This window comes from Saccostrea cucullata, unplaced genomic scaffold (assembly GCF_032062105.1).
Source record: "Saccostrea cucullata isolate Sc308-1 unplaced genomic scaffold, CSIRO_AGI_Scuc_v1 ctg328, whole genome shotgun sequence".
Taxonomy (NCBI): domain Eukaryota; kingdom Metazoa; phylum Mollusca; class Bivalvia; order Ostreida; family Ostreidae; genus Saccostrea; species Saccostrea cuccullata.
Genome location: NW_026923817.1, coordinates 74,567 through 218,303, shown reverse-complemented (window position 1 = coordinate 218,303; position 143,737 = coordinate 74,567). Strand labels below are relative to the sequence as shown.

Genomic DNA, 143,737 nt, shown 5'->3' with positions numbered 1-143,737 from the left:
AGAACGCCGTGATATCAAAATATTATCCTCTGGTAGAACGCAATACTGCCAATCAACTTGATCAATAAAAATGGATTCGTAAATTTTCATACCTTTTGATTATTTACCTGCAAGAAAATGTGTTTGTGAACACTGATGCCCCCGTATGCATGACAGTTTATGGCGAGGGTGGAACTTTCTCAAATGCAAGTCAAACTCCAAAGGTCAACCTCAAAAGGTCAAAATTGTTAATATCCAAAAGGAGGATTGTTACAAGGAGTGCACTTGTAAATATAATATAATAGCCTTAGTGCTAACTGTTCAAAAGTTATGGCCAAGGTTAATTTTTTTAAGTGGGTCAAACTCTTAGGTCAAGGTCAAGAGGTAAAAACTAATTAAACCCATTGGTAAGCGTTGTCACAATGAATAAGTATGTGGAGTATGAAAGCCCTAGAACCAACTGTTCAAGAGTTATGACAAACGTTAAAGTGTGGTAATTTTTGTAAAAGTCTGTTAAACTCCATCCAAAATTTATGAGCAAAGTTAAAGTTTTTGCGGACAGACAGACATACGGACAGACGGGGAAAAAATATAAAACCCCAAATTTTCGAATACTGGAGCATAAAAATCACAGTTGACATACGAAATAAGCTTGAGTTCTTCAATGACAATATCAACGTAGCGTTTGTAGCAATCTAACTGTTAGAATTTCAATGTGTAGTGATTGTGCTCCTTTATAAGCCAGCTTGGTTTTTTTTTTACTTTCATGAAAGTGGCTTCGGAAAAGAAAGACATAGGGTATATGAAAAAAAATATCCATTGAATTAAATCCGCCAGAGATAGGGGTTAATATAAAATAAATTTATTACGATCTCATATTAAAGGTATTTCCGTTTAATTTAATTTATTTGGCGAATAACCATGTATATATTGTCCGTCACGTCTAGTACCCTAAATAGTGACAAGATTCAAGACAAAAGCCGTCAACGTTTAAGAAACATCGAAAGATGACATGGTTGTATTTTTACCGGACTGACTTCCAATTTACGTTAATGCGCTGTTAATTTGTAATACAAGTACATATGTAAGATTATTTTTAGTCTCAAACAACAGTATAGTATATCAACCACAAGATTCTACCGTCCATCTGTCTGTGTGTCTGTCTGAAATCCCCGAATTTCCCCCTTTACTATTTTGGGGATTTCATATTTTAAGAAAGAATATCTCTTATCAAATTTCTTTATTTGAAAAAAAAATGTCCGGGATTTGTTAAATAAAGTTGTAATTTTCGATCTGGGAATTTAAAGCATTTAAATTAAAGATGTTGATATACCGGTACACATGTATAAATATATACAAGTACTAGTATTCTGTTGTAAAGGAGGTCAGTATATGACCTATTCTTTATAAGTGTAAAATGTAAATACAATAATTGTATTATAACATCCACTTTATACATACCACTTTATATAGTCGTATTAAAAGGGAAGTGAGCAACAGGGAAGCATTTTAACGGAATTCAAAACGGATTCAAAATTTAAAAAGAAATGCGACATGTACTTCCTCGATAACGTTTACAGGCATTATTAAACAGCAAAATTACCCATTGCACCAACGAGTACGTGTTACCCCTAATTACAGATTTCCATTTAAAATTTGCAGTTGTTTACGACAGTGGCTTCAATGACATTTCCGTAATAGTTAAGTACTTGTTACGTTTGTTGGACTCCGCAACAAATATAACGGATTTAGAGATGGAACATTTTCCAGATTGTCTTTTCTTGATGGCTTTTATACAGTTGTGCGTGATTTGTTCCATCTTTGCCACTCAGCTGTACCTGTTGACGGTGGTTGCCAGTAGACACGTCCACTCGGCACCGTGGATTTCGGTGTCCGTGGCGGGAATTCATTACACCCTGTATTATGGATATATTCTGTTTTGCCTGTTGAGAAAAGACCCTGCCAAATGTACGGACTTTTATATCCCCAATCTATTATGCACTGCATGGACGTTAACTTTACTTTTTGTAGTCAACAGGGAGGAATTTAATAGTGTAAACAATATAATTGCTGTAATTTTTGTAAGTTTTTCAACCATATGTATAGTTTTGAAATACTATAGTATGGGTGAATCTAACGGAAGACTTGAACATTCTGGACTGTTTTGTCGATCAGCACGAGATATGTTGCCGATCTTTGCCCAGGAATTCTTTACATTGTATCTCCCATTAATAGTTATTGGGCTCGTTCAACGAAATGGTAATATGGGTTTAAACTAAATATATTATATAAACAATGCAATGCCAGCCATTGTCGAAAATCAGATTACTATTAAATTCAATGACTTTAAAGGTTAACGTAACTAGCTTAATTTTCAACCGATCGATATTGAAATAAACTATGTAAAAAAGAAAAACTCAAAGATACGTATTGCATGTACATAATTTAAATTTTCTTCTAGATAATTTGCGGTAAACTACTATCTATTAGCAATTGGTATTATTAAACGATAATGTGGAATTAATTAATGCACAAATCTAACCAACTTTCTGGATTTCTTTTAGATGCTTGTCCATCCTGTGACGAGATCAGACAATGGGAAAAGATACAATCAGGTCTCTTCAGACTATATTCGTGTGTGTTGTTGATTTTAAGACCACTTCAGGTACATTACATGGCAACTCTGGACTACCGGTACTTTGACATAATTCTTATCTATGTCAATCTTATAGTATTTGTTTATGTTTATGTAAAAAGTTTAAAATTTACTTATATCTGCAAAGACAGGCAGTGCAATGGTTATTCGAGAGATATTCGGTATAGTGATTTCTTAATTATAGTGGATACTTAATTATACAAATTAGGTGTTATAAAAACAACATTTACAACATGTTTAAATGTGCAATAAATTTTATTAAATGCATTTTCTAGCTGTATTTTATTTACATATGTATAATATTGGGATCCAATTCTTTAGTTGTTGTTAAAATAATGCAGCAAACACCCGAAAAGTAGGAGATTAAAATATATATCAAACTAAACAATTTCATACGTTTTTCTGTCAGTTTTTTCTCTAGAAGTATCAGGTGAAAAAGTAATAGAAGTGAAAATTTTATTGAAACTTTACATAAACATTCATATAAAATGACGAAATGGGCACTACCGGGGGGTACATTTTCTTTAAAAGCTGACTTACTTTTATGTTTTAATTAAAAAAAAAAACTTCAAATGAGAGAAAGGAAACACATCCTGTCGCCATCAACTCGTCAACTAGATTTATATCGACGATGTATTATCACTTAACAATAGTTACTTTCAATCATTCATTTGTGTGAGTTTCATATTTGTCAGTGAACTTTAAATGAAAGACATCACAGAGTCTGCAACATTTGTTCTACATATTTCGATGTTTTCGTTAAGGGCCAAATAGCACCAACATTGTATGACAAACGAGATGACGTCAGCTTTACTATCGTCAACTTTTCTTCTTCATGTAGGAAGATCCCTCTATCGTCTGTACTTGGGTTTACATCCCCCAATTTATTCAGTACTTAATAGCATGCTCCGAGTGTGGTCACATTTTCATCCGAGGCAGGGAAACGTACAGAAAAAAAATATCTCACGAGGATTTCAATATCCTCGTTTGTTTAAGTACAGTAAGCATTTCGTGATTCTGTGGTAGTTATAATGAAAATGTTAGCATATATAACCTATCATTTGGTCTTACTCTGGCTGATTTATTTATTGGGCCTTTGTTTTATACTAAGTCTGATTTCTGAGTACGAAAAGTGACGTCTCCCTGATCAATATTCAATACATAGGGCTCCTGACGGGTTTGACGAGTAGACAGGGGATGCTTACTCCTCAAACGTACCTGATCCCATTTCTAAAGTTCCCAACGTTTCATTTTTTTATGCCCTACTCACAAATTTGAATTTCTTTGAGAGTTTTTAAGATAACCCACTGTTCATTTTCTTCACTTTTCTATCGTACAAATCCACCTTGATGAGAGTGATTGAAGTAATAAAATGAAGATGGTTTAAAGAAGTCCCAAAAAAACCTATTGATTCATATTAAATGGCTCAACTTATGTTGGATTTATTCAGTTGATTTTAAGATACCACTTATATTTATTTACTTTTAAAACTATCATCGAGAACAGTAAAAGTAGCACAGGTCAAATCGATATTCAAGCATTCTACTCCCCCTATTAATATATTTATAAAGTCTATACAAGAGATTCTAAGCTTTGTGTTGTCACAATGGAGATGGTTCTTATTAATTCTTTTTCTGAAAATTGAACATTTTTTATGCAAGCGTTGAAATAAAATCAAATCTTTGTCAACCCCGAAAGAAATGTATTGTTTTTCCTTACAAAGATATATGGCGGGTTCCAGTAGATAGTCTACCAAGCCTCTTTCTTTACTCCTCAATAAAATATTAACGGTAGTTGAGGGTAAACTTCAGGAGTACTGTTTAACAATATATCCGAGAAGTGGTGTAAATTAAATGTGGATACGTAAAAAATCCAAGAAACGTTTGGAAAATAAGAAATAACAAAATTTTACCAAAATCATCAGCATAAAAACTTATGACTTTTCAATTTTTTATACAACTATTCAGGCAGCGCGATAAAATTAAAGTTAAAGTCAACTCTGAAGTTGATATTTGTCCAAAATCTTATGTCAAAAGAAAAAAAAAACTTGCTGTGGCCCTCAATTCGACATTTAACAGTGGCTATTTCCATTCTTATGTTAATAGGACATATCCCAGTGAGTTTGAAATAAAAGATACCACAGAGTCTGACACATTGGTTTCATATCTAGATACTTTACTAGAAAAAGACGATAATGGTAATCTAACAACCAACCTATTTGTTAAACCTATTTAACTTTTCAATCGTGAACTTCTTATACCTAAACAGCAATACCGGTATAACTTCATCGCCTTCAAACTGGATTTATATATCTCAGTTAATTTGATACGCAAGAACGTACTCTATGTATGAACAATTTTAAAACGAGGTAAATATTATTGACAGACAAGTTGATGAAACAAGAACATCAGCAGTCTCGTTTAAAGTCATCATTCGTAAGTTCTATGGACGATATAATGACCTTTTCAGCAAGTACAATTTATCATTACGTCAAATGCTGACTGACAATGTGCTCCTTGTCATGATCGGGAAATAACAGAAAAATCCGTTCTAAATTCAGTGTATAAATAATACTCAATGATAAATTGTATTTGATGACTAGGTCAAAATTATTAAATTACGAGGGCTGTTCAATAAATAATGTCCTCGGTGCTCAGAAAGAAGCAACATACGTTTTTCAATGAATTAGTCTAAATAATTTAACTTAATATTCTCTTTCAATTAAAACCCATGTCGATAAAAATTTTTATCCAACTTTTGATTGTTTAAGAACTCATTTTTGGGTACGACCCTTAGTGTACTGGAAAATGGCAGATCTTATGATTTCCTGGACTAGTTTCTTCGTTCTGAAAGGTGTTTTTTCAAGTTTGGAAAATGAAACAAGTCAAAAGGCGAAAGATATGGCGAATATTGTTAGTGTGGAAAAAATTCACTTTCTGTTTATCCCAAAAACTCCTTTACTATTCATGGCGTGCGGGTTTGGACGGTGTCATGAAGAAATTTAATGTCGAGGATTCTTGATTCTGGCTCCTTCCTCTCATTAACCTTTTGATTTTTTTTTTTTTTTTTTTTTGCAAAAAAAATCGCTTTCTAGACTCTTCCAGAAATTAAACTACCTCTACGAATACGAATTATAACAACAAGACCACTAATATATAAGGAAATTGCAAATAAAACTGTTTTTGTGCTCTTGCAATTCTTTGCTTTCATCAGGCCTTTGCTATTAGTGTCAAGTACATCTTATTGTAAATTTTGTTTCGAGGGTTTTAAGCAATAGATTCAAGTTTCATTATCTGTTTGAATTTCAGACAAACTTGGATAACTACAATTTTTCATTTTTAAAAGTTACTGTTTAGATATTCTTACACGCTGTCGTTTTCACTCATTTTTCAAAACTTAGGGTGACCTTTGAGTACTGAGCTTTTTTACTGTCAAACGTTTCTTTAGAACAGTGTGAACTACTCCCGAAATGATGTCTATCAAATTTTCTATGTGTCTTAAAGTGAATCATACATCATCAGTGATTATTTGTTGAAAATTGGCAAACAGTACACGAGTTGTTATAATTTCTGTTGGCAAGGACGGTACTCATTTTTGATGCCCATTATATAATTTTTATCATTTAAATCCACCTGCTCATTTGTCTATAAAGCAGACATTGGTTGCCGTAAATGTAACATATTTCAGTGAATATTTCATTGGGATTCTTAACGAGTTTTACAGCAGCTTGAATGAAACGTTTAATTTCACTCTAGTTTACTGATTCTTTACCATTCATTTTACATGCAGTGTCTCGAATAGCCCTTGTTTTCCAGCTTCTCACAATGAAACTATGTGATGAAAAGTGGTCAATTAAATTGTTATAGTTTCATTAAAGATTCAATACTGCGAAAAAGTCGAGCTTAATGTCATATGATATCTGTATTGTATGTCATACAGTTCAGAACATTATTTATTGAACAGCCCTCGTATTAAGTATGTGTTAGTAGAATGCTTCTCAAAGTTCTTGTCTTTAAAACGAAAAAGAATTTCAGAATCTCAAGTCCATAGCATAGGGTTTATCGTACTTAACAAGAAGCAGAATTTCTTATTTCATTTTTAAGGACAATGCAATTATTCTATTTTTATTGATGACTTACATAAATTTACATCTTGAAAATTGATCTCCAGGAAATAAATAGGTCCATTGTTTATTCCGATGTTCAACATCAGCAAAAGCATCTAACAATGACTCATCTAACAATGACTTGCTTTTATGTACAAAGGTTGTTGATTTGCATGATATATTTTATTGCATATTTTCTTTGACGCATCCATATTTTAGAAGCACAAAAGTGGGTTACCCAAATCATCTTGACGACCTCGAAGCTTGGTGACTGATGACACATTCTGCATTATTTCTAGTTTTGTAATCAGTCTTGAGTCTTTGTAGAAATAATGCTTAATTAACTATCCTGTTTTGCTTCCTATGATGCTCGTCTGAGAATCACCACTACATACACACGCGCAGAGAGAGAGAGAGAGAGAGAGAGAGAGAGATCGACAGTCTTGTTAACAACCATCATTAGTTAGGTTCTATGATCGATACAATGGCCTTGATAGCAAGCACAATATCTATCATTAAGTACATTCTGACTGATGTTTATCATACCCTATAATTAGTTTATTATATGTTCGCTGCATTGCCTGCTGATTTTCTCGTTTACACGATCATGACAAGGATCACAAAGCAGGTGGTCGGTCGAAAGGGGACGCATACTCCTACATGGCATCTGATCCACTGTTTGTTCTTCTCTAGATTTGTATTGTTTCAATGTCCTTTTGAGGTTAAATACTGTTTGTTGTCTCCATGGTTAATTTAAAATTTTCAGTAGGTGGTAATTTATACTATTAATAGACTAGGACTACTTTTATTAGCAAGGATAAGTGATAAAATTCACTTGAACTAGAGCTTTTTCAGAGTCGATGCTGTTAGTCTCCGACATCCTGGCCTATATGTTATGTTGATATAGTTCACTATATATATGCATAAATTCAAATTATTTCTTTTTTATCTCTGGTACATTTGTCCCCAGCAAAATTAAGTTCTTGTAATTAATACCAAAGGTAAAAATCCTTAACATAGGAGTTAATTTTGCTACGCTAAATGTTATGTGTTTTAATTTAAATATGCATATATTTTATCAAAATCTTTAAAGATTTACAACAATGTTTATAGTGAAAATATTTATGATTGATCGATCAAATTGATCATATTGAATGGGGGCTGATAATAAAAAAGCCATTTGCCAGCATTTTATTATAATATTCAGATATGACATAACAAAAATTCCGCTTGACGGTTAAAATAAAAAACATCTATAAAGATATATCAAAATTCCAATTCATTTTATCAATTGTTTATGAATTGAATTATACATAAACATATACATCTAAACCCCCCAGGAAGCACACTAAATACTTGCAATGATTATACAGAATTAAACTCATATCTACGGAAGCCCATTTAGGACCTATCAAAAAATATTTTTGAATTCGTTATAACGATTTTAAGAATTCGTTATGTTATTAAAGATTTGTTGTATTCGTTATAACCAATTCAAGAATTTGGTTATAACGAATTCAACAAATCTGTAATAACAGATTAAATTCGTTATAACGAATTCAATAAATCTGTAATAACAAATTAAATTCGTTATAACGAATTCAATGAATCTGTTATAACTAATTAAATTCGTTATAACGAATTCAACAAATCTGTAATAACAGATTAAATTCATGATAACGAATTCAATAAATCGTTATAACGAATTCAATAATATTTTTTGATAGGTCCTAAATGGGCTTCCGTATATATCTACTACACGCCTTATTTTTTTTAAATTTATTTAATTTTACTCATTTTACTTTTTTGTTATTGCATCTATCAATAACAAATTCAACAAATCTGTAATAACAGATTAAATTCGTTATAATGAATTCAATAAATCTGTCATAACAAATTAAATTCGTTATAACGAATTCAATGAATCTGTAATAACAAATTAAATTTGTTACAACGAATTCAACAAATCTGTAATAACAGATTAATAAATACAAATCTGTAATAACAGATTAAATTCGTTATAACGAATTCAACAAATCTGTTATAACAAATTAAATTCGTTATAACGAATTCAATAAATCGTTATAACGAATTCAAAAATATTTTTGATAGGTCCTAAATGGGCTTCCGTATATATCTACTACACGCCTTATTTTTTTACTCAAGCCCTAGAGGGGCTTGAGTTATCTAAAACGATGCTAGGTCATCGATTTACTCAGTTTAAATACACAAAAAGATATTATTTTTGTAGATTAAAATATTTCTAGAAACAAAAATGAAGCTTATCTTGAAAAAGTCTGTATTTTCAAAGATATTAAGCGTTAAATGTCGGATTCTATTCTATGGCGATTGAACAATGAGTGAAGCTCCGCAGCCGCAACAGTTTCTATACAGAGATTTCGCGCTGTCCTTTGCGTAGGAATCTCAGGTAACTTTTACAGTCGCCGACAAAGCATCATCGGAAGAGTGACCACTGTTTATTCTGAAAGGTGACGCAGGTTACCCCATCGTTAACAAAGTTTACTATGCATGGCCGGAAAATGTATGGTTGCACCCCCCATACTGATATTGCTTTTCACGGATTTGAAAATGATGTGCATGTGCATTTTGAATGATAGTAAGATAATAGCACAAAATAAATGTTCAATTCTTCCTCATACTTTTTTTTATTTTAAAAAATGGTACTAGTTATCTTCAGCTTTGGTAACGGAACCTATATAACTTCTTTGGATTCATACGGGATATATATTAGACATGCCACACAGCTAGATGAACCCGTAGTCATGTGGATTTTTTTAGCACTCAGCCCTCTCCCCCCTTCCACTTTGAAAAACGTTTCTACCTGTAGTTTTGTAACAACCTATTTGGATTGATGTATATTAAATGCTGTGATGTACATCATTAAGCAAAAATACAAAAAAACGTAATAATCAGATAATATATACATGAAGTTTGAAGTATATCAACATAAAAAAATATTTTATTAAATTAAGAAATGGCCACTATGCTCTATAAAATATTCCTGAAAGTGAGTAACCTAAAATCATCTTCAAAAGTATTACGATTAATTATGTTTATTCTAATTAAATTCAAAATATGAATTTGTTTCATGTACATGTATTTTATTCAACAGAAGATTGAACTCAATAGCCTCATCTTATACCATATAAGATATAAATGACGCTTCCTAGTTGACTTTCTACAGCTTGAGTATCTCTGACGTTTTGTCAGTATATACTTGTTTTTATTTATTTTACTTTACTCATTTTACTTTTTTGTTATTGCATCTATCAATGCTTTCGTCTATTAACTTTCTTTTTATTGGCGATTTTAATTGCCGAAGAAAAGCAGGGTTTTTGAATGTATATTTTTTCAACTTTTGTTAAAGAGCAAGTAATTTTAAAAATAAGAATTATAGATCTTATATATTACTAATTCTTCTTTAATTCTACTTTGCACCATATAAGATATTATACTGACCAAGCCAATATTTAAGACACACAACAGATGTACACGAATTCCCAAGGGTACCAACTGCCCCCCACTATTAGCAGACCTATTTTTGTATTCAAAAGCAGAATTTGTGCAAAATCTTATGTGGAAAGACCAAAACACTTGCTGTGGCCTTCAACTCGACATTTAGATATACCAACGACGTATTGTCAATTAACAATGGTAATTTCCCTTCTTATGTCGATACGATATATCCTGGTGATGACTTAAACTTTTCTATGGTCAACTTGCAATATACCTTCATCACCTGCATACGGAGTTTATGCATCTCAGTTGATAAATTCGATACGCAAGAGCAAGCTCTACGTATGAACAATTTCTAAAATGAGGTAAATTATTGACAAACAAGTTGACGAAACAAGAATATCAGCAGTCTTGTTTAAAGTCATCTTTTCGTTAGTTCTATGGTAGATACAATGACATTGTTAGCAAATACATTGAGTCAAATGCTGACTGACGTTTTTCATACTATTTGTTAGTCCATTATTTATACCCTGAATTGACGACGGATTTTTCCGTTATTTCCCGATCATGGCAACGAGCACTGGCGGGTGTGACCGGTAGGTAGGGGATGCTTACTCCTCTATGGCACCTGATAGAAAATGTTTAATGATGATAATAATAATAAGAAGTGATTACACGAATATTGGAATATGCTCATAGTGTTCAGTATTTTCAACATTAATATTGGCCAAAAGCAAACAAACCATCCAGATTTTTATATAATTATGTGACCGGTCGATAGGGAATGCTCGCTCCTCCAGGACACCTGATCCTACCTCTGATGGGAGGTCATGTTTGCTCTGCTTTGTTAATGGACTTTTAAGCTTGAATAATGTTCGTTTTCTCCATATATTTCATTATCTAGGCTGAAAATGTTATATCTCTTACATATATACACCTTTACCTCGATCCGTTTAAAATAAACAACTTTGATACAATCGAAAGTAGTATATGGCAACCGTAGATTGGTCTTTGAATTCTTTACTTTATCAAAAGAGTAGTACCAACACCATCTAATCTCTTTCTGCTTCGAAGATTTTTTATTGTTTTACAGTCCTTACCTTTAGACTCAATATTGCTGATACAGTACTCCATAATGCTTTTAAAAATTCTTTTTTTAAAAAACAACTTTATGCATGTATATTACCCACTGTTGGTACACAATTTTAACTCTTTAAGGAAAAGGGGTAACCAAAACGACACATGGTTTTTAATAAATAGTGGGTATTTTGCTTTTATGTAAGGTGTTATTTGTTGTATTTCTTCAAGTCTTCAAATCAATCAAGCAAAACCAATCACAATTCCATCTAAAGAAGGCACGATAATTAAATAAACTAATTTAAATTCAAAATCATTTATTGCCAAAGGCGATTTTTTGTTAATATTTCAGAGGTTAAAGATCATTCTCTCATTTATTTTTGTTCTTGAAATTTCAGTTTTTTCATAGATATGCAAAGGTCGTCTGAGGCTTAAACATATTTAACCACACAAAGTTTTATCGTGGTTAATGGTTTTGATTATTTTTTAGTGTTTATAACAGTGTAACAGATAAAGAAAACAATGAATGCAACGATCGAGATACTGTTCTCTTTCTTCGTAGTAAACCAATGCTCTACAAAGCGAGCAGTATATTAACGATCCGTTGTAAAATTCCAAATGCAAATGACTTGACAGATAATGTTATTGCCGTCATTCTATATATAGATAATTACCTGCAAGTGCAGTTCTGTTCATAAAGCCGTTAGTATGGCTTATATTATGTGGTTACAGACTGATGATGCTTGTAAACATATCAAAGAATGTCATCATTTGTTTCATCTAACCACACAGAAATAATATTATAAAAAGTATGGAAATTAGATCAAATTACGTCAGATAATTAAGACTTTCCTCTTTAGAGATTTAAATGCTTATTTACAAAAGTGTCCGCTTACTAAATTTAAATTATTTGCGTTTTTCCTGTTAAATAATTCTAGCATTTTTTGGAGGATAAGTGAAAAAGTTGACAGTTAAGAACAGAGATAGATGAAATATACGGAGATAATGAACAGTCATCGTCGCAGACCACGGCCAAAATTTACATTCCTCTCCCATTCTGGCCGTGGCTGAATAAGAAGGGAATAATTCGTAGCTCATTAAAATATTGACCAACCCGAGTAAAGCATAGTCGGAAAAATGAACTTTTTTTTAATACCCAGTCGCAGTTTACGAAATATTTTTGTTTACTGATGATGTTATTAGTTGTTGATTTCAATTGCGATGGAAACATATATTGTCACTGGCTGAAAATGACTTCACAGCATACAGGCGTAAATATTCAAGATTACGACAATTTATGTGATCATGCACGGGTAGGAGATAGCTATGAGCGAACCTTGGCTTGAGACGATGATGAATCGAGCTCAGAAGTCCATCAATCATTACAAAATAGGAGCGGAACAAACACTGACCTCCAAATCATGAAAGTTGGAATCAGTTGCCATGGAGGAGTAAGCATCCCCTGCCGACGGTTAGGACCGCTGTGTGCTCCTAGTCATGATCGGGAAATCACGTGAAAAATCCCTGGACAACTCTGTATGTACATATGGCTAAACAATCAGTGTAAAAAAGTTAGTCAGCCTTTGACTCAATGATAAATTGTAGTTGCTGACAAGGTCATTATATCGACCATAGAACTTATGAAATGATGACTTTAAACGAGACTGCTGAAATTCTTGCTTCATTAGCTTGTTTGTCATTAATTTTCCTCGTTTTAGAAATTGTTCATACGTAGAACATGTTCTTCCGTATCGAATCAACTAAGAGATACAAACTCCATATGCAGGTGACAAATTTACAGGTATATTGGAATAGTATTTGGTGTATAGGAGGAGTAAACATCCCCTGGTCATTGAGCACATTGTAAGGCCCCTGTATTGATCATATAAAGGAAGTAATCTGCAGTAAATTTGTACAGAACCAATGTCCTAACAATTCGACATGTCAGAAAAAAATTAGACACTCAAATAGAATACATCCAGCATACATACAGCAAACAAGGTCATCATAACGGCCATAGAATGTGCTTAAACAAGATTGTTCAAAACCCTTTGACATCTATTTTTTTCTATAGCTAGTACGTAAAACATGCTTTTGTGTACCGAATCAGCTGGGAGACATAATCGCTATTTACAGGCGATTCTAGATATATTGAAAGTAAGGGAATCTGATAGCTGAAAAAAAGGAAGCTGCCCTGTCAAATAGGTTAGTTGTAAGTTGGCGCCCAACAACGTCAGGAAACATCCAATATGAAACAAACATAGTACACGTAGACTCTATGTTTCTTTTATTTCGAGTTCACTGGGTATATCAAATTTACATACAAATAAAATAGCTATTGTTAATTGTCAATACGTCGTCGATATATCTAAATGTCAAATTGAAGGCAACAGCAAGAGGTTTTTTTTCTTATGTAGACGTGTTTTGATAAATTAGGCTTAATATACATGTACACTTGTTAAGATTTGTTCAAACTCGAGAGGATTAGAAGGTCTGCAAATAATGAACAACAATATTTGAGGATTCTTAAAACAAATTTATTGGTCTTAAATTATTACTGACAGTGACAATAGTAATTAGTTCAGAAATTTAAAAAATCACTGATAAGAAATAATGAAAATCATTTTTTTGCCAATTTTAAAATAACTTTTTTAATATGCTTAGTATAGCAGGATTTCTTTAAAGAATTTTAAAAGCTACAATGATATAAACTTTTTGTCATTTAACGCACTGCACGCAAAAGCACGTGCATGCACATGCAAGGTGATCATGGCATGTTGCTAAATCATTAACATTTCTTTATATAATCCAAGAACCAATAAAAATCATAAAAATATAAATGTTACCGTTCTTCAAATATATTGATCATTTTACGCATTGCATATGCGCAAGTGCATGCAAACACATCCTTGCATTTTATTTTGATAGTAGTAACACGTAGGAATCCATTATACCTATTCATAAAAGGTTTCCCCTTAATCGGATGTGTACTTTAATATTTTCCCGACATAAATAATAATAATAATAATAATAATAAGAAACAGATTAAAAACTGAAATCTGTTTTGAAAATTAAAAATCACTGATAAGAAATAATGACAATTATTTCTATTGCATAAAATTTGAATTGAAGTTTTAACATGGAAATATTAACAAAAAATAATAGGTGTGACTTGTATTCAAACCATTCTAATTGCTATTTTTAAACATACCTAAGAATGTCCCTGCGCTGCCAGACATTAGAGGTTTATCTTAAATCACACCTGTTATAAATATACAGACAACATGATTGAAAAAAAATCAAATATTCAAATAGAAATCAGTTTTTTAAACATTATAATTTAATCTTTAGTATGTTAACCAATCCTAGAATTTAATCAAGTAGTCAGAATATAAAATCAGTGCACCATTTTTTAAAAAGGAAGTACACTGTGGCTACAGACTTCAAAAAGCAAACCAAGATTAATATCTTATGATGCTTGTTGAAAATCTATATGTGGTATTTTCTCCCATTTTGTCTGCCCACAAATAAAGGCTATTGGACAAATAGCAGTTCTAGCACAATTTGATTAAAACCTTCTCTTTTCTTCCTCATATTTATAATACATGTATATGAAAAATATTACCCTTTACAATGCATGCATATGCTTTTCAAACCAAAGATGTGTGCGATTTCTATTCACGAGTCTTCGCTAAGGGGTAGGAAACACACACAAAAAAAACTTTGGACAAAAATCTTGTGTAAGGTTTAAACTTAAAGGTCAAGATCAAAGGGTAAAAATTGTTGAAATATGAAAGCCCTACCATCATCTGTTCAGGAGTATGGCAAAGGTTAAAGTTTGGTGACAGTTAACAAAAATGAGCCATAGTCCAAGGTCAAGAGATCAAAAATGTTGGTGCGGCCAAGGAAGGGTTTTGTAACAAGGAAATGAAAAGAGCAAAAACTTTAATGCCCGAATCTTTTATTGAGGCGGCATAAAATATTCTCTATACTCTACAAAAACACACTTATATTAATTTTGTCACATGTAAACATTGATTTCCTTTTTAAGATTACATGAAATTACAACAGTGGTAAATCTAAGACTTAGTTCAAGATTCCGTTATTTATTCATGAGGAATTTAAATCACTTAAGATTTTTTTTATTAATTGAATTTTAATATCGCAATAATATTGCCTAATTAATTTAATAATCATCCAATAAAGATGAAGCAAAATAATTATAAGAAGCATAGGCAATGATAGTCATCAAAGTTCACGTTTAAGGGATTACCTGGGGGTCTAAAAACTACATGTTCTAAATGATGAATGAATGAAGGATCAAATATCTGGTTGTTTTGTGGTCTTCATGTAACGTGATGAGGATCTTAACGAAGAAAATAGGGCTATTTTCAAAATATCATGACTATTTTCGTGATGAAATTTGAAATCATTTGAAATCATTTATAATGCAAAAAAATTTCATTTTCCAAATGTTTTTGCAATTCTATGGTAGTGAATTTATTTCATTAAGTATAAGTAAAGGATATATGCATGCATATTCCGAGATAGTCTGTTCAAGAAATCATTCTACAAAATGTTTTATTTATCTAATGTGATTCTGGCGTTAAAATGATTGAAAGGTCGACACGTACACAATCTCGTACACTAAAATATGCATTTTGACAAAAATTAAAATCACGATATCAAAATTCCCCTTAGAGTGTTGTTTTGAATAAAACTTGATTAAATAAGACACAAAAAAAAAATAAAAGCAGGATGTGACTTTAATTGAGTCATTTAGTAAACTCTGTATAAAATTGTTGGAAAAAAAACACAATATTAATGAAAAATGCGAATCACCTTCGAAATTATAATGTATTTTGCCTATATATTTATGAATCAAAACTTCTTAGTATTATGTAGTTAATGCAGCCAATTATGAAAAAAGAATAAGGGGACAAGGAAATGCGCTTTATTGTAAGTTTCCTGCACAGCTTCTCTCTCTCTCTCTCTCTCTCTCTCTCTCTCTCTCTCTCTCTCTCTCTCTCTCTCTCTCTCACAAAACAATAACGTCGATTGATTTTAGGAATGTAATGCAGTTTTTATCTTCCAGTTACCAGATCTACAAATCTAATATCCATTTACGTATATAAATGATGAAATTGACATTTTTTTTGACATGAAACTCTTATATTATCATTGGTAGGGTTTCATATAATTTGTGTCTGATCGTTGTCTTACGATCATTCTTTGACAGATATCATGAGTAGAACAATTGAAAATAAAGAAATGCTATTGTGTTTTGAATTTTTTGGGATTGTTTAGCGAGTGAATATGGTTAAATATATAAGGAGAATAAACCCCATAACTCACAAATTTCTTCTCTATTTTGTATTCAAGTGGTTGTATTATATTAAACAATGCCCTGCGGGGAAATCCCTTTGTAACCCTTTCACTGTAACGCTAAGACATAGTTTATGAAAATGAAACATTTGATATACAATTAACGTGGTTGATAGCTAATTAACAAATTCATACTGTTGATAAAATATGATCTAAAAATACAATGAAATACACATAAGTGAATGGGAAATTGAACAGAACTAGAGGTACTGTGAGCAATGAGCTCACTAAATGATACCCCCCGCCTCCCATATGAATATAATGGCAGTGTCCATGTTTTGCTCTGAAAAATCCAAAATATATGTCAGATCAAAAAGTAAAATAGGAGGTGCACAATGGCAATATGTAATAAAGATTCTGTGAAAGTTTCATTAAATTTCCTTCAGTGGTATGGGAGGAGTTGCGGATAAGAGATGGGTACCCCAAAGCGTAACAGACGGACGGACGGACGGACGGACGGACAGACAGACGGACGGACGGACAGACGTACAGACGGACGGAATTAACGATTACTATATACCCTCCCGCTTTTCAAGCGGGGGGTATAACAAGCGGGGGGTATAATGAATCATATCTTCGCAAACTCGAAGATATATAATGATGCATTTGCCGTTTGATCAAAAGGAAATACCGACTTGGTCTGGACTGAATGGAAAGTTTGTTAGTGTGGTTCACTGTAAAGAATTTTTTCACGTATAGGAAGTGGAACGGAGACCAGAAACAAGAATCCAATGCATAATACATCTCTTTCTGTTTAAAACAACAATTCACTTGTATTTAAATGTGTGTCTACTTGCAAGGAAAGATCAGTTTTGCATATCGTTTTCATTTCTTTTGCAATACTCTTAGAACGGTAAAGTATAATTAAAGGCACTTAACAATGTCCTTTTTCCTGGTAACAAATTATATCATTTTGAAATGGAGACCAAAAACTCCCATAAGCTTGATCCTATATGGAATATCTTGAGTGCCATCTGAGGACAAACTCACCAAGAAACTGTCCTCGTTGTGCCTGCAAATAAAGAGGTCTCTTTGCGCCCAGAAGCTTCCACTATCCGAATCAACTTCTTGAATTGAGAAACTCCATAGCAACAACCAAAACATATTATTAAAAAATGGCGATAACAAACATTTGCATGTTTAAAGACAAATACGCATTACAAATTGGTAGAAGAGAACCTAAAGAAGTGGGATCGGGTGTCATGGAGTGGCAAAAAATCCCCCAGTCGACCAATCACACCGGTTGGTGAGTCCTATGTCTTTAAAATGAATAAACTGATAAATCCATTGTCAGCTCAGTATGAAGAGAAAAATCAATCTAAAAAAATTCTACATGGTTTAAAACACGGTGTCCATGAATTTTCAGAAGGTAGAGGATCAGGTGGCTAGAGGGCGTTAGCGTCTCCTATTGAACAGAGACACTCGACGTGAGCCCTATGCACTGAACAGAAAAAAATATTTTCTAGTCATAATAGAAATAAGATAATAAAGCCTAGTTATAGTTGAATGTAATGGGCCTTAAATTAGTATGAAATGTGTCAGACAAAAATAAGACCCAGTGATAGGTTATATTTGCTTATGAAATCATCATACACTGTAACAAATGATCTAATCTACAAAATACTGACTTTAAACAGGGTTTTTGAAATCTCAGCAATATCATCATATATCTCTCAGTGACCTGTCTCTGTTGAACTATTTATCATACTCATAGAATATTTTTGATATTGAATAAGATTTGAGATACGATATTAGCACTATATACAGGTCATAGCGATGATGGAAAGGCTTAAATCATTTCGTTTGTAATACAAAATGTTACCGTCAGGTAAACTTCCATACATGAAACCAGTGGGTGTGTATAAAACCAATTGTTTTTTATATTTTGAGTTTACTGAGGTATATTGAGTTGACATAGGAATGGATGTAACATTTTTTTAATTGATAAAACGCCGTCAATATACCTGTAAAATGTAAAAGCAAAGACAACACCAGGAATTTTTTTTTTTCATGTAGAAGTTTTCGAATAAATTCTGCATTGTTGAAATTGATATTTCTATACCTTTCTCATGCTTTGGTATATTTTTCTTTCTATGGTCCAAAATAGTTGGAATATATTATCCTAAAGTGTCGAAATATAATTCAAATAAAAGGTATACAAAACTTTATTTTTGCATGCAGGACATTCCACAGAAACAGATGAATCTACCTTACAATTTTATGCAGATCTTAACTACAATAAGGCAAAAACCTTACCGGATTAATAAGAATATTTCCAAATTGAAATGTCAAATGATAGGGTTTTTTTTATTGGCGGGAGGGGGTGTTATTCATTTTACTGAATTCAAGTTTAAAAATAAACTCCATAAGGTCGTTTATAAATGTTTGCCCTGCACTAAATTTTATTCCTTCAAATTTGAATGAAGAATGAAATTTTTGTGGTGGGTAAATAATTTATTTGGAGATTCAAATTTTTAGCTTTACTTATGTTTTATGGCGGCGGGTTCACGCCCCGCCAACATAAACTTCTTTAAGGTCTGAAAATGTTCTCACGCCCGGATAAACATTTTTCTGGAAAATTCTTCTAATGCGGAAAGCTTATGATCGCACAAATCCCATTTTTTTTTATGGAGTTCTTTTAATAGATTCTAAAGTATAGCATTGAAATTTATTCTCTTCTAGCTTATTGTCTCACTAAATCTTACTTATGAAATTTAAGGTCATCGTCTAGCTGGGTTTGTGAGCAATAGACGATATGCGTAGAAAGTGTCTTCCCTTGCCAAGGAGACATATTGTACGTTTTATTTGATTTTTTTGACAAATGCATCCTATAATATTTTTTTCATTATGAGAATATAAAGATCTATAATCACGTTTAATTTGAATTTTCATTGCAGATTTTCAGGATTTGAGCCCCAAAGTTTTAACAATTTAATAAATAATTATTGCTAAACCACTCATCAAAGCATTTTTATACTATAAGTGTTTCAACCCCTCGTTCTCTCAATATGTTTCAAACCTTGATTTGCATCAAAGGCAAATTCCATGATGTTCTTCTTTCTTGTATTATCGAATCAGAATTGAGCACAAGCATAAACACGTGTTTTCTCATTTTCGTAAATTATCCAAAAAGGGATAATGTTTTCATCGTTTCATATTTCTTTGCAATTTATAAAAGTTAAAAGTCAATTAATATGAATAACTGAATATTTCAAAGAACGATTTGTGAGCAAAATACCTGCACTTTACTGAGATTTTTGCATATAAGCCACAAAAATAATTTAAAATCATCATTTTAAAAAAAACAGGAAACCCATTACCATTTCAGTAGAAGTGTATATCATTTTGCTGCGCATGTGTTCGCATGTGCTTCAGTATTTATTGAAGTAAATAGACAATAAAACAGAAGATATAAAATTTATTGTCGGAATAAAAATATAATTCTACTCTGAAAAATTTTGTCTAGGCTTTGTTAAAAGAGATTAAGATGCTTAAAAAAATTACAACTGAAATACATTTACCTAGTTTTGAAAAGTAGCAATAAATAACCATGGTTATACATAAATTCAGTTGTTATAGAAATCTGTTAACTGTTTCAGAAGTCAAAGTTTTCATGAGAAAATCAATTGAAACGTTTCTATTTTAATATCATTTATGTGTAACAGTAAGTAAGCAGATAATTTTTACCTATACTGTATTAGCCCAGGGATTTTCGTGAATATCCTATTTTTATTCGTATATACTTAGCACATTTCCTGAAGTTAATTGTTTTATCATAATAAAATTATTGACATTACCATCAGATGTGACCACAATTAGCGTTTACGGCCAGGTTACTTGTCTAGTGTGTCAGATTTAAGAAATGTTACAGCCTACTATATTATTTTCATAACAAAATGACCAAAATTAAAAAAAAAAAATTCAAAAGAAATCAAGGGCATTTATCTATATTCAGAGTAGGTCGTAAAATTTGAAATTCAAACTTGATCACTACAGTCTAATTTCGTGAATCGTCAAATTGAAATCCATTTGCAATTATGAGTTTTTGAAGAGATAGTTTACAAAGTTTTCTTTTAACATAGTTTTGCTTTAAGACATCTGCAGGTCGCAAAGATTGTACTGATATTTTCTATAATCCAAAGTGAAAACATCTAAATTTCAACAAAGTAGAACTGAATGTATGCAAGGTCTGTATGAACGAATATCCTTATTCGGCTGGATATTTGCAAGCATACAAAAGGGAGGAAAATGTATAATACAGCTTTTATTATATTTTCAAAATCGAGAATTGAAACTCTAGTTGTAGATAAAGAACACTAGCATTGTTCTTACTTTGTTGCTTCACATGTGCAGGTTATTAACAGAGATGTACTTTGTAAAATGACTTTGAAACATATTACATAAATGTTCAATTGTTGTGTTTTATATATTTGTTCCTTTATCTTCTGTATATTTGTTCCTTTATCTTCTGCAATGTTGCATATCATACGAAAAAATCTTTATGTTAATGTCAATTAGATACTGCAGATTCCTTATTTTTTGCGAGAACTGGGTCTTCAACGTCAAATCGCGTAATTACGCGGAAATTAATTCCTCGCGTATAATTAGGAATCTACAGTAATGATACAATTTGTTCTTAAAAATGATAATGTTATCTAGCTAAAAAAATTAAGTGTAAAATATCGAATTGATGTTGGAGATTGTATGTAAATTTTGATGTTTTGGATTTTCGTGAATTTTCAAAAAAACTGTTGAGGAGTTAAAAAGAATTAACTCAGTAATGAAATATAAGTAGATAACAAACAGTAGTCATGCTCAAAGGTCAATTAAACAATACAAATCAGGAGCAGAGCAAATATGAACCTCCAAAACATCAGAGGTGGGATCAGGTGCCATAGATGAGTAAGCTTCCTCTGCCAACCAGTCTCACTTGTCACCTTGTGCTCCTTGTTAAGATCGGTAAATAACGGAATAATTCATAGACAATTCAGTGTGTAAATAATGACCTAACAATTAGTATGGAAAACCCCAGACTGCTGATATTCTTGTTACTTCAACTTTTTTTTCAATAACTTACTTTATTATATGATTGATTAATTTCCATCTCTCTGATTGGCTGAGATCCAACTATGTTAGAAAAATACTACGTTGTATTGACCTGCACGTGACGTTCCAGGTGAATACAAGGATTTATTTCCTCTACATTGATCTAAAAATAGATCGGGGAATTCCAATTTGATACAAATTGTTTTGGAAAGCTATATAAACGACTTTGACTTTTTTGTTTACATGTGAACAAAACATAAGCGAATATATATATTTTTGGGTGAGGGTGGTATTAAGAGGGGATGCAGGGACCCCCCCCAACACTTTTACTCAACAACAATTTTTACTTTTTGGCATTCAGTTTTCCCTGATATTTCTCCTTCCTTTTAAAATCTTCCTATAGAAAAAACTGGCATTATATATCTTTTTTTCATGGCAACTAAAATTGATATAAAACATTTCAAATTGATATGACTGATCAGGTTTATTTACATTTTAATTCAGCGTCTCTCTTGCATTTGGCTAGGTATAGGACTTAATTAAATGCAAACAAGTAATGAGCTGTATCATTTTATTAGTGAATCATATAATAAAACAATTATTGCTGTTTTTTCGGTCAATACAATGATTTAGCCATATTCAAAGTACAATATTCACCTCGCCCTTCGGGCTCGGTGAATATTGTACTCCTCAGATGGCTAAATCATTGTATTGACCTCAAAAACAGCAATAATTGTATAGTACGAGGGTTGTTCGAAAAGTTCGTGGACGGGTTCAGTACTGACCGCTGTATTTGTATGTTTGAAGTGAAACTTTACATACTTTTATTATACCATGTTTCCAGTAAAAATACAACTTTTCAATTTTGGGGTCCATTGAATAAAAATTTTAAAGCCGTTCTAATTTCTTTAGAAAGGGGTCGCGGAGCATCCTCGTTTTCTGCGTATATGAATATTTTAAGTCGATATCGTCATTACAAAATTTGTTTTAGATTATGCGCACAAAAATCTATGATATTAAATATGAAGTCACAATAACATGCACTCGTCATATTTGAGAAGTTTCAGTTATTTAAAGCAAGTGGTTCTCAGCTTACCGATTCATAATGAAAGGGGACGGTCTCGATTCACCGTTGAAAACGGCGCAAGAATTGGACGCCACAGAGCAGTGCGCTGTGATGTAATTTTGTATGGTAGCTGGAAAGACTCCTTTTGAGACAAAACAATATAGCTAGATGAACTTGGGGATAGGTCAAAAGTATCAAGATGAATGGTGTACAAGTTGTATAAACGAATTAAAGAAGGTCGATGTGATTAAACTTGACGAAAAGTCAGAAAGACCTCCACCTATTGATTCTGACTTGACGGCGTCAATGTTACAAGATCTTGACAAAGATAGAAGATTAGTAGTAAGAGATAAATCGAATAAATTTGAAATAAGTACGTCTATGCGTATGAAATAATCACAAAATATCTTGGATTTGAAAAGGTTTGTACTCGTTTGATGCCGAAATTACTTTCTACGGACGAAAAAATCGGCGGATCGTAGCATCGAAAGAGTTTCTAAGAAGATGGAAGATTATTCATAAAACATAGCGACGTAACGACGTCAGAAAAATTACGCCACAGTTGCTCCGCGGGCATTGACAACGTATCATAAAAATTGGTATAACTTTGATAAATGTAAGTAAAACTGACTGAAATTTTGCATATTATTTCAAAATATATTATCATTTAATGTAATATACAAAATTTTTCGAATTGCAACAAATCTTCGGAGAAAATTACACCGTCCACGAACTTTTCGAACAACCCTCGTATTACATAGTTTTAGAAATCGTTCATACGTAGAGCATTTCGAATCAAAATAATAGAGATATAAACCCCGTATGCAGGTGATAAAGGTATATTGCTGCAAAAGTTGACGAATGAAAAGTGAAAGTCATCACTTTTAACATAAAGCTTTTTTATTGGACTACCATAAACGTATTTTTAAAGAAAAATACCACAATATGAAACAAATGTATGTGAATATAATTAAAATGATATAAAAATGTGTATTGTTTAACTGACTTTTGAGCTCAAATACTGGTCATAATCTTTATACATTTTATTCTATTTTATTCTTATCCATCTTCACATTGTTTTTATATCTTAAAAATCTTAGGGTTAGGGAAATTTCAATATATTTTTGGAAGACCTGGTCTCCAAAACCCACATAGATATTGTCAATCAGAAACTCAAGCATCTTTTTATGTCACCTTCGGACTACTTGTGTGTATAATCAGAATGATTTTTAACAAAATAATTTTGCAAATAACCAATGGCAAGGTAAGTAAATTTACGAGTTCTATTTTTATTGAAAAAGCTGCTGTCAATGATATCAAAAGGCCTGGACTTATCTTATCGTGGGGAATGATTGTATGTAAAGTTGAAAAGTCGTAAGTTTTAAGCTACTGATTATGGTGAAATCTTGTGATTTCAAATTGTCTAAAAGTTCCTTGAAATTTTTAAGTATCCACATCTGATTTACACCACTTCTTGAATACAGTATATTGTTGCATAGTAAGTACTCTTGAAGTTTCTCCTTCCTACTGTTATTATCTTAGTGAGGACTAAAGAAATACCATACTTTCAATGTCTTTGCATTATACATGTACCCCCAGTATTTCATATTTCTTTTTATAGTATTCGCAGTACCTTATTTAGTTGAATATTTTTTTTTAATAAAAAGCATGGTTTTACAATGCCAAAGATCACAAAGAGCGCACAAAAATGGAGTACCATTTACAAATACAAGTACAAATTTTTGTCATAATCAGATCTGAATATTATTAGTTATCCAGGTTCAATCAAGGGTGTACGGGGATTTACCCCGGTTTTATTCCATCCACCATGAGGCCGATGCATTGTAGTACGTAGTTATCTTTTCAGTAGATTGAAACACAGTTGATTAGACTCTTATGTTTACAAATAAGTATTTTTATGGGTACATAGGAAATAAATTCGGCCTCAGGGTGTATGAGATAAAACCCAGAGTAAATCCCCGTACACCCTTGATTGAATCTGGATAACTAATAATATTCATATCTGATTTATGACAAAAATGTGTAAAACTACCATTTAAATCTTATATTTACATTCTCTATCATCTATCATCTTTAAAAAGATTTTTTTCTACAAATCTTTTTTTTTTATTGTCACGCACATTTGTGTTTTATTGATACAAAAATACGCGTAATCAATAAAGATTTTATGAGGAAAACAGTTAAGGAATGATAATAAAAGCATTAAATCTTTATATTTAGAGTTACACCCAGAGAAAACAGTGAGTGGTTAGCCGAGGAGTAAATCTGTTTTTGAACTACGCTGTTTCAGTCAGCTGAAGTACCTTTGGAAAATAGTTTTTTCACATTTCTACACGTATTCAAAAACTTCTACATGAGAAGCAGAGGAAACTTGTTGTGGCCTTCAACTCAATGCTTTGATATATCGATGACGTATTATGAACTAACAATAGCTATATCATATGTAGACTCAATTTATCCAAATGAGCTTGAAAAAAGATACCGCAGATGACCTTTGGATTTGCATTTAAGAAATTACAACCCTCGCCATAAGCGGTCATACGGGGACATCAGTGTATTACAAACACATCTCGTTTTCATAATTATTATTAGTTCATTTTTTGGCACATTTAATTGTCTCTTTTATTATCCTTCTAGTTTTTATTTTATACATTTATTTTTACTTAGCAGAATCTATCTTTAAGAGAAGAAGACAAAATTTCAACATCAGAGAAAAAAAAATTCGATGTGACTTTCAATTCAGCATTTAGATACATCAGGTCAACTTTATTAATAAAAATTGTTTGTCCTCTCCCGGCTGACTTGCTAAATACAACTCAACACGTATTTTTCTCCACCCCCTGGAGACGATCCTTCCATGAAAAAGTGAGATATGAAGATAACAAGCAGTACCTATGTTCAAAAGTCTATTGAAACAATACAAATGAGGAGCAGAACAAACACAGATCTCTATAAGCAACAGGTTGGCTCAGGTGCCATAGAGGATTAAGCATCCTTGTCGATCAGACAAACCCGCCCTAGGCTCCGTGTCATGCAGTGTGTAAACAAAGGCCTAACCATTTGTATGAAAACGTCATTTCCGAGAATCTTTTTTCTCAATTGCGCCCATTTATTTACATGCCTATTTTTTTATGCAGATGAAGCACAATTTGTCCAAAAAATCTTATAAGTGAAAAGTAGGAAACACTTACTTTATTGCCTTCAACTCGACATTTAGATATATCGCCGACATATATTTAATTAACAATTCTTATTTTCATTCTGATGTCGATACGATATATCCCGGTGATCTTGAAATAAAAGATACCAAGAGTCCGACACCTCTGTTTCATATTTAGATACCTTACTTGAATAAGACGTAAATGGTAATCTAACAACCAAGCTTTATGATAAACGTAATGCTAATGACTTTAACTTTTGAATTGTCAACTTCCCTTACTTATGCAGCAATATACCTTTATCACCTGCATACGGAGTTCATATCTCTCAATTATTTCGATACTCAAGAACATGCTCTATGTATGAACAATTTCTAAAACGAGGTAATTTATTGACAAACAAGTTGATGAAGCAAGAATATCAGCAGTACGGTTAAAGTCATCATTTCGTAAGTTTTCTGGTCCATACAATGACCTCGTCAGCAAATACATTTTATCATTTTGTAAAATGCTGACTGATGTTTTTCATATTAATTGTTACACTATTATTTACACACTGAATTGGCAACGGATTTTCCGTTATTTTCCTATTAGACAAGGAGCTCACGGCAGGTATGACCGGTCGGCAAGGGATGCTTATTCCTTCATGGCACCTGATCCCACCTCTTATGTTTTGGAGGAGCATGTTTGTTCTGATGCAATTTTGTATTGTTTAATGGACTTTTGGGCTTGAATGCTGTTAGATATCTCCATATGTCACATTTTGTACTTGTGTTTACTTTCAAAAGGTTGCAGTATTGCTTGAATGAAATGAAACTCCTCTATGGCACCTGAATGATCAGTATCCGTTTTGAAGATGATTAAGGATATACATTATAAACTTCCTGTTCACAAAATTGAGGTGTAAATGTTTTCCAAGAAGGATAAGACAATAAATTGATGGAGATGAGAACAAATTTCTTCATCGCTGTAAATAACAAAATATTGAGTGAAAAGAAGAAATATATTTTTAAATAATATCTCTATTTGAGTGCAATAGTTATACTTCTTATCCGAGTTACTGTGCTCAATACATGTAATTTGTATAATTAAAATGAAATATATGGAGATAACGAACAGTATTAAAGCTCAAAATTCATATAAGAATACAAAATTGTAGCAAAGCAAATACGGACCTCCAAAACATCAGGGGTGGGATCAGGTGTCATGGAGGAGGGAGCATCCCCTGTAGACCGTTCACAGCTGCCGTGTGCTTCTTGTCTTGATCGGAAAAATCCGTCGACAATTCCTTGTGTGTACTTATATTAAATAAAATAAATAATTTCCTTGTTCTAGTTGGACATAGTATAGGTAAATGTGAATGGCCTGTCAGACGGAGCTTAAAGGTTCGCTGTATCTCCATCTGTATGAAACCATCTGCACAAAACAACAATTATGACAATAGCAGGTTACAAATCACTGTTGTTCACTTAAAACCTATCAAGGAAGCTATAAATATTATTATAACAATATATAGAAACACTAAATTTAGGAGAGAGTTGAAGCTAATTGTAAAGCACTATAGACATTAATAATTTTGTCTTTGTATATGATCATTTATATATAGTCATAAATGTCCATTAATGATTAGTTCAAATTATAACAGACCCTGTTACGTCATTTCAGTAGAAGGAAATGCAGCTAAATTTGCAGGAAGAAATTATCTTCTTTTACGCTCGATTTAATTTTTGGTGAGCAAAAAATTAATGATTTTTTAACCATCTCAAAAGCATAAAATTAACAGAATATACAAATCGTCCTCTTAATTTACAGGTTTAAAGGTTCATTCTGTTTTACTTTGTCGTGAAATGTCATGCTTTCCTAATTTTTTTATGTGGACCCGCCATTTATTACAAAGCGATTAGATATGATCATTAAAATAATTGAAATATGCTAATGAAGGATCCTCGTGCACTCGATGTTAATGATATAACATATTTCTGACAGTCGGGGATTAATTAATGTCGTCATTAATATTAATGTAATTTTGATCTTTTCTTCGACATATACAGGTATGCGGTGTGAGCGTTAGGATTTCGACACACTCCTCCTTTCGCTCTTATCAATATGAAGTTTCGGATTACCTTAATCTTTTCTTTAGGATGCCTATTTTCATGTAAGTATTTTTTGGTGATAAATAGCTACACTTTTTTTTTAGTTTTTAAAAGATATATATATATATTTATTAATTTCACTTAACTTTTTATAATTTAAAGAAAAAAATTATCAAAGATTTGAATGAAGCACTTTAGGCAATTATCTGTATATTTTATTTCTTTGTCATTTTATCCAATTTCATACAATTATTATTTGCTTACAGACTATGAATACTTCATTTCTTTTTTATTTATCTAATCAGAAGTGTCTACCGATCAGGATACTTTATAATTATTAGAATTCTTTTCTGTTACAAATTGTTTTTAACCAAAGAAAATTCGGCGAGGGTAAACAACCTTTTTAAAATGATGAAATATACATGTAATAAAAGTTTCTTTTTTTCCGTGGTGAATTTAGCTATTATCATACAAGTTAAAACAATACTAACGAATTGTATTGTTTATATATTAAATTCCGGAAAGGACTTCTCTTATATATCTAGGATAAGTACGTAACTCGTCTTTTTTTTTTATTTGAATTAACCAGGTGGTACTAAAGCAAATCCCGTTGTTCTCAAAAGCCGATGTCAATAGCAAGTTTCTTCGGCGACCCGTCTATGATTTCATTATAAGTTTCATTATTATAAGTTTGTTTTCAAGCTTTACCACAAAAGTAAGGTTAAAACGCTACGTTGCCCATTTTTGTAAACAAGTTTTTTTTAAAAAATATATTATTTATAGTTGTATTTGCCTGAACAGTCGTTAACATTTAAACCCTCTAGATGACATATATGGCACGCCAAATTCACAAAAATGAGATAATCATAGTTTCACAATCGATAAACTAGGTTTATCGGTTGTAAACCATAGTTTACGGACTGTAAACTATAGTTAACAACGTTAATCTATATTTTACATCTGTAAACCATAGTTAACGTGATAATCTATGTTTCACAACCGTAAACTATACTTAACACCGAAAACTATCATTTGCGATTGCAAAACATAGATTATCTGATAAATACAGTTTCACGATTTGTAAACTATGGTTTACAAACCGTTAACTATAGTTAACGATCTGATAAATATAGTTTCACGATTTGTGAATATGATTAACAACTCTTAACTATAGTTTAAATATATATATGTTTCTCAACAAAATCTATTGTTAACGATTATTACAGACAATAAACTTAATATCATTCGTAAACTATAGTTAACAACCGTTAAATATAGTTTTACAGATGAAAACTATACTTAACGAATCGTTAACTATACTTAACGGATCGTTAACTATAGTTTACGGTTTGTAAACTATAGTTTACAGTCGATAAACCAAGTTTATCAAATGTGAAACTAGGTTTATCTCATTTTTGTGAATTTTGCGTGCCATAGACATACGCAGCTTAATTAGTTAACTTTGAATTATCTAGGAAATGTTTAATTAACAAAAGTAAGAGAAAAGCAAAATAAGGAGTTCATATGAGTCGAACACTGTTGGTGATCTTTATAGTTATGTATCAATTAGAATTATTAATATATGCCACAGAAAACATTATATATGATAAAACAACAAAATAATATCATTTAATCTATTACATGATATACGTACATGTGTATGCATTCAAAATAGCACGTAAAACCATGCACGTCTTAAAAAATATACATGTAATGATTTTTTTTTTAATATGAGTAATGTTTTTAATTGTGGCTTAAAAATTAAACCCCCTATTGTTTAAAGAAACCAAATGCCCATATAACACGCCTCTCATTTGTGTGAAATCCTAGAGTAAAAAGCCACAAAAGGCGTTTTAAGGTGTGCAGTCATTCTATAATTATTATGATTATTAGATTGTCACATTTCTTGTCAGGCCTCTTTCAAACAGAATTTTTTATCGTTTCCGTCAAAGACGTGTTTAGAATTTGATCATAGGATACAAGGAAAAGAGCTTTTCTATTATAGACCACAAATAAATGCCAAGCTTTCGATATAGAATCATTAATTAAATTAAAATAAAATTGAACATCAATTAAAAATGTAAGCCTCAGGTTCTAATGCACGTGAGCTGACTGAGAATTAATGTTTACAGGTAACTGGTTCTGTTCAAAGCATTGTTATGTTTTTAAATTGTTGCATTCGACGGTCTCTGTCTATCAAAATCATCAATAGGGAATTTTCCCCACTTCTAATCTCAATATGTCATTTTTTAAATATTTCTACAGTTTCTTAAGTGCGATGTTTGTCAAGATTATTTTATCATTTTCGGATTGGTTGATTGATTGATTTGAACTGCACTAATGTGAAATAGAATTTGCTTATCGAAATTTATTTCATATTAAATTAATAATGAGATTTTTGCCAGGACATTCTTATTTTCATGACCATATGTATTACAGGTTGCCAGAAATAGGTTCAACATATAGAGGTACAGTTGTATACCATTGACCGTTAATCCAAAGATACACATTTTTTATTAGGTTTTGAATTTCAACCTCCCAATATATCACGTCTGTCTTAAGTTTATCATAACTATTTTTCCTCCCAAAAAAAACCACCTGACATAATGTAAGTTAGTTCTTACCGCAAATAATTCATTAAAAAATAATATTACCTACAAATGTCACTTTAAAAGAGGAGTTTTCTTTTTTCAATTTATAGCTCCATGATTTATAATTTTATACTTTTTGTAAATTGTTTCTTTTGAAAAAGAATAAAAGAATGGATTATGTTGACAATCGATCAATTAAAATAGTGACAAGTTCTATCCAACTTAATTAACTAAAACCGAATACCAATTAGTAAGAAATTCATTTTGCTACCATCAGGTCATGTTTTATGATAATTGGTATGCTAAATGAATTTCGCGCCTGGGTTGGTTGACATAAACAATAAACACTTTTAATATTAGAATTCATAAATATAGAATTGCATATGATCAAAAACAAAGAACAGTCAAATAATTGATAAAGAAACTCATTTCACATCTTAAAGTTGTAATATGAAAAATTGCTTTGGAAGTACATGTAAATCAGGCACCAGGATATTTCGTTTTTCTTGATTAATGGTCTCATATCACATTATAAACTGTTTATAAAGAAGAAAGATGTCCATTTGAAAACATTTTGCTCATATTGTGAGAAATTCATATAATGTGATGATCTATATGGCATTCACTTCTTGTACTTTTGACAGAAAATCTTAACCTTGAAAAAAAATTGCTAACAGCCAGGGTAATTAATTGTGTCAAGAAAACGCAAAAATAATGAATAGGAGTCCTCGAAAATATCTGTATTCATAGCACATGTATTACCAAAATGTAAGAAAAAAGGTCAGGATATACATTATGTTTCATATTTCAGGTTTGTTGATAGCGTCATGTGAAGAAGGATTCTCACAGGTTTCCGTGTACGGACGCGAGAGGAGAGACACCAGCAGACGACAGGCTGACAGCAATGAGAGTGACGATAATGACGACGACGATGATCGAAGAAAAGAATACTCACGCCGCTTAGCTCTCCAAAAAGTTCTCAGAAAGTTACGGAGGCTACCTTTGTCCAGAAGCCAGCTTGTGAAGCTCGTGAGTCGACTACGCAAGCATAAAAAGTCAAACAAAGCTATAACTATGACGGTTATACGTGACATAATGAAGGACGTAGTCGGAAAGAAAAGCAAAATCAGCAAAACTAAAGCCAAGGAAATACCCACAACAACTAAAGCAACTACAACAGTTAAAGTCGAAAAGAACAAAGAGAAAAACATTCCATCTATTACTGATGGTCATTTAGTGTCAATTAAAAAAGCACCAAAGAAACCAGAGGTCGTGAAAGCACCCGAACCAAAAGAACCTCCCAAACAAAAAATACCAGTGGTGTATCAACCACCTGTTGTGAAAGTAACAAAAATAACACCTCCTCCAAAGCAAATTCAACCAGTAGCAAAGGTGCAAAAAATACAGCCTCAACCTCCCGTTACAACAAAAGTAGAAAGTGACGTACAAGTTATCCCTACGGCAAACGGAAATGATGTAGCTGTCGATACTAGAATTTCTCCAGAATTGAAACTGAATATTAATCGTATCCCAGTTAAGTTAAGAACCCAAGCGCTTTTCCAAAGATTAAAAATTCTTCGACAACGTTTACACAATTTTAAAAAGCTTCGAGACAGACAAAATACTGTGAGGACAAACAAGAAAGAAATTGTTAAAACCTCCTTATCTGGTCTAGGCTCCCCATCCTCTTCAAGTTCAAGTGTTGCTATTGTACAAACAAAACCTGCTGTGAAAGCAGTTGCATATGCCTCAGATATGGAAAAGCCACTCAGCCTTTCTTCACCAAATTTCCAACAATCTTCAGTAGTAGCAGAAGCACAGGTTTCAGTAAAACCTACAAATCCAGCGGGTCTTTCTTCACCCAAACTTAATTTACATGGCCACTCTCTTAACACAGACAAAACGCAAAGTGTTTTACACACAAACAATTATAACAGTGCACCTGTCAATACGGGAATATCAAATTTGTCACCACCCGTAGCTCCATCAGTAATTCCATCGGTTGAAATGACACAAGATGAATCTAGTCGTGTGAAAAAGATTATCATGGTGATTCAACGGCTTGCATCTAGATCTGGAAGTAAAAAGTTACAAGTATCATCGAAAGCAAAAAACCTTCTCATAAAATGGGTCAGGAGATATAAAAATGCTATGAAAGCAAAGCAAGTGCAACCGCATGTGGAAACTAAAGTACAATACTCAGTTTCTTCCGGATTTCACAATGTACCGATTGATCAAGTTGGAACCAAGTCTCTGCAAAGAAACATTCCGCTGTCTTCCACTGCGGAACTTGCTAATCCTAATATGATGGAAAATGATGTTATTAAGCAGAAAATTGAAAAGAAACCAAAGGATGGCAGCCACTATATATTAGAAAACAGCAAAGGTAAATCAAATATTTAAGCAAAATGGCATATGAATTTAATACTGAAGATTGGAACTATAAGCACATCTTAAATACTTTTTCTGAGATAATTTGTCCTCTTAATATGGTAATCATGTTACTTATAAGAATGTTTCTAAGATGCTTTTAATTTATTCCAGATACATATATTTCTGATTCACCACAGGCGAAAAGTCATTTCAAAACAAGCCCAAAAGCATCCTTTATTAAACCTGAGCAAACAGTTGTTGAAAATAGTGAAATGAAAAGTTCCTCTTTCCATAATTCTTTTAAATCAAATGCTACAATAACATTTCCACTTTCTTCACAACCGGTTAAAGACATCCAAGAACAGAACACAAAGGAAATTTCAAAACTAAATTCGGAAATTACGAATACAGATACTAAAACAGAAGCTATTAACACTAAAAAGTCAGATATTGAGACAGGCAACGCAGACTTTAAACAAGCACTTGAGTCAAAAGCAGTAAAGGAATCACAAACAAATGCGCTTGACAGCATGATTAAAGAGGCTCCTAAGCATATTTATGCAACATTCTTGCCCCCGACCATTGAAGATCCCTCTTTGAAAGAAAAACAAACATTTGAAAGAAAGAAAGATAAAATATCACAAACAGAAAATGCACAGATAGTTGAAGAAAGCACAGACATTCCACATGTAGAAAATAACGTAGAAGTAACAAACTGGGTTTCACCTGGTGGTGTTCCCATAAGTTTAGAAACTCCAAAGACCCTCCCCGGTATTCCTATACCGGAAGTCGAAAATAAAGTTACTGAATCTGTTTTGAAACAATCAGTTTATACTACTACACCAGCCGCTGTACAAATTTTTGACGAACAAATATCTAACGATCCCTATGTTCCTGTCGCGTCAGTAAGATCTGAACTAAATACAATACCGGAAGTAACCAAAGTATCATCAAATAACCTTGATACATCCATTAATGGTCACTCAGATATAAATAATGCTGTTGAAGCCAATCTGGATGAGTCTCCCTACAAAAGCATTCCTTCAAAACAAACTGATCAACTTCAAAATGAATCTCAGAAACACAATTCAATTACAGACAACAACGTCATCCCACTATTTCAACATGAAACCAAAAACACGTTTTTCAAAGGTGTAAATAAAACACCAATTGACACTACCTCAATTGAAAGTAATTCAATCAAAGAATTAACGCAAAAGCAGGGACCCAGTGTTGATGAATCTGTTCCAAAAGCTAGTGATATATCTGTATTCAATCAAATAAACACACACACAAACACAGATAACACAGTTATTCCCCTAAATAAGGACATTTCCTTCGATAAAAAACAAGAAAATAACCAAGGTCATCTACTTTCAGCTTCTCAAGAGCTTTCGTCAAATACAGTCAACGTTTTTAAGCCTTCGGCAAAAAACATCTTTGATAAGCCTTTATCAAAATCCCTTCCCGACTTGGAGAAGACAGCATTAACAAGTGTTTCTGATACAAACACACAATCAGCTTCAAACATTGAAGTACATCATGGTGGTAAAAACCAGTTTGTTCCACCGCCTCCCCCACCACCACTATCATTTGATTCAAGAGTTACAAAAACAAACGAACAATCTAAAACAAATAACGTAGAGGAAAATCAGTTTATTACACCACCCCAACCCCCAGTAAGTGAGAGAGTTCCAACTTTAGTTAAAGAGAACCCGAACATTAAACTCTCTCTTCCAGGTGTGGTCATTGAATCACCATTTTCTGATTCTAAAACCATTGGAAATGTCCAACAGGCATTACAAACAAGTATTGATAATACAGTACAGGAAATCCCCCATGCATCTTCAAAATTAATTCAAGGTCAAGATAGTGCAGTAGTCTTTTCAAATTCTGCTCCGGCGCTGAGACAGCAAAAGGAAATTAAAAAGGCCAGTACTGGAGACATCAATAATTTATCAATCGCACCAACCAATATTGTAGACATAAAAAGTTCTTTTAATGATAAAAACATAAATAGAATTGTATCAAAGAATGAACACACTTCTAATGTACCTCCTCTTCAACTGCATCCTAACAATCAGCCATCAATTGTTAAGTCACAGCAAATAGGGTCTTTCTCTCAAAAACAGTCAAATCTCAAGACAGAAGAACTAAACACCCCGACCAAATCATTGCCTAAATTTCAAATTTCAAGGACAAATGTTGCTCAACCTTTGAATAGGAATGTAAATCAAAAGGCTTCTTCAACATTTGTTGTGTCTCGACCCAAACGACCGGAAACGGATTTTAATAAGATGGGAGGCATGAGTTTAGATAAAGGTGCTATTCTAAGAAAACTTTTGGAAATCAGGAGATTGCGACAGCAGCTAATCGCAACTGGAAGAGTGAGTGACAGGAGGCTTTCTGATTTGCTTCCAAATTCTAGATCCTCGATTTCCAATCCCAGGCCTCCTTCTAGATCACAACAATCACCTTCACTTTCACAAAATACCGTAGTTTTCTGGGGCGATAGTGCTAAACCATCACTAACAAATCCATTAAGGACTTCTAGGGCGCATCGACGAAAAAGGAGCCTATTAAGTGGCCATATGATCCCAGGAAACAATATGCCACACACAAATAATCAAATATATATAGATATGCCCCTTCATTCTTTATCATATGACAAAAAGCGAAGTAACCCTGTAGATTTGTTTGGTGGGTTGGGATCTCCCTCTGTGTCACACTCACATCCTGGACGAAGCAGAATGGATATTGCTAACCCAGGTTCTTTGTCATTAGGCCCTGTTCATCCTAACACATTACACGATAGAGGTATGACAAAACTAGAAAGATTCTTTAGAAAACCTGTCTATTACACCCCTCAGCCCCAAATGCAAAATATTGCAGCGGTAGTAAATCAAATATTTGCACCAAGGAACACCTTTCAACAACAACAACTGTTTGCTGGTAATTCACTAAGTACTGCTTTCCGAAATAATCCACACCATACACCTTTTCACCTGAATGGATCAGAAAGAAAATCTTCATATGCTGCAAAACGGACACCATCTGGTCTTCCTACAAAAAGAAATTTTGTGGAGACAGCACCTGTGAAACTAAGGACATCTAACAGTCATGGGGTTCGAATTTCGGTTAGAAAAGATGTCTCTGGAGGATCACTTGCGCATCAACATAATTCACAACGACGAATCAGAAATGAGAAGACCATAGATTCATCATATATGGATAATTCCTTGTCATTAGGTATCAAATCACATGACTATTACTGACGATAGCCGCGCACGCACTTTGTCACCAGCAGCCCGCATGCGCGCAATTAATCACTGAAACTGCATTTGTAGGCAGTTGTAACACTTGTGTGTGTGCTTATTCTGTGTTATCTAATCTATTTAAGACACTAGAGCAGCTCGACAATCTTTAATTCGGTGGTGAAGCCTTTATTAATCGGTGTTCTGGTTATAAATGATTCGTCTTCAAGGGAAAGTGTTACAAATCCTCAAAACATCCAGCTGTTTACCTCCGTCTTGGGCATCGCATGTCAGAAAGAATGGGTGGAAGCTTATTAATATCCACAACATGCATTTTTATTTGATATATTTTTGTTATGTAAAAACTGTGAAAGAAGTTCAAAAGGATTATGTAAATGAACTGTAAATGACAACATAATGATATATAATTCAGTATTGTATTTTGAAATCAGAATCTATTTTATTAATGATGTAAAAGCGATTTGTGTTTATATTCATTATTTTTGACCTATGTTATTAAAAAAAATCAAAACTTACATGAATTCTTTTGTTTTCTATTCATGAATTTTATGATTCACATAACTATTTCAGGACCTCCAAAACCCCAGCGACCAAATTATCGAACAGTTCGACGGATCGTTATATTACCTATTCGTGCCCCTACTCCAACTGTGCCAACGGTTCGCAATATCAAACAAAACAAAGGCATGGGTCTCACATCTAGTCAATTAAACTTTGGGCCACAAAAAAGTCCGAAACAAGGTTCACAAACAGGATTCTTAACAAAAGCCAAGCCAGATATGAAACCATACAAAAACACCAAAAGCGTTGAATACAAAACCATTTCCTTAAGCTCCAAGAGTGATGCAACCAAAAAGTCAAACTCTGAAACTCATCAAAGCAGTAGTAAAACAGTAGCACAATCGAAATCTCAATATACAGAAAATAAACTGACTTCAGCTACAATGAGTCAACATAATGATGTGTCCCATGCACCAAAACTTACAGGTAGTACCTTGTCTTTATCTCCTCTGCATCACAAACAAATGAAAGACTCGACTTCGTTAGTCAAGTTTGCATTTTCCCTTAACAGTCCTGCATCAATGTTCATGAATAATATAGAAGCGAAGCCAACAAATGTTTCACCTGTGAAAACAGGTTACTCTGGTTTGATTTCCGCAGCTCCAAATAGTGTGTTGAGGAAAGAAGCTGGAAAAGACAAGGCGGGACCGGCACTAAGTGCTACGTCATTTGTGGGTCAAAAAAGTTCTAATAATGGTATCGTTTTTGAGGAAATAGACCCGCTGTCTTTGACAAATTTTATCCTGGCTGCAAATGAAGCTCCGGACAGTGGCTTCAGTGGAGGTCCTGATATATCAATGTCGATGGCTCCTGTAAAATTGACAGACAATACCGTGGAAAATAGCGTCGTGCTAGAAATTCCTGAAAAGAATGATTTCATTGGACGGAGCACTCATAAAGAGAAGAAAAGTGAAATCGTAGATAAGCAAAACAAACAACGGTTTGATAACACATTGACTAACCAAATTCAAGAGAAGGATTACCATCGTCACGTTTCCATTAAACCTGTTAATCCAAAAACCAGTGCAAGCGTTTCTCATTCACATCACTTAAAAACTTCTCAAAGCAGCCAAAGACCATATACATTTTCTTTGTCTGGAATATCTTTAAGTAGTCACACTCACTCTCCAAAGACAACAGTGCCACATTCTGTGAAACCCACCATTAAACCTACTCTCGGGGTTCCAGTTCACCAGGAAACCAACAAAGCAGCTCAACATTCTTCAACTCATCAAACTCATAGTAAACTAACATCTCTTAGTCAACGTCAACCCATGCAAACTTCCCTTTCAAAACAGCCATCAGTGAAAAATACTCTCACTAAACACCAATACACAAAAAATATAAATACTCATCATCAACATTCAAGCAATACACGAATAAAATATCTACCTTTGAAAAACTCTCTTACTGATTTGAAATCAGAAAATAAATTTTCGAAACCCCCATCTCGAGATTATGTTTATCGCAGTTCATCACTCACCTCTTTTAATCCAAGAAAGAGCACATTGGCCTACCAAACCGTGGGACATAATTTTGATATCAATGATAAATTCACAACAAAATACACTCATCCGCCTCATACTGGGCATTCATCAGTCAGTCACACTGCAACAACCACACCAAGTAGCCGCATAGTTGTTTATACTCCAGCAACACCAAACTGGCAACACAAAAGTTCTCTTCCTAGCCACATGTCAGGAAAGATAGGGCATTACAAAAAGCAGTTTGTCATTGAAAGCCAAAATGGAGTATCCTTCAGTGATCACAACCAGCTTCAAAGACATCCAAATCAAGTGGATCGTTCAATCCCATCAGCTGGAAAGCAGTCAACATATAAAATTGCTCGTTTCGAACAACTTTCAGGGCAGCGTCCTTCAACTAAAACTTCTCCAAACACTATTGAGAACACAATAAATCACTCCAAATCCTGGAACGATCAAAAATTATTAAAGACAATAGATAACTCCAAACAATGGTCGAACAAAATCTTGGCATCCAAACCACAGAATGCCAAAATGGATTATCAATTAACCAAGCCTGTGGCATCCAAACCCCTGAATGTCAAAAAGGATTATCAAAATCAAATAACCAAGCCCGTGGTATCCAAACCACTGAATGCTAGGAAGGATTATCAAAATAAACTCTCCATGCCAGCTGGTTTGCTAGGATATGCTATCTCAGGGCCATTGGATTCAGAAGCAAAACACTCACGGCAAATCATTAGGCCCACCTCCAGACCGGATAGTCACACCAAGCATAGGACCTCCGTGAATCTAAAAGACACCAAAATACAACATATTATTGAAAATAAAATCAATAGTGGAAGACAATCTGGATGGGTGACACCACAACCTCTAAAACCACCAAGATATGGTGCAGTAAATAAAATCCAGACATCTTTGCGCCAGCAAACAAAACCGGATATACGCTATCAACAACATCACCAGCACCAACAGGGCCATAGATCCGTTGTAAAAACTCAGCACCATGATCACAGAACAGTTGAGTCAACCCTGCAACAACCCATACAAGCAGTTACACCACCGACGCACATACATAGTCCTCAGATGACTTTGACTGCTCGTCCGCCTTTGTCTGTTACTCAAAAATCTATCGAAACGACGAAAGTTGCGTTCTTCTCCACAGGAACAGAAAGTTACGCTATAAGCTCACAGCTCTTAGCGCTTCTAAGACAGCTTCCTGTCGGGGATCTACCGGACCACAAGAAAAGGCGCTTAGAAAAAATTCTCGGAGTAGAAAATGGACAACTCGAGGAGAAATCGCCAGAGCCATTATCAGAGGTTGATGCTTTAAATAACGCTGTTCATGAGCAGAGTATAAAGAATGGAAAGGCCAGGCAGTTTGAAGTAAGCCATCAAAAACTAACTTCAAATAATCGGCGCTATGTTCAACCAACATTTAATGGAGCAAACAATGAAAACGTTAAATCAAGTCTCAGTGCCTTCTTTGCTCCATGACATTTTCGAAAAAAAAAATCCTGGTGATAGACAGAGTTAGGAAACTGTGATTCACCTTTTGGGAATTGGGTATAATGTTTATTAAAATAAACAATAGTTTTGTTATATTATTGGTATATCATTTTGTTTTATTTGTACTGTTTCCCCGTTGTTTGAATGTGTGCATTTTTCATTAAACATTCGTCAATATAGCATAATGTTAGAATGACTTGTACTGTGTTTTAAGATAAGACTAATAAAATTCCAAATGAAGTGTTTTTCAAACTGGTTATACGTGTAGAAAATGTACACTCTCTCTGACGAAGGTCTAATTTCCATGTCCATGTGAAATAATAACAAAAAGAATTCAAATATTTTCGTGAGGTCAAATTTTCAAGGTTGTGTGGAGGATCCCATTTCGTGGTCGGGGAAAATAGCTGTGCTAGTGAAATTTTACATTTCTCATTTTGTGTTTACAGATATCTTAATTAGGAGTGTTTACTGAAACAAATTATGACATGAACAATGTAATTCCTAAAATAGTTCCGCTTTTGATTTTTCATCGAAAAAAATAATCTTTACTACAACCATATGAATATCGGTAAAAATAAACTTTGGTGATTAATTGCTATTTAATTTACTCACTCGTAGTTATTTTCTTATGATCGTATGAAAATGACGAAGATAATTATATTGTTTATGATAACAATGATGAAGATTAATTTTTTTTCTTTATTGATAATTGTGCTAAAACTTTTATATTAGTACCTTTGATAAAAAGTAACAGGTTTGAATTTCAGTAAATCCCTCCCCCAACCTGGGGAGGAAAAACTTTAGAATTAATACTATATACATGTAGTATATACTCCTCCTTGCCGAGGGACTTCATTCTAGCAGGTAATCTCTAAATAGGATGAAAGAACGAATTATCTTCTGAATATGAATGTTGACCAGCAAGTCTTGAAGAGAAAAAGAAAGGGGAGGGGACCTTGTGTAGCTGGTGATATATTCTGAAAATAAATTAATTTAACTTTATTATTCCTCACCCCTCTTCTTGAATAACTTGAAAACATGTTTATTTATAATGATTTAAATGTCATAAAATTCATATTGTAATAGCTGCACAGTTTTACCCGTTCGTTGAAAGGGCAAAAGATAGTAAATTGAATCTTAATAAATTTCACAGAAATTGATTAAGTAAAATACTTTATTAATTCTTTTTTCTGTTTTTTTTTTTTTTTTAAAAGAATGCCTTCTACCATTTTTTTTTTTTTATTTCCCCATTTACATTTGGCCGTTGTTATTAATAGTAAAGTATTCAAAGGGAGTAAACTCTTAAAGGAAACTTATTTTTAAAGATTTAATTTTTTATATATAAAAATATAACCGATAACAATATCAAAAAAATTATCAACATTTTCAACTTTACTTTTTAATGTATTCTGACCACTAATAAATATTTTAAAATAAAATAGTAAAAATACACTTTTACTTTTTATTCTCGTCGTCAATTAAGGAGGAATGCTACACCAAACTTGCATTTTATAGATCTTTAAGTCATCCTTTTTAACAATGGTTTCAGTAAAGAAAAACCATTATTAGCTTTTAATTATTTTTTATGATTTTTTTTTTTTTTTTTTTGGGGGGGGGGGGGGTATTTTTTTTAAGAGAAAATGAAAAAATGTGTGGCATACATGTACCTTGGACATAAAAATATTAATTCAAACGTAGAAACATTTATATTCTATAGTACTAGTACTTAGTATAGCGCGAGGCTGTCGAGAGCTTTATATGCTCCATGTGTTCGAGTCACGGCTGTGACTGACCAAAGTCGATTTAAACCAGAAGTCTCTTTAGAGACTGAAGCTCTTCTGGTTTGTACTTATAGCAAAGGAAGAGAAAAGTACTTATTTTGAAACTTTTCAACAGCAATAAATAGAATAATGATCCTTGATTAAGTCTCTTTATGCTCTTAGTGTAGTCTACTTCCATGCCACATTATATTATAATCAGACTAAAACTGTATTTGGAGTAGCATTTTGAGAGTATTTAACAGAAATTTCTATTTTTAGTAACCGTGGCAACACTGTTCATTGAAGTGAAAAACTGATAAACAGAATTATGTACCTTAGTGTAGTCTACTTGTGTGCCAAATTTTATTGAAATTGGACCAAAACTGTTGGAGGTGATTTTTGAAAGAATTTCAAGAAATTTCTATTTTTTGTAACCACAGCAACACCGTTCATTGAAATCAAAAACCGATATACAGAATTATGTACTGTGGATCACTAAATTTTCGGGGGTCATTGAAGCTTTGTAAGCGAGACATAATTTTCACGAATAGTTGTTATTCCTCTATATAATCGTAAGGAATACTTTGATACGCGAAATTAGATTTTCGCGAACGCATTGTAAAATATGTATCTTAGTGTAGTCTACTTGTGTGCCAAGTTATATTGAAATAAGACCAAAACTGTAGGAGGAGTAGTATTTTGAAACAATTTCACAGAAATTACTATTTTTAGTAAACACGGCAACATCTTTCACCAAAATCAAAAACCCATATACAGAATTATGTATCTTAGTGTAATCTACTTGTGTGCCAAGTTATATTGAAATCAGACCAAAACTGTAAGAGGAGTAGCATTTTGAAACAATTTTATAGAAATTTCTGTTTTTAGTAACCACGGCAACACCGTTCATCAAATCAAAAACCGATATACAGAATAATGTATCTTGGTGTAGTCTACTTGTGTGCCATGTTATATTGAAATCAGACCAAAACTGTAGGAGGAGTAGCATTTTGAAAGAATTTCACAGAAATTTCTATTTTTAGTAACCACGGCAACACCGTTCTTCGAAATCAAAAACCGATACACAGAGTTATGTATCTTGGTGTAATCTAATTGTGTGCCAAGTTATATTGAAATCAGACCAAAACTGTAGGAGGAGTAGCATTTTGAAAAATTGTTTACAGACAGACAGACAGACGGACGGACGGACGGACGACGGACGCATTACTATCGCATAAGCTCTTCTGGTCTCTGACCAGTAGAGCTAAAAATGGGTAGAACGTATGGTCGGGCACTTTGATGCCAAAGTTTCGGGTTCTTCGGATGGGGCCCCGGTATTAATTTTAAGACCTTCACCGGAATACGATGAGGTCTCTAAATGTACACTGTAAAAAATAACTAGTAGAAAACACTAAGACTATTAAATTTACTGTCCATTCAATCACAACCTTAAAAGTTGTTTTACTAGGTATTGAGTAGATTTACTAAATAACATTAGTAAATTTAGAATTTATATGTAACTTTCACTAGGTTAGTAGGAATTCACCTACTACTCACTATCTTAGCTAGAAAACAGAATGATTACTATAATGACGACGAATGCGTAACGAGGCACACTAGTTAAATTCACTAGGTATTTCTTTCAGTGAATGAAAAGTTCTAAAACGGAATGAAAACAAAATTCAATCAATCCTTTTGTAAACTTTTTACTTTTCAGCAAACGTAGTAAAATCTACATTACAGGAACAAACTACATATATCTCATTGTTTAAATTCAAGTATCTTGCAGAAATAGTGCATGCAAATTTTCTTTTCCCCCAAAATCTAAGTGAACAACAATCTATTAATCAAGAATTTATATTAAGCGGCAATAAACCAAACAACAAATACGACTAATAATCGTAAATTTTGTTTTTACTACCACCCGTCAATATTTACAATATGACAAAGCAAACATTTAGAAATAAAACCAAAGAATCCTGTTATCTTGTAAAAATAATTGTACTTGTAGACCGTAAGGTTTGTATACCTATATATCTCTGATGTTTGTCAGTTTGAGATATTGTAAATAACAACTGTGCTATACTTTTCATTAATGAATATTTAAGTCTCAATGTTAATAGCAGCAAAAATAAGAAATAAATAATATTATAATAACAAAATCTATATTAAATGCACAACCTTTACTTTGGGAAATAACTAGAACATTGATCTACATTCAGGAAAAACCCTTCTTTCTGAAATGATTTCCAATTACCTTTTAGCTAAGGAACTTGTCTCAAAGTCATTTTGTGACGAAACTGGTTTCTTGCATTGGAGATGCTTATACATGTATGTTGTTCGTTATTTTTGTTTGCTCTTGGAAAAAAAAAGTGCAGCAAGATTAAGCTGTTTTGGCGGGTAAAACAGACACGGACCCATGCTTCTATAAGACAAGACATTCACTAAATTGACATGATATGGAATTTTGATCCCCACTATCATTTAAGTGATTTGATGATGACACAAAAACATTTTTTAGTGATTCTCTATTTGCAGACTTACGCAAACTAGCATATAACTGTGCAATATCTATTTCCTCTTTCGTATTCTCTCCGCTTCCGCAAACTTTGATTCAGAACATCATAATCCCGGAAACTAGAGACACTAGCAAATGAAGTCAGAGTATACATGTGTAGATATACTTATCAGCCAGTCTCGTAACAATTATTATATATCTGATCATATGATGGGATGGGGGGGGGGGTCATCAAAATGCTGGGTACAAGCTTTGTTATCAAAACGTTGTTTTGATAGTCCATATTCATTTAGAAATGTTAAAAGCAGAATGGCGTTTGTAAAGGGGCGTGGTCAAATCGATGTTAAATCCATCATATTCTTTCAAAAACTATTCTGCAATAGCTGAATCCTCTTTTAAAACAACTTTCATATACATGTATTCTATATTTGGATAATGAGTATTCAGTTTCTCTTTTAAACTAATATTGACAATATATAAGCATTTACAATTTCTGTTATTATTAACATAATTAAGTAAAATAAAAGTTCAGCTTCATTTGAGTCACAAGCATTGTTTATAGTGACTTTTTGAAGTATTAATTTATGTTTTAGCTTATAATTAAAAAATTAAGTTAATTTCTATCCAGTTGAAGCATATCGAACTCCATTATTATCGACAATAAGATGTTCTAAACATGCACAAATCTCTCTCGATGTGAAGAATGTCGCGTATGTCTTGTTAAATTGTAAATTCAACCTCTCAGTTTATCTACCACAGATTGTTGATTAAAGCGGACTGGCTGTGTTGAACTTGTGTGACAATAAAGTAAGGTCGATGTTTAAATTACACAGTTCGATCAGTTTTACGACTTGGTCTCACTGTAACTACATCGTTTATTTTGTGAGAATTATCTATCAATCCATTAAAATCTTTAATTTTATTGATGTGTCGTTTGCGAAGTTACATGTAGGACCAGTCATTTCCGCGTTGTGGAGTAGCCTCTGCAAGGCTCCTAGAGGAAATCTAATTCAATTAAGAAATTCTATGTAAAGTGTTGTCAAAATCTTTGTGTGCATACATAATAAAATGTTCCACGCAAGTTTTGAATTCATCAACGCCAAACGAAAATCGAAAGAGATCATGCAAGACAGAAGAAAAAAAATTAACATGCCAAAAATGCATCAACGACACATATTGTAAAAAAGGGAAGTATAAAAACCCCCCAGAAAGAAATTCCTTTCATTTCTTTTTTTTTCAGTTTACGAGTAACCGTGTAAAAAGATACATTCAACCACTGCTTTTCCATTCTCTTATCAAGATATGATCTTTGTTAAATTAAAAACAGCATTGTTACTCAAGTGCAATAATGAAAACGAGACCCAGGGGACTTTTTTTTCTTTAGTTTTCAATTCAATACACAGATAAATACTCAGTATAGAGGGCGTAGTGGCGTGACCCCGGTCCATCAGAATTTATGACCTCAGGAATCGTGTAATTGTCGCTCAATGACTCAAAATCCGCTACAACAAAGATCCGAGCGCATCATCTTAGTACTGAACTATTCAACTACACGTAATATGGAGGGGTATTGGATTTATATTGTGTTGTTTTTATTATTTTCTGGAAAAACTTTTTCTCAAACAGGTACGTCAAATTTTAAAAAAAATTATAAAATAAACAAAGCCTTGAAGTGGTTTAGATGAAATATACAGCTTTTACACAGGATGGAGCGAATTGCAATGTCCTTATCACTTTCTATGTACTTTACTTAAGGTCATAACTCCATTAACAGATAAACGATCTCGTAAAACCAAAAACATTTATCTTTCGGGTTAAATTAACATTAATGGCGAATAAGTCAACAAGAGTGTTTTCAGATTAATTTTATTTTCTAACGAACGTTTTTCTTTTTAAAAAAAAATAGCCTGCTGATTGTCAACTTTGACATGATTCTACACGATAAACTAATGTAGAATTCTAATTTTACTACAAAACTTTATTTCTCCACGACCAGGGTCTTCATGTTGCTTGTTGAAATTTTGTCCTTCAACATTCCTCTAATTTAGCTATTTTGTACATTGCCTGTCAATTTTGACTTGTAATCTATCACAATGCTGAGAGCTTAACCATTGTTATCATGGGAAACATGCAACATTGGGTTGGGTCCTAGAGTTATGTATACACGCTAAGAATTAGGCTTGTTTTCTTATCCCCTTGTCACATTTGTCAATCATCTTATCTATTTTTTTTTTTAATTTACAATATTTTAAGCAGTTATTTACATTAGACATCACTGCAAAATTTAAAGCACACTTCAGTTCTAAAAAGCAGATTTTGGGCATATCTTATAGATTCACTCAAACAAAATTATTCTCGGCGCATTAAATCTGAAAAATTATTATGCTGTGTCACAGCCATTTGACGTTTTTCACTTAGTATTCTTTATATAAAAAATCCTGCAATATATACTGTAATCATAGTATGGGGAATTGTTTATTTATGAAAAGAAAGGTTAAAAACTTCAAGTGACAGTGTGTTGTGTATTTATCATCAATCTATAGTACACGTACAACATGATAGATTTATTTAGTACCGCACACAGTTGTCCTGCTAATAGGATAAAATCAATATCCTTCTTAAACACGCTGAATCTACAGTTTCCTCCGATATAGGTTGTAATAACAGGAAAAGTCTTTAGAAACACAGTCTAAGTCCATTTAACAATTATTTTATCATGAAAGCTTGGGAAATAAAGCATATTTGAAATAAGGGTGAAAAGGAGGGCACGTTTGGTCCTCCAAGTAACTGACTACAGTATATAGTCATAATAATGCTAACACTTTACGATTTTGCAGAATTCCTAGATACACGATTGTTAAAAGGGAAAAAAAAAGAATTTACGCCTCGTTAAAAATCGTTGAAGCAAGTGTTGCACACGTATTGCTCTAGTAATGCCCTCAGAGAAACTGCTTTATTGAGAGAAACACTTCAATTCCCTTAAAAAGGTAGCCTACATATCAGACCAAAAAACGAAGGAAAATCCCTCTGTCATTGGAAAGCCAAAATGAAAATTCCTTCGAAAAATACATAAAATGCAATCAGTATTATCACAGGCCTTATCGTAAGGATGACCCCCCCCCCCCCACGCACACACCTTCTGAATTCGTTTTAGAGTCAATAAATAGCCCTTCAGCTTATATACAAAAAAATGTAGCGGCCAGAGTGGTCGTTTCTAAAACAAAATAGATTTGAAAATGTAGAATGGATTGGGATGGGAGTTACACAATTCAAACTTCAGGTGCCTGTGGTGTTGCTTGTTACAGTGCAAAGGTGAAGATAACGTACACCACAGGAGTTCGCGTACCTATCAATTTTGCCGAAATTTTCGGTAAATAAAAACATACGTAATACCTATGTGTTATTATTATACGTATTACGTATTTTTTTTATTTAATGAAAATTTCGGTATGATTGATAGCAGCTGCAGATCTGTAGCTCTCCGATAAAAATATATATTGATAGTCTGGAGATCTATCAATATTTATTTTCTTTGGAGAGCTACAGATCTGCAGCTAAATTGATAGGTACGCGAACTCCTGTGCGTACACAGTGGTCGTCTGGTTGATGAAACCGGAAGTGTGTAACAATACACAAGATGCGATCTATTATCAATACTGACGGATAATAAGAAATTTTTCTGATGAATTATGATATTAATATGAAGGTAAATCTCTATGTCATAGCAGTTCTAGTCTAAAACTTTATTTAAAGCGGTGAAGGTGGCTCATTTATTTTTTATTTCCATTCATTTTGTATTTTAGTTATTATACCCCCCAATTTTTAGATCTTTGGTGCAGCTCAACCCCAACAGTAATCCAAAAAGCTATCACACTTTCACGGTATACATGTAAATTTTGATACGACAAAAACAAATATATGCAAAACAAGCAAATTCAAGGAATAGTGGTCCCCTGCTTTCGGTGTCTTTGTGGGTGAGATGTCATTTTTTATGACATATTAGTGTGTAATATGAACACCCTATCGTATGTCATTTAGTTAGAAATCATCACTGAACTCCAAGGTCAAGGTCAAACGGTTAAAGTTCTTGGTATCCAATAAAAAGTCCTCTCACAAGGATTACATATGTGAAGTATGAAAGCCCTAGCCCTTACCATTCAAAAGTTATGGACAAGGTTAAAGTTTTTTATAAGTACGAAAAATACCCAAGGTAAAAGGTCAAAAAGTCAAGGTATTTGATATCAAATGAAAGGTCTTGCCACAAAGAATACATATATGAAATATGAAAGTCCTAGTATCTACTGTTTAAAAGTTGTGGTCAAGGTCAAAGTTTTTGAAAAGTAGGTCAAACTCCAAGGTCAAAGGGTCAAAGTTCTCGGTATCCAATGAAAGGTCTTCTCACAAGAATTACATACATGACGTATGAAAGCCCTAGCCCTTACCGTTCAAAAGTTATGGTCAAGGTTAAAGTTTTTTCATATGTACGGAAATCTCCAAGGTCAAGGTCAAAAGGTCAAAGTTGTTGGTATCTAATGAAAGGTTTTGTCACAAAGAATATATATGTGAAATATGAAAGTCCTAGTATCTACCATTCAAAAGTTATGGCCAAAGTAAAAGTTAGGAATTTTTGTGTAAAAGTGGGTCAAACTCCAAGGTCAAGACCAGAAGGTCAAATTTGGTGGTACCCAAAGAAAAGTCTTATCACAAGGAATACACATGTGAAATATGAAAGTCATAGCTCCACAAAATCAAAAGTTATGTGTAAGGTTAAAGTTTTTGGGACGGACAGACTGACAGACGGACAGACGATTGAGATCTAATGTCCCCTCGCTTTCGCGAAAGCGGGGGACAATTATTTGTAGTGTCTCATGTATTCTGTCCGAGAACCTATAAAAACATTTTTCTAGTTTTTTTATAAGTTGTTTTCTATAATATACAAACCTTTGTTGGCCGCTGTACATGTACGTGTTTGCCAAGCTGATGAATTTTTTTTTCAAATTTCAAACTTCTAAAATACATTTTTAGAAACAACATTTGTAACAACCCCTAAAGTGGTCGAGGCCAAGCTAGGAGAACAGGTCAGCTTCTTCTTAACCTACACGACACAAGATAATTCCTCTGAATTTACCGTCACTAGTCTAAATGGGATGTATGAAGTCATCAAAATCGTCGATACAAACATCACCACGAACTCTTCATGGACAATGGACGCTAATGTGCAGGTGAGTGCGATAGATGGCAGCACAAGAAAAGTGAACATAATGATATACATCGTGAACTTCCAGATCCATGATGGAGACTACAGGGTCAAAGTTGAAGGGTCAGATGGCATGGGAGAGGATACTTTGCTCATAAGGACTATTGGTAATAACTAATGCTTAACACACTAAACACTCAGTTATTACAATTCTAGTTTTAAAAAAAACTGTTTATAAGTGTTTCGAACTCTCGCAGATGACCTTTTCAAAAAAAAAATTAAGTTAAGCCAAAAAAGAAATTCATTTCATATGAAATTATTTGAAGGCTTATTTTTCAAAAGTTAACAGGTCTTGGTAAAAACAATTTTTATAAGTTTATTACACACAATATTTGTGATCAGTTCTATCTATTGCTATCAGCTTCCCCAGATAAACTACAACTGGCTGCCAGTGCACCGGACGTTCAAGAAAGGATGACCATACAATTCACCTGCAAGGGAAACACAGGGAGACCGCGCCCTATCGTCCATCTCTTACGCCGGGATGTATACAACGGCACCAGCAACAGGACATTTCACCCTATCATGTCTACGACCACTCCCGATATATTACCGCAATTTGAGAACGGCACGTTTGATCTGACACATGCCTTTTCTTATACTGTGCAGTGGCATGACAACTTTGCCGAGTTTCGATGTGACATCTCTTACGACGTAGGCCTTGGTACTGAACTGTCGTCTGCTCAGAGTGATAGCGTCACCATAAACGTCAGTAAGTACTCTGTAGGATCAATTGAATTGATTGAATGACATAGCTAAACGACGATTTTTAAACCCAAATTCCCATTACTTTTTTATAATTTCAGACCAATTTAAACATAACTTGCGCTTAAATGAATTTCTGTTCCATTCCACACATAGATTCAAAAGTGAAAAATAGTGCGTATGGTATTCTTATGTCTGCTTTCCACATTATTTGAAGATTAATTGAAACAGCCTTGAGCTTGATAATCATACCAGTTTTTCTCTTGATCTCAAGAAAGGGCTGATTTGCCAAAGATAATTTTGTCAACCTTTGCAAGTTATCTCCCTTTTCGATATAAAACCACTTTTTCATATCATTGACGGGTGCTTTTTCAATAAAAATGGAACTCGTAAATTTACTTACCTTGTCATTAGTCATTTCCAGAAATATTTTGTTAAAAAAAATTCTGATTGTACACACAAGTACAGAAGTTGACATTAAAAAGATGCTTGAGAGTCTAAATGACAATATCTATGTGGTTTTTGGAGGCCAGGTCTTCCAACAATCGATTGGAATTTTCGTGGATTCCAATTGCACCCTTATAAGCAGACCTATATTTTGTATTCATATGAAGTGCAATTTGTCCAAAATCTAATACGTGAAAAGAAGAAAACACTTACTGTGGCTTTCAACTCCAATTTTTTTTTATATATACAATGTATATCGACGATGTATAATCTTATATCGATACTATATATCCCGGTGAGCTTGAAAAAAAGAAACCACACTCATCTATTTCATTTTTAGATATTTAACCTAAATTGGAGTTTAAGGACGTTAATGGTAATTAATCTAATGCGATGACTTTTAAACTTTTCAATCGTCAACAAAAATATCAGCAGTCTCGTTCAAAGTCATCGTTTCGTAATTTCTGTAGACAATACAATGAGTCAGTAATCTTGTCAGCAAATAGTGAGTGACGTTTTTCATACTAATTGTGAGGCCATTTTTTATATACTGAATTGTCCACGGAATTTCCGTTATTTCCATATTATGAAAAGGAGAACACGGCGGTTGTGACTGATCGGCAGGGTATGCTCACTCCACCATGGCACCTGATCCCACCTCGGATGTTTTGGAGATCCGTTTTGCTCTGCTCCTATTTTTTATTGTTTAATGGTTTTTTGAGCTTAAATGCTGTTCCTTATCTCCATATATTTCATTCATGAAACAAGCTGAAACAAGTTGAAAATTACAAAAAAGTCTTAGCTTTTTAAAGCAGAAAATCAACAATGATTTAAATTTTATAAAATTACATTCCTTAGTTTTTACTGAAATATGAAGTGCAAAGATGTGTTAAGGGCAACATTGAAATTTTCTTACAGGCCTAATAGGAAATTAATTTTTATATTCATTAAAGAAAATACTTTCAATTTGTTATTTTAGAAAATACACTGTACGTCAGGGTCTCAGAATTAAACAAAATGGAAATACTAAAAACAAAGAAATTCATTATTACATCAAGATTTCGAATTCGACTAAATATCAAAAATATTTTTTTTAATTTTGTTTTTTTTACGTATCGTAAATCAGCCCAAGATTGTGCTAGCATCTATGACAGTATACTAACATACATGTGTGTGAATCTCAATGAAGTACTAGTACTCGATTTGTAAATACTTGGAAATGGAGTTAAAACTTTTTTTCTAATCTCATTTTTTTTATAAAGTCAGGGAATCATAATTTTAGTGCCCTCCCTCCCCCCCCCCACCATTATCACCAAAAATGTTTTAAATTTGATGTTTTGGAAATACATGTGTATTCTCTCTACAGATATATTACCTTCCTTTTCTTTCAGCATCTACCCGATCCCTGCAGATTCAGGCCCAACCAACGATCGTAGAACTGGGAAAGGATGGAGTAAATATAATATGTTCTGTTACCAGCTCACTGCTAACACAAGTATTTGTCATACAACTGCAGAGAAACACATCGACCGGCTTTGAAAATACTGCTTCAGTTACCGGACAGGGTACATCATATCAGGATACGTCACTAAGGGATAGGACTACCTTAACAGGCGCCGTGAGTCCGGTCTCGTCCGCATTTCTTCAGTTATTTTTCCCCAGCAGTAATTTAACATGTCCCGGGGATTTCACAGAGTATAAGTGTACCCTTAGTGCTTTTGACACGGGTCTTGTTAATCAGGAAACTGGACCATTACAGAAGACTTTTAGAGGTGAGCATACGGATAACCCTTCACAAACATCATCTGTTTGAATTATGAAGAATATTCCAATTAAGTAATTTATAAGTCGAAGTCACCTGCTTTTCTTCTGAGATATTTCGGATAGAAAAACATTGAAAGGACTTTCACATGATGTATGATTTTGAAGAATTTTAGCTTTAATTTAAATATAACAAAAAGACTTATGTCAGAAAGACCTTGCAATAAAAATTCGCAGATATACACAATTACGAATACTGAAAAAAATGTTTAAATGAAACAACTGAAAGGCATAGGAAAATTTCATAAAGCACAAATCATGCAAATGTTCTTCAAAATTTAATCTGAAGTTTTAATTAATTGTACAAATTGACCATTCGGCTTTCTTGAGAATTCCAAAATTACCAAAATACATCCTCGGCTACTTTCTCTTTAAGTCAATACCCCTATTTGAATGAGCAATGTCTCTCATTTTTCCTGTTTAGAGATTATAGTTATAGATAATTAATAATACATTATTGAATTATTGTGTGTTTTAGTTCAACCAGCACAGATTGCGGCACCTAGCGTCAGAATTCAAGGTGAATCTTACACATCTAGAAGACAATTTCAAGTAGGGACTACCATACAGCTGACTTGTACTGGACAAATCGGCAGTGACCCCAGCGCTGTAAGTTTGTAGCAATTTTCCATAATTCTTACAGAGATTAGAAAGATTTCTACTACCTTTTCAATAACATATTCTGTAGAGTCGTATTCTCCTAATCCGCCAGTCCATTATTTCTTGATGCCAGTTCAAACTTTTTGTACATTTTGCTGCAAACTCTGTTAGAATTGCTTTGAAATACCTTTTTTGAAAAATCATTTGTTAATGAATGTTATATATCATTTCCTGTTATTCCAGACAATACGTTGGTGTGCTAAGACTGCTGATGCCTCATCTTTCACGGGGCTACCGGAGGCCCCAGTCCACTCCCAGGCCTCCAAGGCAGGGTGTCAATACACCCGTTCCAGTACCATCACCTACAACCTCACCAGCAGTGACACCGGTACACAGTTCCTGTGTGAGTCCGGTTATTCTTCTCTTTGCGGATCTGGAACAGCTATGCAGTATGTTAACATATCTATCGGTGAGTGTCAAATGTACTTACGAGTAAAGTAGCTATTTTTTGCAGAATTTGGTGTCATTTTTAAGGAATAAAGCTTATTTTAACCTACTAGTATTTTACACGATATATAACATAACCTGGGGCAGAGTACGTTTTAGAAACCGCAAAGCGTTTTGGGGCACTTTGTATAAATCAATTGCAATGCTGCAGTTCATTTTTTTGTCTTTTTTATTTTTACAGGGGAAGAAACTGAGACAACTCCAGAAACGACAGAGAGTATGTACTGTTTATGTAGTTTACTTTTAAAAGATTGCTCAGTCAGTTAAGATGGCATTTCTTAAGTTTCTTTCAATTTTTTGCTCAAGTCTATAAAAACTGAAATTTTTGAAGAAAAAAAAATGATCATAACCGAAGTACACATAGCTTTTGAAACTATGTGTCGAATACTAAATCGTAGAGTTTACCTATTTGCGTGTTTTTCATATGTAAATAAACATGCAAATCAATACAACATTTTACCAAGCAAAACACAAATTTAAAGCTGGCCTTCTTTAAAACTAAGAATAGTAATATCATTAACATCTTTATATGATATGTATCTTTACTTTTACCTAAAGTGCTTTATTAACGTTTTGAATGTCGTTCCCATCTCCATGTATGACTTTAAAATAACTGAAAAAAGGTATATATTGCATCCTTGGTATCAATGAAAATGTAGTTTTTCCTTGAGACGTCATTTGTTATCCCTTTCTGTAGTGAATAGGCCTACAACTCCTCAAGGAGATTCGTCAACCTCGACTGAAGACTCGTCTTCACAGACTGGTAATCCTTGTCACATACATACTTTCCAACGTCTTTCTGCATAAGTATACTTTTAAGACTTTTCATATACATTTATTATAATACAGGTTGTTCCTATTTGTATTCATACACAGGTTTGTACTATATTGTTGTTTTCATATGTTCCTTGTTTTACAAAATTACGATTAAGTCATTACTCGAAATACACATGTACATGAAACTTAATAAATCTTTGATTGTTAATATCGCTTGTAAACATATTGTAGTAATTCTAGATATGGTTTGTACATAGGTTTAATATTGTTGATATTTTTCTCGTTAAATTTCCAATTCTTTTTCAATTTGCTTTTTTTCTGTCAAAATTTTGATGACACTGTATTTATTTTCTTGCAATATGAATTATTCATATGAAAACTGATAAAATAAAGTTTGTTTTTTTTTTTTACAAAACGTTCAACCCCAATTTAGTAAAATCATCGTAATTGCTTTTGCGTGTATGTTTCTGTTTTGGTATGCTTAAATGATTCGAAATTAAAGGACAAGATATGGTAACAGCCATATTTGGCCCCCTATTTGATGGTAAAAAAAATTAAAACACAGTTAAAATTGTTTGTAGTTAAGAACTTTAAATATTGCTTGTTCAAAAACTAACAATAAAATTGATTAAAAGGGTATAGTGAGGTCTCAAGAGGGTGTCACAGTTGGACATTACACCGAACTTCCTAAATTCTGATTTGAATTTCATCAAACTGAGATACTTTTCACTTCAGGAATCATTTTGTACAGGTTTGCCTATCTTAGATTTTTATACACAATAAGCATCTAATATAAGTACGTGAAATATATAAATTTAGAAGGTAGGCAAACTTGTGCTCTGTGTTTTCCGAAACAAAAAAAAAGCTATAAAATCAATCAATATTTTCATGAAAATGAGAAAATTTGGAAATTGGCACATTTTGTAATCTTTCTGTGACTTTTGTGTACCCCATAAAGTTGTAAAAATTATTGCAATATGCCTGGAGACAACAAATCTCAGTGCATGGCCAAAAAGTCTTGTCCTTTCTTATTCTAAATTTTCTTTATAAAATGGAAGCTTGAGTGTAACATGAAAATTAACTTTTAAAAAATCAAAACAATTGACCCTCGTCTCTTAATTTACTATACAGGTACAGAATGTAATTTAGTTAGCTAAGGTAGTTTTTCAAAAAAGAAATAGGTATATATTCATTGCACATTTGTAATCCCTGTAAACGTTGGATACAGTTTATCCATATTAGCTATTTGTTGTCCCTTTCTACAGCGAGTTCAACTGCAACACAGTCACCAACAACAAAATCTTCAAAGACTGGTAAATACGTATTGGAAGTAGCAATAGGCTTTCCCCAATAATTTATTTGCATAAAGGCTTTGCCCATTTACACCAATATTCATGTTATACAGAATGTTTATATGCGTATTTATCTGGTTGAAAACATTCCTTGAAAAGCAAGAATTTTACGCTTTTTCAAGAAAAATAAAACAATAGCGAGGCAAATATTTTCAAGACAATACCATAAAAATGGTATAATTACATTTTTTGATGTATTAAACAAAACAGACTATCTAAATTTTAAGGATATTTTGTATATCATTGTACATGTATATGTATATCGAGAATTTCTCTCGTTACCAGGAATATTTCCAACCAGTTGCAAACGTTTTTATACCTGACTGATTTTTTTTAATATTTAGGTTATTCCATTGTAAATCCACTAAGATTTTAATTTTAAAAATATGATATTATTTAATGGTACATCAGATGTATTCGAAAACATTAGCCAGAATCATAATATTATTAAAAGTAGTTAACCTTTAATTTTTTTTTATTGTATACAGCTTTGAATATCCATATGAACCTTTTCTGTGTGTCTTATGTTTTCAAATCCTTTGATTTTCCCTTTTGCCCTTCATAGCATAATTTGTCATTTGTTCCTTTACTTATTGTTAAGTTCTGATTTAAATCTTTTTTCGAGAAAGTCGAAGAAAATAAAGCTGTAAACAAATACATTGTATTTGAATTATTTTCACTGTATTTCAATATACACATTTTTGTTGCATTATGATATGTTCTTATAATTTCCAAGTCATCTTACCGTCTTTTGTTTTATTTTGTAATCAGAATCTTTATTTATCATGTACCCTGAAGGTACAAGCATTTATTATTTATTTCTTTATTTTTTAAAGGTCGTTTGTAAATGTTTTTATATAAACATGTTTCTAAAGGTATTCCAAAAGTTAAGAAAACAAGTGGTAAATGTTAAATATTTGATAATGTAGCATTTTTTATTTTAAAGTTTTAGCAATCACTATTTTTAGAAGAATGTATGTTGAAATATACATAAAGACAGCTAGCCTTAAGTTTTTGTTACAGGTAAAGATGATATCGCCATCATTATTGGGAGCGTGGTCGGAGGAGTTGTGGTTCTTGTCGTCATCATTCTTCTGGTTTATTTCTTGGTGCTTCGCAGAAAATCAGGGTCAGGATTCGGATCGTGTAAGTACTTTCAGTCCTTTGATGAAATCTTCTCACGGTGACATTAAGGATTATGTTGTCCGCAAAATTATATGCGCATTAATGTTTCGTCTTTGATTCAGGGAAAAAATAAATGAATCTTCAATGTCTTTAAACATTAACTTTTAAAAAAAATCATTTTCTTTATAAGTTCTTTTACAAAATGTAGATATGCCAGATACTAAAGGGACCTGGACACAAATTTGAAGTTATATTTTCTCAAATTTTCTGTATAATTTCATGCTTTATATATTACACTGTTATACAAATTGTATATTTTTCATACATTGAGGAGATATACAAATACACGTCTCGTCTGACCTTAAGAAATGAATTTAATTTTTGAAGATTCATGAGGTTAGGAGCTACAAGGCTTCGAGGCGGCATATTTCATGAAGAGCGTTAGCGGTTCTTGACAAATATGCCGTCGTGAAGCGTGGTAGTTCATGAGAAAATGAACAGTGTTCCCACTTTCTAAGAATCAGTTATTTTAAGGAAAATTATTTATAAATGTAAATATATATACGTATATTTCCGTTTAAAATGCTATAATATTATCATCTAAGTCATGGTACATGTATTATACAGAAAATCTGAGAAAACTTCTAATTTGTGCCCAAGCCCTTCTGATTAACTGGTTAATTTTTTGTTGTTGAAATTATTGTGTTGAAATTAAGTTGACTTCTGGAAGAACATTGTTGCACTTTTGGTATATAAATACATGTTCTTTAATGTGTACCTGTGAAAATAATTTTTAGAAAATTGATAAAACCTATTAATTTGTGAATTGAAAAAAAAATAATTATTTTTATGAATTTTTTTTATAGTTTATAGTATTTGCAATTTCTAGGTTATTCTTTTCAACGATGTAAATGTATGAAATTTAAGATATACTGAAGGAATGTTTTAAAGTTTTGTGTGAGTTATTAGTGTGTAAGTCACACAGACTTGTTACGTAGGCATATTTCATGAAGCGCGCTAGTCTGTGTGATTTACACACCAATGATTCACTCTAAACATAAAAACATTCCTTACATTCACATTTTCCATGTCTAAAAGCATAAAAAATAAACTCAATATTTGAATTCCTGGCTGTCCTATATCGTTATAATTTTACTAACGTCTCTGTAGCCTCATTGTGACGCCATGTTAGCGCACGCTTCTCCCGTAATATTTCTACGCGTGAGTATACACAAAAATGGTATTTCATTTCACATAAAAACACAGCAAATGTATACAATTAGTACTATTACCGGCACAACATATCTATTTATTGTAATCACACCATTTTAAACTCTGACATTATTTTATTAGCGGCTGAATCTTCCAATGGTAACTATATTTTTATATCTAGTAAATAACATATATACAAGTTAACAATCTATGCCTAATGGAAGTTTTCTTACAAATATACAATTGTAATTATTTTGGAATTGAGGTTTAAGTTCCAATCATGATACACATTCTAGGCTTACTTAATGTAATCGAAATTAAATACTCGCTTTCTGCAAGTGTTCAATGAATATTTATATACAATGACAAGTATATGCTGCTATAGCGACAAATATAAACTGCTTCAGACATATGTAGATGCATGTGATGGTTCTTTTTATTTTATTTTATTATTATTTTTTTTTTTGCATGTTTAATGCACGTACATTTTGCTTACTTAATTCAAACTTTACCCCATTTGATATTCATCTCAAATTTAGACTAATACTGCCGGTTCATCAACTAGTCATACATAAAAATTTATCTTCCAACTCGATAAGCAATGCTAGTAGTAACTTGATTAAAAAACTTGCTGCCATATTGCAAAGGAAAAGTAAAAATTTACACCATCTTTCTTTTATTCTTCTTTTCTTGTCATTTTGAAAAATATAACCAACTTGGAATTTTTACTGCAAATGAAATAAAACATTTTTATTAAAATGATCTTATTTTCAAAATTGACGTTTTCTGACAGAAAAAAAAATGTTTTTCATTAACAAAAGTAAATTCTTCTTCAACCTGGTTCTCGTTTATTCATTTCAGACAAAGCAACGGGAAATGTTCCAGGGTAAGTTGATTTAATAAATTAATGGTATGTGGGGAAAAAATGAAAAAAAAAATATTAAAATTTAAATTATGAAGAAAACAAACAACAATTAAGTCACAAGTTCACTGAACAAAAGAGTAGAGCAAACACAGATCTCCAAAAACATTAAAGGTTGGATTAGGTGCCATGGAGAAGTGAGCATTCCCTGTTGACCGGAAAACACGTTTTTATGGGGAAGAGTCTGCCAACATTCGACTTTATTACAGATTTTATTTGCTGACGGGGTCATTTTATCCACTTGAGAATTTGTAAAGTGTTTGTTATCCTTTAAATAAAACTGTTGATACCCTTGTTTCCTCAGCTTAGAGAATCTAATAGAATGAGAAGCTATATCGAGATGTCTATGATTAGTCTAGTCAAAATATCAAATTTTCCATCAAAATGTGAACTAATTGCAACAGTTTCAAAACTTAGTTTTAATCAATCTATGATATGGTCTGAATATATAACAAAAAGTTTAGAAAAAATTATACATGGGAAAATTGAAAAATTCGGGTCAATATTGGGACGTATTGTGTTCACTCTGATTAAGTGTTAAACGAACAATGTAAAGTAGAGACTTCTATACTGGTTTAAAAAAAAAAACATGTTAGGAGGGAAATAAACTTAACTGAATAAACTGAATTGGAAAAATATTAAATTTTAGTTACTATATGTGTTGGTTGCCATGGAAACAGTATAAATTGAGAATATCACCTACTTTTGAACAGTGAACCTTTACCAACACGAATACAGTCACTACGTTAGTTTACACGCATACTTAAAATGCATTCTTTTGCCATAAATGCTTCAACAGCTGTTCAAAGAAATTATATAGAAGATTTATGTAAATAGGTGGTAACCATGGATACATTATAAATGAATTTTACATGAAAATTGTAATTCAGTATTCAGCAATGCTAGGTATAGCACAAATATACTCAATCACCAAAAGTTAAGAAACAATAAAAATGTTTTAATTCTTATGAAAGGTAATATCCAAAAATAATTAGGAGCAGATTTAGAGGGGTCAGGGGACATCCCCCAATAAGAATTTTTTTTATGAAAAAGTAGCAGAAAATGCCCCCCCCCCCCAAAAAAAAAAAAAAAAAAAAATTAAAAAAAAAACTGAATCCCTCCTGTAACTGCAAGGTTTTCCCCGTATATGAAGAAAATTGTGAGAAGATCTCATAGAACCCCATTCCTCCCCGAAATAGATTTATATGTTTTTATTCTGGATTAGGTAGGTTGTTAATTTTTTTGTGTCGAAAAATATTCTGAAATCTGAAATTTTTTTTACGCACAGCAGAGTTGTTCCCCACAGATTACATTGTAGTTGTGTTGTCCACCCTTCAGAAAATTTTCTTTTAACACGTGACACCAGTTTTGATTGGTTGGTAACTTGTATAATGCTCAGAAATAAAAAAAAATACTCTGTTTACATCAGTATCATAAAATGCTTGTACACTATAATGATATCTAACTTGTATAAAATGATCAGAAATAAAAAAAAATATTCTGTTTACATCAGTATCATAAAATGCTTGTACACTATAATGAGTATGTTGGTTCTTGCTTGATCAGAACTTGAACCCACCCCACACCCGGGTACTGTACCCTACAGGGTATTTCTTTTCATGAGTTTAATAAAAGTGCTATCTTACTCATATCGAGTGGATCAATGCATTTTTTACCCTCCATATAATGAAACCATGCCCTCCGGTGTGATAAGAACATAGCAACAGTCAATGTTGCTTCATGGATGGTGATATTCCATAAAATATTTCAAAATTTTTTTTTAGTGTAATTACACCAACTACATTCAATAATATGAAGATAAGGCACGTTTTAGGATAAAATCTGAAATTGTTATCCCTTGAAAATGATCATTGTTGACCAAGATGTAGCCGATTCAACAGTAATTAAACTGCATTGAGTACAAAATATCGTGAAATGTGCGCGCAAAGGTTCTGCGCAGTTAATAGTTATTATATTGTTACCCTTCTTAATACTAGTAGTCAATTTTTACTTGTCCAAATTCATTTGTAAAAGTATTATTGTTATATTATCCCCAAATATTTTTATCCTAACAGTAATAGAAATTATAAGACTTTGGCTTTAATCTAGGAATTCACCCGCATGGCGCAGTGGTTAGAGCATCTGCTCTAGAGTTGCGAAGTAAGGAGTCGATCCTTACGTCGCGGGTTCGAATCCCACTGTGGGGTGTGGAGACCGGTCGGAACCGAGGTCCCGTGTCGCAGTAGGCACTGGCGCGAAAAATATCCCTCACTGCTTAATGGCCCTAAGTGCTGAGTACAGAACAAAATATGCAGCTCTCCACTGGGAAGTGGTGGTGTCTCCATATGCATGAAAAATTCTCGAGAGGGACGTTAAACAATATACAATTATAGTAGAAGGATTCACGTCCATCTACTTTTCTTTTTTCAATGTTGCTCTTATTAAGAAGTGACTTTGAAAGTGTTCCAAATTTTTCACATTCTTAAGCATGCTCATGGAAACGCCGTTGTCACCAGTCCCCATATAAAATGGAGCTTCAATAAGTGCCGCACAGGCATTTTACTGTTGCAAAAATGACCATATGATCTACAAGGAGTTAAGTTTTAAAAAATGGGTTTAAAATATTTTGTTAAAAAGTTACATTAAAAATGTAAAAAAGAGAATTTAAGCATTTAATTCTGTCTAAACGATTCCATTTGAATTATTTACATTACTATAATGTACCATCAGGTGTTTACAAATAAAATGAAAGTAAACACATTCACATTTAGGAATATATTGTGAATACAAACAGCATTCCATACTCTTTTGTTTGGTAATTTTAACCATTATACATGTGTAGATGATATTTGGCCGGTGTGGAAGTCAAAACTACACTTCTTTGAATATCAAAATATATAATATTTTTGATTAAGTTTTGATTGCATAACAAACTAAAGGTTAAAACAACAACTTTTAATGCTAATTGGCTATTGTTTACAGGCTGTCTGTCATAGAAAGCTCATATAGAAAAAGTACGGTGTGCAAATGGGTAATTCTAAATTCATATTGATCCCTAATTTTAATCTTTCGATTTCCCAACTTTCCCCTGACTGAATTTTTCTAAACTTTTTATATGTGAGTTACCAATAGCTTATCTACAAATTTGCATTGAAATATAAACTGTTGCAATTAGTTCTCATTTTTCAGTAGAATGACTAGACTAGATCTTCGTTGAAAGAAAACTGTCATTTCATTTCGCAGTGTAATAAATAGTTTTCAGTTACTGATCTTATCTTCTTCATGACCAAAGTACTGATTATTGATATACAACAGATGTTGACTTACTTTATGACTGTGTGTTTTAGATATAATGGGCCATCTAATTCAGAGGGATCTGTTTATAGTATGCCCGTTAAAAACAACAACGCCCCAGAAAAACAGGTGAGATGACCCCCTGGGGTCTTATAACTTATCAGAGAATGTACCTTTATTATCATTATATCTTTGTACTTAGAGTGTTATCTCTGCATTTCATTCATACATGTAGTAAATTCCTTCATAACTGTCTATCCATATAGCCTAGATATATTTGCTGAAATAACGCATTAAATTTTCGCTCTTTTAACCTTTTGGCCACTATGGAAGAGACTTTAATTAACAAATTACAAATTAATGCATTGTTTATGGTTGGATTTGTTTTTTTTGTTATGATTGTTTTTATTTTAGTTGCATTTTCATTTTTTTTTTTCAAATGATATAGAAAATTGTTGCATTTTCTGAAGAAGTATTATCTCAACCATTACTTTGTGTTTTGTCGATGTCATTACCAAATGGGATGGGGAAAATGGATCTCCTTGTTAATTTTATATTTGAATTTCTGCAGTATTAATTGGTATACATCTCATATTACATAAACTGAATGCTAACATGCAAGAAGACTTAAAAAGGTTTTTTTTTTTTCTTGTCGTTAGAGCAATAAATGGTCTTCCTTCCGAACGACTTATCTCCATAATGAAATGCTACATTGTACATCATTCCATTAAATAGATTACAGAATGTTTTTACGTTTACGTTCATGTATTATTATAGTCTCTCAATATAAATCTCGATTATTAAATTTTCCTACAGAATCTCGAGTAATTAAGCTTTTAAAAATCAGGAAAAATCTTCCGTACATATTTTAAAAGAGAGAAAAGTCATCTGCAACTGTAAAAAGATAGAAACAAAGAAAAAATTATCTGTATTATGAAATATTTGGAGATACCGAACAGTTATCAAGCTCAGAAGTTATTCAAACAATACAAATTTTGGAGCAGAGCAAACACGATCATCTAAAACATCAGAGATGGGATCATGTGTCATAAAAGATTAAGCATTCCCGCCGTATGCTTCTTGTCATGATCGTGAAATGACATAAAATCCGCAGACAATCCAGTGTGTAAATGATGGTCTAACAATTATTATGATAACCCTCATAATAATGATAAAGTGTATTTCCTGACAAGATGTATGGACCATAGAACTTACAAAATGGTGACTTTAATCGAGATTGCTGATATTCTTTCACTTTTTTTGTCAATAACTTAATTCGTTTGAGCAGTTGTTCATACGTAGAGCATGCTCTAGTGTATCTAGTCAACTGAGAGATATGAACTCCGTGATCAAGATTTATTGCTGAATTAATAATAGAAGTTGATGATTGAAAAGTTCGTCATCACATTATATTCATCAAATGTGATAAGGATAAAATGAATCCGTTTGTCAATTTTATATTCACATTTCGCAGTATTGATATAATTAGTATATCTTTGAGTATATACCATGTGATAAAAGTAAAAACAATTCTAAATTTTAACAGTTTAGAAGTTGAAATATATCAATATTGGGGTTTTTTTGTTCGTAAAAATAAAGGATAGTTTAAACATTTTAATTTTGAAAGTATTCATACATTCAGATTTGTACTCTTAAATGTATATTGTTAGACAGTGAAATGCTTACTTTATAAAACAGTTTGTATGAAAATTGAAAGACTTGCTGATATGTTGAATGTCAATTTTGAAATATTTTACGATCTGGGAATAGGATTATAGTTTTTCAAACATTTTGTATCATTCTACTTTGAGTGTGGACCTGATATTCTTATTTCAATTATATATTTTAATATTTAGTAATGTTAATATTTTGGCTTCTTGTCTGCGTATATTACTACTTATTATGAAAACTAAGAAGATATTTAGAATGTATACATGTATATGTAATCTTGACCGTATATTGTTTATTTTATAAAGACTGTATTTATCTCTTCGGTATAAAGAAACATATCAAGGTCTATTTTTGTATCCAGGAGGATAAATGTTCCGTATGAAAACTACTTTTTCTGTAACTGCATGAGAAGTTCGAACACAGACCCCTAGGATCGAACGAATCTAACACTGCATGAACAAATAACTATCATTTTAAATTGCTTTTTTAAAAATAACATTGAAACATACAGAGCTTTTTTTAATAAATACCATTTAACCAGCTGAAATCGAGAAGACTTTCTTTAAAGTGATGGCAATGTCATGCCAGAATGACATGCTTCACTGTTACATATATCCGTTTTGTTTTTGGTCTCCAGAACGAAAACGCTGACGACAAAAAAGATGACGCAGCAAAGGACGAGGCTAAGACGGAACTTCACTACGCTGACCTTGAAATAGCAGTCCGGCCCCAAGGAGGCAGTAACAAATCCCAGTCCCAGCCCAAGACGGAGGCCAGCACTACAGAATACGCCAGTGTTACCTTCGGCAAAACTGCCTAATTGTTAAGCGATCAATTTGACCAAAGATAATTTATGCAGTATAAAGGCTTTGACATAAAACTCCCCAAAGATTTGAATGATTTTCTTAAATTTAGACTCTCTTTAACTTTATTTTCAATGAAATAATAAGAAAAGTCCCGAACAGGTTAACTACCGTGCATTTACCATGTTGTCGTTTTTTTAAAGATGGGGTTTATTATTGTTTTTTTTTCATGTAATTTTCTTTATAAATTAATTACAGTCTCAAAGAATATAACAGGAAATTTCTTCAATATTAGGGTGTTCGCCCTCATTATTCATTTTCACAAGAACTTTGTAGTTAGAGACTGTTATTTTTTTTCTCTTATTATTTCTTTGTAGTTGGATAAAAGTCCTGCTATTTTCTTTAACAGAAAATGCAACCAAATAAAAAAGCGATTTTTTTAATATTAAGTTTTTTTCTGCAATTTAAAATCGTTAGCTCATCTGAACATTCGTTAAAATTGAATGTATGGTCAAGTATCTTTGAATAAACAAATGATTTTTAATAATTTTTCTACAGTATATTTTCCAGTATATATATTTTTTATCTTTATGAATGCATCATGCATACTGAGTTCGCTACTATGAAATTTTTATGCTTTGCTATGTTGTGAAAACAGTGGAAATAAAAAAAAATTGGTATTGTGTAAAGTAAATGATCAACATGTATGATGACAGGAATTTACAAGCAGGACATAATGTTTATTTAAGATGGTTCTCTTTACTTTTGACAATCTGAACCTAATTTTTTTTTTATCAAACGACATGAAAAAAAATTACGTGATAATTAACTTGCCCTATATTTACAAAGATTACTGTGACAACCATGATTTTGGCCACTTTTCCTAATTTCCTTTTAAGGTGGAATGCCACACCAACTTTTTATTTTATAGATCTTTGAGTCATCCTTTTTAAACAATGGTTTCAGCATTGAAAGGCCAACATTAGCTCTTAATTATTTTATATGATTATGAATGCATCATATGAATATCTGACAAAACATGTGAAGAAAGGTTGGTTAGACTTTTTAAATTTTTTAATAAAAAAATATTTATGAAAATAAAACCTATAATTTTTGAATACTTTTTAAAACTATGGTTAAAAACACCATAAAACTAGTCACAACTGAGGACAACTTGTTTGTCAATCATATTTTAAAAAGAAATTGAAACGAAATTGAGAAATTTTAGAGAAATTAATTTTTTTAATATTTGGACCTAACGCGATCATAATTATACTGATCCCGATCAAAATTAAAACAAAATGAATAAAATGCTAATTTATTGCCTTTTCATGTATTAACAATGAAAAAAAATCTATTTTATTATCAAGTTCAATAATGTTTAACCCTTATTACACCTTATCAATATAGTGTTCTTGGGGAAAAGTTATTTATTTTCAATAATTGTACAATTATGGTTGGGATCGATCGGGATTGGCCAAAATTAAAAAAAAAATAATTTCTCTAAAATTTGGCTATTTCATTTCAATTTGTTTTATAAATATGATTAACGGATGTTCTCTCCAGTTGTGACTGGTCTTAAGAAGATTTTAACCACAAGTTCAAAAAATATTCACAAATTATGTGTTTTATTTTCATGAATATTTTTTTATTTTAAAAAATTTAATACATATACGGCTTTTCTCAACATATTTTATTAGGCATTCATGTGATGCATTCATTTACAGCAAAAGTTTTACTCGAAAACAGCTTATTTGGATATAAATATTTTTTTTTCATTTTCTTTGAAAAAAGAAAAAAAAATTCATATAAAATATATAGAGCTAATATTGGCCTTTCAATGCTGAAACCATTGTTTAAAAAGGGTGACTTAAAGATCTATAAAATAAAAAGTTGGTGTGGCATTCCTCCTTAAGTCTTTTTTCTTTGTATTTGTTTGAAATAAGATATTACGCAAATAAAGTAATAGAATCTATATAATTACTGAGTAATATGATATGCTAGTGTATTTTTTGTTTAGAAATACAATGTAGTAATTGTATTATGATATTTCACTTGCTTAAAAGATGGCTATTAACTCAAATACTCAGTATGTTTGTCTTTGTTTTTTTTAATGGTGTCTTTGTGTGCGAGTGTGTGACTAGAGTTGAGGTGAAGTTTTTTTGACTATGTTCTTGACAGACTGTTTGTGTGTTGATACTTATTAGTTAATTGGTTTAAGCAAGGGATGTGATTTTTATGAACAGATAAGAGGATTAGTACATCGATTTCTGTGGTAAATACTTTAGTATACAGGACACTTTTAATTAAGCTCAGTGTGCCGAATGTGTCTTCATTTATGTAAATTGGGCATTATCATGTATGAAACAAGAAAAGTGCACTTTTAAATTTTTTTTCACTGACCTTACAGTCCAGGAAGATGCCATTTTAAACTGTCAAAAAATAAGGTAAATTTGATGAATACATGTACTTTTTATCTTTAGTAAAATTCAAAATGTATGTGGCACATTGTGTTAGCATTATGAATATTAGAGAGTGTTTGTGTGTGTGTTGTTTTAAAATGTAACCTGTTGAATTACTCCCTTTGTTATTTTTGAAAAATAAAATGTATTTTCTGAAAGAATTATTGACAAATAAAATATTGAAAAAACTTGAAAGGTGTCCGAGTTAATATGTTCAATGTTACAGCTAGAAGACAGTATAAGACAGACATTGCAACAGAATTTGCAGAGTGAAAATAAAGCTGTTCAAGAACAGTTACCGTGTTATATGTAATACTGAATATGTATAAATTTGTTATTCTGGCCTGAGGGGCATAAAACTTAGACGAGCTCACTTTTGAGCTCAGTGTCACTTTAACCAAAGGAATATATAGTGGAAAAGTGAGACAGATCAAAAGTGAGCTCGTCTAAGTTTTATGGCCTCCAGGCCTGATCTTTACATAAGAATTAGAATATGATGCATTGAATTTAGTTTGAAATGAACTTTTCAAATTTGGCAAAGTCGAAATTAAAACAAATTACATTATTAGAATTGAATTTATAAAAAAAATATCATTTGCAACGCTCAATTTCAAAAACTTCCTTGTTATAAATTAGTTATCTTGCTGTAGTCAGTGATGAAGGTGTCCTAAGAGAAACGTTTATTTTATTTTTTTTAATTTGCAATTTTTAATTAATTCATTCATTTAGCTTTTTCAAAGAAACAATTTTTTTGTCGTTATTCTGTGTAATTCTAAATACAAAACTTCTGCTGTAGCCACGTAGGACAAAACCCAAACATTACCAAGAGGATCAACAAAACACTCCTTCTGGTGGTCATGAAAATGAAGCCCTGGATGATGAACACACGGAAAAACGAGAGAGAGGCAATGACAATCCACAGAATAAGCTTAGTTACACCAATACCATGATGAATGACGACCACAACGGTGAGGTGACAGCAATGTGATGCAAGCCAGCTTACTGACCGTGCATCCGGTGAATGTGAGTTGATTTTTATTGATATAAAATGCATGTTATGAAAAAGAATCATAACCATAATCCGTATTTCGCCTTTTTTTTCCAAATCCAAATTGCATCAAAGGTACATAAACATTAATGTCTTCAGAACACGCTAGTGTCATAGCTTATTTACTAGCTCATAGTTTATTTACTTATTTACTAGCTCATAGTATTCTGTACAACGTTAGTTGTCTGTTCATTTGTAGAAGGATGCTTAAAACATTTCCCCCAAAAGATTGCAAAATTGGTTTTTGAGTCTTAATTATACATGTATATGCTAATAACCACGTAAAATGAGGGGTCTGCAAGTACGTCTTTGAACTTAGAGCGATGTTAATGTGCATAATGAAATCGATGCTTCAATGCCTTATCTTGGAAACAACATCACATGACACCTAGCAACATTATCAACTGTAGTAAATTTTTATTTTATTTTATAGGAAGAAATTAATGACTGTTCACAACCATATTTACCATTTAAACAAGGAAGGATATGTCTGGATAAACAAGTGGATGCAGGGGTATCTACACGAAAATAATCAGGATTATTGCTTTTTTACACTAATACAAGTTTAAGCTGCAAGACAATGATTTAAGCATTGACTACTTTTCATAAATGGTTCTGCCTTTCTTGGTAAGAAGGATGTGTGTCTTGCAAATATAAACCATAGTTATTTAAAGTTTACTGCAATGAACAATAATTTTCTTTAGCACAAAGTTTTTACTATGTATATCAACGATTTAGGTATAGTAATTCGAGCTTACTCGAGTTTACTATGATTTTTAGGTTTTCTATCATATAAAAATGCACATTTTTTATAACATAAATGAAATTATTGCATAACATTCATTAGTAATTTTTCATCACAATTCACAAATTTAAGAGATTTGAAATCTAAAAAAAAAGTTCTAGAGTAAAGTTTCATATGTTTCATAGTAAAAATATTTTTAATAGTAAGTTTTTGTTAAGAAAATCTTATAGTCAAGATATTCATATTGACACAGATATTGCTTGGATTGATTTGAAAATTTAGTACACTTGTAAATATCTACAATATATTGGGTACATGTTCTTGAATAGCCCCCTCCCTTCATAAATATCTACATGTGCATGAAATGTCTTCAGAATTTAAATTACGTGTAATTTTGTTGCTGTGTAGAATAAATGATATTGATTAACTCATGAATTGTATACTTTAAGAGTATAGCTATTGCTTCAATTTCTTTTTTAAAATTATATTGTCACTACATCTGCCAATGTTTCAGTAAAATATACATGTAGGTAAACAATTTTATTTAGTGGTTTATACAATTTGTTTTTGTATAAATTAATTCATATGATGTTTATATTCCTCGATCGATGATCTTGCGTTGCACAGCTGTTATAGGTGTAATATTCTTGTAATATTAGTGTCATTGATTTGTACATGTCAGCTAGAAATACTTATTTTATATAGTTATACTATAAAAGTACCTGATGTATTAAGGATTATACATCAAATAGAAAATAATTGTGGCTTTAATGAATACACTTGTATGTACATAAAATATTTTTCAATCAGTGGCGTAATATATTTTTTTTACTTACCTGGTTGACATGTTCCTTTTCGAATAGCAACTCTTTCAATACCAATTCATAAATACATTGCTAAATTTCTAAAAGTGTTTCCTATTAACATTTCTTATAGATTTATTTAGTTTGTGTTAAAAATTTTGACAAATTATAGTTTACTTTAACATAAAATTCTATGGATTAAATGTGATATTAGGATTTATTTAGTTTTGTTAAAAATTTCAAAATGTCTTCTTCCGTTGTATTATATTTTTATAACATTTTGTCGTTTAACATCAATAGTAGCTCTCTTTGCAATGATCTTTAAACGCCTAAAACTTAAGATATTTTTTATAAATCAAATTGTATTAATATCAACTTTTTAGATTTATATCGAAGCATACTGGGGGTAATGTAGATTCTAAATTTTCAATTCATGACCCCGGCATAGGGCGGGTCAACAATAGGGAATCAAGATTTTTCATTGAAATACATGTATATTGAAAAAAAAAACTTTATAAATCTTCTTCTCAAGAACCACTGGGCCAGAAAAGCTATAATTTATGTGAAGACATCTTTGGGTATTGAAATTTCTAATTTGTTCAAATCCTGACCCGAGGAAGGGCGAGGAATCACAACTGAATCTAATTTTTACATTGAAATATATAGGGAGGGAAAATATTTTAAAATATTCTCCTCAAGAACTACTCGGCCAGAGATGCTAAACTCATGTGGATGCAACCTGGGTTGTGACTCACTGGGGGCATAGCGGGGCCACAAAAGTGAATCCAAGTTTCACATTAAAATATATAGGAAAAATCTTCTCAAGAACCAATGGGCCAGAAAAGCTAATACTTTTGTGAAAGCATCCAGGGATATATATAGTGAAGATTCTAAATTCTTCAAACCATGCCTCTAGGGGCATGGGCATGGTGGTGGGGCCACAAAAGGGAATCTAATTCTTCAAATATAAAGGAAAAATCTTCTCAGAAACCACTGCACAGGACAGAAATGCTGCAATTTTGACATTTATGTTGAAATATCCTGGGGTAGTGTATATTTAAATTGTTTCAATCATTGCCCTAGGGGTAGTGTGGGCCACAATAGGTACTACAATTGGGGAAAACTGGTGAGGAAGTTGAGCGTTGTGGTCTGTGGACTTCTTATTATAGATGTAATAGTTCAATAATTGATATTTTTACAAATATTTTTGTAATTAAAAATGATTGTGCCATGTAAAACAATTGTGAATTATTTATTTAATTGTTGATTTGATGATTGCATCTTAATTAAAGTTTGTGATTTTTTTTATTAAATTTTAGTTTCTGCTTTTATATCATATTCATGTATGTGCCATGATTACTAGAAAAACTTTTTACCCTTTGAATTGCATACATTATGTATATGTAAGTACTTTACATTTATTATCGAATTAAAATTATTCTATGCAATGAGTTATCTATTTAGTTCTAATAAGACAGTCATATGAATTGGCATTAAAACATCATATTTCCTTATCACCATAATGCTTTTCATCATACAGTGTATATATTCTTTTCAGAAACTTTGCATATTTTATTAAAACTGTGTGTGAAACTGTGGTGTCCATTATGGAAGTATTCGGAATTTAAAAAAATAATAATGACCTATAGGAGAGAACAAATTTTCGGAAAAAGTCATATTTAAAAACTAATGTTGTTTTCTGCTTTTCAAGTCCATGGCTGCTTGAGAAGAAGATTTTTAAAGATTTTAATTATATTTTGATATAAGACCTTGATTCCCTATTGTGGCTCCACCCTACCGGCAGTGGTCATTATTTGAACAATGTACATGTAGAATCTATACTGCCGCAGAATTAAGAAAATCGGCTTCTTTTTGTCTAGTGGTTCTCAAGGTTTTTCCTATCATTTCAATGTAAAATTTTATTTCCCTGCTGTGGCCCCACCCTGCTCCAAGTGGTCCTACTTTGCACAATTTAGAATTTACACATTCCCAGGATGTGTCCATATAAGTTTCAGGTTTTCTGGCCAGTGATTCTTGAGAAATCGTTATCTAAAGATTTTTTTCCCATTTTGATTCAAAGTAAAACTGGATTCCCTTTCATGGTCCCATCCTACCCTCCGGAGTCTTTGTTTAAACAATTTAATCTAGTACACTACACTGGAATGCTTCCACATAAGTTTCAGCTTTTCTGGCCCAGTGGTCCTTGAGAAGAAGATTTTTTGTCACCCAATATATTTTAAAGTAAAACTTGGGAATTCCTGTTGTGGTTCCAACATAATCTCGGGAGTCATGATTTTAAAATATCTACTCTACCGTAGGATGCTTCCACATAAATTTCAGCTTTCCTGGCCTAGTGATTTTTTGAGAAGATTTTTTTAAAACCTCATATACCGAGGGTATTTTTAACAATATAGTATCTACTCTTCCTCAAGATGCTACCATAAAGGTTTCAGCTTTTCTGGCCTAGTGGTTCATAATAAATTTATATTTAAAGATTTCCTCCAAATATTTCAAAGTAAAACTTTGATTCCCTACTCTGGCCCCACCATTACCTCGGAAGTTATTTGTTTGAACAATTTATTATCTACACTACCCCCCCCCCCCCGACGCCTCCATATAAGTTTCAGTGCCCAATGGGTCTTGAGAAGATGACATAGAAAGAATGGCCATGTCCAGGATTTGGGAAACCCAAAATGTGTCGGATCAGACAGTAAAATATGAGTTCACAAAGGCACTTTGAAACAAAGACTGTGTGAAAGTCTCAGTAAAATTCACTCAGTAGTATAAGAGGAGTTGCGAATAAGAGATGGGCATACAAAAGCATACAGCTAGACGGATGGGCATTCCGATCACTATATAATATAACTTCCCTCTTTTTCAAGCGAGGTTAAGAAATTAACACCAAAATAGTTTTAACTTCTATTTCGTTAAAATTTCACTCTGAAAATTCAAAGTTTACACTATTATATAAAAATCACAAATAGGTCCCACAGCAACTCGCAACACTTGCAAGGGATATATTTTGATATAGGTCCCCATTAGCATTCGTGTTTCTAAGGTACACCTTGCTCTTGCTCTATTTCACTGATTCCTTCTACGCCTGCTCATATTTCTATCTTAATTAAGGTGTTCCCTGTTATTATTAGGGAATTCTTCATATTTTCATCAACTTCAATGAATGAGTATAGACAATACACTGTAGGTATTGAAATCAGGTCATTAGCGAAAATCAGGGCATTCAAAAATCAGGACATAATACCCCTTGTTAACTTTAAAAGCACATTTGAGCAATTAAAAATCGATATTTTTGAAAATTCTTTTTGTTATACCTTTATTTATCTTACTGAAAATAAATTAGATTTGAAAAATGAAACAAATATTATGAAAACTTGCTTTTATTATAGGTTTTCATTTTATCAGGTCATCAGGTCATTATACCCTAAAATCAAAAAGAATTATACCCCTGTCAATTTTCTTGTCAAATAAAACTTAATAAAAATATTTTATTTTTGAGCATTTTCTTCATGATTCTTTTCATAGAAAATGATGATATTGTCACAATTACTGAAGTTGTATAATAGGAGTTGCGAATAAGAGATGTTCATATATATTCATACAGCTAGACGGATTCAGTGTGGCATTATCACTATATATATTGTAACTTCTTCTTTTTGCAAGGGGTTAAGAAATTAACACCAAAATAGTTTTAACTTCTATTTACATTAAAATTTCATTGCTGAAAATTCAAAGTTATATAATATTATATAAAAAAAATCACAAAAAATATATAGTGAATTTTTGAACACTTTTTAAGGGATATATTATATATATACAAATGAAGCATATTGATAGCATCATATAAACATTGCATGCATGTGATAATAAATTATTCCTTCTAATTATGCCTAATATTTGATGATTCTTAATGGTGTTCCAGTGTTATTTTAAAGGAAAATGATTTTAATATTTTCATTAACTTCAAAAAAAGTATAGACAATACACTGTAGGTATTGAAATCAGGTCATTACAAAATCTGGGCATTCAAAAATCAGGAATGACTACCCCTTGTTAACTTTAAAAACACAATTAAAAATCGATATTTATATAAAAATTCTTTTTTTTAAAAATTTATTTATTTACTGAAAAAAATTAGATTTTTAAAAATAAAACAAATATTTTGAAAACATGCTTTTATTAACTTTTCATTTTTCACTGAAAAAAAAATTATTTTCAAATTATCCCCTAATTTTCTCTGTCAAATAAAACTTAATAAAAATATTTTATTTAGCATTTTTTTCATGATTCTTATAGAAAATGATGATATTCACAATTTCCTCCAATAAAAATAATATTGTTTATGCACATAAAAACTCTTTATTTTCAGTAAATATTTGCAATCAGGTCAATCAGGGCATTATACTATCAGGGCATTATACCTTCCCGTTGTTATCTATGGACTAGCCTTCCTGTTCTCCTCACGAAGCTGCCGCAGGTCTTGTCTCATCTTTAATTTGCTATTTCCCTCTCTCTCTCCTGTTCTTCCTTCCCTCTTTTTTTGGACATTTTCCTTTTTCTGCGCCAAAGCTGTCGAAGCCTATTTTTTATATAACTGATATCTTAGCTTCTATTTCCCTGTCGATAATTCCTGCTAGGGTTGTATTTAGAATTTCTTGCAATTTCACTTTCTTCTTCCTTACATTCCTGGCAGTTTCCTCTTGTCTTCCATCTTTTCTTGCTGTTGATTGCTGTTCTGTGATTGGTTGTTATCCTCTGTCATTGGTTTAAATGTATGAAACCTTTTCATTGCCTTCTATATGGTGACTGAGGTCACTGGTTTTCGTCTTGAACCACTTCCTTCTCCGGGTTGCCCTAGGAATCACTTCTTCCTCCGTCTCACCAGGTTGTCCTATCAGTTAAGTTAACCTCTGATCTGGCTTACATCTGATCCTCCCCATGTTATATTGATTTCAATGCCTATTTTATTCTTACTTACTTTCCCACAGTTGTCTATATTTCCTCTCTTCGCAGTTGTCATCGTTTTCCATTGACTGGTTTTATCCTGATTATTTGTCCCTGCAGGTCGCTCATCCTTCCCCGCTCTAGCCCGACCTCGGGCTGTCTAAGTATATATCTGCCCATGCCCATGGCGTGAAGACGTTATGCTATGGCCTGCCAAACCTCCACTTCCCTGATCCCAGTCTTTCCTAGCTGGATCCTGTCTCTCCAGGTAACGAACTTTTCTTAGTTGTAATCCAGACTTATATAGCTGTCACTTGTGTCCCAGATAATATTATATATTGTATATATCCAGGTGGAAAGATGTGTGGTCCGTCTTCAGGTGAATCCTCCTCCATCGACCGTTTCTGTGCTGTCCTCTGCAGCCATCAGAGGTACGCTAACTAGGGTCATCAGGTTCAAGTCCGGAAACACTTGGCCCTATATTACAGCTGTACTATTTTGCTGCCTTAAATACTACTTCTGAGATATATTTTTTGAATACCTATTCTGCAGAATTGAAAACCATTTGACCTTATTCTTCTTTCATGTACCATCAAGGTTTTTTTTTCTTTGTTTGTATGCTGTTCCCTCTCGAAAATTCATCACTCATATGGAAAAGCCATCACTTGCCGGTGAATAGCATATCTTCGTGTGGCGCAATGGTAAGAGCATCTGCTCTAGAGTAACGAAGTAAGGAGTCAATCCTCAGGTCCTTTTCATGTCAGCACCCACAGCGACACGGTTTATACGGTCTCATCCGAAGGACAACTTTTTCAAATAAAAATAGCAGATAAATTATTTATTTTTATTCATTAAAAAATCACATTGCAAAAGACTGGTGTATGGTAAAACATTTCATAATATAGAGCAATTTTTTTTTAAATTAAAAATTTTTAATAATAATTATATACATGCAAAAGTATATATTTCAGTGAATTTGAGTACATTTTAAATATTTTTTTTTGATAATTGAAAATTATATTTATTTTCTGTCTTGAAATGTACAAAATAATGATAAAATACAGGTAAATCTAAGATGGGATGTAATTAGTCTGATTACTGTAAAACCAATTAACTCATCAAAACATCTATTGTTATTTGCAAGTGGGAATAGGTGGAATTGAGATTTTTAAAAAGTGGGAATAGCTAGAAGACACCGGACAACTTTCTCAGATCTTAATTCTTTTTTTCAAATTCAATAAAAGGACACTAAAAATGAGTGTTCTTTTCTCCAAAATTCATGATTATAAAGTTTCAATGAGGGGAGTTTCCTATTTAACACCTCTGAGTAGTCAGTTCTCTTAAATATAAATTATTAAGATGGAAACATTACTTTTAATATCTTTACCCAATTTCTTTTCAATAGTTTTATTATATTTAACAATAAAACATTTAAATCCAACTTCAAAAGCCTTATTAATTGAATAAGTTGTATCTTTTTAAGAACTATTTTAGAAGAATTACACGCTTAGTTTGGACTTTCAGTAAGGCGTGGCATTCTCGACGTTGCCTAATTAGCTTCTGAAATTTACACAGCTTCCCTTCACTGTTGAAATATACATATGATAAAAATGCAGCCGAATGTTAACTGGTGTAGGGAAACTGTGTAAATTTCTGAAGCTAATTAGGTAAAGTCGAGAATGCCACGCCTTACTGAAAGTCCAAACTAAGCCTGTAATTTTTCTAAAAATATTTTAGGGGAAACCCGCATAAACTTTGAATTGTTTGAATAGCGTTGAGAAACAGTAAAATTAAGATACATTCAAAGGAGAGAAATTATAAAATAGCTTAAATAATTGTGATGAATAAACTAGATCATAAAATCAAATGAAAATTGAGACATATGCTAATTTCAACAGCAAAAAATTACGCGGCGTTTATTCGCAAAAGTTTCTGAAACTTTATATATGAAAATATTTTATTTATCCTTTAAAAAGATGGCGAAAAATTTCCGTAAATTGAGAAAATGGACAAAGAACGTACATTGACCCCCTTTCTCTCGCTTCGGAAGCATACACCCCGCGCACAACATGGCATACACCCCGCATGTTGGGATGATATAACATAAATAAAAAACAGCGCTTCGAATTCTTACTTCAAACTATTTTCCATGTGGCTCTAATGTTATTGTTGTTTATGGAAATCAATTTAATATAACAAATTTTTAAAAAAAATTTTAAAGTGAAATTTATAGCAGAGGGTCGGGCCCCTTAAGAATTTTTATGGGTTACTTCTACAAATGGTTATGATTTAATAAATCAAATCGCCTAAAATAAACAGATAAAGATATTTATGACTCATGAAAACATTAATTTTAAACTCATCATGGGTATTAAACACCTTATATATTAGTCAGATTCTCTTAATCATGCTAGTTTACAATGCTTTTGACATGTTCACAAAATCACACCTGGATCAGGTAACCGCATAGTTTTGGCCGCTATGCAATAGAAATCCATGCGCGAGACTATATAGTTCTAAATAGTAATACGAATTTTGATATTTGGTTTTGTATAATTTATTTTTGAAATTTCAAGTTCTTTATAATTGATAAATGAATACGCGTGCATATTTGTAAATCGTTTTACTCTGCATATATAGGTGAAGAATATTTGCATTGTTGTTTACCTGGCGCGGAGGTTAAGGTCAAAACATACCTTCGTAGTAAGCCGCCATGTTAAATTTTCAAACACAGAAGTAGGAAGTGTTCAGATAAAATAAAAACAGAAGCATCATGAAGGTCGTGTATCTGTGTGTTATCTTGTTAAATTTTCCATGTTTTGGTAAGTATTTTTTTAGGCCTTACCTTCAACATGTTCAATCATTGTAATGTTTGCCATCATATACTTTTGGTGCAAATGACTTAATCGGTGCATACTGCAAGTACAGCTATAACTGCAGATCTGTAGCGTTTTGGTTTTATATATTAGTCTTTGGCCATACAATTTAACATTTAATTTTAATTAAGCGAGTTAATATCCTTTAAAGAGTTGTTAGGTACTAAGATAAAATATATACATATTGGTTATACAGAATGTTTCTGTTAGGTTGATGGACCAATGCTGGAAAGTTGAGAAATTCTCTCCTAAAGTGCGCAAGAAATCTTGCGCCATAATTGCACCTTTTTTTCAAAGATTAATATATAAAACCATAATGCTATACAGATCTGCAGCTTGTAGAGCTAGTGAACTACTGACTTAATTGTGTGTATACACGAAAATAAGTAAAATTAATCATGTTGTATTTATATAAGCATAACTGGTCCTTCGCCATTGAAACAGATCTACAAAGAATAATTTCCCATTATAATAAGTAAACAATTCTTTAACCAAGGCACATAGCATTTTATCTCAGGTGAATGATGCACTTACTTTAACAGGTTGGGCACGTCAGTTACAGGGTTCAAAATTAACTTTTTTTAGCACTAATCCGCACGGACTAGTGACTTCTAGCTTCCACTAGTCCGCAAACTATTCCACTAGTCCGCCCTATAGTATGTAAAAAGAATAACACAAATCTTAAAAGTTTATCAATTAATTAAACGAAATATGTGTCCACACATCAGTTGGAAGCATGTGGTGATTCCGTGAAAGAAAGAGGGTTTTCAACTTTCAGAAATCTCCTCATGGTCAAGTCTTTGTCTATTGATCACAGTGTAGAAACGCTTTATCGTGGTTGCGTTTCGCATTTATTTTCAAACATCTAAGAGACTCGGAAATAAAATACGAACCAATTCAAGACTTATATCCGGATTTGCACGAACTACTAGTCCGCACGGACTAGTACCTGACAAAATCTGCTAGTCTGATACAATTTTTACTAGTCTCGGACTTACGGACATGAGTTAATTTCGAACCCTGCAGTTCCTTTTTTGGGGAAGTATTACTATAAAAGGATTAATTCATCTTTTCAGTAATCAAAACATTACTTACAGTATTCGTGAATTTTCACTCTTTTTCTCTATATTTTTGTGTTTGCTTTGAATAAAATATAAAGTGCAAAAATATTTTTACATACTCTAAATATTCATAGTCTATTAAGTGTATGTATGCTGATTGCTCAAATTTCAAACTGCAATAATACAGTATTTATTGCTGCAAAAAGCTGAAGTGTTTTCAGGCATCATTGAACATCGATTCTAGCCTACATGGGATGAAATATTGCCCTCCACCCGACGTCAATATTGCCTTCATTTTCATGTTCACAACTTTGATAAATTCAACATAATATACCGGTACTTAAACTTAAGTTTTAATCTTTAAAATCTAAATTAAATTATTGTTTATATTAGTATCAGTTACTTCCATTCATCTGTCAACTCAATATATTATCCAAGAACTTGAAAGAAAAGACACAACAGTTTTCTATAAAGTTTCATGTTTGGTGGTTTTACGGACTATACAGTGATTGGGAAGGGTTTGCTTCATGTGCCATAGTCGCATTGAAGTGAAAATAGTGCATTAAATAAATCAAAGTTGGTGACAAGGCTTGCAATCAATTTTTTAGCGATCTTATTTGGAAACATTTTGCGCACAGCTTTCTTACCTGTTTTACTTTTGTTTTAAATGCAGTCAATTTTAAAACAAATCTCATTAGTGGAATCCGTCAAAAACTGCCTCCGGTTAAACTCAGCACTTAGATTTCGTACATCTACTACATTCATTTGTAGCGTAGGGTGGTGCACAATCCAAAGTTTAACATAAAATATCATTTTATGGGTAAATTATATTTCATGCAGGTTCCTTTTATGTATTTGCTACATTGCAATTGGTAAGAATTAGATTTGGTAAAAATGTGTTTTCTTTCATATTTCATATTTATTTGTCATTTTGTTATTTCTTAAATTGGCTCCTCAGATTATATTGATGGCCCTTGTTGACAGTTGCGCCATTAGTCCCATGGCATTCACATTTTTGGCCTTCCCAATCACTGACTATAGACAATAAGAGCCCACTACAATTACATTATGTGATAAAAGAGATGATTTGGGCTTCACTATTTTGCATTGTTAACTTTCCTTTTTTATAGCGTCGAGCTTGTTCGATCGTCATCTAGCGATCAGTCAGGTTTACGCCTCCGTATGTGTCAGTAGATGCATCCGCAATAGAAAATAGCAAAAGCTGTAAACCAATTTCTTTTAAAACGTTCACAATGAATAATAGCTTGAATATAAAATTAAATCAATTGTATCTTCAATTAATACTACTACAAAACGATATTATGTTTAATTTTTATGCAAGAAAAACGTTATGGTTGTTGCGGATGAATTTCTACAGAGGGGGTGAGTCGAATGACATATGAATCACATTTTGGGACCGATTACTGTAATACAAACAATCTTAAATTCGGTAAAATAATTACAAAATAAACACAAATACAACAAGACTATGAACATTGAATTTCTTAATCTTAGCTTTACTTTTACGATCTTCAATCCAATTTTATCCGAACAACCAACGATATTGACCAGTAATGCCAATTTTACTGTATTTATCCATTTCCTCCATTTGTTTACCGTGCCCTATCGCAAGTCGATCGTACTTGTAACAGTAGAGTCATGGTTGTAGTTAAGATGCAATCACTATACAACAGAACAACGCTCTGACAATGGCAATTTAATTAGAATAATTTATGAAACCCTTCATAGGTCTTCGATTGACTGAAAAGAAATTAGATTGATATAGAGGATGGACATTTCTGACGATGTCTGGTCAATTCAAACACTGACTCATTCGGACCAGGACATAGAGCCAATCGCAAAACCCCTAAAGGATTACATTGTTTGTGACGAGCTGACGCTTTGCTTGTCGAGAACTTTAAATTCTACGTCACATTCTCGCCACATCACAGAAAGTAGCCGAGATAGCGTCTCTCCCACGCTAAAGTCGGTCAGCTGCAATACACATCGCCGACGTTTAACGGATTTACAAAAGGGGACAGAAAACACAAATCTTATTAAACAGTTTAAAAAGAGCATTATTTATATTATATGCATTTTTAAAGAGTCCATAAGAAATTAAAGCCGTGAAAATTTAATTTTATATCATTTACCATTTGTGTATATGGCACGGTATACATGCGATATAAAATGATGTATACATAATCAATTTAAATTGCTGGATTTTAAGTATTCGTCCTGGTCATTCTTGGATTGTGTAGTATTTTAATTGTTTCAAATCACTAGTACTGTTGATGTGAAATGATTTTTCTGTGGAAAAGAGAAATATTCCGTTTAAGTATCAAACCATGAACTTGAGACTTAAGAACTTAGTATACATAGATTTTTTTTTTACATGTATACCCCAAACAGCCGTATTATATCAGTATAATATGTACTTGTACTTTAAGTATCCATATATAAAAGAACATTTCTGTCAAGAAGAGAAGTATGTCTATTCACAATTGTCAATAATTATGTCAAAATACTAAATTAGAACGGGTGCATAGTTTTGCTTTAAAAAATACACACATGAATAATAACTCTCTCTCTCTCTCTCTCTCTCTCTCTCTCTCTCTCTCTCTCTCTCTCTCTCCAGGAAACGTTTCAGTGGATATATATGTACATGTATTTCACTGTTGCATCAGTGATGTTTAAAATATTATCAGGTATTTTCGTTAATTTAGCACTCAGTCTCTGATTTTTTAATTATCAGTAAGCACACATTAAATCCATTCTGATTGATCATATACGACATACATGCACTGCTTCAGAGTTTTTTAAATACTGTGCATTATGTAGAAAAGTACTCAAAAGCACATTTTTTGCAATCCTTTATAAAACTGAGATTTCTATAAGAACATGTAAATACCCATAACAGGGAACCCATACTGAGCACTACGTACGCAGAGTTTTTTCAAACAGCAACATATCCTCCATATATGGAGGGGGGGGTTAGCATGGGAAAAACATGTGCGATTTCAGCAACTGTGGGACAACTTTATCAAATGCTAAGACAACTTTTAATAATTATGCGATTCAATGAATATTTATATTGTACTAACGCAGTGGAACTACAAGAGGCCCATGGGCCACATCGCTTACCTGAGCACTGTGGCTAAGAAAATCGCAGAAATCAGCTTAGTATTGAAAGTTTAAATCCATTAAATCCATAAGTGGTCCCAGGGAGTATATGTGAACAAACTTTAATCTTCACTTCTTGAAATTTTCTTCCATAAGTTTCAACATTCTTGGCACTGTGTTTCTTGAGATGATTTTTAGCTCACCTCAACGAAGTTGGGGGAGCTTATGTAATACCCTCGGCGTCGGCGTCGGTGTCGGTGTCGGCGTTGGCGTCCCAGGTTAAGTTTTTTGGAGCAGTTTTCTTTTTAAGTACTTCTATGTCCTATATTGATTAGACATGCATGGAAAATGCTTCTAATGTGTTTCATTGTACCAGTCAAAGTTTCAGATGCTGCAATTTCAGCAAAGGAATGGCCAGGTTAATGTTTTTGGAGCAGGTTAACATTTTTGGTGCAGTTTTTGGTGCAGGTTTCATTTCCAAGTAACTATAAGCCCTATGTTGACCAAACTTGCATGGTTGATACATCTAAGGATGCATACTACTGGGCTTGCTTCGGATGCTGAATCTGACCTACATTTTCCGGATGAGTGAACAGGTTAAAGTTTTTGGTGCAGGTTTCATTTCCAAGTAACTATAAGCCCTATAATGACCAAACTTGCATGGATGATACATCTAAGGATGCATACTATCAGGCTTGCTTCGGATGCTGCATCTGACCTACATTTTCCGGTTGAGTGAACAGGTAAAATTTTTTTGTGCAGGTTTCATTTCCAAGTAACTGTAAGCCCTATGTTGACCAAACTTGCTTGGATGATACATCTAAGGATGCATACTATCAGGCTTGCTTCAGATGCTGAATCTGACCTACATTTTCCGGTTGAGTGAACAGGTAAAATTTTTTTGTGCAGGTTTCATTTCCAAGTAACTATAAGCCCTATGTTGACACTTGCATGGATGATACATCTAAGGATGCATACTACCGGGCTTGCTTCGGATGCTGAATCTGACCTACATTTTCCGGTTGAGTGAACAGGTTAAAGTTTTTGGTGCAGGTGTCATTTCCAAGTTACTATAAGCCCTATGTTGACCAAACTTGCTTGGATGATACATCTAAGGATGCATACTATCAGGCTTGCTTCAGATGCTGAATCTGACCTACATTTTCCGGTTGAATGAACAGGTTAAATTTTTTTGGGCAGGTTTTATTTCCAAGTTACTATAAGCCCTATGTTGACCAAACTTGCATGGATGATACGTCTAAGGATGCATACTACCGGGCTTGCTTCGGATGCTGAATCTGACCTACATTTTCTGGTTGAGTGAACAGGTTAAATTTTTTGGTGCAGGTTTCATTTCCAAGTAACTATAAGCCCTATGTTGACCAAACTAGCATGGATGATACATCTAAGGATGTATACTACCAGGCTTGCTTCGGATGCTGAATCTGACCTACATTTTGTGGATGAGTGAAAATGTTAGTTTGTGATGAATGTATCATTTCCAATTAACTATGAGCCCTATAATGAGCAAACTTGCATGGACGATACATCTTAGGATGCAAACTAATGGACTTGCTTCAGATGCTGAAATCGATATACATTTTCAGATAATAGACCAGGTAAAAGTTATGGGTGCAGGTCTATTACCAAAAAACTGTAAGGCTTACATAACATTGTATAAACCAAACTTGCACAAATGTTGCATCAAGAGATGAAAACTCTCAAATTTGCTTCAGATGCTGGATTTTAATTACATTTTCATGAAGAAGAACTAGTTTAAATTTTTTTATGTAGGTCTATTTCAAAGTATCAGATCAAAATTGCTTAAATATTTCATTTTTGGAATGTACACTTTTTGTTGGTTAATTGTGTGACTTTGCCTTACTGAAAGACAACATTCGTTGAGGTGAGCTCTGTAATCTCTGATTACCTATGTTTAAAACATGTCATCAATTGCAAATTTTCATATTTTCTGAATTATCTCCTCTAAGAAGGATATGGAAATAACGAACAGTATTCAATCTCAACGTCCATTAAACAATATACAAAATAAGAGCAGAGCAAACACGGACCTCCGAAACATCAGAGGTGGGATCAGGTGCCATGGAGGAGTGAGCATCCCCTGCTGACCGGTCACACCCGCCGTGTGCTCGTTGTCATAATCAGGAAATAACGGAAAAAATCCGTCGTCAATTCAGTGTATAAATAATGGACTAACAATTGGTATGAAAAACGTCAGTCAGCATTTCATTCAATGATAAATTGTATTTGCTGACAAGGTCATTGTATCGACCATAGAATTTACGAAACGATGACTTTAAACGAGACTGTTCATATTCTTGTTTCATCAACTTGCTTGTCAATAATTTACCTCGTTTAAGAAATTGTTCATACGTAGAGCATGCTCAGAATCAACTGAGATATATATACTCCGTATGCAGGTGATGAAGGTATATTGCTGCATAAGTAAGGGAAGGTGACGATAGAAAAGTTAAAGTCATCACGTTTATCATATAGCTTGGTTGTTAGATTACCATTAGCGTCTTTTTCAAGTAAAATATCCAAGTATGAAGCAAGTCGCCCTTCATTTGAATAGACTTGGATACCGTTTACCAAAAAATGCTTTGTTGCAAGTTTGCTTAAAATTGGCCCAGTGGTTCTAAAGAAGAACTCGAAAATGTGAAAAGTTTAAAAACGGATAAACGGACATCGGGCAAAATGTGATCAGAAAAGGTCACTTTGAGCTTTCAGCACAGGTGAGATAATAAAGACTAATTGATATTAACTTTGTTGTGTTACATACAGCACAGACAAGTAAATTGGCAACAAAAGTGTAAGGGGGAGGGGGTATGCTCTCGTTGAAATCCGATTCGTTTTTTCCCTTCAAATACGTTAGATCTGACGGGCACATAACATAAGGGCCAGCCCTCGACCCACCCTACTTTTTTTTCGTTTCAAACATATTGTTCGAAAGGTTCATTGAAAGGCTTTACGTTTTAAGATACTTTACAACCGCTTAAAGACCCAATTTTTTTACCGTACGGTTACCTGAAGAGGGGGAGTGGTCTAAGTAACAGTGGTGTTATTTACCTGGAGACCCCCAATACCCAAGATGTCAAAAATCTATATACACGTAGCATTACACAGGAAGTCTGTGTCAGGTGATCAGGGTCGACAGGCCGTGTTTCCTGTCTAAATTTGAGTAAAACTACTTGAAATAATTGAAATATTTCAATATAAAATTTATTTATAAATTTTAAATACTTTCAGCGATATCTAATGAAGAAAAAAATTATAAAGAAATGTCGTTTTTATATTTAAAAAAAAATGACAAATTAAAGAAAAGAACACAGAGTTGAACTACAAAGTAAACATATCTTTTTTTAATTAAACGTGTGTAAATATAAAAAAAAAAAAAAATTAATAAAATACTCCATTCATAGGTACATGTAGGCCAATCCGTCGTGTGAACATATACAATGTACCGTACCGCGAATATTGCCCAGTACGTTCTGAACAACAATAATGTGAAAATATTCACCATTTCCGGGTGTTCGTGTGTTTAATTTTTTTTTTTTGTTTGCAAGATTTCTTATATACTTTTAAGAATTGATCTTCGGCTGTATATATTCACTTTTTAATTTCGAATATAGGGTATTGACAGATGTTAGGAAATTCGAACTAAAAGTTACAATATCGAAACTCCTAGAGCTCTTTTTCTGACATTTCAGAACTTTACAACAGAACATGGTATAGATTGTATTCATATATACGTAGATAAAACATGGGATAAATGAATTTTTTATCCGTGCCGTTTGTGCTGAATATCTTTTCTTATTTATTATATTCCAATTTTAATCGGCAAATAGCGTTTCTGCGCACGGACTGGTCTAAATTCTACAGCAGGTATCTTGGACGACATATCGCCTAAAATACAATATAGCTGTTGAGATTAAAAGCAAATATTTTATGAAGTCGTGCTTTAATTATCTACTCTCAATTGTTTTTAAAATAAAATTTTACCAAGATTCTTTCTTAAACCCCGTGTATACAAGGCGGCTACATGAAAGTGTTTGACGCGTGACCAGGCGATCGTTTTCAAAGGACACAAACTCAGACTATCAGGTAGCACGGGTAGCTGGCCTGTCAATCAAATCAGAAGCTATTGTTTTTTTAATGATTGACAGGCGGTAAATTATTGATCTTGAATCAGGTAGATTTTGGGGGCGTTAACATAAAATTGGGTGTTTAAGTAAACAGTTTCATGTTATTTTAGTACATGTATATACTAAAAATATCAATTCGTGAAAATTATTGTGCATTTATTTTTAATTCTTTTCGAGAACAGTCTATTTTTTTTTTCAAAATCTGCCAGGCCCATCTCTAGGAATTAGATTTAGGCTTTTTGACATGGGGCTTATTCAAAGTTAGACTTAGTATAGACATTGAACATTGCTGCGTAGGTATACCCACGAAATAGGAGTTTTGTGTTTTGAAAATACACATCCCTTGTTTTTGTTTGTGTGCTGGTTTTTTTTTTTTTTTTTTTTGCTTCTCATGTTCTTTTGGGAGGTCTAAAAAAATTTCTCATATACCCTTAGCCCCCACTTTAATTTGCTTCCGACGCCCATGATAATTAGATATTTTCCGTCGTTTGGTATTAATTACCTTGTACATACAACATTCGTTAAAACTTAAAAATAAATTGAACTTCAATCGTTAAAATTTGAAGGTAAATAGACACGTCTTCCCAGGCCTTCCCTCTTTATCTTTTCTCGTGAATATATGCATAAAGAGGGTATCAATTTTTCACCAGTATATTTTGTACCAAATTGCAACAATCTCAGCATGCATGACTTGGGTTGATACGCGTAACTAATAAATCTAATGATCAATGAATCATGCACTACTCGACTTTTATACTTGTTCGCAAATTGAAAAAAAAAGTAAATTTTGCGATAATAGAATGAAATAATCAACCAATGAAATATTCGTAATGGACTGAAAAAAATCTTTACATTTTTAAATTCAAGGTTTAAAAAAACTTTTTGTTTAATTCAAGGTTAAAAAAAAAACTTTAAACTTTGCAGGTAACATTCAAGAAAATCTCCATTTTTTGAACCCCGAAAACAAGCTGTATGTTGCAGCTGACCGACTTTAGCGTGGGAGAGACGCGATCTCGGTTACGTCCTTTGATGTGGCGAGAATGTGACGTAGTATTTAAAGTTCTCGACAAGCAAAGCGTCAGCTCGTCACAAACAATGTAATCCTTTAGGGGTTTTGCGATTGGCTCTAAGGCTATAAGGCCCTATACTGTATTTGTGTCAAGACTATTTTTTTTTTTTTAATTTTATTATTATGTTAACGGAGTCACTCACTTGACATATCTGCAGATCTTTTGAAATTGTTTTTCTTGTTCGACGCCATTGAAGCCTTTCAGGATTTTGATTTTTGTCATGTACCCATCTGCTATCACCTGTATATGGTGTGAACAGGAAACATATATCCAACTTATGCGATGTTCAAGGGCAAGCTCCCTGAACAATGGGAGAAATTTGCCTTACTTATTATAAATTATAGACAACATTTGTTGAGATGAGCTTTGTAATCTCGGAATATTTATATTCTTAATATCTGAAGCTAGAGGCATTCTGCATGCCTTGATCACCCAATTTCTTTACTGCTAATGTTTGTTAATTTTATTGTAAAAGACAATTTTCATCAAAGACTTCTTAGACTAGATGTTGTTATTTTTATTAATTAAACTTTATACCTTTACATTTTTGCTATTTGTCATAAATAGCTTTTAAGAAAATTTTGAAGTAAATGTTTAATCACAGGAGTTCACATACCTATCAATTATACCGAAATTTTCATTAAATAAAAAAATACGTAATACGTATAATAATAACACAAGGAGAGCAACGCATTTTAGGTCACCTGGGAACCCCTCGCTTAATATCAAGGCTGTCGCACAATTAATTTTCAATCGAAAATTATAAAACACATACCAATCTTTTTGGAAGGGACCATTCTTTATGGTTCTTAATGCATATGATTTCAAACGCATGTTTTACAGCAGCAGCGGTGACATTTCTCCACAACTTCCCTCAAATATCCATTGTCTGCGAAGCCATGATGTGACGTCACGGGCGCGTCCATTTACCCAAAAAGGAACAAAACTGCCTGAAATGCTAATCTAGATGATTGAAGTCATATGCGAAAAGAAACCAGAGACAAGTTATTGGACATTCAAGAAAATTGAAAACGGGGAGGTACAAGTACTTGTACTGGTATCTAAACGTAATATCGTTATCTCTAGTTAATTGTGTATGATTGTTTTTTTTTTTTGTTCCTTTTGGGTAAATGGGCCGCCCATGACGTCACGTGACGTCAACGGCTTCGCGGACAACCGTTGCACTCCTTGTGTTATTATTATAGGTATTACGTATCTTTTTTATTTACCAAAAATTTCAGCAAAATTGATAGGTACACGAACCCCTGAGGTTTAATTAAGTGATCAATTTATAAAAATAACATATTTTGATGAGTACCGGAATGTATAATTAAAAGATAAAATGAATCTTCCCATGAAATACAAGAAAGACCAGAGTTGCTCAGTTTTGAGCGTTGTGACCCGTGGGCCTCTATTGTTTACTTTGCTATCTTTCAGGTTCATGTATTTCTTCCAAATTATACTTTCAGCATTATCATCATCAGAGAACTTGCAAATTCAAGTCCAACCATCAACTGTAATATTAGGACAAAATGATCTTGTTGTAACCTGTTCCACCATCAGCCCAACACAAATTGATACAGTGTATACCATACAGCTGAAAAAAAACAGTACTGGCTCAATGGTGAATGTGGCTACTGTGCGTTCAAGTAACGGTCAAGATACTATATCATGGCAGGACACAAATTTACAAAACAGAGCAACAGCAACAGGTAGTGTCAGCTCACCTGCTACAGCTCAGCTGAAGTTAACAATTCCTAAAGACAGGGTGCTATGTCCTCTGGATTTCACTGGATACATGTGTCAAATGTCTGCATATACAACTGCTTCAGTTAATCAAGACACAAATCAGGTGTATGTCACTTACACAGGTATGTACACTCAGATTACACATTGCGGCATTGTAATTGTATATTTTTAAAAAAGATCAAAAAATGTTATACAAGTTACTTACCATTGATGAAATTTGTTATATAGTCAATCCAACAACCATTGATATGCCAACTGTGAGGATACTAGGTGAATTTACCAACACACCATCAAGACAGTTTCCAGTAGGGACAGCTATACAGCTGACATGTAACGGACAGATTGGTGGTGAACCAAGTGCTGTATGTGTTGACTGTTTTTAAATTAACATCAATAATTAGGTCTTTCCACCTTTCTGTGGAAAGACCTATTGATATTCTTCTGTTTATTATTATTTTTATTATTTTTCCGCCGGACGAATTTTTGTTTCAAGGTCTTTTGAAAAGATTTATAGTTTATAAGAATGTACTTTGTAAGAGATATTTGCAAAAAACCCTGCGTATATGAACTCTGAATTCTTTCGAAGTTATTGCCCCTTTCGCAAGAAAGGCTTGTTATCGCTACTCCTTTGAAACCGTAAACCGTAGAAATATGAAACCTTCACTAAAGTCTTCGACTAATTTAGTAGACTCTGGAATCTATTCATTGCAAAAGTATTCGTAGACCCCTTCAATGAGTTATTGCCCCTGAAACGTTTTTAATTTTCGAACTTATTAAAAATTTTCAAAACGAGAAGTGATAGAGATATAGGACCAACTGCATAAGATTCATTGACCTTTGAGCTTAAAATTCATGTGAAGGTCAAAGGTCAAGGTCATTTCAAAATTGAGAAATTAAGCTCTTTTTATATCTTTTTTGTCTCTTAACATATACAAACTGTCTTAACATCATTAAAATGTTCTCTTAAAACTATTTAAAAGATTCAATTCGTATTCCGTAAGATTGACCCTATTAAAATTTATCGCCCATTGTGTGAAAAACCTTGTTATCGCTTCTACTTCGTAACCATAAACCGTACAAATATGAAACCTTCACTAAAGTCTTCGACTAATTGAGAGGATTCTGGAATCTATTCATTGCGAAAGTCTTCGGTGACTCCTTCAATGAGTTATTGCCCCTGAAAGTTTTTCAATTTTACAAATAATTAAAAATTTTTAAAACAAGACGGTGTAGAGACATGAGACCAACTGCATAAGATTCATTGACTTTTGAGCTTAAAATTCATGTAAAGGTCAAAGGTCAAGGTCATTCCAAAACTGAGAAATTTAACTCTTTTTATATCTCTTTTGTCTTTCAACATATGCTTAATGTCTATGAATCATTAATATGTACTCTTAAAACTGTGTCAAAGATTTCATTCTTGTCCCTATTGTATTAAAAGTTATTGCCCCTTGTGCGAATAACATTTTTATTGCTATTGCTCCAAAACTGTAAACCACAAAGACATGAAACCTTCTCTAATGTCTTATGGGACTTTAGGCAAAACTTTTATGTTCAAGTGCAAAAGGATCTGTGTTTATTTTCCCTTAAATGCTTTTGTGCTTACTATTAAACCTTATAACTTTAAAACTATAAGTCATAGAGACATGGGGTTAATTACAATGTGACCCTTGACCTTTGACCTTGAATATGACTTAAAGGTCAAAGGTCAAGGTCACCTAAAAAAAAAAAATCATGTTCATTTTTTTTCTTCTTTTATGCCATTCCTTGTTTCTTTTTTATGAAATTTAATTTTAAATAGATAAATATAAATGAAATTGAAATTAAAAAGGTGGAAAGACCTCTTATTGTTCTGTGAACAATAAGTCTCCTAGTTATATTATAATCTGTTTACATTTTACTTAGTTTTTTTTATTAAAATTCTCATTAAAATTTTCAGACAATTCGATGGTGCTCAAAGAAGTCTCAAGATTTTAGCTTCACCGGGTTACCACAGACCCCAGTCCACTCAGAGGCCACAATGTCCTCTAACTGTCAATACACCCGTTCCAGTACCATCACCTATAACCTCACCAATGATGACACCTACACACAGTTCCTGTGTGAGTCTGGTTATTCTCCTCTCTGTGAAACGGGAACAGCAAAACAGTATCTGAATATAACATTGGGTAAGCAGTAAGTTACTGATTACGATTTATATCATTTTTTTTAAATGATATTTTTATAAGTTTGTGAAATATAAAGAATGGCATCTTGCATAGTGTGTTACTGTATATTGCATTTAATTGAATGATGTATAGCAAGTAGAGTGTTTATTTATTTTCTGAATCTTTCATTTTTTATCCTGCTTTGATATAATTTCCTGCAGGCCTGCTCTCCATAACAGCTAGCTTGTAACATAGTTTGCAAAATAATAAATAATTCATTCATTTCATCATAACTAATTACATATTGTTCATTGTTCCAAAAAAAAAAAAAATTCTTCATCTTTAGCAAAAAATTTGAATTCAATATAGTTTATTTTGGATCCCCAACTATTTTTATTTTCCTTATATTAATATAACGTATTAACGGATATAGCAATGATTTCATAGGTCCCTGTGACTTCGTTATAACCGATTTTGCAATGTATTCATAAGTGAATTGAGGTATTGAGATAATCATTTAAAACTTTAAAAAATGATTGCAAAGCATATTAGGAATACAGTATATATACAGGCCTGCAGTCTGTCTTCTAGCTAAGTTTATTATCCACTATCATATGATTTCACACACATTTTTAGACACTTCAGGTGGTAAGTTTCCATGAACAGATACCATTATTTTTCACCTTAATTTTCTTAAATTTGTAATGACACTTAATTGCTTTTGGTTGAACACTAACCCTTGCATGTAATGCATGAAAACTGGATTTTTAAGGATCACTGTGTATCTGTCCATCTATCAGGAGTTTTAGTTTGACAAAAGAAGAAGTTGCATACCACTGTATTTCAAAAAGCTATTTTAAAAGGAAATTTTATGAAAATATACATGTAATCCAATACAAAGTTAAAACGACAAATAAAATTTTAAGGTCATAATAATGAAGTATGAAAATTCAAATGATAGTTTTGGACACTCAAGAAAATGCACAGCCTTTTAATGTAATGTGATTGTTGCATACATATCAGTCAGAAATTGAGATATGTTTGTCATATTTAATAACTTTAAGGTCATATTTGCACAATATAAAATACACAGAAGGAAGTTTACTGTAGTGAGTTTTTATAAACTGAAATAGATTGTTGATCAAAGACATTTTTAGTTTTCAAGGATTTCCACAAATCTGATCAGAATAGATATTAAAGATTGAAGCATAATAAAATGCAAAAGACAAAAAGGGGAAATGCAAATACTTACTATTTTTTCTTTGTTACTAGAAATGTATAAGCATTAGCTTAGGGGGAAAAAATTGATGTACCGGTAATGAAATTAGAAAATTTTTTTGGTATGATCTTTGAGATTTTAGTATAACTCTCAGTTTGGATACTATTACAATTGTACATTACTACTTCTGGGTCAATGTGATTAAAAATTCAAAGGTTCCTGTAAACATCCAAGATTCAAAAAACATGCATTTACATCTTAACAAGAAACTTGCTCAATTGTGGCATTTTAGCAATTTAAAGAAACTTTGTATCATTTAGCTATTGCTAATATATGTGGTCTCCGATAGGTTATGGAGATACTAATATGTCATTTCTTCTTGATTTATCTCTTATGGCTTATTATTATTATCATTGTTGAAGGACTGTGGAATCATATTTTACACTGATCCATTTTTCTAGGTTGCCCATTTCCTTTACACTAAAATTTACAATTTCTATTAAAACTGTCATTCTACAATGCACAAAATCATGTCCCTCATAACCTATCAATTTTTATCCAACAAAACTTGCCAAACAAATGATTCCATGGTGTTATTGTGATATTAATTGTAATTATCTAGTATTGTAGAGATATTTCAAGTCCCAGTGGATGACACATCTAATTATCTAATCTTTAATCTATCTTCTAATCTAAACCATCATCATAACATTTCTTACAGATTTTTTTTCTTTGAAAATATAACTTTGCACAGTTGAACAAATGCTACATCAGTGATATGTGACATTGTCAATATATAGATCTTTGATTTCTTACATTTCCAATATGTTGAGAATTTTATTAACGTTTTTTTTTGTTAAAAAAATCATATTTCATTATGTCAGCACATCATCATTTACATCTCTTAAAGTTTTTGTAAAACATCAAACTTTAAATGTTGAAAGAATAGGTTGTGTAACATTTTTCACCGAATTATACTTATCATTTGTTGGTGATTTTGTCTTTTACAGAGGGGAATTCAGGAACACCTGTTTCCCGGACTCAAGAAGGTATGCACAGTAGTTTTTTTTTCTATTTAAAAATACATTTAAATGCTAATGTGTAACATTTTTTTTTAATTTTTAAATGAAAATCAAAATGTAAAAAAGGAAGAAAATATATAGCAATAAGATAAAAAAAACAGATAAAAACCCAAGTTGCTATTTGAAATGTAGTCAATGTTGATGCAATTTAAAATTACCCCAATATTGTATTGTAATAAACCAAAGTCATTTTGAGCAAGCCAGAATTTGAATTGAGAGACTGTCATTTCAGAAACTAGTGATGCAGGGATCATAGCTGGGGCTGTGATTGGAGGACTAGCGTTCCTTATTCTTGTTATCCTCCTTGTCTATTTCCTGGTGCTCCGCAGAAAAACGGATGGAGAAACTTGTAAGTGTACAACTCATGTTGAAAATGTCTGTTTCATAGAGTCTTGAAAAAATTTTACATGTGCAAATTATTGTTTACTTTGTTTCATCTCTTGAAAATAATAATTTAATTTTATCACCTTGAAACTTATATTCTCAAAACTTTAAAGGGTGACATTGAAATTGACAAATGTTTATAACACTTTTCACTTTCTAATTATTTAAAAACTTGTCACTATTTTTTTTTTTGATCCATGATTACTATGATTGGCACACTTATGGTGTTATGTCCTTCCAATAAAACTAATTATAAAGTATCCCCCCCCCCCCACTTCTCCTACTTCTGTGTATCATTCAAAGAAAAAATTGTTTAAATAGACTTGGTTATAAGCAATTTTCAATTATATCAGTATGATTATGATTATTCTCTACAAGTCATTTTTTTTTCGTTAAAAAGCTGACCTTATTTTAGTTTTAAAATATTCATGTTATTAATAAAACAAGTTAAACTTGGTTTATTACTTATCTTAATATCTTTGCATTCATTTTTTTTAACAGTGCTGATAAATTAGAATTTATCATATACAGCAATTTCATTATAATTGTATAGACAAATATGAAATTTTATTGAACTGTCAACATAACGGTATTAGGCCATCCTTAAAAAAATGTTTGTTTGGAATTGCCGCCTGGGGGTTTTCAGACCCAGGAGGGAGGGAGGGAATTTATTTTATTTTTCTTTTTACAAATTGAAGCTAATTCATAGAAATTAAAAATCACAATGAACAGTGGTGATTTTCGTTAATTTCTCTCTTTCTTTTATTTGATTAATATCATTTTTGTCTAAAATATATACAGAATGGTACTCAAGTATCAATCTTTCTTCGATGTTAGCTTTGCTTATCTATTAAAAGTCAAATTTCAGCGTCAAACTTTTTTCTTTATTTTAAAAATCTTTTTAAAACAATTTCTTTACAAATCTTTTTAAAACAATTTCATTGGTGTATTTCATAGCATTTCTCTTTGAAATTTAGCCCTTCATTAAGACAACCCTTACAAAGAGTGCGAACCACACAAAATTTCTCAAGAATAGTTGGGGATGTTTTGTGGAAAAACGGGAGGGGGTGCTTGGTATGTTCTAGAGTGTTCGCCATGAATCATTTTTAACATAAGGTTTCAAAGACTTGTCCTACTGAAAGACAACATTTTTCCTTTTGTATTTGGGAATAAACATTTCTGACCCATAATTTTTAACTGGGAACTGGACGATCATTTTTAATTTCAACATGACGGACTTATCATATCAAGTTCAAAGAGCAATCTATTAATACAATAGCTCTTTCCAGGTATCAGTGTATCATTCCATTAGATTTTTTATTCACCTTTTATTTTTATGAAGATGCATAAATGTTCTGGTCTTCAACGCTTGAATGTTTTCACATCCACTGATCCAACTTGGTCTGACATTTTGGCGGTTTTCATTTTGTCAAATTGCCACCTATATTCCCTATATCATAAATACTATGAAGAAAGCGTTTTATTGACCGGTGTTGTTAAATTTATGTGAGCTCAAACCCGGCTTTAAAAAGTTATTTCGAAGAACGAATTATAAAAAGCGATGTCGGACATAAGACGGAAAAAAAAAATATTTCCAATATTTTGCCAATAAAATTTTTTGAGGGGGGGGGGTATTTCAATGAGGCGGGCGGCAATTCCAAACAAACTATAATTTTATTTTAGCCTTAAAGATCTTTAATAATAGTAATAAGAGACACTCTGTAGTTCTCCTATGGAATTCATTTTCAGCAATAAGTCAGTGTATCATTTGAATAATATGTAGAAAAATAATTTCACACTTCATGATTCTGTAATTATTTCGTCAGCATCACCCCCCACCGGTAACTATATATATTATTTATTTATTTATGCATATACATGTTATATATATTCTTGAATTATTCTTTTTATTCATTTAAAAATCAGATTATGAAATTCATTAAAAGTTTCATATAGATATTTGCAAGCCTGTTTGTGTGTAAAAAAAATGTGATTGTCTGCAACAAAGAATGATTTACTGTTTGGTTTGAAATGATGAAGTTACCCATTTTCTCAAAATTTTCAAGTTATCCTAGAATGCCATAAATGCATGCTTTTCACAGAATGAATACTTATATGTATACCTAACCATAATCCATCTTGACAAATGCAATGTCGCTAGTAGGATTTTCTGTAGGTTTCACATGCAAATATACTGAATACAGGGTTATTTTCACCCCATGTTATTCTTTCCTTTTGCACTTGCACACAATTCTGCCCCTATCCCCCTTATCACATGTGAGCAAATTCATTATGGGAGGAATTTGAAGAATACAGTACATGAATAATTTCTTAATCAGAACTGGGACTGTGCGATGATAAAACCAGGGTAAAAATTTCCCTGTATACAGCAACAGAATTTTATTCTTTTTGAACATGAAAACAGAGAATTGTTATCATATTTTTGTACAATTAATTAACTAATGATTATTATCAGGAATGTATTTGCATCTTCAGCATATACTAAATTTAAAATTATGCTTATTATCAAAGTTTTAAATTTTACTAAATAAAGACTGGTAGTAAAGTCAGTCTGTAAATTTTCTTCCAATGTTCAAAAAGATAACCTATATTTCTTCTAACTAAAAGCGAAAAAGACTGAGATTGAATTATTTAAGTAATAAACGTGCATAAAATATTTATTTGTGTTTGGACAAGAATTGGTAAATTTTTTATTCCCTTTTTCATTGCAGACAGAACAAAAGAAGATGTACCAGGGTAGGTTTACTTACCTTCTCTAAAAACAAAAAATGTTTTGTAACAAACTCAAATGAATTAAGCATTACAGTAAAAAAGAAAAGAAAATGATATAAACGTTATTGAAAATTTAAAATATGTGGCAGTAATTTAATTCTGGTTGTAACATTGTATTTGATTGGATTAAAAAATTATTTTATATCATATAAAATGGGTTGCCTACGTCACAATGACTTGTGTCAAAAACGTATCAATCCGCCTGACGTTACATTTAAATTTTGTACAAATTGAAGTCAATTTGTTAGAACAGTCATCTTCATTTCTTACATCAAATGAATGAAAATTAAATTATAAGCAATGAATTTAATAGCTACCCATTTTATACGGTATAAACTGGGTTGGAACAGTTTACGCTTTTTTACAAACCGCTTCGCTTCAGAGTTTATGATGTAATTTTAGGTAAATTATTTATCCATGAAGTTTACCAATAATAAATAACAAGTTTTTACTAAGTTTTTTTTCTGTGTGTTGTAGATACAATGGACCAGCTAACCCAGAGGGACCAGTTTACAGTGTTCCAGTCAAGGACCATCCCCCTGAGAGACAGGTAAGTTGACCTTTGACCTTGTCATGATATTTTATTCAAAGGGCCAAATTGATTCAGTTGGGGGTAAAAATAGACTGAGATTCATAGCACCATTAATTGAGAATAAATTCTGTCAGGAATCATGTCAAAAATTTGGATATAGCAAATTTGCTTCTAAAACCTTTTGAATATTAATGTGGTATTTCTGGAATGTTTGTAAATAAAACTCGTGTATGTAACCTTATCATATAGGATCAATAATATGTACTTGTTGTTTTAAACTGTTTAGGAGTTGTTAGACGAGGTATGAAATATTAATCTGTATACAGAATGTTGTAATTATCATAGTAATGGTATCTAGACTTCTGTTTTAACAGGATGTAAATTGTCTTCAACAATATACCAAGCACATTGTATTTAAAGGCTTGCAATGTTTTGAAATAGCCAGAGTTCCTTTTTTTTTTGTTGACATTTTGTTTGCACAGATTTACATCTAAGGGATGGAGGGGGATTTTGTAATTAATATATATATACATAGGATCTACCATGGTTTGTGGTTGAATATTATTAATATCCAGTGAGTTGTGTGATCCCTAGAACCTAAAAACAAATGGTAGGATAGGAATAAAATCATGTCCAATCAATATCCATTTCTTATCATTCATTTTACACATAGCAGTAACTTGTTTCACACTCCTTTAAGTCCTTTTTACATCAACTCAATCACTTTACAAAAAAAATTATTGTGACAATTGTATCTGTTGATATGGAAATCATATCCACAGCATAAAGTAGTAAACATGATCAAAGCTTTGTAATAGTGACCTTTGCTTGATGAGAGCTTAACAACTGATTGGATTTATTCAGAGAGAGTTTAAAAATTCAAAGGGTCACCTGTGCGGGAAAGGGGGGGGGAATCTCCTTTTTTTTTTTAATTAACTGTTAAAGAGCATGGAAACTTTTAATTTCCTTAGCATTTTAGCTGATATCTTGGTTGTAAAATCCAATAATTACATGCTTCTGATAATGAACATTCTGTTACAAGTAAACCTAATACCCAGTAGGCTTTATTTGCAAGTTAAGCATATTTACAATTTATGATTTATTTAATATAGTCTATTATACCAGGATTTATATTTCAGTATTATTCTTGTATGAGTGTTTTGCAATGTCAATGTGTATCAGTTACATAAAGTTAATTTCTGACTGCATGATATATGAGGCATGACCAAAAGGAATGAATGAATCTAAGCGCATGGCAGATGTTACTATTCAAAAATTTGCTTCTTCTAATCAAAACGCTCTCATTTATTTGTATAACAGATAAATCTCCTCTTTAGTAAACATCTAAAATGTAAATTAAAATTGAAATTTTTGGTGAGAATGAAATTGTGGTGGTAGGGTATGGGCTGTCTGCCATGCTTCACTGATTCATATTTGCCTTTTGGTCTCCACAGAGGGAAGATAGTGATCACCATGGTAATGGCACGGCAACACAGGAGGAGCCACGAAGGGAACTCCACTATGCTGACCTTGACATAGCCACACAACCCCCAGGGACCAGGGTCAAACCTCAGCCCAAACCGCGAGCGGAAATCACCAATACAGAATACGCAAGTGTTTCGTTCGGTAGCACTGTGTAAATATCCCACAGTAATCAACCCATGTGACCAAAGACATCATAAATATTGTTTTGGAAATCTTCATTTTAAGGGGGGACCTATGTCCGAAAAGTCTTTGTGTGAAATTTTCAAAACTTTGACATTTCTTTCCTGACCACTTGCTCTTAATTTTTAGGTATTAAAAACAATACCTTTATATGCTTATTTTTACACAGGAGCACGTGCAAAAACAGTGTGAAATGCTAAAAATAGATTATTTTCAGACATTATTGTTCTACCCCAAATATGCGCTAAAAAGAACCAAAATTGTCAAATCACATTCAAAATCAACTGATATTTAATTTATATGACTTGTACCTTTAAAATGAAGGCAAATTCATTGTAATTTATCTCGCATGAAAAATTATAATGGAACACAATGTAAGTATCACCCCGTTTTTCTTGTCGTATTTTTTACAATTCCGACATGCATAACAGGTAATATCTTAAAAATTCTTTGTGTGAAAATGTTGTAATTCATATTTTTTGAAAGAAATGGTTCATCTCTTTATTTTAACAAAGAAAAAAGTATACCTTTATGATAAAATAAACGAGAAATATGACGTTTTCTTTTATTTTTGTACGCATCATAGACATTGTGTCATAAATATTGACCTTTCTGCACTAAAAAAAAGGTAAGTAAGCATTGACAATCATCTGAATAAAAAACTATTTTGTGAAAAACGAGTATTTTGTTTTGAGTAGAAGCAATTTAAACAGATTAATTCTTTCCTTCTTCATTCCAATCATTCTGTTTCTTCCCCCCCCCCCCCATTTCCCCGTCAACAGCCAACACCTATTAGAACCTAGGAATGACTTTATACAATAAAATCTACATGTACTACATGTATAAATCAATAAGCAAATATAGGTAAAAGTACATTTCATAATTGTTTTCTTGGTTTTATCCAGAAAATACAATTAATGGTAAACATAAAATTAAACATATTATAATTTAAGCCGCCTTCTTTGCTGAATTTTATCTTAAATCTGTTTGCACTTATATATCAGCATATCATTCAACTGAAATTCCTATGAATTTTCAACCAAAGGAAGAGAATTCTAACATTAACAAACTCCATAATTAAAATAAAACTGTTATTAATGATGAATAAATTTTCTTTTTGTGAATTGTGTATTATTGATTATTTTATTTAACAACGTTCTGCCAATATCACAGTTGCAAAAGTCTACCGGTGAAAACAAACGTCGCTATTGTGACGTCACATAACGCTGCTTTGACGTAGAACGACATAGGTCCCCCCTTAAACTTTTTTCAGATTGAGCATTGAATCTGATAGGTTTTATTTATATTTTCTTGTCTGTATGGCTGCATATAAGGGACAAATGACATGTTCTTTCTAGAACGTAATATTTATCAAGGAGTTCTACCTTTCACTTTTGTAATGAACTTCACTGCCTTCTTGTTTCTGTCTTGAAAATATATGCATGTCATTGCAAAGAAGCATGTTGCAATCTCTGTACAAAGTAGAAATGTAGTTATTTTTCAATCTTTTTATCACTTTTCATTCTAATCAGGCAGTAGAAACATTTTCGGTGGTTCAATGATGTACAACGAAAAAAGTCACAGGAACTTAGCATGTTTTATGCTCATTAGAGCACTTGCCAAATGGATGTATTTTTTCTTCCTGCTATGAGTAACTTTGGAGAAATCATTGTGATGTGTAGAGAGAAAGTTAATCAAGTTTAATATGTAAAGTTTATAAACTGTTGTGATATTTAATTTATATTGAAGAGATGATTACCCTAGATAGAACTAAATATTGTTTTAGGCTAAACAGAAAATTATTTTTTTATCATTATTTTGCATCTATGCAGATTTTAATATGCAAAGATCTATAATTATTAGGCATGTACTTTGGAGTGTAGTCAAATACGAAAGCACCTATCAATGAACCAATGGATATACCTGTATGTAGAAGTAAAGTATTTTTACTTTGTAATTTTATCTTGGACACATTGGAAATGTAAATATAATGAAATAGGTTTTTTTTCTTTTTTCAAGTTACAGTCAAAGACAAAATTAGGTTAACTGAAATGCATTTAGTTCATCTAGATGAAGGAATACAATTTTTATCTTTTTTTAAAGACTGGTACTGTTTCAAATAATTGAATCTCTCAAAATTTAAAAAGTTTTTAGTAATTAAATTACATTAAAATATAGGAACACACCCTATTCATTGCTTTATTAGGCTCATAAATCCATTAGTACTTGGTGAAAAGTTTTCGATTTGTTGTAGACATGGTTTTGCAATAATTGAGTATCCATGTGTTCTGTTACTTGTAAAGATTTCGCTGCAATTTTGCCTCACATTCCTTGATTGCACCATGTTTTTTTTTTCTATTAAAAATGAACCAAAAAATAGGAATGTAGCATAACTTTTTTTTTTTTGGTGCTGATCTAAAATTCATATTAAAGTAAAATTTAATAATTATCATTTTCTAAAGGGGAAAAAATAGACATTCATTAATCTAGTCTAAATAGAGAATGTTTTTTGGATTAATAAGGATTTTGATATTTTTGCAATATATATACTTTTAAAATTATTTCTATTGATAATTTTGTGTCGGAACAATTTTTATTTAGGAGTGTTAAGTATACATATCAAACTTGTCCACGTTGAAGGCTCGCCCAAGTGTTTCCCCCGTATTCAATGACAAATCAGATTATGTGAAACTACCTATAACTCTTCACCCTTTGACCTATCCTCAAATGGGTTGGGGATACATGTCTTCACTGATATGATAAACTTTTGATTTTTCTTTTTTTGACCTAGACATACAACAAGATATTTTTGATACAAAGGATTTTTTTCTATTTTTAGAATGAACAGTGTATATTTTGTGTTCTATAGATTTTATTTGTGTGTCTATATATTTGGGATTGTCCAGGAATTAAGCATTCCTTTTTATTCTGAGTTATTTATTTATAATGTGTGATTTGTGGTGTTCATTAGAATACATATGTATTCACTGAGTAAATTATTTTTCTGTTAACAAAACTTTTTAAAAACCATGAAATTTTCATGGCATTACAAATACCTGGTACATGTACTAGAATTTTCAAACTTAGAAGTATAAAGCTTTTGAAAATGGTAGTGAATCAGTTTGTACATTTTGTGAACTCTGAACAACATAGATCAATTAACTTCGTTATTCAGAATGTATAGACACATAAGTTCATTCATTCTTGGTATATATAAAGTATCTCATATTTGTATCTGTAATTGGCAAGATTAAAGTGCATTTGTCATTTCCATTTCATAGAGCATTAGATCAAACTAGAGGCTGATTATTGAGACAAAAGAGATAGTGTACATGTGTAGATGCTGTTTTGGTGCTATGATCTCAGAAACATACAGCTAGATAGAAGGGGCTGTAGAAAATTTCCCACTCTGTGATCTTGCCTTGTGTGCATGTCTGTGTTGTGTTTTCAATGTAAACTGTTACATTCATGTATATTGTTATTTTGGAGAAAGAGATTGTATTTTTCCACCAGAGTTGATATTAAATAAAATCTAGAAAATCCAGTTTGTAACTTGATATATTGAACTCTTAGTGCAAGAAGAAATATTGGTTCATACATGTATATAGACTTCCTATTGCACAAAAAAAAAGCATGCTGGAATATGTGCAGAGTAGTTAGTTTGAAAATAGTGTGGCAAAAAATAGTATCAGTTTTCTTTTCATACAGTTGCATATCTGTGCATTGATGTCCAAATCATCATTTCTCACAGAGGTAGATATCATCTGACATTGCAGATTCGTTATCAATGTTAAATCAAAAAGAACGATGGCGCTTTTGATTGGCATTCGGCAGGAATCTGGGTGTAATTGAAAAGTGAAAATTTTATCGACATGTCACATGAAATTTTAACATTTTTTTAATTTATCAGGTTCCTGTGCAACAGGAAAGAAAAATATTTTCCCAAAATTGAGCTTTGATTTACTATAAAATAACTTGAAAATTGGCCAGATCAGACATTTGGTACAAAATGGTACATTTTTAAACACGTTTTCCTAAAAAATTTCTATCTCTGGGTCTTCTCTCCATGATTTTTAAACATTATTTGTGTGTATTTTAATTCAAAGAAACGAATACACATTTTTAAAAAATGGAGATAAGACCCAGAGACCAAAAAAATCCAAATGTGTAAATGTGGTGCGTCTTTGTCATTTTAAAGGGGGAGGAAATAAGCACCTCCTCCAAATTTACCTGGTCTTACAGCTCCTGTCAATCATCTGAATTTAAGCCTTGGATTGGATACTTTGATTTGATTGACATTTAGTTTGCTGCTGTTGTGTATATCTTGTGTACCTTGTCTGGAGATCGTACTGACCATCGAATTAACTTTCAGGCTTTTGATGCCTACCGCACATGCCAACATGATAAAGAAGCAATCAAATCGTTTTCTTTTTTAATTCATAAGAATATGCCATAAATATTTTCAATCTATCAAATAATTAAATAAATGACAAGAAAAATCATGGCTATAAAATATATATTTATATAAATTTAATTTTAAAAGGGAGGGTTTCATAACACGATTACAATCAATAATTTTGATTTCAGTGTCAAAACATTTTGTACATTTATTCCTCAAGTAATTAACAAAATAAACCGACCTGCGTTTGAAGCTAGTATCATGGAATTAGATAAAAAAAATTTTAAACAAGTATGACAACATTGTAACATTGTTCATGATTCAAGCGAATTTATATTTATAAGACAAACCTGTGGTCGCTTTTCCTCGAGGCATGGTGACGTAGTTACGGTATAATAATAAGTTTTAGAAGAGAAATTACTCGGAATATAACATCTTGCTTTGTATTTAATGTTTGATGTTTGAAATTAATAATGAATCTCGAAAGAAAAAAAAAACGATGTAGATGATTCCATTCCCGTTTCATAGCTGTCGGGGAATCAATCCTGGTTCGAAGCCCTGGCCATTTTAACCGACCATGCATTATGGAAAAATCAAAGTACTGTGAGTACTGAAAGATGGTGGCATGAATGATTTTGTTTGTTGACTAGTAATTAACACCCCTTTCGAGAATAAAATTTTTAGCAGCGAAGGATATTTTTCTGGCTAGCAATTACTGCGACACGGGATCTCAATCTGAATTAAGGGCCTATGTCCATGTCACGCAGTGGGAATCGAATCTGCGACGTAAGGATGGACTTCTTAATTCAGGTCCGTGAGTCCAAAGCAAACCCGCTACGTCAAATGGCGACTGGCAGTATAAGAAAAAATGTTTTAAGATTTTGTAAAATGATATGGAAATTATAAAAGTTTATTTCAATTTTTCTCAATATATCTACCTGTATTTTAATATATAAATTTATATTTTTTGTACTAATAAGTAAAGTGTTATGAATTCTCACTGTTATCTAAAATTGTTACTATCTTATTACAATTTTCATCAAAAAACATAGCAAACTTCAAATAGGTATATGCATATATAAACAATTGCAAATTATAAGATTTCATTTAAATGTGTTGTGTCGCCTTATGACACACAATGATAATGTCAAAATGTCTAAAGCAGTGTCAAGTTTCCTCTTTGCTAAAAACAAGTTGGATAATTCCAACTTAAATTAAGGCATTTCATTGATTCACATAGTTGAGTCTCCCTTAATTCTTCAAATAACAGCCAGAAACCAATCTCGCGCACAAATAGGACCTTGTGAAGATTTAATTAGTACTAAAGTTATGGACAATATTTTTACTATCATTAAACTAAAGAATCTTATATATATTGGCTGTCAACATTGACATTCCGCTATTCCTGTAGCTGTTTGTTCTACTTTTGGATTTGATTAAAACGATTTCGCTTAGAAAACTCCTATTCCTAAAAACTGAACTGCTTTCCAGTGCGTAGTATCGCCATCGAACGCCACCATTTTTCGTGGATTTACCACTTTCCCATTTCGGATGCTTGATAAACTGATAAATTGATAAAATAATTAAGTAAATGTCCTTAAATTTTTCAAAAGACGACACAATAGATAGTGAATAAAAAATAGGATAATGTTTACCAAAATCTATTTAATACTTTTATTTCGAAACAATATTCAGGTATTATTTTTAAAACCGTTTTTTTTTTATCGTGCTTTTGTACATTAAAGCATGTTAATGAAGTATTAATTTTTTTAAAAATTGTCTATATTTTATCAAAAGAATTCAGATACACTAAAATATGATAATAAATACTTGCGAAATTAAAATTTCATCTTGCAGCGCCTACTAATTTTCGAGAAAAACGCTTTGAACATGACAACCCTCGTGTACTGCTCGGAAAAAAAAAGATAGAAAAAAAAGAATAACAAAATATTTTTCTGTCTCTATTTTCCGTCGTCTCAAGTCACGATCGGAGTCTGTACATATGCGCATGGAGCTTTCTCCAGAATGGGAGAGGATCATACATTTTGGCTATGGTTTGCGATGATGGTATTTCTCATACGTAATATTCTAATAATTATGCAATAACCATGCGAATCACTGCGCAATACATATTTACTGCTTTGTGAACACACCAGAAGACTGACCTAAATTCAGCCCACTAAAATTGCATAAAATCCTAATACTAGTTTTATTTCATGCACATGTATTTTAGTGTACTTTTTCGTACACCCACTAAAGGGTATATTTATTAGAGGCACGTTAGAGTTTCTAATTATAGGAATGAAATATATGGGTAAATTGTCCGTTATAGTCTTTGTAATTATAGCTTTGACAATTTTTTTTCCGTTGAGTCGTTTTTGTGTCCGAGATAATCTGACAAAGTCTTATTTTTAAAAACTAGAATGGTAATAAACTTAGCAAATTTTATGGCATCATATACCTCCAACAACCGTTTTATTAACTGATTAAGATATAGTGATCTTTTTTCTTCTTTCCTAAAATACATATATTTGTTTTACTAATATAGCATTGTAAACAGATATAAGAAATACAAACAAAAAGACTGTTAAATTACAATAAACTATTTAAGTTTTATTGTAAAAAAAAATTCACAAAGCAGTATTTAAGAAACAGCCGTGTGTTGTTTAGCAATTACTAGTAATAATTACTAGTATTTGATTTCGGAGTTAGATAGTGAAACAATCGTACAGTTAAAACTTCAAATATTTTTCAACAATTAATTGGTAATTTGAAAGAAACACAATGTGCGTACGAAACTGATTTTTCGAACACGTGAGATAAAAACGAAAAAAATGTACGAATTGACATCTGTAGTTTGATTACGAATATACAAGTCGGTTGGTGTACGAATTAGTTTAGTTCGGCGTAACGCAATGAATATTCATGAGGCGAGAAATATTGATAACGGCAAATATCAGGAATTAGGCTTTGTATCCATCAACGAAATGTCTCTGAAAGAACTTGAAAGTATTTGTTAACTATGTATATTTTATTTTCAGACATCGAAATAAGTCTTCTTTCATTATTTTCACTCTGCAAAAATCGCCGCTAGGGTCCCCGTGTGTTTACACAGACCAGCAGCAATAGCCTGTGGCTATATATAGCCACCGTCTAATCAAGTAGGGTTTACCTTCAAAAGATATTTATTTAGACAATAATATTTCTACTTCAACATTTTTATTTTCAAAACATCGTTTCTAAGTTTCATTATTGTTATTTACCGAGAGACTGTTTTATGATTCACTTTCTTCTTTCGTTTTGCGTAGACGACGTGTAATTTGAATTACAGTACCTGGCCATAATACAGTACGCAAAATGGCAGCCGTTTCAATAAAACATTTTGACACCTGAGATTTCTTTCGTTATTTTTTCATAATAATGAAGTGGAATACGTCTTACCTTATTAATATTTCGTAATATATCCCTTTGCCTTTATGACAGCCTTAAATCTCTTTGGAATAGACCTGTATAAGTTTTTTATAGTTTCGGAATCGATCGACACCCAAATTTCTTTCACGACTCGAATTAAGTCCTGCCGATTTTTAATGTCCTGTAACCGGTGTTCTAGTCGAACTTTGATTGTTCTCCATATATTTTCAATAATGTTAATATCGGGAGATTGACTTGGCCAAGTAAGGGTTGGAACATTATTTTCTTCTTTCCAAGCGACGGTCTGTCGAGACTGGTGAACGGGGCAGTTATCTTCTTGTAACATCCACGGACTTGCGCTAAATTCTTTAGCAACAAGAGCAGGGTTCGACACTAACGCTAGCCGGCTGGCCCGGGACAACTGAATACTGAGGTCAGACTACCAAACATGTCTTTAAACATGCCCTGCAGGGCTACAGTAAATTTTACCAATTACTCACTTAGAGCAAGAAAATAATTATAATTTACACACAATATACCTGATAATTGTTAAATTTATTTTCAAACATGTTTTATCATCATAATTATTATTTCTGTAAGTCAAAATGTATTTACTTTAAAGGTGATTCGAAATACCCTAAATGATTATAAATATGGAATTTTTCGAATAGAAAAAAATGTCTTAGGGTAACAATCACAGAGTGACATATAATTTTTACCCAAAATACAGCCAGAATACAGGATTTTGCATCTCTATTTTCAAAATTTCTCGGGGGAGGCCCCCCATACCCCCACCAGCAGGAGGGGGAACCCCCTCCTGCACCTACCCCCCCTCCTCGCTTCGCAACTCGGCCACCAGCCTTCGGCTGTTGGACAAGTAATACATGAACAGGGCTAGTAGAAATTAGAAATGGCTAGCCCTGCTGACAACTATGGATTTAAAGTTAGTGTCGATCCCTGAAGAGGCCACAAATTGTCATCCAAAACAGAGATATACTTCTCAGAATTAATATTTCCCTCAACTTCTGTTAAAGTTCCGACACCATGGTAAGACAAACAGCCCCAAAACATGGCTGATATACCCGAGTGGGGAAAGTGATTACTGTACATACCGAGACAAGCTGGCTGAAATCGTTCACCGGGTTTCCTCCATACATATACCTTCCTGTCTTTGCCTAACACAACTTTCATTTCATCACTGAAAATAACTTGTGACCAGTTTTGTTCAACTGTCCAGGCCAATTTAGTCCGGCACCAGGAAATTCGGGCTTGGCGATTATTTTTGGAAATCGTAATTTTCTTGGAAACACAACACCGCTGGTAACACTGCTCCTTTAACCTTCGTCGAACTGTCCTGCTGGAAACTTGCTGGGGTAGAGATTCATTTAAACTGTTGGTTAAATCAGACAAAGTCTGTCGCCGATTCTTCTTGACCAATCTTTCTAACACACAATCCCCCCTTTCACTCACCAATCTTCTCCTTCCCGATCTTCCTCTATTCTCCACTGAACCCCTTTCTTGATTTCTTTTCAACACCTTCTGCACAGTATTTGGGCTAATTCCAATAAGTTCTGCAATTTTTCGGCTACTTAACCCGCTATTAAACATAGAAACGATCGTCTGCTTTTTATCTGTCGACAGGTTTTTTCCTCTCGGAGCCATTTTGTATGACGTACTAATCTATTCTAAGAATAGATGAACCCCCCATTTTACGTGACGTCAGATATGACGATTATGTATGGATGCACATGACTGTCAAAACTTGTTACTTTCAATTTACCGAGATATAGAGAAAGAAAATGCATGTTTATTTTTTTTATTTTTTACGGCCGCCATTTTGCGTACTGTATTATGGCCAGGTACTGTACTTCCCTTTTTGTCGCCAGATTACAACGACAGATTTTGGTGCTAAATGTATTTTCGTTATAACACTTCATTAAGAAACACACTGTAAATAAAAATGTCGAATTATTAAAAATATTAATTATTTTAAAAGAAAGAAATTGAGAAGGATTCTGTCTGCAACAAAAAATGCTTTACTTCGCATTTCAATTCATGAGCTAAACATGAACTGTATGCGTTTTCCTACGACTTTGTAAACCGAGGCCGTTTTTTCATGATGAAAAAAAAAGGTCTCGGTTTACAAAGTCGTAGGAAAACACATACAGGTAATACACTCAGGGGCTCAGGTAACATCCTGTGTATATAGGTAGTATACACAAGCCAGCATCGTTCCCTCGGGGCTTCTCAGCCGCTTCAATTAAGCTCCACCCCACACCAAACTTACCTGAGGAAAACCGTACGGTTGAAAACCTCGGCCTTTAAAATCATGTGTGTAGCGGTGATAGCTCAGTAAGTTTGGCTACCTGTTCATTGCATTCGATGCGAAAAATTTTTGGTTCGAGCCTTGCATGGGACGTTAATTTTTTTTTTATGCAAACAACCATTTATTTTGTCAGTTTCATTTTATATACTGATGTATTAAAATTTTGAATTAAATTTTGGTTCAGTTTGGTTCTCGAGCGAAATCAATTCCAATCTTCTATTGTATAATTAATGTACACGTATCGTGCATCTATGCATTAAATATTCAGGTGTTTATTTTTTGTGAAACATTACTATGTTATAGTACCCCCTAAGAAAAGCGAACGTAAATGTTACAATCTCACAAAGTCTTTCAAATTAAATGAAAAAAAAACACTTATGGACATGTTTGTAAAATCTGACCAGCTATACATGTATGTTTAGGCAACCAAATCATGGACATTTAAACCATAGATGTTTCGTACAAATGATTCCTGCCAATCACATGCCAAATGCCCCCATCTTCTTTACTTCCCTGAATACAATCTCACCCAAATCTAGTGAAATTCCTCAAAACTGATACTGCAGTATTTACTATTTAAGCTTTTTTGATTTTATAAATGTGTCTCCAAACTATGCTGTGAATTGGATGATCATTGATCAGACTATTTTTTATTTAGCTTTTTTTTTTAAAGAATTGTCTTTTGCTTAAATTTAAAAGTTTCCTAAAATTTGTAAAAAAAAAAAAAAAAAAAAAATGAATGAGTTTATTTTTAATTTCAATTTTTTTAAAAAACTTTAAACGATTCTTTAAACTGTTTTTAACTTCAGTGTTAAGATTTATTGAAACATTTTGAAGTGAATATTATTTAGAATCAAATTCAAGGAAACCTAAATAGATTTCGAAGTTAATTCTTATATAAATTCTAATCTATCTCAGATGACAACAACATTTGCTTGATTGACAAGAAAAATTTGAACTTGCCCATACATTGATTTTTACTAGCTAGTCGCTGCTAAATATCTACCCCTGTGCATATTGAACAGTACGTGACTTTAATAGTTTATTGGTACTTGAATCCTGACAAATGAATCTGAATCTTGTGCCTTTTGTTTGCTATGTCTTTTGTGCTGGAATATTCATGATGATTGCAGTGATTACCTACTGAAATGCCAAAATGTTCCAAGTACAGTTGCCATAGCAGTATACTTATAGAAAGTGAGCCATGATGATTCCTCAAAGTTACCTGTCAAATACTGTTTGCTTTTATTTTTATCATTATTCTTTCATTTTAGCCACGTAAAAAACATCCACGAGACCATGAGGATGATAGCCACAGAAGGCCTCGTAGGGGACACGAAAATGAAGGACTGGATGACGAACATACGGATAAGCGATCAGTGGATGAGGACAACAAATATGAAAACCATGGTTACACCAACAGGGTGATGAACGACTATAATGATGGTGATGTCATGCCGCGCGGAGGACAAGGATTCGGGTCAGCAGTTTAGTGTGAGTAGAGGATCAGATTTGGAATTCAAGTACAGGGCATAAAAAAGAAAATATAAATGTTTATTGTCACAGTACTTTCTTGGAAAGAAAGTTTAAATTAAGTGTTCTTTGTTTCTTGTTGGAATTATTCCAGACTAGCCACAAAGTTTTAAAATTTTGATGTAGTGATGGACAGGTATCTCAAGTGTTATTTGGAATGGGGAGCAAAAAAACCATGGTAAATTTCATTGTGCATTTAATTGTTGCAATTTTTACTTTTCAGGTAGAGTTCGAGTGACAGCCATGAACAACTTTTTTGCCATTTTAGACAAGGGGAATATGCCTGGCCAGAAATCATCTACAGATAGATAACCTGGAGAATAACTTGACTATCTATGCAGACACAAATATGCCTTCACCTCCTCCCCTGTTATAATGTATCCTGCTGGCGGCCATTGTTACCATGGTAGACTTATTCACAAAATACATGTAGTTACTCGGTAGATAATTCTGATTTGTTATCTAATCAAGGTTTTTTGTACTGTGATGGATTCAAATAGCCGATCATTTTTACTGGTGGTTTTGAAATATGATAAAATATTTCAAATTGATTAAAAATTAAATATTTAGCTTTACAAATATGTAGCCTCTATAAGGGTGATATGATTCTGAAAAAAATACACTTTGTATGACTTAAGATTTTCATTTCTAAATAATATAGAAATTTAAATAAGAAATTGTAAAAGGGTTTTAAAATTTTTATTTAGTAAACCAAGTCTTGAAGTGAATTACATCAGTAATAATAACAATGTGCAATAATTTACAGTGGATAGGTTGTGCTTGTAAGAGCTAATCAACAGCATACCATGTCTGGAGCTTCAACAGAACAAATGGGCATTGGAAAAAAAATTACAGAAATTAGATGTAAATGTAATTTAGCTAATTTTTAAAGTGTTCTTCTGGAAATTAGTGAAATTGCCTCATTTTAATTTTCAACTCTTGTGCATTATGTCTTGCCCCTCTATGTGATACATCATCAGAATCTCTGTTTGTAGGAGTTTACAAACACTAAAAATCTGACTCTGTGTGTCTCAAAAGTGTAAGACAAGGATCATCATTTTTAACTAGTTCATAGCTGCATAACATTTTTTGCTTAGGAATAACTTAAAGAATGTTTTCAGAATCATTTGGATAGAAAAGGGGTGAAAAAATTAAAAATACAAGTTGTAGAACATTTGCATATTTAAATGAGAGTTGATGAATGGATGAAAATTATGCTGAGATTTAGTACAAAGTTCTCATCTGTGTGGACACATTCTTGATGTATTACAGAATAGCAGTCATAGAAGTTTTCTACATTATTTCTTCTTATTGTGATGAACAAGTGCTTTGATTCTTTTGATAGAAACTACTCTACAGCCTACCTCGGTAGTATTTGTCATAGCAAAATATTTGGGATACATCTTCTGTGTTGTACTTTAGTTCTTCTTTGTAGCTATTTCCTATATCTAAAACATATAAGGTATTTGGGTAATTGATGTATAATTTTTTTTTTCAAGTAAATGTTGATAATTTTTTAGAATGTCAAAATGACATTAATTTTATACCCTCTTAGTTACTGTTTGGAGAAAGTGGTACATGTGATATTATTTATCTTGATTGTTTCTGATGATACAAGTGCAGCTTCATTGTTAAATTATGGTACATTCCTTGCGCCACTTAGTCAAGTCATTCCATGAAATAATATTTTCCATCAGTTGTCAGGTTGTGTTTAAAAAAAAAACATCCATGTACAATTTTGTATTGTTACTGTTAGGTCATAAAAATGATTGTTTTCTTTTTAAATAGTTTTTTTTTTGTAAATCCATATATGTATATTTTTTGTAATTATTACCTTTATTTTTTACAGATCATCAAATGATTTTTTATATATATATACAAATGTTGTGTGATTGTGTCTTAAACTTGGTGATTTTACTGTTACATTTTAGTCGAGACTGACATTGTGTATGTGCCATGCTCACTAGCCCATTTCACAATTTACTTCCCGTGTATCTGAGTTAGCAGAAAATTACTGGTATTTAGTTAGTTGTACGAGTATATTTTGAAAAAAATAATTAGGTCAATTGTTACTACAGCTTCATATTTACCTCAGCAGTTTGATAGGCATTTTTTCCCGAACCTATAACATTACAAAACAGAAAAATTGGATTATAGAAACATTTGGCTTTTTTGGCTACAAACTTTTATTCTTGAATGAAATCTTGTGAATCCAGTGCTATATATGTGTGTATTTTCATTTATGATGTAAACTGAGAAAATTTTAGCTTTATAATTTCTGTAGATGGAAAATAGATAACTATAATAGCAGTTCAATAAATATTGACTATGTACATACACTTATGATAACTTTCGGTGTAAGATTGTGATTAAGTCCACCAATTTCTTGTAAAGACATAATTTCTGTGATCATGACTCATGTGGTTCAATCAAAACTTTTTTTATACCCAGTCTTAATTGAGGAGTTACTTGAAATTCTGCCTTCATTTTAGATTTGAATTGTTATTTCTAATGATAACACTTACCGGTAATTAATGTTAATCGCTTGAAACCAAGTATACATATCTATTTCCTCTGAAATATATATATCTACTAATAAAACTTCTTGAAAAACCAGGGAAAAAGTTGATATTATTAACTGGAAGAATCTCTCTAATATTTCATATAATGTCTCTATTTACCTCAAATTAAAGGGAAAGCAAACAATTCATAGGCATCAGAATGCAATTGGCATCCTTTTTACCCAAACAAGGTTTTTGAAGAGGTGATGTTCTGTTAATACCAGAAGTAACTGTTTCAAGCTCTTGTGTACTACTGGTATATTTGAGAAATAATTTGAGATGAATGGATGTCTCAAATTTGGAAGTCACGCTTCTTTCAGTGTAACAATTTTCATATTTGTTCACATGGTAAAGCTAAATGGTTTGTCAATCAAGGTCATGTATTAATACAAAGGTCAAGGTTGGAGATTTATTTCTTTATACAACTTTAGAAAGGGAACCAGTAGAAATTATGACAAAAGGGTACTTTATATGAATTTACACTGATTCAGGGGCTGTTGGCAAAGTTGCAATATGCTTGATTACTGTGAAAATGTAAAAGTATTTTTTATTAAAAAAAAAAATTAGGTCTGCAGTTTGCACATTATGACATTAAGAATTTGAACATGTTCGTTGAAAACCAAAATGCACTGTTAAAGAAGTATCAATCCTCTTACAAAAGCCTTATTTTCGTATGATATGCCCGACCCCCATTAAAAATATTTTTTATTTACGACTGTCCTGTCAAAATTAGAAAAAAAATATCAATCTTCAACTTGTCAGCTTCAACAGTTTGTGTTTGCTTATGAAATTGAATGAAATATTTTGGAAAGTTTCTATGAAGAATTAATGATGTGAGGTCAAGGTTCAGAGGAAGATCGGGGTAAGAAAATTTTTACATTGCGTATTAGTGAACAATATTTAGGGCGTTGCAAAGCAGGGCAACCCTTCACAAAGAGCACATCTTAAGACAGCATTCGACACACTCGGCAAATCTCGGCTGATTCCGTGGACTACAGAACATACCCCATAGACAAACATACATGTAAATTACAGTCAGACTAATTACGTCGTTAATTTATCTATTACAACTCATTTGCGAAGGGATAATATATAGAATATTTTAATTATTTAAAAACTGAGCTAAATAATATATGCAAAGTGACGGATGAAAGATGAATCTATGACAAACGTCACATGCATCTGCCACACAAAATAATGAAGTTTTTAATGCAGCACAACTCAAGACCTCCTCCATTTGCATGTCTCCTAACACAGGGACTCGAGTCCCTGTGTCTCCTAACAAGGCATTGGTGGTTGACCTTTGAACTGTACCCTGACCTCCATTGGAGATACATTAATCATCTGTTTTCTTTTGGAAAAATATGCATGTACCCAGGATCCAAACCTAGCTGATGTTTTCTGCAATAGCTACAACGATATGTCAGTTAGTACTAACCAACAAAAGAAGGCGTTATATTATTTGTAAAATATGTATGAGAGAATTGTATTATATATTTTTATGTTATAAGGGCATCCTCCGACTTTTATTTTAAGAAAAATAATACATATCAGCCGAAGTGGTTAAAAAAAAACCCACACATATGGAAATGATGTATCTCTAAGTTGTCATGTTTGCTTCATTAGAAGCCGAAAACTATGAAAGAAACATTTATGTTTTATTCAAAATGCTTACCAGGAGTTTAATGACATCTTTTCTTTTCTCTCTGAAAGTTCGATCAAGTATCGACCAAGGCTTATTTATATTTTAGAAAGTGAAATTTAGTATGCAAATTGTGTTACTGGTGACAGGTTCCAGAGTTTGATCTCCGACTTAAAAACCTGATAACAAGACTTATTAGTATTGAATAATGTATGCGATAGCCATATGTCAATGCTTGGAAATTTTCTTGCTTTTCCATTGTTCCGGATCTTTCTGAGCGGCAAACACAAATAACTAGTTACCTTGTTTTATCACTTTACTGCAAATCAAAGAAGGTGTTGACAAAGACAAACAGTTATACACAGTAGGATAAAGTGTCTTTAAAATCACCCAATTTTATCCATCAATGGGGAACGGGGCCACTAAAAGTATTTATTAGAATTGTAATCTACACAATTACATTGAAACTAAAAACACGTTACAATATTTGACAACATTTACACTGTTTACACCTACGCCCACAGCGCCGCCTGTTGGACAGGTACAGAACTTTTCAGCCAATTAATCACTGGTGATCGCACGCAGTATTTTGTCGTCTGCTAATCAGTCAGTTGTGCCTGCAATCTCGTGCGTCACTTTGCGCTCTCTTCATCATCCCCATATGATAGTTACATTTTCTTGAGTTTCCTAACTGTGGAGATAGGAATGTTTGTCAAAATGAGGACTTTGATTCCCGGCCTTTTCTCTTTCATATATTTTAATGAATTTATGAGAGTTTGTGGTAAGTGATGCGTTTGATTTATATATCTTTTGAAAGTATGGGATGGACACGAGACAGTTTTTTTTTATTTGTTTTTAACAGTTCATCAAGTTCTGTTTCTTTCAATTTCTTTCAACTAATGAGAAAAAAAGTCAATCGACATTTTTATGCAATTTTCATTTGAACTGACGATTTTTTCTCGTTTATATTGATTATTCAGTTATTACCAAAACAGGATAAGATGCACAAATGATAAACTTAGATTCATAATGTATACGAGCATTTTTTAATATTTACAAAAGGACGCAAACACAACTTTGAAAAAAAAAAGATTAAAGAGATCAGGAATTTTAAAGATCACAACTATAGGTGTTCTTTAACAATTATCTTTATCTTATCTTCCCTTAAATAAGAATCTAACTTAATAACCGATGTTAAGATTGAGACTAAATGTTAAGACAGATACTGGCATATTCTTATTGTCATTAATTCTTGCATTTGTAGATAATTTAAGGACGCCCTGTGTTAAAGTGTTAACAGTTTTTTAGTTGTCAACTCTTATCATTCATTCAGACATTCACAAAGAAGTATAAAAGCTCGTTCGTCAAAAAGCATTAAGAAATTTAAACAATTTGTAATCCGTAAATTCTTTCATTTCTTCATATTAACAATCCTCCAGCGCCATATGACCTGTCATACAGTTGTGTCTGTCTGAACTCGACTTGCCATATACTTCTAATTAGCCAAGTTCTCACAGATTTTATTATTTTCTCTGTCGTCTATGTAACATTGGCCTTGTTACTAATGTTATTAACAATATTGCAGATTTGACATAGTCAATTTTTAAAATTCTTGACAAAAGATTTATAATTGAGCAAAAAGAGCAGTTTATAATAATTAGTAATTATTCAACGTGTGTACTGGTACAAGGCCCACCAAAAATAACCATTTTAAATGTAGAAACAGTTATTCTAGAGCACATGGAGTCATCTGATAATGGTCCATTATCAAGTTACGTGACAGATTCCTTCTTTCTGTGGAATGTCAAGTCTTCTCAAAGGAATACTACAGTATGGATACAGTATTGATCAAGAAACTAGATAGTAATTAAAAATAAGCGCCACTGAAGTAGAGAAATAAACACGGTCACTACCTCTAATTAGCATCATTTGGTATAGGAAGTCCTATAGAAGCTTCAGTGTGTGTTGACGGCCTTGATAAAGCCTGCAGCCGTCCAACACGAGCATGAGGAGGAATATCCCCCTTGATAAGTAATTCCGATGATTTCAGTGGACCTGCCATATATAACGGCTAATTACACCCAACCCCTTGGGAGGAATTTGTCAATTTCGTTTACAATGTCCGTCACGCTTTCACAAGTAGTCGCAACGACAGAAGCATCATCTTTACCCATATATAACTATGTGACAGAGAGACTTTAGGGAATCATCTATTAGGATACTATCAAACGTGCAAAAATCCATTACCCATGGAATTTATCATTTGCCCTATAGGTGAATAAGAGAATGCCCGAATCCGTTTTGTAAACAGTCCAGCGCATCATAAAGTGTTATTGTGTATTCAAGTACTTGAGTGCCACTTGAACAAGCTATATAAATTCTAATCCGTTATTATTAGTTTATATCTCCAAGTTTGGTCAGCTATCCATACAAGATCATGCTCAACGCGAGTCTTACGTGCTTCATTTAATAATTGTTACAAAGTACACATGCCTAAATAAAAATTGACCCTCATTTCGAATAGTCACTGCGACTCTTTACTTGGCTTAGCCTCCTTTGTATCGATAATGGGATTACCGAACTTTAATTTTTTTTCTTCTTCAAATTTAAATGCATCTTTGCTTTGGATCAATTAGAATACAATGGTTTTTATATAAAAAAAAAAGGAGCAGTTGTAATCCCTGTGTTTTGTGTCTGTTTTCTTTCTAAGCGTGCCCTCTGTGTTAAACGTTTCCCGCGGCAAAAGGTATCGTCATCCCTTTTGTCTTTCACCGACACATTTGGCATCTTGCACGGTGCGAAATATTTTCAATATTTGATTGCTTTGTCGATGTAACGCCTTTCGAGATACTCATTATGATAAGAGAGAATGATTTATTCATGCGGAAAGAATCACGACTTGTTTTACATCTGGAATGTTTAGTTCCGCTACAATTCAAATGCATGTTGATAATAAACCAAAAAATATTGTCCATTACGTGTAAATTATTCAATCGGAAAAAAATTAATGAAAGTAAAACGCAGGAAGCCAAAGGCATTTAATACCCATTTTTACGGAACTCAACACGCAATTGAATGTAAATCTCTATCTTGAAATGTCGACTTCAAATGCAATCTAAAATCCTTCTTTCTGGAAGTGTCTTAAAATATCGACATTAAGGAGGAAAACTGTAGTTTAATTATGTCTGAAGTTGATATTGACGAGGAATAAATGATCTAATGGATATAGTTGCGGTGTTTAATAAGCAAGCAATATTTTTGCCTATATTTTTCAAGGACCACTTTACCAAACCTTCTCGTTTGCTGTTCGGTGATCGAATAATTTCCAACTCTAAACCCAAACCTTACTTGAAGGACAACAATATCCGCGTCTACATTAATTTCGTTCTTTTTGGGCAAAACATGTATCGTCATCGAAGTATACTAGTATATTCTACAATCATGTAACAAGTTCTTAGATTTGGTAATGAAGAGGAATATTTTTTTTTCATACTGTCAAATGTATATAAGTAGTTGGACCAATAGAGCTTAAATTGCGATGTTTTAAAGTGTCCGTCCTGTTTCAATTAAAAAGAAAAACAACAAAATTTTACTCCTCATACAGTGTAATTTCATTGAAACTTCATAGACAGGTGGAATACACTGAAAAAAAAAATAGATAAAATGAAGTATGTGAATATCAAAAAGCTACCTCTCCTTCAGTTTTGCTCTGATTTTCAAAAAACTTGGTACTCAAGTAGATTACACTAAAATCTACAATCTCCTGATATCATATCATTTTTCGATTTCGATGCATGGCGTTTTTGGTGACTAAGAATAGAAATAATTCTTAGAGTCTTTCAACTTCTTTAAGAATTTCAAGAAGAACACTTTTGCCTAAAATACCTAACTAGATAACATATATTGTTAGTTTCTGATTTTGACTCACGGTGACACGCAGGGATGACTTACTAAAAATAAGTAAGTTTTTATAAATATTTTTATCAAGACACTATTTCTTTTAAAGTCTTGGCAGAGCTCTAGTCTCTCAGACATGTTTTGTTTAATTGTATCAAGTAGCTGGTCCATTCTGTGATATGCAGTTGCATGTCCAGTAGGTTTCCCGATTTGTATCGTTTAAACGGACTTTTGAGTCTTCGATACTGTTCGTTATCTCCTTACTTCATTCAAATAATCCAGCCATTATTCATCGATAAACATTAAACAATAGTCAAGATCTGTTCTGGATTCTTTCATCACTAGTAAGATCGAAAAATCGATCAGTAGCTAGTAATAATTATATTTTGAGAATAGAACAAACGCAGACTACTAAAACATTAGAGGTGGGATCAGGTGCCATGTCAGACGTCCTCAGACGGTTAGAAAATTCGTGTACACTATGGGCTTTACCAAGCTACCCATTAGAGAAAAAACGAAATGACTAAAAACTACAGCTCTTTAACATGCAGGCTGCTAGAAAACTAAAAAAAAAAAGTCGCACTTAATTCATAAATTCAGTCTCAAGATGTAAAAAGACTGTCGTTTGGAAGGAGCAAGTGCTATTTTCTCTTATCATCACGAATTACAATGGTATTTGTTCTCTCTAACAGGTACATTGACAACTTTAGAGCAAGTAACAGGCATGATGGGAGAAATGGTCACTTTGGAGTGTGAATATGTCAACCCTCCTGGCCGGAAGTGGTACGTCATCCAGTGGAAGAGGAGAAACAATGGAACGGATCCAAAAACCATTGTCACGCTACAAAACAACTTCTTAACAGAGGTAATGACGGACTGAAACTAATTAAATATAGCATTTAAGTGATAGTTAAGTTTAAATTAAGTTTTGCTAAACCTAGTTATTATGGTATAAATGCATAATTTTCTAATGTAGCACTACTTCAATGACTTGCTTTCTGACTTAAGGACACAAAGCCTTTAGGAGCCTCATGGAACGATAACCTTGACCCAGGTTTTCGCAGCCGGGCAAGGACAAATATTCGACAGGATGAAAATGGCTTGAAGTTTAACCTTGAGATCTACAACTTCGGTTGTAACGACAGGGGACTATATTCGTGTGAAATGATTGGGGATATCTCTGCCACATCATTGACCAAGCTTGTTCTCAACGGTTAGTATACTCAGTGCACTAGAGCCATTGTTAAATAATCAACTTATAACTTTATTATAAGTAAACACATCGCTAAGAGTATGGGGTGTAGTATATAATTTTAAATGTCATTTATTAATACACTGTTAGTCTACAATCGATTACTTATTATATCTAAAGTTCAGTAGACGTGTTTGTGTTATACTAATTATTTCAGCTTTTGACACTAATTACTTAACCAATAAAACAATATGACATTTTTTATCGGACAATGAAGTAAGAATCATATGATCAACTGAGTGTCTGCAAAGAATCACCCCCTACAGTTGGGGAGACACTAAAAAGTGCAATTGATGTTAGGAATAACATATCTGCGTGCTTCAGATGTACTTTGTCCAGTGAAAATATTGATTTCATTTCTATTTGTTTAATGATATATAATTCCAATCTTAATTTTATTTATTGATTCCTTGTGTGTTGATTGGACGAAAACAAATTCAAGAAAAAGTTTACACATCGATGAATTTTTCAATCAGAACTACTTTCTTGACTGTTTTAAAAACAATGAAAACAGATACTTCTAGTCCGTTTTAGCTAAATTTTATGATTACAAGAAACTTATAATAAAAAAAAATTATCGAATGAATTAATGAATGAAAAGGAGAAAAATAGGCCTGACAGACGGGAATATTATGTTTATGTCACTGTCGGATCACGAGTGTGAATTTTTGAAATCGCTGATCATGCTGTCATTTTCTCGACGTTCCATATCAGCTCAGTTGGTATCGTTGTGATAGGGAAAAGAAACATACCAGGATACCTCAGACTCTTGCCTTTTCAGCATCAAATTCATATATTTACATCCTACAGATCCCATATTCTCCCTAAATCTTTGAACGAACCAGAGCAAATCGAGGACGTCGTCGGTCTTCAACTTTCGTCATGACGTCAGTATGGCAATGGTCAAGGACGATTTATTTTGGAGAATACGCGTATTTACGATATTTGTTGACTTAAACAGCATTGAATGAGTTTTTATAAGTTTAATTATTGATTGTTTTGACAAATAAAGTTGGATTTTATCTATATTCATCTTGTATACGTTTCTTTGCGGCATTAAGTATTCCTACGCCGTACAAAATAACGGATTGTATGGCGGCCTCAAAGAGAAATAATTTTAATAATTAAAAAAAATCGTAATTGGAATTATAAGAATTAAACGTTCTTTTTTTCAGAATTTATCGATGTGTAAACTCTGCCTTTTTACTCACAAACTTAACATAAAAGTGCTTCGCACTTTTATTCAGTTTGTTAGTAAAAAGGCAGAGTTTACACATCGATAAATTCTGAAAAAAGAACGTTTAATCCTATAATATGTAGACATGAGATTAAAAAATATAAATTGTACATGTAATAATAAATTTAATAACCTTTTGGTTTATAATTTGATAACCCCGTATGAAAAAGTGAATATAATATACAGTGCACTGTAATAGCCACAATCGACAATACACATGTAGTCGTTATTCTGATCAGATGGTCCTTCTACGCTTGATATATTTATTATTAGTCTCATCTACAGGGTACAATATCTATAAATATACTATGTCATAATAGGTATCATTCCATCTATTATTTACAGGTACATGTTATTTATAATTATCACCTGTTACACCATGTAGTATCCCCTTCGTATTCTCTTTTACCCTGTTGAATACAGAACAATATCAATCATCATTGATTTCCGACATGTGGAAAATTATAACAACAAAAAGTGTATAGTACGATGTTATTGATTTTAGTTGAAATAGTCCCAAATCTGTCAAGGTAGATCTGTCGAAATAACGAGAGAGTTCTTGTAAGTAAGATGATATAACATTTCAAAGTCAGAATGATGCAACCGTATACAAGTGAAAAGGTCTCATTTTTAAAAACCCAGCATTTGAAAAATCCTCTAAATGTATGGTATTGTCATGGACTATTCAAAATTTACAACAGGACAAAATGAACCATCGACTTTTTTTGGCCCTTTTTTCAACAGAAGTAATGGAACTCTTTCATCATATGCTACTTACTTGTTATTGAACGATACGATGCGCAGTGCATATGCATTTAAGCCTTTGTGCCAATGTATGTGGTATGATTCTTTGTTGCAGCCAATCCCGGGACACCCGTCATCAACAATGACGTCATTATTGTGGAAGAGAACACCACGTGCGAGTTAGAATGTGAAGTTTTGGCGGGACTTCCCCCCGTCAATCTGATTTGGCTCATCTCTACCCCTGACAGTTCCAAGTATGAGCCAATAGATAATCTCCCAAAACAAATTGTCAAGCGGGGCCCGGATTGCCGACCCAGGGTCATTCAGCATGTGCAGTTGATGATTACTAAAGAAAACAGTGACTATAAAGGTAGAGTTATGAAAGCTCATCTGTTTAGATGTCAGGTTGATAGCAGTACTCCTGATGTCTACTCTGAAGATTTATATGATGAAGTTCAAGTCAAAATACCTGGTAAAACTTTCTACTATTTAGTATATTTATCCATGAATCTATTGGTAAAAACACCATTGCCCTTTAAGAGGGCTGGGTGGTTGTTGCCATTTTCAGACTATATTGATCTCCTTTAGAAGAAGAGCTCCATATAAAGATATATAAAATTTTTCTCTGCCAAATGATGGTTGACAGCATAAGATACATATTTTAAAAAGTTAAGTTATAACTGATGGGGTTATTTTTGTTGACCTCTAGTTTCTTTAAGCCAGTTGGTTTCTTTTTACATGTAGATGGTGGCTAGCTGTTTAGAGCCACAGGCTATTGCTGCTGCTCTGGTTTTTAATCCATGTGATAACCACCTGAGAATATAAGAATTGTGCTAAAGGCTTTCATTTATTTGAACCTTTTCTTTTTCATGGAGAGTATAAAATTAACAAATAAATAACTCACCTTGTTACGTCATTAATTACAGACCCCGTTCTCCCATCTTCCCCTGCCTATACACTGGCTTGTGCAGAAGAAGAGTGCCTATCAGATGGACCAATAATAGGTTTGAAGTATATTTTTAAAAAGTATTCATATGAAGTGATAATTCCATGCTTTATGAATTAAATCTCATAACATGTTTATTTCATTTTTTCCCCCCAGACAATAGACATAACAGTGCAGCTATAACATTTTCGTCAATTATTCCATCCGTTGTCTCCATGATCATTTGCATAATTTTATGACGTCATATGCACCGTCACGATAATGGAATTCAAGGGAAGTCGTTCTTTGCACGGGCAAGTGCCATTGGATGCCTGTGACAGTGAAAATAGATGTTTAACTCTCAGAAATCCAATAACTATAAAATTATTAAGAGTGTATTTATTTTTGCGTGCATGGTTTGAAAGAGTGTGACTTGTTTAATTTAAAAAAATGAAATGTGTTGTACTTGATCTCAACATATCCACTACAAATCACGACAGTTACTTGGATATTCATATGATGCATTGTTCATAAACTCAACTGCAGCAATCTCTTTCATCATCATGAATGTGTGGATGTCTAAGTTAGTATTACTGAGTGGTTCATTGTAAATGTTCTTGCGATTACATGTTCCTGTATGACATGAATGTAGATAACATGAATTTGAATTGTTACATCACAAATGTTGTGTAATTTTAATATTTATTTGACAATGGTTAAAAAAAAAACACGATGCATTTTACCAGTATGCCCCGGTGTATATTTTCTACTCAAGGGATTAGAATGAATTATGTAGTGTTTTGGAATCTCATTGTTGCCATTTTTTTATTACCCATTCTACAAAGGTAGCACTTAGTTTACTTAAGTGTATTATCAATTTAATACTCAGTGGATGCAATGAATGAGTCGATTTTATATTCTTAGATTTTGTATGAAATGTAGTTGAGAATTCTTTTAAAAAGTTAACAAAATAAACTTGAAAATTCGAGTGTTTATACATGTATTTCCATCCCAGCAACATTGTTTCATGCCATGGAATCTTGAATGTGATTGTTTGCACACAATAGTCATGTTGCCGATTTTTTAACAAATTAAAATATGTCAGTAAGGACAAATATCCTAACTTGTTAGCATTAAATATTATTTATGGGCTTCAGTGCTAAAAAGATGAAGGTTTTTTTGCGCATATAATTGTCTGTTATTTAACGAATATTGTCATATATTCTTGTAGAACCCGAGAGGAATTTTTAGATTTGATGATAAAATTTTAGTTAAGAAGACATTTATGTTATAATATTCTCTCATAAAAAGAAAAAGGTTGGATGGTTAGTAGAAACATCGTTTAAATTATTAACAATTGAAACTATGTATTACTTATGCCCAGAAAAATATATATTATTTTAAAAATTTTATGTATTCGACCAAACATAGGTTCTAAGAAGAAGCCTTAAAATTGAATTTAAGTTACCACAATGATCAAACAGCATTTGTCTGAAGTTTAAAGTACATCCCTGGTCCTTGTAGTCAGAGAGTGCCGCAGGGAGGTTAACGATAGCAAGGTGACTGAGTCATGCATTTCAATACCCGCTTCCTAGCACTCTGAACGTTCTCACAACAATACAAGATGTAAAGACAACAAATAAAAATCTTGGTTATGCCATGTCGCCGTCTGGCCAGGAATCCCATTAATCGAGACATCTCTTTGTGATGAGTAAAATATCAAAAACATATGTCTGTAATCATTCAGTATATAATGGAGATTGGCATTACGATATATCGCTACATCTTGTTACTACTAACGTTTCGTTAGAATCTGTCGGAGACCTTGAGATTTTTTTTCTTCTCGTAAAAAAATATAGTATAAACCATATGGACAGCGAGGGAAACTTATCATGTGACTAATTATCTCGGGGAAAGTTATATCGAAACGTGCTCAATATCACAGTACACGGAGAAAACACTAATTAGGGGAAAATTTAAAGATTTTTCTTGTTCATGTGGTCGTGCAAAAAACATACATTGATTATATAACTCTAATAATTGAAATACTCATTAAATATTTTTTTAAGGCACAGAGACACAGTATTGTGTATTTTCTAAATTATTCTATAGACATTTTGAATCAAATTGATTTTAAGCTGAGGAACATTAAATTGCTCTCAGAACAATTTTAAATTAACTTCTCATTTTGTATGAGATCCCTGAATATAGTGATTAAAATCAACAACAATTAGAGAAGAGTTGATGATATTCAGAGAATTGTTCCCCAAAGAAACTAGAGTAGATTGGAGCATCAGATTATCAGCCAGGAAGGATAACTCAAAATTATTATTGTCCCCCGCTTTTGCGAAAGCGATAAATATTATCACATACTTTATAGAATGATTTTATATTATGAGTTTAAATACACTGTATAAAATAAAATTGTTGAAAATCAACACTTTAAATTTGTAATACTTTTGAAAATGAGAAGATAGGTGTTTCATGTTAAAAATGTTTATTACCTATGACAAGACCCCCCCCCCTTGAAGTTTGACCTACTTTTCAAAAATGTCATTTTTTCATCCAACTTTTGATTAAGAAGACATAGGACTTTCAGATTTGACGTGCATGCACTACATGAGACAAGATTTTCAGCATGTACGATTTTATAGCCTTTTTAAAATATCTCTGCTGAACAGTATGTAGATCAGTGAGACTGCTTCTGTCAATTTTCTCAAAAATGCATAAATAGTTTTTTTTTATAACGTGGTAATTATTTTTGATGTAATATTTATATTTGACACAATATGCCATAAATTGTGGCAGTTCGTCCACTAAGACAACACTAAGAAGCTTGGGAATCATAATTCTTTTAAATTTGTTTGTTTACATTTAAAATCAGTGATGTTAATACTTTTCATATATAATCATTTATAAATAATTATAAAGGTCATTTTTGACATAAATATTATCGAGATTTTATATTTTAAATAATTGTATAAAATAAAATGTTGGTTAAAATATATTTAAGACATGGATGCCCAGCCCAAGGTTCATTAGTAATGCAAAATGGAATTAATTATTGTATGAAGTTTTTATAGAAAAATATCTTGAACAGTATGGATCAGTGGATATGGATCCATAAAATGCATATTTTTTTTTTTTTTTTTTTTTTTTTTGAAACATGGCAAAATTTAAATTTAAGTAAACTGAGGCCAAAGTCACAAGAAAGTTCAAGCTCAAAAGTTATTAACGCAAACTCCGACTAATAAATAAATTAAGTTAAACAGATTGTTTACTTTAAAATAAAATTGTTTAGTTTAATGTATTTTCAATTAACAATGGTTATTTCCATTCTTATGTCGATAAGATATTTCCTGGTGAGCTTGAGATAAAAGATACCACATAATCTGACACACCTTACTTATGCATCAATATACCTTCATCACCTCCATACAGGGTTTATAGCTCTCAGTAGATTTGACACGCAAAAGCATGCTCTGCGTATGTGCAATTTCTTAAACAAGGTACAGTGTAAATCATTAACAAACAAGTTTATGAAACAAAAAGCAGTCTCGTTTGGTTTAACTCATAATTTCGTGATGCAATATCATTGAGTCAAATGCTGACTGTTTTCATACTATAATTGTAAGACCATTATTTACACATTAAATTGAAGACGGGTAGTTCCGTTATTTCCCGATCATGACAAGGAGCACGTGTGGCGTGTGTGACCGGTCGGCAGGGGATGCTCACTCTTCCATGGTACCTGCTCCCACCTCTGATATTTTGGAGGTCCGTGTTTGCTATGCTCCTATTTTGCATTTTAAGTATATCAGTACGTTTTCCTTCAAACATTATTTTTATGCTATTTTGATTCTGGATAGGCAAAAAATTTTTAAAAAATTTGATGAAATTAGGTAGTCACTTTTATATAATTTTTGAAAGTGTTTGCATTTGTAATTGGTTATCTTAGAAAATGTTTTATACTGATTTATTTTACTCTCATATTTTTTTTTTACTTTAAAAAGAAAATAATTTTGTCAATTGAAACATTTAATACAAATTTTCTACATTTTTTTTGAAACCGTCTTATTACAAATTTGAATTTGCCGCGCTGTGATTGTAAAACCTGTAGTGAACTCTTCAATGTTTTAATGGTTAATTTATTATACAAAAATTGAATATATTTTCATTTAATAAAATTTAAATTTACCAATTATTTCCAAAAAATGTATAGGTATATTATTTCTAAATTTTATACATTTTCATAAGCATTATGTTCATTTTACATAAAAATCATTCACTTTTTTTTAAAGCGTTATCATAAATATTCTGTCACTGAGTTTACAAACGGTGTAATTATGATTTGTTAACATGTGTTTAAATGATACTTTCCATCCGATGCTAAAAGATAAAGATTTTAAAATTGATATAAAGGAATTTGTTTCTTTACATTAGATATAGCAACCAGTAGAAAATGCCTGAATGGCATACTACAGCTAATTCCCCAGCCATTCACACGGTACAAATTTGTGTGAAAGATTTAAAATTTATTAAATAAAGGAAATATGCATTTTTTAAATTCTTTTAGTAAAGTATTTCATCAAAGGACATCTTATGGAGAAAATGTTGACCTGCTGAATAACTCTCATATTTTTTTTTTCAAGTTTGTATGAAGTTTGATTTAATAACAGCATTTTCTTTGAAAAAACCTTATTAAATCACAGGAAAGTGTGAATTATTAAAGAAAGACAAAGGACGGACATGACAAACACTCGGCCATATTCATGGCGAGGCATAAAACCACTTCTATACGTGTCTATCGAATGCACTATGGCTCCATATGAACACATTCATTTCTGTTTCAAGATTGACGAAATCATGTATACATGTATAATTGGGCACATTCATAAATTTGAAAATCTGAAAACTTCTGTTTATGTTACTATAGGTTTAAAAGAGATTTTTTTTCTCTATATGCCGAAATCGTTAACGTAAGTATCCACGGGTGAGGGGGAAGGAAATAGACGAGTTTGATTTCCTCATGATAAAACGATTCTGTTCAAAGGCTAAATGGGATTTTCTTCCTCAATTTCCTGTAAATAAAGTATAATGGTGACCTAGTAAGCACTAAAGACACCCTTTATTTGCATTCCTTCGTCGTCAGATTTCTTTACTGGTATGCTCTGTACATTTGTGCACGAGTTATTCAACCATGGTGGTTTGGACTGTCGTTTTCATTTTTTCCGTCATTTGTATCACAGCTATTCGTGCGGTCGACCCCATCTATGCATGTGATAGGTAAGAATACTCTGTGATACTGATAAGTAAACGTCTTAGCACCTTAGTTACTATGCATTTAAATCATTTCACAGATTTTTAGAACGCACCTTATTTACCTTATTACCTAAAAAATTTAGTCTTTCTAAAGACTGGAGTCCTTGTGCAATTTATGATGCCAGGTTATGCCGTGCATATTTTTTGAATCAAAATTTGAAAAAATACAAGGTTAAACTATAATTTTGTTCAATTATGCCCCCGTAATCGAAAATTTGGAGGTATATAATTTTTGTCGTATCCGTCCGTCTAGCTGTTTAGCTGTCCGCAAAAACTTTAACCATGCCCATAGCTATGAATTTCATATTTCATATGTGTTTTCCCTGTGAGAAGACCTTTCTTTGGGTACCACCAAATTTGACCTTTTGATCTTGACCTTGGCGTTTGACCCCATTTTTACACAAAAAATCCAAACTTTTACTTTAGCCATAACTTTTTAAAGGTACATATGTAGATACCAGGACTTTTATACTTCACATATTTATTCTTTGTGGCAAAACCTTTCACTGGATATCAATAGCCTTGACCTTTTGACCTTGCCGTCGGAGATATTCGTACTTATGAAAAAAACTTAACCTTGGCCATAACTTTGGAATGGTAATTGCAAGGGCTTTCATACTTCACATATAAAATCTGTGTGAGAAGAACCTTCATTAGATATTAAGAACTTGATCTTTTGACCTTGACCTTGGAGTTTGACTTACTTTTAAAAAAACAGACCTTGACCATAACTTTTGAAGGGTTAAGGCTAGGGCTTCCATACTTCACACATGTAATCCTTGTGACATTAGACCTTTCTTAAGAAACCAACATCTTCGATCCTTGGACCTTGGAGTTTGACCTACTTTTCAAAATCTTATCCTTGGTCATAACTTTTGAACAGGTAGTGCTAGGGCTTTCATATTTCACAATGGTATTTCCAGTGGGAAGACCCTACTTAAGGTACCAATATATTAAATTTTGCATTTAAGAAAATTTTGATTTTTGCTATGTTGCCATACGGGGGCATCAGTTTTTCACAAACACATCTTGTTTTTTTTTTTTTAAAGATTAAGCAAAATAATTTTCATTATTTGGTATCTATTCAAAGCTCCTGGTAATGTATATTAATTTCTGTAGTCTGAGAATATAGTGGAAAACTATCAATGAGAATGGTAAAATGTTTAGTACATGTACGATGAGTATTAGAAAGCCTTCAAAGGTACATTGTAAAGTACATGGTCATGATTGTTGAAAATAACTTTCATTTGCATCTATTTTTAGTCCCATTTTCTGCCATGGGAAGCTCTTGGATACGGTTCAAAGGTTGAGACTTTTTAATGATTCCAAGACATTTGTGGACATGAGCTTACGAGAATCCCAAGGTATAAGGATCTACTGAAATAGTGTGTGATTCATTAGCAACATTCATTTACTATAGATGAATAATTAGGGTTTTCAGCCTTATAGTTACATTTTGCAGACATGTAAGTCTTAAATGGCAACAGTTTAAAGATCGAGTAAGTGTAATTAATTTTTCAAAGGCATTAAAGCTATTATCTGAGTGAATATATAAAACGCAACATTCCGAGGGGGGGAGGCATCTTCTAAAGTCAAGGGTTTTTACCAGTGTGGAACGAATCGGATCAAAAACCCTTGACCGTGGCTTGGAATGAAGGGGAGGGGCATGCAGGGACTGTTTCTGTTTTATTTCCATTTGTCAATCTCGGAAATTATGTTTACATATTTCGCTGGGGTGGGGGTGTAGGACAAGACATTTTCTTATTATTTTTTTTTATATATGTGCTTTGTTTTTCCTGAGGGATAGGGTTCAAAACCATTAATCCTAGTTTTGATTTAGAAATTTAAAAAAATAATTCTGAAATTCTAGGTGGTCCGGACTCCCTTACCCAACCCCTAACCCTAACCCTAATCTTCCCTTAGAAAGATAGCTGAATGTTAACCAGGTTTTCTATCGTTTGATCTATAGATACAATATTGGCAGCATTTGATGCATTACCAAAACCAGTCACTAAAGAACGAGCACGGAAGTTTGTAACAGATCATTTTTCCGGTCCTGGCGAGGAGTTCCAGTCATGGGAACCGTTAGACTTACCGAGACTGTAAGTCACAGACATTTGTTTCACTTACAGGGTAACTCTACTTGCTTTTAAAAATGAGTAGGGGTGCCCTGTATACGAAGCAAGTGCCTGTGCTGTAAGTACACTGCATTCAAATAGTTAGAATTTATGTATGATAATCTCAATTATACAGCATTTTCCAAGGAGTCTCAAAGGTTTACCAAATAATCGAGTTTACTAAGAATTACATGTACTTACTTAACATAGTCTCAACAAAAACATGAACTTTTTGAACTGTCTTTGATACACTGTGAAAACATATTTCATTTTAATATATACAATATATAGGACCATCATCTATCAAAGACACTTTGAAATAATCCGAAAAGACATGAGATCAAGATATTTTGTACAGTTGCTCTCTCAAAATTCCGACACAAAAGAAAAAAATGGCTATCTTTTACTTTTATTTACTTCATTTTTGAATAGATTAACAAGCACTTACCGGTATGGTATTGATCATTTTGTCACGAGTATTATTACCCTTTTTTGTATTCTTCTAGGCCCTCTTTCCTAAGCAAGATCAAGGACCCTTTGTTAAGGGACTTTGGCTGGGATCTCTGTCGAATTTGGAAAGAACTTGGACGTAAGGTTTGTTCGTTGCTAAAAATCTTGTATTTATCCTAATTTTGATATCTTCCCTGTGTTATTTTAATATTCTCATTTCTTAATCAAATGTACATACTAATAGTAATGAATACATGTAATTGAACAGTCTCATTCTGAAAGGCATCAACTTGTACATGAAAAATTATAATAATGAATGCCAGTAATTCATTAAGCGCAAGCGAAGCAATGTCTTCTAGATATGGGATGCCAGTTGCCAACTTGAATATATGGTTTGGTTTTAGATCAAACTCGATGTTAAACTAAACCAAGATAACTACTCTTTGATATACCTACCTAATCCATTCATCGTCCCAGGAGGAAGATTCAGAGAAACTTATTACTGGTGAGCATAGATTCATGATATTTTCATTTTGGCATCCATTTAACTAAAAACATTTTCATTTGCGTTTAAATCTGGTGGATAAATGACCAAAACATAATACATGTACACTGTATTTTGTTACTAGTTTAAAGATAAATATTTTTTATCTCATACGTGTTGGTGATACAGGCCGTTGGATAAATTTGTGCTTTATCAACGGGTAGATGCTTTATCAATAGCACTTCCGGTTTTGACACGAACCCTCGCTTCAAGATTTTATTTTATTGAAACTTTTATTTGTGAAAATTGTTGCCTTTATAAAATGAATGATAAAGGGTAGCAATATCGTTAAAATCAATATGTCAAATAAGTGTATTATTTTATCAAGGAACCCGTTGGCTATTTGAAGACAGATGTTACCCCCCCCCCCCCCTCTTAGATCGTTTTCGGAGAAAGTAAAGCCTACATGTACCAGTTAAGTTGTTGTTATAAGACTCCTTTGACATCTTTAACAATGCTTTCTTATATTATACTACGTATGCCTACCTAGTAATGTAGGTGTAACTTACCATGGATCAGCAAACAATCTAGGCCCCTAGCCTTGCCTAGCACGATTTGTACTGCCATCGTAAAAAGAGTTGATTTTCACGATCCCCACAGTCCTAACAACTTTCAGTCAGAAGTTCGTTTGATGTAAAGCTCCAGCAATTTTCACATGATGTTTTCAAAGACACAGATAGCAAATATTCTAAATTTTGAACTCGATCTACTTTCTCTCGACGCATGTAAACATCAACGGTGCTACGTCATCAATACGTCATCAATTTGATTTTGGCAGTCATTCATGTAGTTTCGCAGGGGAAGTTAAAGTTTGTTAAAACGAAAGTCGTATGAGATAAATAGAACATCTGTAACATTTGATATTGGCTTTATCCAACTGTAAATGGTGTATATTTGGCAAGCCTGGCGAATATATACACCATTTCAACTCGTTGGATAAAGCCAATATCAAATCACACAATATAGATATCCTCTATACATATTCGACTTCTTTTAACATATCACTGGTGTTCAACAGGGATACTTATTGGGTGATAAAGGGTCTTCTGTTGTGTGAAATGACTGACACTGTTAAGGGCATGCTGGAAAACTTTGCATTAATGATTCAAAAGTAAGTACAAGAAAAAAATTACGATGAATGGAAGTTTGTATTTTGTTTAATCTTTAACATTAGTTTTAATAGAAAGATTTAAGTGCGATACATTGTACATGATTTCAACTTTAGTCGTGTAAAAGGTGATGAAGCGTAAATAATATATATGGAGATAGCGACAGTATTCAAGCTAAAAAGGAGCAGAGCAAACATTGACTTCTAACTAAATCATCAGAGATTAAATCAGGTGCCATAGAGGAGTAAGCATCCCCTGCCGACTGGTCACATCGTCGTTTGCTCCTTGTCATGATTGGGAAATAAGTTCAAAATAACGGAAAAGTCCGTAGATAATTCAGTGTGTAAATAATGGCCTACCAATTAATATGGAATACGTCACCCAGTCCTTGACTTAATGATAGAATGTAATTGCTGACAAAACAAGGTCATTGTATCACCAAAGAACTTGTGAAATGATGACTTTTAAGGAGACTGATGATTTTATTGTTTCCCCAGTATGTTTGTCAATAACTTACCTAATTTAAGGTGTTCGTATGAAAAGAATGCTCTTGCTTTTGGCTCCAATGAAAGATCGAAATTTGAAATCTTGATCTACTGAATAATTAAGCTCTTTTTTAAAATAAAGTATATGTACTATTTTTTAGGAGTAACACAGGAACTATTTTAACATATGATTTGTTAAAGAAATGACTTTGTCTATTCTGAATTCATCGCAGTGATCCTTTGTAATGGTAGATTTGGTCTCATTCCAAATGGAGCTAGGATTTACTATACAAGGCGGTCACAACCGCCCTCTATTTATTTCTATGATGTACGACTACTACAAAGCCACAGGAAATTTGACCTTCATACAAGATAATTTACCGTATATGGAGAATGAGTACAACTTCTGGATGACCAACAGGTCCTTTACCATCCAGAATGGTACCGTTAACTATACGCTGAACAGATATGCATCACCTGTAAATTCCCCAAGGTAAAGCACAAAACTAGTCGGCTCCAATTGAATTTTGTAGATTTGAAATTTTACTTTTATAATATTACTTTTGTTTTCAGACCGGAGTCTTATGCGGAAGATGTTGATACTGCTTCTAATGTCAAAGGTAAAATAGCGCCTTCAAAAGCAATTAAAAATGAAAAATTAATTAAAATAACAATCTCTGAGTTTTGCTGCTATTTTAACCAATGTAATTTTATCGAGTAGCTAGGAGTGTAGTTCTAAACAAATTTATTTTAAATTTATATTTCAGACCCAAGCTCTAAAGCAAAATTGTATCAAAACCTCGTTTCCGCTGCTGAGTCTGGCTGGGATTTCTCCTCTCGTTGGTTCTCGCGAGAATCCGGTGCCAATTTGACCCTTGACACAATTCGGACTACTGATATTTTGCCTGTGGACTTGAATAGCATCCTGTGTATGAGTGAAAACTTTTTGTCCCAGTTCTTCAATCTCACAGGTACTAAATGTTTATCATTAAGTTAATGTCTTTGAGAGCAGCTCCTAGAGTGTTTTCAATTTGTTTAGGGGCGGCTCTCCTTTAGCAATACCTAGATATCTATCAACTACTTGTCCTTATTTCATCAAAGAACGTCTTTCAGTGACATATTGCAAAAATAGTATAAAAAAAGTATCAGTTTCTTTGCTTAAAAACATAAATAGAACAATAGATTTGTGTTGGTTTGTCATGTTGTAAATGTTGAATTTACTGCCACCCGGTAAATTCAAAATCAACAACACGACAGTTTCTTCTTTTTGTGAATGTATGCAGTGATGAACATTTACCTGTATTATAAATTGATAATTAAATATCTATTTTAAATTTAAATGTTTTAGGCAACCAAGAAAAGTCAAATGAATACAAAAGTAAAATGTTACAAAGACAGAAAGCGATAGGGGCATTATTATGGAATCCAAGCGAGGGGATATGGCAGGACTATGACATTACTAAGAATTCTCGCCGTGACTATTTCTACGCTTCCAATGTGTTTCCTCTGTTTGCAAATTGTGCTGATGGAGATCGGAAGAAAATAGAGGACTTTGTTCTCAGTTATTTACAGGTACACACACACACTGAAGTTTTTTGTACAAATGGTTGGTCTCTATTCATTCTTTATTTATTTCCTCCTTTTGGAGATTCGTGAACATGCAAGAATACATACTGAAAAAAGCAAAACTTAACATCTAAAAAGTGCTTATTATTTACATGAGTGTAAAAGTCTATATATTGGAAAATGAGCTTAAGCTCTGAGATATTGATATATAAGTTTACAACAGAGTTAATGTACAGGAGTTAGAAAAATCTGTTGCAAGAAAAATATTTCAAATTATTGGTGTTATAATTATGATTAAGCATCGTCTTACCTTTTTTTTTCATTTAAAGTTCAATTTTCATGAAATGTTTCGTGTACGAGTCATCAAAATTCATTTTTTTAGTAAGGAAAGTTTTGTCTACTTCATCAAAAATATTCAATATATAGGGTTCACGGCGAGGGTGACCAGTCACCAGGGGGTGCTTACTCCTCCTAGGCACCTGATCCCACCTCTAGAATTTCCGGGGGCCCGTGTTTATTGACTGTTCAAAGAATTGATTTATTAGTTTGTATGATATCAATTGCTGTTCTTTATTTTCATGTTTTCGGTTTTTTTTTCCAAACAGAAAACCAAAGTATTAAATTTTGAAGGAGGATTTCCGACTTCTCTCGATACGACAGGTCAACAATGGGATCTGCCAAACGGCTGGGCACCATTACAACACATTGCTATCTGGGGGCTGTCAAATAGTCAAAACCAACAAATGCAGGTGGAGGCTTACAATCTGGCTAAAAAATGGATTAACAATAACTGGCTAGCATGGAATCGCAGCAGGAACATGTATGAAAAGGTTGGGGTAAAATTTTCCTTGATAAGTAATATTATACAGGTAAAGTATATCTTTGAGGAAGTTAGCAAAGATTCCAGTTCCCCAAGACCAGGACTATTTCCCGAGGCCGAGGGAAATAGTCCTGGTCGAGGGGAACTGGAATCTTGCTAACTCCCTCAATGATATACCTTTTAACTATTATTATACCGATACAAATAGAGGATTACGAATGGCGGGAAATTAGCCTCAAGACTAACGCATGGGGAATTAGTCCATTAAGATATTAGACCGATACAAAAGTAAAATCTGGAGGATTACGGATAACCGGGGAATTAGCTTCTGAAGCAGGGATTAGCTCATTTAACTAACGCACGGGGAATTAGTCCATTCACTTAGATTTCTAGGGAATTATTTACATTTTACTGCCTTACTTTTATATAGGAAAAAATCAATAGAGGTATAATTACAGTATAACATGTATAATGTTAGAATTACTTACTTAGTCCTCTTCGTGCTTTGAGCACATAAGGCCTGATAATGTTGAACAATAACTATAAAATGCTAGAAAGGTTATAAAAGGTTTGCAATGGTTCAACCATATTGTTATTCATTTGAATTTGAAACTGTAGTATTGCAACACGGTAATTATAATTTTTCGTTCTATTATAGTACTCTACGTTAATACCAGGAAAAGGGGGTTCTGGTGGCGAATATACAGTACAGGTACCATCTTATTTAAAGTTTCCTGTACGAACCCTCGAATGTTGGGGTTTACCATTATACAGCTCAACGCACTTTTTAAGTTCACATGGTTTTTCGCACAAATTAAGGTCACATTGTTGTAATAAAAATTACCATTTTCGAACCGCAGTACAATGAATAACCCTACGTTACATTACATTTATAATTTTCAATCATAGATGTCTTTTAAAATTATTATCTTAAGTTTCCAAAATGGATGTTTTAAGGGGAATTTATATGTAAATGGTACGATGTTTCGACTATACGATTCTGCCATAGGTTTTTTTAACAATTGTATAAAACGAGCTTTCCTTGATATCATGTAGTTGAAATTTTTAAATTTTATTCTTAAAGGTAATTAGTTTTTAAAATTCTTTGTTCATTTACCATACTCCTAATGGTTTCGTCGAAATTAAGCGCCGAAAAGGGATAACACTGCAAAAGGAAACCACACTGAAGGGTAGGATAATAAAGTATTGTTTATTTTTTTGAAATAGTCAATTCCTTCTATGAAAAGGAAAATTCCTCTACATTTACGGTCTGAATGGTTAGAATTTTGCAGTGGGATGAATCTTTCATGAGTCCAGAATTTAGAAGTTGACTCTGAAAAATCCCACCTTATTAACATACAAAGGAATCAAACAGATGAAAAACACTAATATCACCCCGAGCTAAAGAGTCAAAATGTACAGAAAATACAAGTTTCAGTAGCTAAACTGTGCCCATGTCTACGTTTCTGCAAAGAGCTATAGCTTTCAAAAGAACGGGTAAAAAGACAATTGCAATTGGCAAGAAACCACAAAAATTCAAATGAGAGTAGTTGTTATTTTTCAGCCATGAAAATATCAAAGTTCTACCAATTGATATGTGTGAATTATGTTTTAGTAAATGAAATACCTCCGGTAAAACTCAAATAATTTAAACAAATGCTTTTAAAATGTATTTTAATGCCTCGATACACAATATTACATCATAACAATGTGACCTTAATTTGTGCGAAAAACCATGTGACCTTAAAAAGTTTGTTGAGCTGTATAGCATAAAGTAAGAAAGTCATGAATTTGACATTTATAAAAGAACCTTTTTTTGTAAAGCTATTTTTAAAAAGAGTCCTCAATCAACTCGTATTATATACTGACCGTATTAAAAGATGATCAAAAAGCAGAAGCAGAATTAGAAGAGAAATGTATGAGTTGTGAAGTTATGGATTTTCTGTCTTTAGGAAGGGTTCGGATGGTCAAACGGTGTGGTACTGGATATACTAAATACCTACGGAGACAGGCTGAAGTTGGACCAAGTTCCCTGTCAGACATCCGTCTATTTGCAAATTTATAGCTTGGTTTTCTTTGTTATATATAGTTTTCAAATTTATTGAACAAGTTGAAAAAGATTTTTGAAGGCATTATTATCTAAAAACACCAATACTATTATACCTTGCGTAAATAAGTTTATGTTCCTTAGTTCTCCTGCCAAACGACTGAGCTTGTTTTTTGATAAACAGGCAAAAACAAATAACATCATGCTGAAGTGAAATATGTCATTTATTAAAGTAAATGACGGAAAAGTAAAACAGTTAACAAAATGGGGGTCAGAAAAAGGAGGACTCAAATATAGAGTATTACACATCTTAGTCAAAATATTACACAATCTGACCCCCAGCACCATAATGACATTGTAACATGATGTACATAAGCAAAAGGGGGGTCAACCAGACTAGAATAATAATTCAAACCCTGTAATCTTTCACAAGGTACAATATACATGCATATTAAGTTGACCCCCTTATAAACATCATAAGTTTGGAAGACATATACAAAATGCTATAAACTGCTGCCTGTCATCAAAAAAGGTGGGAAAACAAAATAACAAACAGCCAATAACAATACAATCGCGCAGGCATTAAATTGAACACAACTATGTTTCTCTCACCGCCGAGGAAAAACCATATATAAAAAGCAACACTGCTTTATGTTGAAAAATCATATGGAAACCTGCAGACCAAAGCAAAATTGCGAGGTACACAAAATAAATGTCGGACTCATTCTGAGTAACCTAATACATGGATTTTCCATTTATTACAATGTACAAAAAGTTTACTTGTTCAGTTAAAACGTGCGGTAGAAAATAAGTACTATAAATCTCTTTTAAACTCATTCAAACACTATCAAAGAAGATGGGTAAAACATAACAACAAAAATGTCAACCTGAAAGAAATAACAAGCATAGGTGGCAGATGGGGTGGATGGTGGGTTCGAAAAATTCAGCAGTTCAATAAAGCATGCTTTCTCTTTTGGTAAACGGATCAATAATGATCACGTGATTGATAAGAGCTTTGCTGATTGGTTGAACCCATATTTAGATGTAGGAAAAGGGGTAAAATTAGTTCAATAAAAAGAACCGAATAGCTGCTTAGTATAAAGCTATGTACAATACAGACACTGTTATATAATAACATAATAAAACAAGAACATGTCACATAAATGAAATTATTTGCAATAATTACTATTTTATGTTCCTTTTCTCCTGCCAAACGACTGAGCTTGTTTTTTGATAAACAGGCAAAAACAAATAACATCATGCTGAAGTGAAATATGTCATTTATTAAAGTAAATGACGGAAAAGTAAAACAGTTAACAAAATGGGGGTCAGAAAAAGGAGGACTCAAATATAGAGTATTACACATCTTAGTCAAAATATTACACAATCTGACCCCCAGCACCATAATGACATTGTAACATGATGTACATAGGCAAAAGAGGGGTCAACCAGACTAGAATAATAATTCAAACCCTGTAATCTTTCACAAGGTACAATATACATGCATATCAAGTTGACCCCCTTATAAACATCATAAGTTTGGAAGACATATACAAAATGCTATAAACTGCTGCCTGTCATCAAAAAAGGTGGGAAAACAAAATAACAAACAGCCACAATCCAATCAGAGATTGGATCCACCCACCCAAAGGCGTCTTGGCAGGAGACGCAAAATTCCTTAACAGGATGATTAATAAAAAAGCGTTTAAACATCTTTTAAAAAAATTGACATATACTCAGTTCAAAAGACAATACAATAGTTATTGTGAACAAGAAAAAGAAATATCCAATAAGACTGAGTGAAAACATTACTAAGGACAAACCATGAAATAATTTTAAAAAGTATACAAAACACCTGTCTGTAGTAAATATTAACCAGACAGCAAAATGGAAATTTATAATCATGAACACTGACCTTGTCGACTGCAGACAACTTCTGACCAGTCAACAAAGTAGTTAAACTTACAACATTCTGCATCAAAACGTGCCTCTTGACTGCAGACAACTTCTGACCAGTCAATAAAGGTATCAAACATACACCATGCTGCAGTCAACAAAGTTGTTAAACTTACACCATTCTGCATCAAAATGTGCCTCTTGACTGCAGACAACTTCTGACCAGTCAACAAAGGTATCAAACAAACACCATGCAGCATTAAAGTGCCTCTTAACTGCATGCAACTTTTGTTCAGTCAACAAAGTTGCTAAACATACACTATGCTGCATAAAAATATGCCTCGTGACTGCAGACAGTTAACTTCTGAATCAGTCAACAAAGGTGTCAAACATACACCATGCTGCATAAAATGTGTCTCATGACTGCAGACAACTTCTGACCAGTCAAACGAGATGTCAAACTTACATCATGTTGCATAAAATGTTCCTCTTAACTGCAGACAACTTCTGACCACTCGAGAGGAAAAACATATTACCAAACTGAGGGTTTGAATTTGTGAGGATATGTATAAGGAACCAACAGACAACTTCTGGCTTGGCCCATGCTACACAAGGTGTTTTCAGCCTATTGCATAATTTAAATTTATGAATATTGTATCCTATCCCAGCTGGTCTTTTCTTATGGTTAAAGGTTTTGTAAACACTTTTCAGACACCAGGTAATATGTTATTTCCTGGATAGAATGAACAGCAAACTATGAATTACAATAACTTATTTCTAACATAGAGAGACATTGCTAGTTTTCTCTAAAAACATGAAAAATTAAATAGATCTGCTTGAAAGAAAGGAAAAGCTGTAATGTAGCTAATAAGCGGAATCTGACAATACAGATAATGTCATATATATGGTATAACGCTTATCTGACATACTATTGGTAACTGATGTCAGCAAGAGACATTTCAAATAAATTAATAAATATTGTGTATATTTAAAGTAATGAAACTGCCTCAACACATATGGACCTGTGCTCAGTGACATATAACATATACAAAGTAGTATAAATTCCTTAACACGTATGGTCCCGTGTTTAGACAATCTCCCATTTACAACATGTGACCCACTAAACACGTATGGTCCCGTGTTTAGTGAAACATTCCATGCACAATGTACTTTCTAAACCCGTATGGTCCTTGTTTAGTGAAACATTCCATATACAAGATGATCTAACTATTCAAACACATATGGTCCTGTGTTTAGCCAATATCTATTACAACATGATGTAACCTACTAAACATGTATATGGTCCTGTGTTTAGTAAAACATTTCATGTACAAAACATGTACTTTCTAAACACGTATGGTTCCGTGTTTAGAGAAATATTCCATATACAACATGATGCAACTACTTTACACACATGGTCCAGTGTTAACTGAGATATTCCATATACCAAGTGATGCAACTTTCTTAACATGTATGGTCCCATGTTTAGTGAAACAACATTGCATACAACAATAGTATGCGTAAGCTTAAATGCATCATCAATAGAAATTGCGGGATTAATAAGCATGTATTTTATCCTGCATGACAGTAAATCCTCATTTGGATACCATTATGCTACAGTAATTTGCATTTGTCAAACGTATGGTCCTGCTCGACGACTACTGAGCTCTACAGAGATTGATTATAGAGATGATTCATGAACTGTGTTCACCCTTTGTTTCATATTTTGTAGAACAACTATTATAGGAGATATGATTTCAACAAAATGTGTATCTTTTAAAGGGCCTGTAATTTTACCATTTTCTTTTTCCATCTAAAAAATTATATATATTAATGATCCTAGGATCACCCTAAGTCTACTTTGATTTCTAGAAAGTTATATTTTAGGTAGTTTAGTACCATCTGACATAAAACTTGTAAAGATCCCTCTGACATGACTTTCAGTTTACTAGATCTTTTTTTGAAATATTCAAATGAGTCTCTTTATCCTGAATGAGGTTAGTTTTTAGATTAAAGTTGTTTTTTTTTAGTTTTAACCACAATATTTAAAATGCATCGGTCAATTGAGTTAAAGTGATTGGAATTTAAAATTTTGGGCCCTGCTGCATATCTCTAACCCCTGTTTCAGAAGTATTGACAAAAGTTTGTTTCATGTACTGAAAAAGGACATGAAGTGTATAAAAATTATTATTTCAAAATTAGGATATATATTTTTTACAGAAACTATTGAATTAAGTGAAAAACCATTTGATCATGATATTATCTTACTCAATGGACTTGTTGAAAGAGCAGTCCCCAGAAACATGAACCAATACACTACCCAAACTTAAAGTGGCTGTTGCCACAATACTTTGCTATGTTGAGGCAATGTCCTTGGTAATGGGCACTTGTTTGTCCACTGTTGTGTTGTCTGTGCATGCATATCTGATTTCTGACTGTTGTTTCCACATGGCCTATATAGCTTCTGCAAGTGTTACCCAGTGTGGATAGTGTCTGTTTCTAATTTGGTGGGATGGGTAACTCTGGAAAAATAAAAGTGTAAACTACTGTCCAGTATATGATATTCATTTTTTTTAAAATCAAGTGCTCTGATCTAAATCAATATTTTAAGCCATGTTCTATACAACTGAACAATCAGAACATGCAAGATAAATTCTTAGAGACTGACATAATTATTTTACTTTGGGTATTGCACAACTGCAATACATCAACAGGGAATAACAGGTTATGTAAATTCCAACATGAGAATATGACTACATATATGCAGCATAAATTATTCTCATTATAACATTATATATCCAAGAAAGAGAGCAAACATGCATTATTATACATTTTAAATATATATTTAAATATGTATTGCAAATAAATTGCTAACTTATAAATTATAAACTTGTGCATGTGATTGATTCTGGAGAACTTGATAATGCCAAATATGCATGTTATTCAAAACACACTTCTGCACACTTTATTTTAGATACCTATGGTTCTGGATTCACTCAGAAAAAGTGCATATAGTCATGCCTGAGACAACCAAAAACATTTGTCTATAGACCAGCACAAGTCAACAAATTACATGTGTATATGGTCCTACACAAGTCAACAGAAATATATGTCATTATGCAGGTCCATGCAGGTCCTGCAAGACTTATAAATACATCACATGTGCATATGGTCCTGCACAAATCAAGAAAACATGAGTGCATATGGTCCTGCACGTCAGCAAAACAGATCACATGTGTATATGGTCCTACACAATCAACAAAAATGTATGTCATTATTCACTACCATGCAGGTCCTGCCCAAATCAACAAACACAAGTGCATATGGTCCTGCACAATTCAACATGTTACATGTGTATATGGTCCTATACAAGTCAACGAAATTTTATATCATTATGTACTACCATGCAGGTCTTGCACAAATCAACAAACACAAGTGCATTATTGTGCATATGGTCCTGCACAATCCAATAAAATACATGTGTATATGGTCCTACACAAATCAACAAACACAAGTGCATTACTGTGCATATGGTCCTGCACAATCCAATAAAATACATGTGTATATGGTCCTACACAAGTCAACAAACACAAGTGCATCTGGTCCTGCACATTTTTGCCCTGCACAGTTCAACAAAATTCATGTGCATATGGTCCTACACAAGTCACAAAATATGTGTGCATAGGGACCTGCATGAGTCAACAACGGTGTGGTGCTGGATATACTGAATACCTACGGAGACAGGCTGATGTTGGACCAATTTCCCTGTCAGACATCCGGAACAAACAGAGGACCGGAACTCTATTTGCAAATTTATAGCTTGGTTTTCTTTGTTATATATAGTTTTCAAATTTATTGAACAAGTTGAAAAAGATTTTTGAAGGCATTATTATCTAAAAACACTAATACTATTATACCTTGCGTAAATAAGTTATCGGAAGTTTAGTAAATTTATATACAAAAAATCACCTTTTAAAAACTGTAATGTCCCGTCCTCCTTTTCAAATAGGAAACTCTTATGGTTGTATCAAAGGTGAATTAAATTTATACCGGTATCACAATCGAATCTTGATAAATTCATTTTATTTGAGAACTGCATTTTTTTTTATATCTCATCCAAACATCTCTGACTGTTCACTGTTGAAATACATTTATATGGATACGTCTTAATTGAATCTATTTTCAAATTAATTGTACCTATCTTTAAATCAATTATACCCATCTTCAAATGAATTAGAGATAGGTATAATTCAATTGAACCTATCTTTAATTGAATTGAAGATAGGTGTAATTCCATTAAAGATAGGTATAATTCATTTGTATTTAGGTATAATCATTTAGAGATAGGTATAATTATTTACACCTATCTTCGATTCAAGTGTACCTATCTTTAATTCAATTGTACCTATCTTCAATTTATTTGAAGATAGGTACAATTGAATTAAAGATAGCTACAATTGAATTAAAGATAGGTACAAATATTTGAATATATGTCAATTTGGCGTTCCATACGTAACAAGTAGAAAGTTTGTCTCTGTGATATTAACCCATCACCAACCTCCAGAAATGTCTAAATTATATAACCATTCTATCAAATGTTTTTGCTATAATGTTGCGAAATTTGCATAATGTTACTCTGGATGTATTGCACTTAAATAATCTCCCTTTGAACGACATACATACACGTATACATCATTGCAATGGAGTTAAAATTAATACTAAGGATGAGTGGTAAGAAGACGATAGTTTACCTTGTATATAATTCTCCTTAACTAAAAATTATTGGATGTTTTATTTTTCGTTGAGAAATTTATTAACTCTGCTAGACTTTTCTTGTCTGCATTTCGATTTCTACAGATAATATGCTGTTAGTAATGAAACGATATGAATTAAAAAAAATATATTTTCCGATACATTTCGTCAAATGTGTTATTGTTCAAAAT

At 32.6% G+C, this 143,737-nt stretch overlaps 6 protein-coding genes across 14 annotated transcripts; all 6 read left to right on the top strand.

Moving 5' to 3' along the window:
* Positions 1 to 1,462: 1,462 nt before the first annotated feature.
* LOC134264957 (uncharacterized) lies at positions 1,463 to 2,845 on the top strand. Of its 2 annotated transcripts, XR_009991658.1 has the most exons (3): positions 1,467 to 1,673; positions 1,732 to 2,238; positions 2,544 to 2,829. XR_009991658.1 is itself a non-coding variant. In XM_062747196.1 (2 exons), exons 1-2 carry the CDS (start codon positions 1,734 to 1,736, stop codon positions 2,828 to 2,830), a joined length of 792 nt encoding a protein of 263 aa, XP_062603180.1. In that variant the 5' UTR covers positions 1,463 to 1,733; the 3' UTR covers positions 2,831 to 2,845. The 2 variants fall into 2 exon arrangements, 1 of the variants encoding a protein (XP_062603180.1); XM_062747196.1 differs by having other exon boundaries at positions 1,463 to 2,238; positions 2,544 to 2,845.
* A 25,174-nt stretch (positions 2,846 to 28,019) lies between these two features.
* LOC134264964 (uncharacterized) lies at positions 28,020 to 40,092 on the top strand. The gene is made up of 4 exons (XM_062747209.1): positions 28,020 to 28,125; positions 31,466 to 33,040; positions 33,199 to 36,276; positions 36,873 to 40,092. Exons 1-4 carry the CDS (start codon positions 28,077 to 28,079, stop codon positions 39,842 to 39,844), a joined length of 7,674 nt encoding a protein of 2,557 aa, XP_062603193.1. The 5' UTR covers positions 28,020 to 28,076; the 3' UTR covers positions 39,845 to 40,092.
* A 5,385-nt stretch (positions 40,093 to 45,477) lies between these two features.
* LOC134264962 (uncharacterized) lies at positions 45,478 to 68,914 on the top strand. 3 transcript variants are annotated; one of them, XM_062747200.1, is made up of 14 exons: positions 45,478 to 45,760; positions 49,160 to 49,498; positions 49,753 to 50,103; positions 51,935 to 52,315; positions 52,843 to 52,973; positions 53,208 to 53,433; positions 53,653 to 53,688; positions 54,169 to 54,234; positions 56,624 to 56,746; positions 58,079 to 58,096; positions 58,799 to 58,823; positions 62,207 to 62,282; positions 67,886 to 68,112; positions 68,571 to 68,914. In XM_062747200.1, exons 1-13 carry the CDS (start codon positions 45,622 to 45,624, stop codon positions 68,075 to 68,077), a joined length of 2,103 nt encoding a protein of 700 aa, XP_062603184.1. In that variant the 5' UTR covers positions 45,478 to 45,621; the 3' UTR covers positions 68,078 to 68,112; positions 68,571 to 68,914. The 3 variants fall into 3 exon arrangements, with proteins under 3 accessions (XP_062603184.1, XP_062603185.1, XP_062603186.1); XM_062747201.1 differs by lacking the exons at positions 67,886 to 68,112; positions 68,571 to 68,914 and adding an exon at positions 64,462 to 64,979 and having other exon boundaries at positions 45,481 to 45,760; XM_062747202.1 differs by lacking the exon at positions 54,169 to 54,234 and having other exon boundaries at positions 45,482 to 45,760; positions 68,571 to 68,909.
* Positions 68,915 to 77,335: 8,421 nt separating this feature from the next.
* Positions 77,336 to 112,784, top strand: LOC134264963 (uncharacterized). Of its 6 annotated transcripts, XM_062747203.1 has the most exons (13): positions 77,336 to 77,460; positions 88,410 to 88,811; positions 88,918 to 89,051; positions 90,629 to 90,857; positions 93,066 to 93,104; positions 93,370 to 93,486; positions 95,348 to 95,362; positions 96,254 to 96,278; positions 96,792 to 96,864; positions 97,133 to 97,147; positions 98,301 to 98,482; positions 109,922 to 110,141; positions 110,404 to 112,784. In XM_062747203.1, exons 1-12 carry the CDS (start codon positions 77,418 to 77,420, stop codon positions 110,073 to 110,075), a joined length of 1,428 nt encoding a protein of 475 aa, XP_062603187.1. In that variant the 5' UTR covers positions 77,336 to 77,417; the 3' UTR covers positions 110,076 to 110,141; positions 110,404 to 112,784. The 6 variants fall into 6 exon arrangements, with proteins under 6 accessions (XP_062603187.1, XP_062603188.1, XP_062603189.1 ...); XM_062747204.1 differs by lacking the exon at positions 95,348 to 95,362; XM_062747205.1 differs by lacking the exon at positions 97,133 to 97,147.
* A 2,189-nt stretch (positions 112,785 to 114,973) lies between these two features.
* On the top strand, positions 114,974 to 123,426 carry LOC134264961 (uncharacterized). The gene is made up of 6 exons (XM_062747199.1): positions 114,974 to 115,164; positions 118,973 to 119,145; positions 119,289 to 119,493; positions 121,629 to 121,985; positions 122,440 to 122,517; positions 122,616 to 123,426. The coding sequence occupies exons 1-6, from the start codon at positions 115,089 to 115,091 to the stop codon at positions 122,696 to 122,698; spliced, it is 972 nt and encodes a 323-aa protein (XP_062603183.1). The 5' UTR covers positions 114,974 to 115,088; the 3' UTR covers positions 122,699 to 123,426.
* A 4,073-nt stretch (positions 123,427 to 127,499) lies between these two features.
* On the top strand, positions 127,500 to 138,580 carry LOC134264958 (trehalase-like). The gene is given in 15 exon segments (XM_062747197.1): positions 127,500 to 127,724; positions 129,024 to 129,124; positions 129,730 to 129,862; positions 130,384 to 130,471; positions 130,732 to 130,832; positions 131,890 to 131,982; positions 132,718 to 132,772; positions 132,774 to 132,958; positions 133,039 to 133,085; positions 133,233 to 133,436; positions 133,814 to 134,037; positions 134,637 to 134,861; positions 135,510 to 135,563; positions 136,804 to 136,896; positions 138,488 to 138,580. Coding segments are annotated over 15 exon segments (1,782 nt in total). The 5' UTR covers positions 127,500 to 127,638.
* The last annotated feature ends 5,157 nt before the right edge of the window (positions 138,581 to 143,737 follow it).

Excerpts from the sequence above, each read along its gene's own strand:
- LOC134264957 (XM_062747196.1), top strand. The coding sequence starts at position 1,734 with ATGGAACATTTTCCAGATTGTCTTTTCTTGATGGCTTTTATACAGTTG. Across the intron at positions 2,239-2,543 it reads TGGGCTCGTTCAACGAAATG|ATGCTTGTCCATCCTGTGAC; the intron begins GTAATATGGGTT and ends GATTTCTTTTAG.
- LOC134264964 (XM_062747209.1), top strand. The coding sequence starts at position 28,077 with ATGAAGTTTCGGATTACCTTAATCTTTTCTTTAGGATGCCTATTTTCA. Across the intron at positions 28,126-31,465 it reads TTTAGGATGCCTATTTTCAT|GTTTGTTGATAGCGTCATGT; the intron begins GTAAGTATTTTT and ends TTCATATTTCAG. Across the intron at positions 33,041-33,198 it reads TATATTAGAAAACAGCAAAG|ATACATATATTTCTGATTCA; the intron begins GTAAATCAAATA and ends AATTTATTCCAG.
- LOC134264962 (XM_062747200.1), top strand. The coding sequence starts at position 45,622 with ATGACTCAAAATCCGCTACAACAAAGATCCGAGCGCATCATCTTAGTA. Across the intron at positions 53,689-54,168 it reads AACTCCAGAAACGACAGAGA|TGAATAGGCCTACAACTCCT; the intron begins GTATGTACTGTT and ends CCCTTTCTGTAG. Across the intron at positions 62,283-67,885 it reads ACAACGCCCCAGAAAAACAG|CCACGTAGGACAAAACCCAA; the intron begins GTGAGATGACCC and ends CTTCTGCTGTAG.
- LOC134264963 (XM_062747203.1), top strand. The coding sequence starts at position 77,418 with ATGAAGGTCGTGTATCTGTGTGTTATCTTGTTAAATTTTCCAT. Across the intron at positions 77,461-88,409 it reads TATCTTGTTAAATTTTCCAT|CATTATCATCATCAGAGAAC; the intron begins GTTTTGGTAAGT and ends TTATACTTTCAG. Across the intron at positions 98,483-109,921 it reads GTTTCGTTCGGTAGCACTGT|CCACGTAAAAAACATCCACG; the intron begins GTAAATATCCCA and ends CTTTCATTTTAG.
- LOC134264961 (XM_062747199.1), top strand. The coding sequence starts at position 115,089 with ATGTTTGTCAAAATGAGGACTTTGATTCCCGGCCTTTTCTCTTTCATA. Across the intron at positions 115,165-118,972 it reads TGAATTTATGAGAGTTTGTG|GTACATTGACAACTTTAGAG; the intron begins GTAAGTGATGCG and ends TCTCTCTAACAG. Across the intron at positions 121,986-122,439 it reads AGTTCAAGTCAAAATACCTG|ACCCCGTTCTCCCATCTTCC; the intron begins GTAAAACTTTCT and ends CATTAATTACAG.